The sequence below is a fragment of the Magnolia sinica genome, chromosome 8, assembly GCF_029962835.1.
Source record: "Magnolia sinica isolate HGM2019 chromosome 8, MsV1, whole genome shotgun sequence".
Lineage (NCBI taxonomy): Eukaryota > Viridiplantae > Streptophyta > Magnoliopsida > Magnoliales > Magnoliaceae > Magnolia > Magnolia sinica.
The window spans coordinates 80,251,837-80,396,015 of NC_080580.1; the positions used below are offsets into that span (position 1 = coordinate 80,251,837).

A 144,179-nucleotide genomic window follows, 5' to 3' on the forward strand; every position below is an offset into this window, starting at 1 on the left:
AAAAAAAAAAAAAAAGAAGAAGAAGAAGAAAGAAAGGAAAGAAAGGAAAAAGAGAGAAAAGAGGTTTCCTACCTTGCGGAAGCTCAATGGGAGAGGGAGAAGTAGACTGAGAGAGGGACACTTCTTCAATGTGCGATTCTTCCCAATGATTTTCATTTCAAAATTTTCAACCGTTACCTGTATCAAAGATATAGGTAACTTGAAAAATGACTCAAGCGCCTGTAAGATTTTCGCCTCTTTTTCCTGTAAGAAAGTCATAGGTTGAGAGAAAGTTACCTGTGACTTTCCTCCCCCAAACACCAACTGTAACAAAGTCACTTGTAACTTTGTTACATTTTAGAAAAGGCATCCAAACAGGCCCTAGATTCGCTGGGGCAGTGAAGATAGAGATGTTCAGTTTTTGTAGGGAGGAAGATGAGAGAATGGTTTTGAGAGATGAGGGTTTGGGTAGTTTATATATATATATATATATATATATATATAATAAACCGCCGATGGGCGGAAAGCTAGGGTTCGAGAAAATCCCCAAATCGACGTCGGGGTGCTCTCCTCCTCCCTTGGAGATGTCCCGTCTCCGGGGGCGGGACCCTATGCGAAGAAGAAGTAGATCTGCTGCCACTCAGCTCAAAGTACCTTTCAGAGGGAGATCCCTCAGGCATAATCACAGCCCCATCCACCATGATTTCAGCTTATTCGTAGGTAATCTTCCCTATGATTGTTCCCATTATGATCTATTTGAAATTTTTGAAAAATATGGTAGAATACAAGATGTATTTATCCTTAGGCATTCTGGAACCAATACACCTAGGGGATTTGCATTCGTACGTTTTCTCTATGAGCAGGAAGCTAAGAATGTAATGGATATGCTGAACGAAAAACATTTCGATGGCCGCCCCGTCTTTGTAAAGAGAGCGAATCCCAGATCTCCCCAACCCTCCAAACTATCTTCAGAATCGAAGACTGGCCACCACATCCCTATTCCCCAGCCCACGACGAAAACATTTTACAGCAGGGGTTTCGGAGGGAATAGAGCTCCCCATAAGCTGATGCCGGTTCACAATGACTTTACCACGCAAGCAGATTCAGGGGCAGTTAGAAGGAAAAAAACAGGAGTTGGCGTTAGGGTTGGTAGGTAGAGTAGCCATAGACACATCGGTTCTACATCTCGTTTGGGCTATCAGGTCCTCCAAATTTACTTCCTCATGCATTGATGTGGTACGCCTAACAACCACTAGCTTTCTCCTAAAGTTGAAGATAGCTGAGGAGCTCTAACTATTCATTGCTGATAAGGAGCTACACCAACAAATGGGGTTGGTCGCGATCGCTCCCTGGTCACCTGCTGAGGAAGGCATGGGAGGGGGTACATGGATCCGACTGTTTGGCATCCCAGCCCACTCCTGGTTTGAATCGGTCCTGCTGGATCTAGGTAATTACTTTGGCAGCGTTCTAATGATTGATTCCATCAGCCGCCTCAGACTATTCCAAGGTTTTGCCAGAATTAAGGTGAAATTATGACCAGGAATAGATCTACAGCGAGTGCTGAGATTAGTTGTTGAGGGCCAACAGTTCCCAGTTCATGCGGTAGTTGAAGCAGAGTTGGGGTTGGGCAACATTGAAAACGTCCCAAGGGAGGCCACCCCGCCTCGTTGTAGTACCAAACAATGGGTCGAGGAATGCTTCAAAGCGATTGAACAATTGCCAGATGCAGATTCCAGGGGAGTAGGGGTCCTAAATTTGGACAGCCCCAACCTTGGCTGCTAAGGTGTTTGTGGTAATGCTTATGTGAACCAGGGTCTGATGCAACCGGTCTTACTCTTTATAGATGGCCTTAGGGGAGTTGGTACGTCGCATCCAGCAGATCCTCAAGTGGATGGCCAACATACTGAATTCCAGGATGATACTCAGGTGTCCAATGCCCTCGTGGGATTTCATATAGGGAACGATCAAGCCCTGAATCCCAGTGACGTTTTCTCTCCTGCTTGCTCAGCCCCCAGTCAGACGAGATGGGTCCTTGCTCAACCACCTATCCTATTGGATCACCTCAAGGGGCGTAGTACAACACTTCCCAGAGACTAGAGTGCCTCCACCCTGAGGCGATGTAGATCCCTGATTATTCCATCCCAAAAGGTTGTGGTGGGACTAACCCGTTCCAAATCAGTTAGGGATCTGCAGTTCAGAGCAGCAAGGTAAGGGCCTGGACTGGATCACCTCTTTATGTCCCCTTCAACTGATGGATACTCCTTCCCCAATTCCCACTGTACTCCCTCCTCTTGCGCTGCTGATCGGTCCTTGTCAAACAGAGGGATTGTAGTTGACCTCTCACCGTACTTCTCCCAATCGGGGGATGATAGAGGATCCATCAGTGCTACTCCGAATGTCGATGGACGTAACATTAAGGACCAGATTCCACCTCCAGACAGTTTGCCCATTGGGTCTATTGGGGATGTGGGTAGAACTCCCCCTCGGACCAAGGTTGCGAATTGTGAGCAAGTCACTTCAAGAAAAAGAACAACTGCCTGCCAAAAGATTCTACTAAGGAAGAAAGGGCCAAAGAGGGTCCCTAAAAATCCCCAGAGTGCAGTGTCCAGGGACGAATGGTTATCCAGACTGAGAAGCTTGCAGCGAAGGGCCATTTCTAGCATTATTACCCATGATGGATAAGGCCCTAGTGTGGAATGCCTGAGGGGTAGGAAATTCGCCTACTATCAGTTCGTTGAAGAGATTAATCAAGACCCATAACCCTTGGATCGTGGCTATTCTTAAGCCTATGGTCAGGGAATCTAAGAGAACGCAGATCGGACTATGTATTGGCTTTCATTCCTCATACTCTAATGTTGAAGTTGGCGGCAAGATCTGGGTGTTTTGTAAATATCAGTCCACTATGACAGACGTAGCCATCATGAAGTAGATGATCTCATTAACCATGGTCTTCCACCAAAGCAGCAACCCAATCACGTTCCCTGCTTTCTACGCGAGCTATTCGAGGATCCACCGGAGAACCTTGTGGGATGATATGGCTTCCATGTCTAGATCAGTCTAGGGACCTTGGGTCCTGGGCGGGGATTTTAATGCGATTATCGATGCTTTAGAGAGGCGTAGCACAAGGGCCAATGACAAAGGTAGCTCGCTGGATTTCATGGAGGCTATCAACAACGCCAGCCTTCTTGATGTAGGGTTTGTTGGGAACCAGTTCACGTGGTCCAACAATCAAGTTGGCTCTTACAGAGTGTGGGCTAGGTTGGACCGTGTGCTGATCAATGCCTTGTGGAGCAGCACCTTCCCGTCATTCCAGGTACGCCACCTCCCTTGCCATAATTCCAATCATGCTCCCCTGCTGCTCGTTCCGCCTATCCAGAATTATGCAGGCCCAAAACCATTCCGCTCTTAGCGGAAATGGTTACATCGCGATGATTTCCTTCCTCTGGTTAAGGAGGTCTGGGCGTCAGTTGATGACCCTCATCCTATGGTTAACATTCTTTCCAAACTGAAGGCTATGAAATCCAATCTGAAACGCTGGAATAAGGAGGTGGTAGGGAATATCTTTTCGGCAGTTAAGCAGGGAGAGGAAAACTTGGCAAATCCGGAACCAAAATCCAGCAAGATTCGGGTCAGGCTGAGGATGACAGTGCTGCCCAGGCTGAGTTAATGGAGGCTAGAGCATCCTTCTCCTGCCTTGAACGCATGGAGGAGTCCTTCTGGAAACAGAAAGCTAGAAATAGTTGGTTGGCAGAGGGGGATAGAAACACGACATTCTTCCATGCTTCAACTATAGAAAAAGCCGGAGGAGAGTGGATTAGTTCCATCAGATTGGAGACGGGTCAGACTGTTGAGTCACAGGTGGATATCAAGCTCGAGGCAGTTAGATACTTCCATCATCAATTCTTGGCTGGTGCGGTTGAGTTGGAGAATCCAGTGATTGAGTCCATCCCTTCACTGGTTACTGACGAGAAAAATGCGAAGCTAATGGCCCCGCCTTCTCTGTTGGTGGTACATCAGGCTGTCATCTCCATTTCAAGGGACGGAGCCGCTGGACCGGATAGATTTTCCACTGCTTTCTTTGCGGGCTATTGGGACATTGTGAGTTAGGATATCTGGAGAGTGGCTACTCATTTATTTGAGGGAGGCTCTATGCTTAGGGCCATCACCGCTTCGCTGATTGCCCTCATCCCCAAGGCGGCAGCCCCAAAGTGGTTTTCAGACTTCCAGCCCATCATCTTATGTAATGTCGTGTACAAAATTTTTGCTAAAGTGATTACATCCAGGTTGAACGTGCTGCTGCCCTCGCTGATTTCCCTGGAGCAGGGAGCGTTCGTCCAAGGTTGTTCCATCTCGAAAAATCTCGCGCTCTCCCAAGAGCTCCTTCGGGATCTGAATAGAAGGGTAAGAGGAGGTAATATTCTTGTAAAGCTTAACATAGAGAAAGCATATAATAGAGTTGAGTGGCCTTTTCTTAAAAGGGTGCTGAAACTCTTTGGGTTTTCGGTTTCTTGGATTAAGCTCGTGGAATGCTGTTGGAATAACTGCTGGTTCTCAGTTTTAGTCAACGGGGAAGCTGGTGGTTTCTTCAAATCCACTCGCGGGTTGCAACAAGGGGACCCGTTATCACCTAGCTTGTTTATCCTAGCTTTGGAGGTGCTAGGGAGAGGTTTCAAAAAATAGATGGATTCAGGTGCTTGTCTCCCCTTCAGAGGCCGGCGTGGGAACGTGGGGGTTTCTCATTTGCTGTTTACCAATGACAGTCTACTGTTTCTGTATGGTGGCCTTAAATCCATCCGTGCAGCTAAGTGTTTCCTTGATGCATATCAGCTGGCGTCAAGCCAGAAGATTAATTTCCACAAGAGTCAGTTTATGTGCGTAGAAAGTATGTATGCATCTAGAAACACGGCAGTTCAAAGAGAACTGGGTATGGTGAGAGGGACATCATTACCTATCTAGGTGTCCCAATATCCGTGGGCAGAAGGAAGAAGGACGCTTTTCAGAAACTTGTGGACAAGATGGATGGACATATCAAAGGTTGGCAAGCTCGTTGCGTGTCAATGGCGGGTAGAGCCACGTTAGTGAAGCATGTCCTGGCTAGTTTCCCAGTTCATACTCTCGCGGTGACCCATGTCCCAGTTAGGGTCCTGAAGAGCTTGGAAACTCGTTTTGCTGACTTCCTTTGGGGTTGGGCTAATGGAAAAAAGAAACTTCATTGGAAGAAATGGAGGACCATTACAATGCCAAAGCTGGAAGGGGGTTTGGGAATTAGGAGCCTTTCGGAAGTCATGAAGGCGTGCCGGCTCAAAATGGCTTGGATCGTGAAGTATAAAGCAGACAAGGGGCTGTGGGGTTCGTTCATGCAGACCAGATATGCCCACGACTTGCAGACTGCAGGTCAGACGAAGTTTATGAACTCTGTCTCACCCCTGTGGAAGAAAATCAGAAGCTTGTTCCCAATTTTAGAAGCTCACGTTTAATTGCAAATTAGTGCTGGTAATTTGGACTTGTGGACCTCTAACTAGATAGGTGGTGGGCCGCTGGAGGGTATGACGTCGTGCGATATCCCTCCGCCACTTCGGCCTCTTCAGGTCAATGATATCCTGGCAGGATGGGCCCACTTGCACCATCGGTCGGCTACTCGGTTCTCCCTTAGCAGGTAATTGACGAAATCTTCCATGGTGGGCAATGCATATCTGATGGCCCATATTCTCCAGTTTGGCAGCCAAATCCATTTGGTGTTTTCTCTGTTTCGTCGGCATGGGATGTTTGCAGGATGTGCAACCCCAACACGGCTTGGGGAATGAATATTTGGAACGCCAAACTACCGCCCAAGATCTCCTTACTAGCCTGGAGAATTATAGGGGGGGCACTGCCGGTTGATGCTGTTGTCCAAACACATGGGATTCAGCTTGCCTCCCACTATTGCTATTGTGTGGAGGGCTTCTAGCTGACGTAGAGGCCTGCGGTGGAATCTGCTGTCCACCTGTTTATGCGGAGCGGCCCAGCGAGAGCGGTTTGGGCCCAGTTTTCTCGTATTTATGATACCCAACTTAGACCGTTACCATCGATGGAGAGATGGCTGGTCCATTGGTGGAGTTCACAATCTACGAACGGGCCGTCCCCCCCTTTCAAGAAGATGGTGCCCTGTTTCATTCTTTGGGAACTTTGGAAAGGGAGAAACGCGTCGAAATTTGACGGGGTAATCATGAACGTTGGTGTGATCATCTTGCGGGTCACAGGCTGGATTCGTTGTCTATTGGAAAATTGGAAGCCCCCTCGATCCCATGCGATTTCATCTAGCAGGGCGCTGGAGGCTTTCGGCATTTCATGGCAGCCCCAGCAGATGAAGCCGGCCCAAGTCGTTGTCTGGACCAAACCTCCACAAGGCTGGGTGAAGTTGAATATTAACGGCTCTTCTAGGGGTAACCTGGGGGCAGCCGGCGGTGGGGGCGTTTGCAGAGGAGACAAAGGCGAGTTTTGCTTCGGTTTTTATGCAGGTTACAGCAATGCTTCGAACACTAGAGCGAAGCTTCGTGTTGTACTCGACAGCCTGTAGCATTGCATCCATCATGGCTTCTCCAACATTATTGTGGAATCTGACTCCCTTTTGGTGGTGCGGTTTCTCTCGAGGCTTTCTTGCCCGGGATGGAAATGGAGTTATTGGGTCATGAGAATCAAGAGCCTCACCACCTCCTTAAATGTAAATTTTGTTCATATTTGTAGAGAGGGTAACTTTTTGGCCAAATTAGGTAGCGTAAATCAAGGATCGGCTCTGTTTTCTGCCCGTCCAGATCTCCCTCACGAAGTTAGGGGTCTGCTTTTTCTGGACAGGTTGGGTTTAGGTTCGGTCAGGAGGGAGCACTAGTGGTCTTGGCCCCCTTTTGTGGCCTCCCTTGGCCATATTGATGCTTTCTTTACGATAGGCTCCCCCCCCCCGGGAAGCCCGAATCTTGGGGGCGACTTGTTTCCCCTCTGTATCCTTTTGTTATATTGAAATGGAGGCATCTTTCCTTTATATTATATTATATTATATTATATTATATTATATATATTATACACCGCCAGGCATAAAAATATCTGAAACAGTTTTAAACCATATTGAATTTGAAACGGTTTGGAATTGTTCTAGAACCAAAGACACACCCGTTGGTAAATTAAGATTTTGGTGTAGTGTTATCTCAATGCCAGAGCTGCTCCATGAGCTGAATGATTGAGAGAAGATTCTTCAAATCACTGGAGCTTCCTTGCATGGGAATTGCTACGCCACACCATTGCTGGCACATTCCAACTACTCCCTATGAACGCTTAGCTAAAGGTGCCAGAACACACATGCTTCTGGATTGAACACACCACACATGGTATGAACTTCAACTCCCGACCAGACCTTCACTGCAAACGGATCACAGCCCAGGCTGACCCCAGCAAAGAATTGCTAAACAGCAAGCACCGATAGAGAAAATAGGAGAATGAGCAGCTAAGAGAGAAGGAGGTTGCTGCTACAGCCAGTGTAGACTGCATCACAACTCTTTCATGCTTACAGGGGTGAAAGCGAACAAAACTGATCCATCTCTGAAGCTGCTGCAACATCACATTGCTGGTTTGGACCTGGAATCACTGAAACTGCTTTCAAAATTGCTGAAACTTTTCCTCTTCTTCTCCTGTTTTTTTTTTTTTCTGTGGAGAAACTGTACGTCGATCCGGGCAGTCCCAATGAAAAGGAGAGGGCCACACCTATCATATAAACAGGGACTATACAGAACTAGTCTACTCACATCAATAACAGATCCAAAAACAATTTTCCCAACCATGCACATCCTACTTAGAATAACCCCAAAGGCAGACCTTTCTAGCCTTGGAATTCAGACGGGCTGGCACTCAGATCCATCCCGCGGCGAAGGAGCATTCTCATCAATGGACTGCTTCTTATCCTCAGCTTCTACTCATTTTCCCACATCCAATCACTACTAAAGATGTTATCAATCAAAGGCCATCCAGCAGCACCAACAACCACATCATAGTGCCCATCCGAAGCTGACTCAACACACACACACACACACACACACACACTCACACACACACACATTAAAGGTGCACACTGTAAAATATGTAAAGTTTTCAAACTCAACAACAATTGAAAGAATCACCGTGGGATATGTACTCAAGGTGTTCTTAATATTCTAATATTACTTCTAAGTTAGTTTAAAGTTTCAATGTTATGGACAACATCTTGCAACACATGGACAATATGCCCAAGACACATCTCCTCACATTAATTAAAATTCAAATATCATATTACAATAGGGAGCCACTGTTTACTATCTCATCAGTTGATTTGCATACATTATTTTCCATTTTTGGAATTGAAAAGTAGTAGCACAAGTGTTCCATTCCTAACACAAAAGTGGGAATGATCAAGACAATCTAGCCAGACAAATATATCAATTACCTTAGGGTCGTTTGGCAGAGTGGAATTCGAGGGATTTGTAAGAATTTGTTGGTTTTGGGTGTCGAATTCCACACTGCCAAATGACCAAATTGTTGAAACAAAATAATATGCTAGAGAATTACCATCGAAACAAATAGGAATAAATACACTCATCTTCTTAACAAAAAAGGCACGCTAGTGTCCGATCTCTAATGCTGATAGCATGTGGTTATCAACACTATATTCACATGTTGAATTGCTAGCATGGCCTTGTGAAGTTTCACCTAACAAGATCTCAATCTCTTCATGATTGTTGGGTTCCCAGGGATGTTCATGAGACCTTAGCCCCTCTAGCTCCACTACCACTTCCTTCATTGTAGGTCGTTCTTCCCCCTTAAGTTTTAAGCATCTCTTAGCAAGCTGAGCAACTGCCATGAGCTCTTCTTCTCCCCCTTCATCTCGAACTCGGTCCTCTAAAATTTCAAATAGTCGATTCTCTTTCATCGATGAGAGGAAGTACCTGGAAAGGCTTTTATATTCTTCAGATCTAGTGGAAGAAATGGGCCTCTCACCCGTCAAGAGCTCCAAAAGAATCATGCCAAAGCCATATACATCGCTCTTTGCTGTTAATTGGCCTGTTTGATGATACTCTGGATCTAAGTATCCCCATGTCCCCATCACCAACGTCGTTACTTGAGTTTGATCCAGCCGAACCAATCTTGAAGCTCCAAAATCAGACACTTTCGCTGTGAAATTATTATCCAAAAGTACATTGGCGGACTTCACATCTCTATGAAAGATGGGTGCAGAAGCTATGGAGTGTAAATAGTAAAGTGCCCCTGCAGTTTCTGTAGCAATCCTTAGATGGTTTTCTAACGAAAGTGACGATGCAAAGCCGTCGCCATGGATATGCTCGGAGAGGTTTCCATTGGAAATAAATTCATACACCAGGATTGGAACTTCTTCTAAACAGCAACCCAAGAGCTTAACAATATTTCTGTGGCTGATCTACGACAAGATGTGGACCTCATTTATAAACTGCTCGATTTGGGTCTTATCCACTATTTTGGACTTTTTAACAGCAACCATCTTATTGTTACGTAATATTCCTTTGTAAACTGTACCAAAACCGCCCTGACCGACGATTTGGCTTTTGTCATAACTATTGGTTGCCGTTTGTAACTCTTCTCTAGTAAAATTTTTGAATGTCTCAGCAAATGATTGACGCTTTTCTTCCAATAGAAAACCTCCATTTTGTTGAAAGAAAATTTCTTTTGGTTTGATGAGCTTTCTTTTCCTCCATGCCCAATACGACCAAAAACCAACAATGAGTAAAAGCAAGAGACTTACACCAATACCTACACCTGTACAGACACTCAAAGGTAAGTGAATTAGTAAGAAAACTTGACGAGAACTATACATTAAGCGTGTTATAAGAAAATGATATTTTTAGAGCACTATAATTGTTTGAGAGCATGTCTATGGTACATCTTATTTGTGTGAGCCTGTCATTACAATCCAAATGATACATTAGGAAAATCGGCCCATTTGAGTTTTACATGTTGTCTATTGTCCATTTTCAACTTTGTCAATTTGCATGAAAATAATCTTTGTATGGATCTAAATGTTGAAACTCAGTCTTCTTTTTTTTAAACACACGAATGCTTACACACGTGCACACACACCCCACACACGCACGCCGTAGGATTTCACCACTGGTGGGTACTCGAACCCTTGACCCGGTGTTGAAACTCCAGGAAGTCTACCCCCGGGTAAGTGTAAGGACTTACACTTAACAAAAGATACACATAATTCATTTCTGATCACATGGTATCAAAGCCTGGATATGATCCAAGCCATTGATTTCATCAATCTTGTTGTTGTTGCAATTCTTCTGTCATCGTCCATCACCCGCATTCTAACCGGCACCCACAATCCCTGTTTTTGTCCAGCACCATCTCTATCCAACAGACAACCACCATTTCTAATCGACACCACCTTAGTCCAACTGGCAGCACCCTATCCCCGATCAAACCATCTGACATCACCAACCTCGATCCCTACCCATCCCCAATTGGCAACACCATCCCCAACTCCGTCCGGCACTATCAATCTTGTCCACGATCGGTACCACCATTGCCGATCGAACCCGTGCTTGATGACATCACACCAGTGCATTTGCCATGCACTTTGCCCATGCCATCCACGATCTAGTTGTCCACCGGAACACCATTCGATAGAAACGCTTGCCCAAGATCCCTAGCTATCCACTACCGATCCCCCGTCGTCATCGGCATCGTCACTGACACCGTCAATTGACCACACACCCTACTGCGGCCCCTATCCCATCCATAACAGGGCCGAGTCTTCCGCCAATCTAACCCTAAGCTATCATCTGCTAAAGCCTTCCCTGCTCTCGCATTCATTTAACCCCGCCTAGACTACTCAGGTCTTTATGTGTTTGGATGCACTTATATCGTTCCCTTAGCTAGCCAGAAAAATTTGTCTTCTAAAACTGTTCAATGTTGTTTTCTCGAGTACCCAAATAGTTAGAAAGGTTATTGGTGTTATTATCCAAAATCCAAGACAGGGTTCTCGTAAAATATTATTTTTTGCGAACATCTTCCTTTTCATTCCTCAAAAGAAAGCACTTCCCCACATATCATTTCTTCTTTCCTTCTCCGAGGATTTGTCTTAACCTGAGATATCACTTGCAGGACCTTCAGAAAGCCTGACAAGATGTCCTTCTATTGCCTATGTTTCAACTCTCGCATCTGCTAATTATGTATCGTCTCTTGATGTTTGTCGTAGCTTTAGACCCTATATTCCTCTTGTTCATTTTGTAAATTATGAAATCCTTTTACCTCATCATCAAGCTGTCATTGCCTCAATTCACGGTTATTCTGAGCCTCAATCTTAGAAGGAGGCATCAAATCATACTGAATGGCAATAGGCTATGTCAGAAGAACTACATGTTCTTAATCAAATACAAGCATGAGAACTTGCTTCTCTTCCCCTAGGAAAATATGCTATTGAATGTTGATGAGTGTACGAAATTGTTCTCATGCTTCTCTTCCCCTAGGAAAATATGTTATTGGATGTTGATGAGTGTACGAGATTAAAACAAAAGCTGATGGAAGCATTAAACAATCGTCTTATAGCCAAAGGCTATAACCAGTGTTCGAGTTGTCAGTATCGCTACAAGTTTTGCTGGCCGGAGATAAAAATATAATATCGTTATCACCGATAATATCGCCGATGATCGGAAATGTAGGGAAAAAGGGGGAAACATGGAGAAAATAGTGGAATTTTTCAGTGAAACTTCAGGACATGCTTGAATACACATATTTATATATTCAGGAATGAAAAAATTACAAAAAGAATACATTAAATTAAAAGTTTCCATTTAATGGGGGCCAAAAGGTATGCGTTATCGTAAAAAATCACTCAAATAGTAACCAAAATGAGTTTATATAATACAAATGCAAACTTACAATAATTAAGACATGCAAAAGTAAATTAATTCAAAAAAATATACATTTCGGGCCATGTTTTACCCCCATATAGAGTGACGAGTTAGCTCGTAATCATTGTCCGGATCCCATGGCAGTTGAGAGTAGTACTGTTGCCCAACATGTTGGCAGTATTGTTCCCAGGTCATCCTCTGCTCGTACCGATTGAGGAACTCTCTTATATACCTCAGATAGTCATCCTCCCCAAATTGTACAAGTATGCCTATACATGGGAATTGCGTGACATACATCGACGGCATTTGTTGAGCAGCGTGCTGAGGGAATAGATCAAGTCCAACACCGACTCCTTGATAGAATTGTTGTCAGTCATACGAGTACCCCGAATATCCTCCTGTCAAAGTGTCATGACTTGAAGAACTGTCTTTTGGCTACTTGTACCCATGAGTAGATGAATGTCAGAGTTGTCATGGCCATACCTATGATATCCCCCATGAGCATAAGGTGGGATAGACGTGGAGCTCCCCTGATCTAAACTTATGTCCATAGATGACAAGCTGTATATGAGAGCATTAGCCGCGGCGCGTCCAGCTTTCTTCTTCGAACGACACTCGAACATATATGTGGGCTCTAATGCTCTCGTCCTAGATGGTGGACGAGATTCATGGTTCTCATCCTGAGTGGCATGGTCAAAGCTCTGCTCCTCAATGAACTGGCTAATGGATTGTTGGCTCTGAGCCATCGTGTACCTCCCACCACTGCCACCCCCACCCCCACTAGTACCACCTATACTAGTGTCGATGCCTCCGTCCCCTCCCTCATCACCATCATCATCATCGTCATCGTCCCTAGGACCAGTGTTGAGTGGGGGTTGAGTCTTATCATCATCATCACTCACTACGACTTGATGAAGGGGAGGGGGTCGTGAAATGCTTCCTCACCCTCATTGAACGTGTCGAACTCCTTACGAAAGGATCAAAGGAGTCTATATCCGCCTTATGTTGGATTACTACCCGATCGACATCGATATCCAGAAACGTTGCTCCCTCGGCTACCTGTGGTGCAGGGCCTCCCTCCGAATCATCTAAACCAGCTGTTGAATCATCTAAATCAGCTGATTTGGTCCTCATCATCATTACCTATCTGTGCCATATTACCTATAGACAACAGGTCCAACGGGTCCAGATTTTCCTCCATGTCTCGGTCTACCGCAACTGACTCTCTCTTAACTTCATATTATAGTGGTAATAAATGAGCTTTTGCAACTTCTCATATGCCAGCCTATTCCTCTTACCGGTATGTATGAGTGACCATGTGCTCCAATTCCTCTCACACGGTGAGGAGGATACAGTTTGTGTGAGAACACGGACTATCAATAACTGTAGTGCGGGCGTGTCGACTCCGTACATTGCCCACCACTCACCTATATATCCATGAGGAGCTTATTTTAGTTTAAAGTTTAAACAAAAAATACAATTACCTAATTATGTTACCATACTCACACAGTATCATTGTTTCAGTCGATGCTTTTGCTAGTGCGGATGAGAACATACCCCTTGCATCCCTAAACCGCAACAACTGTAAACACAGATTCACAAGTCATTATTTTTAATCACCCATATTTCTAGAGGCTATAAGGAAGAAAATTTATTACATTACCTAGTTACCGAAATTTGCTTGCGTTATCGATTCTGGGAACTATTGTTCAAACACCTCGTGGACGGCCATTGTCAAATCATTATTCTCATGGAGCCGACATTTATAATAAATTTGAGATTCAGATAGTATGCTAAAACCCAAATATTAGTTACTCAGTTGTATTAACATGCAAACAGAAGTGATGCTTAAAGTACTCAGTTGTATTAACAAACTTACCAGCTTGGTGGAGTGGATGCTTAAGAGTCCCGGTCCATCGATGATCGATGATATTGATCACCCACTGATACGAACTAGGGATTGCAATCATTATTCTCTCTCTCATAATTCTCATAAGCTCATACATTGACCCTATCGAAGGTCACATCTCATTATCTATGGCTCATAGGACCTTGTACATCGGATGCAGGAAAGAAACGATGTTGTGAACTTTATCCTAGAAAGAATCGAAAAGCACTATCTTTGAACAAGTCTTTGCACCCTCAGTCTTCCTCTGATTCCACTCCATGTATCTCTCGGATCTGAACAAATTTCTGAGACCCACGTGGTGCCTGTATAAGCTGTCGAGTGCAATGAAGTTCGTGGCGAACCATGTCGCGCTTGGTCTAATGATGTCCCCTCCACAACACTCACGCATTGCAACCAACAACCATGATTGATTATATATAAAGTTTGTCACTCTCCTTGCATCCTTGATGGTCCTCCTGACAGAATCCATTTGGCCTATCTCATCGAGCATTAAATCAATGCAGTGTGCCGCACACGGGGTCCAATAGAGATTGTATTTCCTAATCAATTTCTTCCCCGCTTTAATGAACGCACTGCCATTGTCTGTCATAACTTGGACAACATTTTGGGATCCAATATCTCTAATCACTCCTTTTAGGAGATCGTTTATGTATTCGTGATCTTTTATTCTAGTCAATGCATCAATGGATTTGAGGAAAACGGGCTGCCCTCTACAGTACACCATGAAATTGATAATGGACAATTTCATAGGTCCCGTCCACCCATCGCACATGATTATCACCCAAGCTTGCATCTCCTCATGCTCCGGATCGAGGTAGATGCTAAGAATCTCCTGTGGCGTGGGAGGCTTCATGCCGGGCCCAGTAAGTTGTACCTCCTCAATTATATTTTTGAAGTGAGGACTAACTGCTGTATTTGCTGGTACATGGCTGGAGATGAACCACCTAGATATAGCGCTTCCCACTTTCTCCCTGAGCCCCTTGCTCCACATATTTTTTAATCTCTTTTGATTAACACTTGCAATGGGTGCATCTGAGACAGAGCGCTTTGCATGCATTGTAGGCCATGCCCGCTGCCTCCCTCAAATCATCTGCTGCTCCCACCAGCCTCATGTCGGGATGCCCAAACGACGACCTACTCTCAACAAACCGTCTTCTTTGCTCCCCCTCCCACTCTGAAGCCTGAGACTCACAAATCACTTATCTAAAATCCCTCCTTTCTCGAGTCGTAACACAGTCATCGGGATACGCAATCCCCTCATCGTCGTTGTCATCTTGCTCGTCGATAACACCTAGGCCCCGTCTAGTGCCTCATAGCTCCTCCCACATATCCCTCTCCCAATCATTCTGTTGTAGCTTGCGTGACTTCGCTTCAGTCAACACTCTTCTCATCTCCTCTCTCACTGGCCTTGTTACACTTGGACAGTCTTTCACATTCTTGTATTCCCCTGCCAAATGTTCCTTTAGCCTAGACACTCCCTCACTCCGTATCACTTGGCCACAATAGTTACATATGGCTCCATATTTATTCCCCTCCACTAGCCGTCCATGTTTCCATCAAATGTCCCTTGCTCCTCCTTTTCTCGATTCAGACGACATTGTACTCCCTAGTTGTATACAATTTTGCAATAATTGACCAAAAAAAAAAGTAGACCACATGATAGATGGATTGGATCTCGTCTCAAACTTTTGACCACTTTTTGGATTATTTTTTTTCTATCAGTTTGTAGTTATACAAGTGGTGTCCCATGATTCGGTGATCCAAACTATTTATATGATGGGCATCAGCATCAATGCTTCAAGTGGACCCCACCATTCACACCAAATCAATGGTCTGGATTGCAGGGAATTAGTTGGTTAAGAGTTTTAAACCTTAGACCTGATCTTCCCTATTGAAGGTACATAAATGACAAGGTGATTTGCATGAGTGTAAATTGAAGTTGAAATTTATGTCATTCGTTGGCATACTCACGAAATCCTGACCATTTATCAGGTGGGCCCAAGCCTGACTAAAACTTTAAGTAGAAAACATGCAGATCGCTGGTCATATTTGATTTCCAGTTTTCTTAAAGGCAATAGCCCATTGGATAAGTGAACCATCCAGATTTTTGGGTCAACATAGATTTACAAAGGGTCCCACTTGATGAAAGGCCTCGATCTTGCACGTATTGGTTAGATTCTCTCGTGTGTCTTGAATGGGCGCAGATTGGATACTGACAAGGTCAATAGCCAAATCGCTACTGAAGTGACGTCAGCAAGCTCTGTGGACCCCACCATGATGCATGTGTTATATCCATAACGTCCAGCCATTTTTAGAGATCATTTTACAACATTACAAAGAGAATGAGATAGATCTAAAGTTCAAGTGGACCCCACCATAAAAATTAGTGGGGACAGTGACATCCACCGTTCAAAACTTCTTAGGGGCCACAGTAGTTTCTGATGAAGATAATATTTTTGTTTTCACTTAATCTATCTCTATGTTAACTTATGAATAGGATGGATCTCAAAAATACATCACTGTGGGCCTTATAAATGTTTCAACGATGGGTGTGATGGCTCCCACGGTTTTCTGTGATGGGTCCACTTGAAATTTAGATTTATCTCATTCTCTTTATAATGCCATAAAATGATCTCTAAAAATGGTTGGATGGTATGGATACAACAATTACATCACGGTGGGGTCCAAAGAGCCTAGTGACGTCACTTCAGTAGTGATTTGGCTATTGACCTTGTCCGTATCCAATCTGCGCCTATTTTAATGGGACGTAGATTGCGTCCTACCCCCGCCCGGACGATAATCCATCCGGGCAGGGCTCTGTGGGGCCCACCATGATGTAATTGTTTTATCCATGCCGTTAATCATTTTTCTCAGATTATTTTAAGATATGAGCCCAAAAATGAGGCAGGTACAGGTCTTATGTGGAACACAAAGTGAGAATTGAACGTCCACCATTAAAAACTTCTTGGGAGCTGGAGAAGCTTTAGATCAAGCTGATATTTGTGTTTTCACTTCATCCACGTCTAAATGACCTTATTAATAGGTTGGATGGTAAAAAAAGAAAAAAAAAACATCACGGTGGCCCCTAAAAAGGTTTCAACGGTGGATGTCATTATCACTGCAGCTTCCTTTGGTGTGGTCCACTGGAGTTGTGGACCTGCTTCATTTTTATTATCATATCTTAAAAGGATCTGAGAAAAAAGATGAACGGCGTGGATAAAACACTTACATCATGGTGGGCCCCACATAGCTCTGCTCAGACGGAATACCGTTTGGGCAGGGGTAAGACGCAATCCGCATCCATTTCAATGGCAAGGTGTTCAATGGCAGGGCCCTAGGAAGGTTTCAATATCAAGTGGGCCCCACCATGAGGTATGTGTTTCATCCATGCCGTCCATCTATTTTTATAGATCATTTTATTGTATGAGAAAAAAAATGAGGTATATCCCAATCTCAATTGGACCACTTTATAGGAACAGTGTTGAATGAACTTTGACCATTAAAAACTTTTTTGGGGCCATAAAGTTTTGGAACAACCTGATCTTTGTTTTTTCCCTTCATCTAGGTCTATATGACCTAATTAATAGATTGGATGTCAAATAAACAGTACAGTGGGCCGTAGGAGGATTTAAATGGTGGATATCCAATCACTACTATTTTCTCATGGTGTGGTCCACCTGAGTTTTAGATCTACCTCATTTTTTTGGATCAAGCTCTAAAATGATATTTAAAAATTAATGGACAGCATGGATACAACAGATGCATCATGGTGGGGCCCACGGAGCACCGACCTGCACCGTCAAAGCCCCACTCGATGGAAGCTGATTGCGTACTGAGTTACTTAGTACGCTAAGTGTACTGGGTAAACTCTGTGGGGTCCACCGTGATTTATGTATTTTATCCACTCCGTCCATCCATTTTAATTGATAATTTTAGGTCTTGAGCCTAAAAACGAAGTATATCCAAACTTCAAGTGGACCACACCATAGGAAACAGTATGAATTGAACATCTACCGTTGAAAATTTCTTGGGGGCCACAGAAGTTTTGGATCAAACTTCTATTTGTGTTTTCCCTTCATCCATGTCTATGTGATCTTATGAACAGGTTGGATGAGAAATAAACATCACTGTGGGCCCTAGAAAGGTTTGAATGGTGGAAGTCATTATTCTAATTATTTCCAATGGTATGGTCCACTTGATCTTTTGGTGCGCTTAAATTTTGGTCTCAACCCCTAAAATAAGATGGAAAAATGAATGGACCACATGGATAGACCAGATACATTCACGGTGGGCCCAACAGAGTTTACTTAGTATAATTAGAGAGTACTGAGTAACTAAGTACGCAATTCGATTTCACGCTCGATCCCCAATTTACGTTAAAATCCCGAAAATCCCTCTCCTCGTCCAAAATTTTCAAAAATTCATCTCCTTCCCACCAATTTCTCTGAATTTTCAACCCGAAAATCCCTCTCCCTCATCCCAAATTTTTTTTAAAAAACCTTTATTTTTCAACAAGATCTTGGCCTGTAAGCCGATTCTTTTCTTGAGAAGTTGCCAGAGGATTTTTCGATGAAAAAAAGATTTTTTTAGGGTTTAATCTTACCGAAAAGTTGCCAATCTGCACTCAATAGCCATGAATTCGCGCCTTCAAATAGATCCGAGTGAAAAACAAGTATTTTTTTTTTTAATGTTTTTTGTTTTTGATTTCGACGATTTTATCATCGACAACATCCCCCTTTTATCGATAAAGGTGGCTTGTTGGCTACAGTTCCCACCCGTGTTTAGTGGGAACAGTGAAATATCAGCAACATTTTGAAAATACTGACAATCCGATATTATCGGTGAGATTATCGGCGATAGCTGGTACCGAAATGAATAAATAGGGTTTCGATATCGCTGAGCTAGCGATACCGATATTATCAGCGACAATTCGATATTGTCGCCGATAATTTGAACACTGGCTATAACTAGTAATTTGATATTGATTTTGCTGAAATGTTTCCTCCAGCTGCTCATATGATGACAATCCGGACCTTGATAGCAGTTCTGTCATTCATTAGCAACCTTTTTATCAGCTTGATGTCAAAAATGCATTTCTTATTAGGGATCTACAAGAAGTCTATATGCAACTACCTCGGTAGTATTTGATTCTGAAAATCATGTGTGTCACCTTAGATGCACTTTGTATAGTCCCAAACTAGCTCCTCTAATCTAATTTGCTAAATTTAGCTCTACAGTTATGTCAGTAGAATTCTAACAAAGTTTTCATTATCTTGGATTATTCATCTCAAACACTCCCAAAGGATGGGCTATTTTGTTACTCTATGTTGATGACATGATTATCTCTGGTGACGATGAAGTTGTTACTTGTATGATCAAACAACATCTTAGTCATCTTTTTGAGATGAAAGATCTCAATTTTTTACTTTTACTTTTTAGGGCTCGAAGTTGCATATCCTCTGTATGGCTATTTACGATCTCAAATTAAATATGCTATTGATCTCGTCTCTCAAGAACGATTAACAAATAATATAAAAAGCATGTTGACACTCTAACCAAATTAAATATCAAGCTTAGTCCTATAGATGAAGAACTACTTCCTGATCCTACTCTTTATCGTCATTTTGTTGATGGCTTAATTGACTTTAATATTTCTTAGCCAAATATTGCTTATGTTGTCCACCTTGTTAGTCAATTATTTTGTGCACTACTCTTTGTACTTCTAGATGTTGTTTTATGTATCATTTGATATATTCGAGATATTCTTTGTAAAGTTCTTTACTTCTCTATGCCTTCATGTTTTGACTTATGAGCATATTCTGATTCTGATTTTACTAGAATCGTATCTGATCGGAAGTCTCTTACGAGCTTTTGTATATTTCTTGAGAACTTGCTTCTTTAATGGATAAGTAAGAAGCAGCAACGCATTTCTCAATCTACTACTAAGGTAGAGTATCAAGTGATGGCTCAAACAACTACTAAGATTGTCTAGTTCTGATTTTTGCTTGCTAATTTAGGTATAAAGTCTACCACACCCATTCCTTTACACTGGGATAATAAAAGTGCTATCCATATTACTTGCAATCATGAATTTCATGAACGAACCAAGCATATTGAGGTGGATTACCATTTTGTTCTTCAAGAATACTTAGCCAGCATAATTTCTCTCTCGTATCTCGACTCCTCCGAATAGCTCAATGATTTTTTTACCAATTCTTACAATAACTCCAAGTTCTTACACCATGTCTTCAAACTCCTAATGATTCCCATGAATACATCTAAGTTGAGGGTATGTGTTTATAAATTCTATAAATATGGAGAGGATGTTATTTTTTTTTATAAATGCTTGTATAGCTAGCCTATTTATACCAAACCTTATATTTAAACACTACTCCAGTAAATGAAAGATACAATTCATAGACTTCTCTCTCTAATCACATGGCCTACTTGAGATATTGATGATCATGATTTTTGGGAAGCTACTTCTGATAGATCTGAACCATTGATCAAGTGGCTCACCATCTAGAATGATAATATCCTTTGTATCAAGTCTCTTCTTCACCGTTAAGGTGAGTCTGATGTTGTCAAGAAATTGGACGGTTATAACTGATTATACTAGTTTCTTCATTTTTCAATACGACAAACGTTAGCAGAAACTAATTGTTGGTAGTAAAAATGAAGTCAAACCTCTCTCTCTCTCTCTCTCTCTCTCTCTATGCTTTAGTCTAATTAGGTTAAAAACTAGAGGCGGTGTGCTCCCACCTTTCTGCTTAAAAAAGACTAAAAAGTATAGGGATATTGATGTAAGGATGTGTTGTATTTGATGTCTTTAATCAAGTTTCATATTTCCTTTTCCATTTAGGATGGGATTCGTCCCAGTTTCCTTTTCCGTTTGGGATTCTTCGCAAGGCTATATATATGGGTGTAAACAGGATTAGAAACCAATCCTAGTGGTTTTCAAATTCATGCAAGGGGCTCAAACGGTGTAGCAAGGGTGAGATTTGAGGTTGTTTGAATTGGGTAAGCTCTTTCTCTTTGTAATTTTGCTTGCATAGTATTCATTTGTCGCTTTGTGCCGTGGTTTTTTCTCGAAAGGATTTTTCTACGTTAAACCATTATGTTCTTCTTCATTTGCATGGTGCTATTGGATTGCTATCATAGATTCATCTTTGTGTGCTTCCGCGGTTCCCCCAACAAGTGGTATCTGAGCTAATGTTGGGGCGCTAGCTTGAATCTGAAGGATTAGTATCAATGGAAAACATTAAGTATGATATTGTGAAGTACTCAGGGAAAAATAATTTTGAGTTATGGAAGGTTAAGATGATTAGCCTATTAACTAAACAAAGTGAAGATGGGGCTCTTGAAGAGCGTCGACCATCTATGAGTTATGATGATTGGAATACTCTTAATAAGAAGGCCTTATCCTCTATCTGATTGTGTCTCACAGATGAGGTTCTCTACAATGTTTTGAGAGAGAAAACCTCTGCGAAATTATGGGCAAATGACACGGGATGAACGTGATAAGGATAACTACTCTGAATTCACGGAGCTTCTCTAGACTCCTCACAGAGACTTCTCGAATCCACGAGGAAAGAAAGTAGAAAATATAAATAAATTGTAAGAAATTCAAAATTGATTAATTGATGACTAAAAATGAGTTCACAACCCTTTAAATAAGGGTACCAAGCAATGGGAAAGAAATCAGAATCAAATTACAACTAAAACTCCTATAATCTGCGACTTACTATAAATAGTAAATTTACTATTTATAGACGATCGTGATGTCTACTAGTGCGCAAGGTTTTCGACCAAAAATAGTAAGTGTCCTATTTGGCTTCACCAAACCGTTCCCCTAATTATTCTAAGATCTTTTCACATTGGACGCAACTCCTAAAGCCCGACGGATGAAGAGTTATAATGAAACTAAAACTTACTATTTATAGTAAAAACGAAATTAAAACAGGGAAACGACCGTCGATCCAAGGGTTTTTGTCAATTCTAGGCTGTGCAACCTGACATAGCGGGGTTGGTTGGCTAAAGTAGCTCGTTCTACCCCAAAATCATATATTTTATGTCAAGAAAGTCATTCCGAATTGCGAGATACGCCCGATCTAAGGTCCGATGGTCCGGATCAGTTCTGTCATCGACCGAACCTTTTCTGATCCATTTTGGCCATGAAACTGTTCGCAACCCGCTCTACATCAGCAAAGTTAGAGGACTTTTATGCCAAAAAGTCCCTTGAGAATCGCCTACAGTTGAAGTTGTCGTTGTTCAACTTCAAGATGACAGAAGGTGGAGATGAGGAGCCCCACATCAATAGTTTTAATAAGTTGGTTTGCAAGTTGCTGGACATGGAGGAAGTGGTTAAAGATGAAGATCAGGCATTTATTATGTTGAATTCTCTTCCCGCTTCATGTGAGTCATTCAAGGACTCATTGTGCACCAATAAATCATCCATGAGTGTGGATATCATTATCTCATCCCTTTAGGGGAAGGCTATGAGAAAGATAAACGGTAGCATAGGGACTTCTTCTGATGCACTGCTTATGAGGGCTGGAATACTGAACGAGGTACAAGATCTTCAAAGTCTAGATCTGAATCCAAAGGCAAAGGCAAATTAAAGTACTAGAACTGTGGGATGAACAGACACATAAAGAAGAATTACACAAATCCTAAAGTGAAGAAAGAAAACTCAAAGGCTTCTTCTAGGGAGGCTAACATTGTTATTCCTAATGGAGAGACAAGCATATGTGATGTATTGTCAGTGTCTATGATTGGGCATTTGTACGATGATCGTAGAGACGAGTGGATCCTTGACACGAGAGCATTATATCATATGACTCATCATCAGAGTTGGTTCGTCAATTATAGAGAGTGTGATGGTGGACAGGTTTTGATGGGTAATGACAATGCTTGTAATGTTATGGCTGTTAGTACGGTGTGCATCAAGATGTTTAATGGGATGGAACATACCTTAACTGAGGTCAGGCACATTCCTGATATGAAGAAAAACTTAGTTTCTCTCGGTGCACTCAATACAATAGGGTGCAAGTTCACCGGCGTCAATGGTGTCTTAAAGTAACAAAGGGGACACTCGTGGTTATAAGAGCTCAGAGGCACGAAAACCTTTACAAGTTGATCGAAAGCTATCAGAAGCACTTCAATAGGTGGAGCGACAGTGGCTGTGGCGGATTCCACATCTGCACGTTTGTGGCATGCTCGTCTAGGCCACATGAGTGAGCGGGGCATGAAGGTACTTTCTTTTCGTTATTTGATTCTAGCTTTTAAGAATTTTGATTTACATATATACGATTATTGTATATATGGTAAACAATCTAGATTATCTTTTAAATTTAAAAAACATGTATATAAGGGAGTGCTTGATTATGTGCACACTAACGTATGGGGGCCATCGCCAGAGGTTTCCATTGAGGGATCATAATGGTTTGTCTCATTCATTAACGACTACTTCCGGAAAGTTTGTGTTTACTTTATGAAATGTAAATCCAAAGTTTTTACCACATTCAGACAATGGAAGACAATGGTGGAAAAATGGACAGGGTGAAAAATAAAAGTTTCAAGGGCTGACAATGGTGGAGAATTTACTTCTACTGAGTTTAATGAATATTGCAAAGATAAAGAAATCATTAGGCACAACACAGTGCACCACACGCCCGAACAAAACGGTGTGGCTGTGAGGTTTGTATCATAGACCGTACCATTCTATAAACTTTCACAGTCCTCCCGCTCAAATTCCGGATACCTGCGACGCGTAGATAACATTTACACGCATTCCTGAGTTGTATCCCATATTCCAGAGTCAGCTCAACCTGAGACTTACACCCTAGCGATTACGTTGTCGCCGCAGTTCCAGTGCTGCGTCTCACGTGCCGAGGCGATACCTAGGCCAGGAATTGTGGGCCTGAGAATAAATTGAGGAAACACCGTGGGCAACGTGTGCGCCGTTTTCAGAAAGATTCCTGGTTGAGAGAATGAAATCTCTACCCATACCCCCTCTTTCCACCAAGTCAACCAAGACCTTACCTTTCCCATACTTTTCATGCCAACAAGGCAATGCTACCCATACCCCATCTCATCTCATGCCCAAAAAGTCAATTAGCCCCATCTCTCACCCATACACTCCTTGTCATCCATCCTTATAACTCCCATCACTCTTTTATTTCTCTCTTCACCCCATTCAAATAATTCCCAAGGGAGGAAACGTTCATGGCTTCCAAGGAGAAAAAGGGAGGAGCTAGTGTGGCCCACCTTCCTACCTCACATCTCTACCATCCAAAGTCCATCTTGACTGTTGAATCGCACCCCTTGTAGCTCTATATTGCATTGGCGGAAGAAGGAATTGGAGATCTAACGGTGGGTGATTTTGTATCGTTGTTTCTATTATTTGAGGGCCCACATATGTTAGGGCCCACTTGATGCATACCTTGTATTGAGAGGGGCTCATAGTAGCAGGGTCCCTCCATCTCACTGTTTCTCTCTCTCTCTCTCTCTCTCTCTCTCTCTCTCTTGTATGGATGATGGTGTGTGTGTGTGGCCCACCATGAAATATATATTTTATCCATGCCATCCACCTTTATGGGACCCACCTGATGGACGCGTTGGACGGAACAAATATCAGCTTGATCCCAACGTATGGCCCACTGGATGTGGGGCCACCGTGTTGTATGAGGTTTGTCCACATCGTCCAGCCTCATGGACGGTGTTAATGAGAATGGCATGACGCATGCCTTGCATCCAGACCGTCCAGGCCTGGACGCTGGACTAGTGGGTATTTTATATATATATATATATATATACACACGGAAACGCTCACCTGCGAACCAGTTCGTACCTACTACGTACGAACTTTTTTGAGAACCCATCATACGTGGTGTGGATCCAAAATCTGAACCGTTCATGTGAAGCAGCACCTCGTGAAACCTCCCGGGCCCAAGTTTTACTTTGATCTAAAACTTTGATGGGCCATGAAAAATGAAAACAGTTTCCTCCCTTGATTTGCATTTATCTTTTCTATGGCCAACCAGAATTTTAGATCGAGGTGAAAATTTGTTGCATGAGGTTTCATGGGATTCCGCATCACATGGACCGTTCAGATTAGACACCCATGGCACGTGTGCAAAGGTGCGCACGTGCGTAGGTGCGCAGGGGAGCATGACTCTCTCTCTCTCTCTCTCTCTCTCTCTCTCTCTCTCTCTATATATATTATTTATATAATATATTAATATCATATATATAGATATATCTGGGTGGGCCACTCCCACGTGGGACCCACCTTTCATGTATGTGTTTCACACACACCATCCGTGGATCCCATCTACGTGCCCACCATCACGTGATGTGTGGTTTCAATCCACACCGTCTAAATGGTGGAACCACCTAAGTATATCTAATGGGCTGGGGTCTTATGATCCAGACCGTCCATTTACATGGACCCCCACCAACATATGTACGTTCCACCGTCCAGACCATCTGAGGTGTGGATTTTATCCAACACCATCCGTCCGTTTTTGGCAGGGTGGGGCCACGTTGATATAGATCTTATCAGCACCGTCCATTCAAGGATGGTGCCGTGTGTTGCCACGCGTGATGTATGGGCCTCATCACACCGTCCAGATGGCTGGACGGTGAGACCCACCACCTGATGGATGCGTTCCATCCAAACCGTCCATTCATCTGACATGGTTGGCTGGTGCAAACCAGCTATTTAGCTGCTGTAGTCACGTGTGGGGCCCACCTTATCATGATGCATTGCATCTACACTGTCCAATCTATGGACGGTGGGTACCTTCCATAATGTGTGTGATCACACCATCCACGGTGCTGTGGACCACCATGAAGCATGTATTGCATTCACACCGTCCAGGGGCCTGCCCTGACACGTGTGTTGCGTTCGTGTTGTCCACCGTCCAGCAAAGGACGGTGGAACCCGCCTACTATACCAGCTGCAACAGCGGCTGGGTCTCCCAGCTGGAATCTTGGTGGGCCGTCCACGTGGCTCCAGCTTAAGGTATGTGTTTCATCACACCGTCCATCATCTGGATGGTGGTGCCCACCGGGTTGTATGTATTCCATCCACACCGTCCAGAAAGTCTGGACGGTCCTGGACAGAGCCTTGCACATGCTGTGGACCCCACCTGTTGTGTGGGTTTGATCCACACCGTCCATTCGTGTACCCCCACCAGCAGACGTAGCTGCTGGTTGACGACAGCGAGTTCTGTGGGGCCCACCATGGCGTATGGGTTGTATTTGGGCCGTCCAGCAGTACTGGACGTGGCCCACCCTGATGTGGTTAGTCTGCATCCTCACCGTCCAGTCCAGTCCGCTGGACGTGGACTCCACCAAGATGCACGTGTTGTATTCACACTGCCTATCCATTTTGATGGACGAGTGGTCCACCCTGATGATGTATATCCACGCCGCCCATTTGCTGGACGGGAGGGGCCCACCTTGTGATGCGTTTATTCACACCGTCCTTCCTCGTGGCCCCAGCATGATGTACGTGTTTCATCAGCACCGTCCAGTCCGTGGACCCCACGTGGTGATGTTTTTGAGGCCACTGTGATGTCTGTTTGAAGCCCGGCTAAGGGCTGTGAGGCCCACCCTCATGTATGTATACGCCCATGAGGGGCTGGCTTGTGAGGCCCGCCTTGATTTAGGTGTTATATACACGCCATTCATCCATTTTTCTAGGGTCGTGGGCCCCATTACCATGTAAGGGGCCCACCTATTTGTATTTTTGGCCCATGTGCGGGGTCCACCTGTTTTGTACTTGAGTCTCATGTGCGGGGCCCACCTATTGTGTATTTGAAGCCCATGGGTTGTGGCCCATTGTGATGTATTCGAGGCCCATGGGCGAGGCTCAATGAGAGGTATTCGAGGCCCATGGGACTTGGCCCATTGAGATATATTTTTGGCCCATTTGGTAAGGCCCAATGAGATGTACTTCCAGCCCATATGTTGTGGTCCATTGTAATTTATTTGAGGCCCATTGGTGCGGCCCACGTATTATATTTAAGGCCCATGGGTCGTGACCCGTTGAGATGTATTAATGGCCCATGTGCAGGGCCTACCTGTTGTGTATTTATGGCCCTTTTGGCATGGCCCATTGAGTTGTATATAAGGCCCAATATGATGTATACTCAGCCCATGTGTTGGAGCCCGATGTGATGTATTTATGGCCCATGTGTCGAGGCCCGATGTGATGTATATGTGGCCCTTGTGCGAGGCCTTGGGCTCACTTTATGCTCGGCTCTATGTGGGCCATTCCTTGGAAACAATGTTGGTTAAACGTCCACATTGATGGGCAATGATGGTTAAATGTCCTCATTGTGACCTTCTCTTAGGCCGATTTCAAGACCGATTCTGATTATCGATCGATTCTGATTGTCGCGACCGATTGTCGATTCTGATTATCAATCGATCCCGATTGCCGTGGCCAATTGCCAATTTCGATTGACATGACCGATTTGCCGATTCTGATTATCGATCGATTCCGATTGTCGTGACCGATTGTCGATTCTGATTATCGATTGATCCCGATTGTTATGACTGATTGCCGATTCCGATTGACGTGACCGATTTGCCGATTCTGATTATCGATCGATTCCGATTGTCTTGACCGATTGCCAATTCTGATTTACGTGACCGATTTGCCGATTCTAATTATCGATCAATCCCGATTGCCGTGGCCGATTGCCGATTCCGATTAACGTGACCGATTTACCGATTCCAATTGTTGAGGCCAAGTATCGAGGCCGATTCTGATTTGTTAAGGTCGAGTATTGAGGCCAATTCCGATTGTCGATGTCGATTGTATAGGCCGACTTTAATTGTCAAGGCCGAGTATCGAGGCCGATTCCGAGTGTCGATTCCGATTGTTGAGGCCGATTTCGATTGTCGAGGCCGATTTCAATTGTCGAGACCTATATGATGTATATGCGACCTGTAGTTGAGGCCCATTGTGATGTGTATTTGGCCTATGTGATGTATATGTGGCCCCTGTTTAAGGCCCATTGTGATGTGTATTCAGCCCGTGTTTAAAGCTTAATGTGATGAATATGAGGTATATGAGGTATATGTGATGAGGCCCATTGTGATGCATTTGAGGGGTAGGCGATGGAGTCCATTATGATGTATATTAGGCCCATGTGAGAGACCCATCGTGATGTGTATTAAGCTCTTGAGTGAGGCCATGGGTCCACTATATGTTAGGCTCTATGTGGGTCATTCCTTGGGGCAATGATTGGTTAAATGTACACATTATCGAGGCCGATTGTTGATGTCGATTGTTGATATTGATTATGAGTATGTGACAACATAACATCATGATACATGCCTATACGCATCATCTACATGTTTGTTATGAGATATGGTTGACCATTTCATATGTCATTGGGCAGGTTGTTATGAGACTCCCTGATAGGCGAAGGCTATCTCACATGAGCGCACGGTATGTGCAAGATTAATGCATGACTGGATTGTATGACTCACGCATCTTGCATTGTGTGTTGTGATTACTGTACGCCTTAGCGACATCAGGGCCGTAGCCTCTACAGGCATATCGTGGATGGCCAGATGGGACACCGAAAATGTTTGGTTCGAACATCGAGCTGCCATAGATGGCCCTGGGTGAAAATCCCTAAACCCTCTTAATACCAGAGGACGCCCCAACATCTAGACCGAGTGGATGTATATGAGCGTATGAGGGCCGTATACTAGTAGGTCACGTCTCCCACTTTGACGTGGTCGATTGGGAGGGGGTGTGACCTTACCCGCCTGAGTGAGGGGGCAATATCTAAGTTGAGTTTGACTAACTTGAGGAATGGGTCCACTATCGACGAGCCGGGCCCAATATTGGCAGGCGGATAGTGAGGTCTCTTTCACTTACCCAGTTGTGAGCTCGGATAGGGGCGGCAAGCTGGCGTAGAGTGTAATAGACCCCGGTAATGATCCCAGAGATAAACAATACTGATATGTGGACTTATTGAGCAGGAGTTGCATATTCATTTATTCACTATCCAGTCGGGCTGGTGGTGCGCAACTATTTGTTACGTGTACATTTGCAATGGCCAGGATTTCGGTTGGGGCGCGTGACTAACCTGAGATCAGGAGTTTACCACATTGAGTCTGACATCCAAATTAGGTACGAGACTAGTTTAGATAGAAGTCCCTTGTGATGGACCTCATAGCCTGCAATTCTACGTACTATCATCCTGACTTCACACTCCAGCATGATTATTCCATTCGCACTGCATATCGCATTACATCCACGGCATATGGCATTTTGAGTTACTATACTTCTGCATTTATATGACTTAGATAAGGCTAATGGTATTGCATTGCATCCTCGATATCTGATATCTGGTTTATTGTGTTTCCGCATTACATAGCCGATTTACATTACTTTCTCAGTATATAACATTGACTTGCTATGTCTTTTCACCTCATATCTTGGATGAGGTTAATGATATTCTTATGGACTTGTAGTATTTCCGCTTACTCTAATATCGTATGATTCATGCCAAAAATTTTGATATTATATGATTAAGGCATTGTATTGAATGCTTGATACTTATCTTGTGCACACACTTACACCACCCTCTAAGCTTTCTATAAGCTTATGCATTATAGATGCGTGCAAGTAACGATTGGATGCAGTTGAGCTGGGGCAAGAACGTGCGGCAGAGCTTCTGGAGATTTTATTATTTGCATGTATTTCCTTTTTAGTATTGTACTCAAATATTAGTGGATGTGTGGTGATGATGTTGTTCTTATGATTTGGGTATACTTGTGGTTATGCTTCTTATGAAACAAATTCATATTGAAAATCTTCCTTATAAGATCCCAGGATCAGAATCTGGCGTATGAGAGTTAGGAGCCGAGAATGGGGTACTACTGAGGCTATCGGCACCGGATTCGACAATCGTGAATTTTTTAGCCCAGTTTTCGAGTGTGGGGCGTGACAGTGGCTGAGCGGATGAATCGGACTCTCTTGAAGAGGGCCTGATGCATGTTAAGTCATGCAGGGTTGGGTAAGAACCTATGGACTAAGGCCGTTAACACAACTTTCTATGTAGTGAACCAGTCCCCTTCTAACGGTATACATGCTCTACCTCTTGATCACTTCAAAAACTCACTTGTGATCATCTGTTTACAAAACTAACCGTACACCCACTTACATACACGATCAGAGTACTAACCATCAAGTTTTTCTATTTTTAACATATCATCTGACCATCTATTATGTTGGTTGATATATGTACATTTCCTTAATTAGTTTGGTGAAAATTCTTATTCATAATGATTTAGATACAATTTTTTTTGTAAGAATTACTTATAAATGTGCATATAACCATGTAGAACCATTAGATTTTCTAAAACTCTTATATCAACAAGAATTACGAAAATGTCATTAACCTATACCCTTGAATTCTAGATCACATGGTTCCCCATTATCCGTTTGATGTAAAATTTTATATCACACTTATGTATCATAAATTAACCGTATATGTCAAATTTCGGCCCTTAAATCACTATAAAAGTAACCCAACTGACAAATCAACCCCTTAACCGTTAATTTTGGTGTCCATCAAGTGAAGAAACCTCGTGGGTAGTCATAGAAGGATATTTTCCTTCATATGAATGACTTGGATTGCTTATCATATGGGCCAAGTGTGAAATATAAAGACCTCATTTTGGTAGGTTTTTCCATAGGTACGAAGTTATCCTTTCAAGGCCTATCAACTCCTTATAAATCTGGATCTACCGATTTAACCACTTCCTTCCGTCCATCACAACTCAAATTTGGACCACACTCTGGTCTCATATGACTACAAGGTTATACAAAATTTGGACCTCGATCTATGATCCTACACCATTGAAAGTTGAAGTCAGTTCCTTCATTTTAGTACAAAAGGTGAAATTTTATATTTAGGCTTTTTCCACCATCAATCAAGCACCAAATTTTTTCCAACCATTTTCCTATCCTAACTACATGGAAGACGGAGTGTGTACGAGAAGCATTGATGGAGCTATGATGCAAGGCATAGATAAGAGAAGAGGATAAGAAGCTATACATTTGATGATTGAAGACATGGTGGAGATTATTATATTTGATGCCTTTAATCAAGTTTCATGTTTCCTTTTTCGTTTGGAATTCTTTGTAGTTTCCTTTTTCGTTTGAGATGGGATTCTTCCCAGTTTCCTTTTCCGTTTGGAATTCTTCCTAAGGCTATATATATGGGTGTACACAGGATTAGAAACCATTCTTAGGGGTTTTCAAATTCATACAAGTGGTTTAAAGGGTGTAGCAAAGGGTGAGATTTGAGGTTGTTCAAATCGGGTAAGCTCTTTCCCTTTGTAATTTTTCTTTCATAGTGTTCATTTGTCGCTTTGTGTTATGGTTTTTTTTTTTCGAAACGGTTTTCCACGTTAAATCGATGTGTTCTTCCTTTGTTTGGTGCTATTGGATTGCTATCCTAAATTCATCTCTGTGTGTTTCCACGGTTCCCCAACAGGATGAACATGATGAGGTCGATCACCATCTTCCTCAGGGGATAATTACTCTGAATCCACGGAGCTTCTTTGGATTCTTCACAGAGATTCCACGAATCCACGACGAAAAATAGAACATAGAAATAAATTCTAATAAATTCGAAAATAAATTGATTGATGATAAAATTGAATTTACAATCCTTTAAATAGTGATATCAAACATAGGAAGAAGTTTTAGAATCAAACTCCAACTCAAACTCCCTAAAAAATGTGACTTACTATAAATAGTAAACTTATTATTTATAAATGGTCATGATTTCTACTAGACTTCATGGTTTTCGGCCAAAAGTAGTAAGTATCAAATTTGGCCTAATCGCATTATTCTCTTAATTTTTCTAAGCCTTTTTCATGTTGGGCACAACTTCTAAAGATCAAAGGATTAAGAGTTATGATAAAACTAAAACTTACTAAACTCACTATAAATAGTAAAAACAAAACTAAAATGGACTTTTGACCATCAATCTGATGGAATCTCGCAAATCACGCATGGGCAATCCGACATAGCAAGGTTGTTTGGCTAAAGTAGCTTCTTCTATCTCAAAATCATATATTGTACGTCGATAATGCATTCCGCGGGTTTGTGAGATACTCATGTTTTAGGGTTCTAACAGTCTTGATCAGTTCCGCCTCCATCGGGCCTTCTAGTTCATCTTAGCCATGAAAGTTTCTGCGACCCATTGTACATGCATCATATATTCATTAAAAATTCTCTCTCTCCGTTATACATGCATCATATATTCATTAAACTCTCTCTCTCTCTCTCTCTCTCTCTCTCTCTCTCTCTCTCTCTCTCTCTCCTTTAGTCTAATTAGGCTAAAAACCGGAGCTAGTGTTCTCCACCTTTCCACTATTAAAAAAAAAACTAAAAAGTGGAGGGATATTCATTAAAAAACAAAAAACCTATAAATGACACCAGAATATTCATCAAATACTCATTGACTTCATAACAACTTAAAAAGAAAAAGAAAAAGAAAAAGAAAAACCTTGAAAAAAAATTAAAAAGTTGAAATAGAATTGAATAATCGACCATCTGGATGAATTGACCGATATTAATTCAAATTGAGTTAACTCGACTGAGTTTCCAATCGACCAGTGAGTAGAGCTGGGCAAAAAAGACCCGATCCGGTGGATCCGACCCGACCAGACCCGATCTGACTCGATCAGAACCGAACCGACGGTCTGGATCGGTGCGGATCGGGTAGCCTCATCTAGATCCGAAATTTTTTCGGGTCGAGTTCGGATTGGCCATGATTTGACCCGACCCAAGCTGAAAACCCGATCCGAATGGATCCAGACCGATCCGATCCTACCCGATCCGAAATAGTTTTATTGAAATTTCTATTTTTTCCCGTGGTATGGTCCGCTTGAGCTTTGGATATGCATCAATTTTGGGTTCAATGACTAAAATGATCTGCAAAAATGAATAAACAACGTGGATAAACCACATGCATTCAAGGTGGGCCCAACAGAGTTTAGGGTGTATAAATGAAAGAGGAATTGCTGGTGTACCATACACAGCTGGGTAGAGAGACAGCTAGCTGGCTATGCACCTAGCTGTAGGTACGTGTCGTGCCAAGACGGTTGCGAGTTGTACGAACAGTTCAAAGGAGATCAAAGTTATATGGCCCCACGGTGATGTATTTATTATATCTACACTGTTCATATACATTTAGAAATCATTTTAGAGCATTATTAAAAAAAATGGATCATATCCAAAGATCATCTGGACCGCACCACAAATAGCAACAGAGAGTAATTTTCACCTTGAAACAATTTGTAGGGCCCACCATAACGTTTATTTTCCATCCAATCTGTTCATAAGGTCACAAAGACCTGAATTAAGAAGAAAAATAAATTTGAAATTGATCCAAAACTTCTATAAGACGAGTGACCTTAAAAAGAGTTTCAATGATAGACGTTCAATCCCTACTGCTTTTTTCAGTGTGGCCCACTCGATAGTTAGATCTATCTTATTTTTCGTCTCAAGACTTAAAACAAATTTGCTAGATGGATGGACGGTTTTGATATAACACATACACCATTATCAGACCCTCTTAACATGCTAATGTAAATAACTAAATATATTATACACCGCACTAGACTTTCCTTCACAGCAGCACGTTACTGCTGCGTGACTTTCACGGCACGTAACCAGTGCCTCAAGCTCCGAGTTGTACGAACGGCTCAAACAAGATCAACATGGGCCCCACGATGATGTATTTATCATATCCATATCGTTTACCTATTTTTCATGATTATTTTATAGCATTTGTAAAAAAAATTGAATCATATCTAAAGATTAAATGGGCCACACTGAAAATAGCAGCGAGGATAATGATATTCATCGTAAAAAAATCCAAATTCGAATAGGATCATATCCAATCCGATCCGACTCGGTTTCCTTGACCTAGTCGGACTCGGTTCGGGTCAGACAAACCATGCACCAGATCTGTTCGGGTCAAATGTCCCGGACTCCGTGCCGGATCGGATCGGATTCGGATCTACCCATGCAGATTTCGGATCGAATCGAGTTGAACCGAATCCGGTCCGACTCGGTCCGATGCCCAGCTCTACTAGTGAGCTCTTGAGCTATTATATTCATTGGAATTGAGGGCTTACCCATAAGAACAGCGAATACCACACTTTTATTTTTGGTGCAGTATCTTTTATCATTCTGAAGCACGCGGTACCCCTTTTTACAGGAACAATGGTAACCTCCTGGCGAATTTATGTAATTATGTTGACAAAGTTTCTTCTCGTGATCCTCACCACACTCGTTGATATCTACAAACCAACCATCACAACCAACAACAACAAGTCAGTAATTTACATCACACTAATGGGATAGTTAGGATCCTTGGATCAGAGTGACTCTTTGGATATACTCTTTAGACTTTCTAGTTTATATCTAAACTTTAAATTTTAAAGTACTACGGTTCGTCGACTTGTCCATTCCAGCTCATTTTCCGTCTGGGAACATGCCCCAGAAAGGAAACATCGTACCTTGACACCCTCCTGGGAGATGAGGATTCACCCCAAACCAGAGAGCAATTGCTATTCTTACAGAGGTCCATTCACTACAAGAAAGTAGGCCTTTAGCCTCAATTTTTTAGCCTCGGTTCAAAAAAAGGAGGCTAAATATGGTTTTTAGCCTCGGTTGTAAAGGAACTGAGGTTAAAAATTCACTTTTTGCCTTGGTTGATGAGAAACTGATGCCAAAACTCTGCCCTATTGCCTCGGTTGGTGAGAAACTGAGGCTAAAATTCTGCCCTTTTGCCTCAGTTGGTGAGTAACTGAGGCCAAAAGTCTGCCCTTTTGCCTCGGTTGGTGAGCAACTAAGACTAAAAGTCTGCCCTTTTGCCTGGGTTGATGAGAAATTGAGGCCAAAAATCTGCCTTTTGCCTCGGTTGGTGAGAAACTGAGGCCAAAAGTCTGCCCTTTTGCCTCGGTTGGTGAGCAATTAAGGCTAAAAGTCTGCCTTTTTGCCTCGGTTGTTGAGAAACTGAGGCTAAAAGTCTGCTCTTTTGCCTTGATTGGTGAGAAACTGAGGTCAAAAGTCTGCCCTTTTGCCTCGGTTGGTGAGCAACTGAGGCCAAAAGTCTACCCTTTTGCCTCGGTTAATGAAAACTGAAGCCAAAAGCCGGCCTTTTGCCTCGGTTATTGAAAACTAAGGCCAAAAGTCTACCCTTTTGTCTCGATTGGTGAGAAACTGAGGCCAAAAGTCTGCCCTTTTGCCTCATTTAATGAAAACTGAGGCTAAAAGCCTGCCTTTTTGCCTCGGTTATTGAAAACTAAGGCCAAAAGTCTACCCTTTTGTCTTGGTTGGTGAGCAACTTAGGCCAAAAGTCTACCCTTTTGTCTCGGTTATTGAAAAATGAAGCCAAAAGTCTATCCATTATTCTTGGAAACTCATTTATGGAAGTGGGCCGAAAAATTATTTCTTGAAGACGTCTATCATTAAAGCCTTCTTGAGGCTACCAAACTCATCACGGTGGGCCACGGTAAGATTTCAAAGGTAAATGGTCCCATTATCACTGATCCATGCATTATGGCCCATTGGAGTGTTGAATCAGCCTACTATTTTGGGTCCCATTCCAAAATAATCTGTCATAAGAGATGGATGGAGCAGATGCCATGTCATGGTGGGCCCTATAGAGACCGTTGGTTCACTGCCCTTTTTGCCTCAGTTATGGAAAACTGAGGCCAATATTGCCCCAAACACGAGCTGTTATACTGAGAAAGTAGCAAGGGTACTTTTGACCTTGCGTTTTCGTTATTTCCTGTAAAGCCCAGCTACAAAAGCAAGCCACCATTCCTCTCACTCAGAGGCTTTTCGGGCAAAATGTCTCTCAGCGAGTCTAAGCAAGTCTCCCAAAACCCTCATTTCTCTCGATTTCTGCTCGAAAATCACCATTTCTTTCTTTAGTTCCAACCATTTCGTCGATTGATGGCGAAAGGAGCTTCAGAATTCTCGTTTCTTGGACGTGCAGGTTGGTACTGCTCTTATTCCCGCATTTTCTCATTAAATCTCGTCGAAGATTGGATGTTCTAGCTCTCAATTTCATTTTTCTTGATTTGTTTGGAATTTCTTTGCTGTTTTTCTATTTTTTCTCGATCGAGAACCCTAGATCGTCTGGTTTAGAGAGGAATGCAGAGATTTATATATATATATATATATATATATATATATATATATATATATATATATATATATATATATATATATATATATATATATATATTTTGTGGAATTCTGTCGGATTCCCATAAAGAAGACCTTTGCGATTTCCTTGTTTGCAGATTTTGATTCTTTTAGCATGTTTTCGAGTTTTTTCTAGTCGAAACCCTGAAAACGGAGATTTCACATGGAAATTTCGTCGGCTTTTTAAAATGTTAGGAAATTTTTGCTTACTCTTGCTCTTGATTTCTCACTTTCTTTTTTCTTTTAATGATTTTTTTGTTGCTATTTTGAGTTTCTGTTGATTCGGGACTTTAGAAGTGGAAATTTAGAGAGTGGAACTTGAAATTTTGCGAATTTCTTTGGAAATACTTCTCATTGTTCTTATTTTTCATTTTCTTCATTTTGATGATCTTTTCTGTATCCTTTGTATACATTTTTTCCTATATGAGACCCTAAATTTTCAGACTTGGAGAGAAGAATTTGGTTTCTAATGGCAGTTAGGTTTTAAAGACCAGTATATTAGGGGTTTTAAAAACACAGCACGTGCACTCCTTAGGCACAATGAAGACACCTGAATGATCGGGTCTTCGCTCCTGCATTTGATGCCCCCTGCAAGTTTCGGTAAAATGCTATTTGGCATAACTCCCAAACTAGGCCTAGTTCTTGCATTACCTCAGTGACGAAAATGCCCCCTCCAATTGTGGACATTTGCCACTGGGACATTTGCCACAGATTACCAGAGGATATAATACTGGAATTTGGTTCCGTATCCTGTAAATCTGTAACCGGATTAGGATTTTAGGTGAAATAGGTTCAGATCTTAGTACTGGAAAAAAATCTATTGTTTTTTTCCCTAAAAATTTGAGTCTCCCTGTTATCTAGATCGGTAGATAAACGGATTAGTGCTTTCCTAAAAAATCTCACATTGTAAAGAGCTCGAAGGATTGAAAAATCTACTCCAGCACCATCATATCATTGCAGGGATTTTCTTCATCATTGGCGTGGTGCTAAATGCAGCTGCTTAGAACCTTGCCATGCTCATTATAGGAAGGATCTTCATAGGGTGTGGAGTCAGCTTCGCTAATCAGGTCTTTTTCTAGTTTCACTTCCGATTCCTGGGGCATGACCATTTTAATCCCCTTTTGTAACCACGACATATGTAGATTCCCATTAAAATGGCATTCACCATATTTTGCTAGCAGTGTCATTACTAAGATCAAGATTCACGGATTTTTGGTGCAACATAATATCTATAAGTCTGATAATTCATTGTTGAATACATTCCGATGTTTCATTGGCAGTTTCAAGTTATTTTTTAAAAATCTTTTTCTTTTCTTTTGTTTTTGTTGATTGGCTGGTAAGCAGGGTTCAAATCTGAGACCTCAATGTTGAAATGCACCCTGTCTACCATTGATCTACTGGTTCAAATTCTTGAAGTTTTGCTACCATCTATTTTTTATTTTCCTTTTTTATTTTCTTGCTGGTAAGATCTTTTTTCTGAATGTTGTGGATGCTTATATTCCTTCTTGTGGCAGGTTCAGCTGCACAGTATCCGTTCCTTGGTAGTTAGCTAATTTGAATCTGCAACAACAAGTTGCTGAAAATAGCAGCTATGTTGATGTTGAATTCATCGATCCTGTGATTATGGCCATTAGCAGAGGAAAGCTTCCACTGCATGCCGATGACGCACCAGATCTCTCCCAACTACAGCTCCATCATGTTGGCTGATTTCTCTGAGATGGACCAGAGGCTTCAGTTGTTGCAGTTAAGATCTAGCAATCTAAATTAGAATTCAGTGATGACGGTTGATCAAAGCTTCAGTTGTTGAATTCTTTTTTTTTCCCAGATTTCTATTTCAAATAGAAACTAAAATTTTAATTTGAAAAGTCGGTGTGATTCTCATGTTTTTCTCAATGAGTTGTTACTTTATGAGAACAAAAATGCAAGCCATTTGATCAAAGGCCACTGAATATGCATAGGTTTATGAATAGGTTAAAATAAATGATTTAGCCTCAATTATTAATAAATGATGTTAGAAATTGATTTTAGCCTCAATTGATGTCAACAAAGGTTAAATCTATCTTTAGTCTCAATTTTGCCTTAGTTATCTAAACTGAGACTACAACTCCCATGGCTAAAGGCTTTAACGTCGGTTGTTGAGAACCAAGGTTAAAAATAGATTTAGCTTCGGTTAGAGGCAATTGAGGCTAAAATTTGGATTTAGTCTCGGTTGAAAATGATAGAGGCTAAAATTTTGATTTAGCCTCATTTTGAGAAAATTGAAGCTAAAAAGGTTTTTAGCCTTACTTGAAGAACCAAGGCTGTAAAAGTCATTTTAGCCTCGGTTGCTAAAACTGAGGCTAAAGCCTTTAGCCACCGGGGTTTCAACCCTGGTTTGATAACTGAGGCAAAACTAAGGCTAAAGGCTTTAGTCTCAGTTTTTAACCATTTTAGCCACAATTTTGAACCGAAGCTAAAGCCCTTTTTTTCTTGTAGTGATTTCAGCCGTCTGGTATATCTGAACTCCCATGTCCCAGTTGAGCACCATTGAACGGTTTCGCTTCTATTCCAAAATTGATACCGTTTAGATCTGATGCATAGAAATTAAATACCTTTTCATCCATGAGATGGGCCATCAAGGATGGGCACCACGTGATGGACGATCCTTACCTCATAAGATTGGATTGGACCCAAGTTACAGTAAAGATTGATGATGGGACTTCGCATTGGATAATAATAGTCTTAGAAAGGATTAAATATCATACCTTGACACCCTTTAGGGAGATAAGGATTTCCTTGGTAACCTTTCAGAGCAATTGCACCGGTAACCCAGACCATTAGCCGAGTTGTAACAGTGGCTATTCTCACTCACGCAAGCGAAGGTGGCCGAGTCCTTCTGTGCGATCTCACATGATTCATTTCTGATGGCCCAATCAAGCACCACTGGAACGGTTTTGCTTCTATTCCAAAAGTTGAAACCTTCCAGATCAGATGCTTTGAAGCTAAAAGCATTTTGATCCACCAGAAATGCGTAGCTGCACGGGTTGAAAGTCGAGACATTTGTATGATTATAGTAGCTATAAACCTCCACCTGGAAACTCTTGAAAGACTTTGGGTTAGAGGTTTGGCAACATCCTATCCCGGAACAATATAATCACCGTCGATCACGCTGTCATTGTTGCTGCAAAATGAGATACAACCACTTGTGAAGTTGCGGCCCCATGAGCAGCGATGAAAGCCTGGGTATCACAAACGATGGCCGGGAATTTGTTATGAGTTTCTGAGAACGTGAACAACCGACTATCGGCCAAGTAGGCCCCACTGATTTCGTTGGACTGCAATTCTCCTGTCTTTTTGTAACAATCCCAGCTTATGTCGCTTGAAATTCTCATTAGGCCAGACACTAATGATACGTCGAGAACCTCAAGCTCACCCTTGAACGGTTTTGGAGGGTCATAATTAGTAACGTTGCAGGTGATATTGAAGCCTCCGACGCCAATGTTGCAGCTATCGCCGATACCAAACGGGTAAGGAATGTCAACATTACCGCATTTGTCGGGGCAGCCGGGCTTGGCTGTTACTAAAAGTTGTGATGCTAATCCTTCTAGTGTTGTTGCTAGCCAGAAGAGCATAAGCAACAAATACAAAGCCATCTCTCTCTCTCTCTCTCTCAAAATATATCTGTGGAGTGTAGGTGGGAGATGGTAGCTATAAATAGGCCATCCATCACTCAATCCTAGGCCACACTTGTTCCAAGCTTTTACCAGTGGGGCCCACGATTGATTGGTGGTGACCGTTGATTTGACGTAAGCTGGGTTGGCTATGGGGCCATACCCAAACGAATACGGATCGGAAGATGGCAAAACGTGGAACGATTCCCGCATTCACACCAAAAGCTTAGGAAAGGAGTCCGTCGAAGGTCTGTGGGATCCGCATGTTTTTGTGAAATCCACTTCGTCCATCATTTGTTTCATATTATATTAGCACTTATTTCCAAAAATCAGGCCCATGGAAATCCAATGTAGATCACACCACAAGGAAAAGTGACGACTGGATGCATGCATTTGAAAGGATTTTTTGGCTGGTGTACCGGACCCCAGCTGTATAGCTGGTGTACGTGTCGTGCGAAGATGAGCGCCGACGCTCCTCGAGCCCGAGTTGTACGAACGGTTCAAAGGACACATGGGACCCATAATGATGAATTTATATCCACACCGTTCATCCATGTTTTAAGATCATTTTAGCGCACTAGCCAAAAAATGAATCATATCCACAGCTCAAATGGACCACACCAAAAATAGCAGCGGTATAATATTTTCACCATTAAAAAATTTGTAGGGCCCACCATAACAGTTTATTTTCCATCCAATCTGTTCATAAGGTTAAAAATACCTTTACAAAGAGGAAAAGAAATTTTCGTGTTGATTCAAAGGGTTTCAATGGTAGAAGTTCAATTCCCCGTTGCTTTTTGCAGTGTGGTCCACTTTATCTCTAGATCTGTCTTATCTTTCGTCTCAAACCTTAATATCCGCTCAAAAAAGAGATGGGTAGTTTGGATATAATACAGACCTCATGATGGGACCACAGAACTTGTTGGCGTCGATGCACCAGCTCTGCTCCGCTGCCTTTTTTTTTTTTCGTGTGTTAGAACGGAAGCGGATTGGCTGGTGTACATCACACCAGTTATATAGTGCCCCATAGTGATGTATTTATTATATCTACACCGTTCATCCACTTTTAGAGTTCATTTTAGAGCATTTTCCAAAACATGAATCATATCCAAAGATCATATGGACCACACCATAAATAACAGCGGAGATAATGATTTTCACTAGTAAAAAAATTGTAGGGCCCACCAAAACGTTTATTTTACATCCAATCTATTCATAAGGTCACAAATACCTTAATGAAGAGGGAAAAATAAATAAATTTATATCGATCCAAAATTTCTGTGACCCAAAAAAGGGTTTTAACGGTAGAGGTTTAATTCCCCACCGGTTAGGGTTGAAACGAGGTATCTTCACTTAGTCTACCACTTGAGCTATGGATCAGGGTGTTGATGAAACTCACCTTATGAAGGGGTTGGATGACATATAAACATGACCGTGGGTCCCCCGGAATGATTCAAAGGTTGGCACTTCCAAACCAACTGTTACTCATGTTGTGGCCCACTTAAACTTCCCGTTTGCTTGATATTTGGAATAAAATGATGAAGGAACCCTTAAGAGATGATGGACAGCCTAATGTTACATAGAAATCTGGTGGGGCCATAGACCATTCAATTTATATTTAGGTTGATTGTTATAGAAATAACTTGGGTTGTTAAAACCGAAGCAAAATAATCCGCAATGCGGGCGGTTTCAATGACATGGGAAAGACAAACTTCTGTGAGGCCATGGGACCTACCTTAAAGTATGAGTTGTATATCTACACTGTCCATCCGTTTTCCCATGTCATTTTCTGCCATAGTCCCAAAAATGAAGCATATCCAAATCTCAGGTGGACTACATCACTATAAAAAGTGGTGATTTAATGTCCACCGTAAAAAAAAATTATGGATCAACCTTATATTTGTTTTGTTTTTTTTTTTTTTCCATCATCCAGGTGTATATGACATTATCAACAAGGTATGTGTGACATCATCAACAGATTGGATGGAAAATAAACATTATAGTGCCCTGGGAAGTTTTTATTGGTGAGTGTTGTTAGTGCACTGATTTTTGTACTTCATTTGTCAATCAAGTGAGTCCGTATGTCACATAGTGGTTGAGCCCTTGAAAAGTGATTACCGAAGACACAATGAAGATAAAGCATTAAGGAGAAAAGAACATTTAAAAAATATGCTTTATAACCCTAACTCTTAACCCAAAACAATCATTGACCTCTAGATGATCTAGGCTAAATAAGAAAACTTATTTGATCATCCCTTAGCTTTAAGAACACATATAGATCATGATAGATAAGGCTAAAAGAGATGCGAAGTTACTATGAAAACAAACACCCAAAATAGCAGTTTTTTCGATGGTTCTTCGATCCCATCGAGCTGCTATCGAAGGGTCATCGATGGCATTAAAGGCCCACTTGTTGGCATCGATGATCAAGAATTAGAAATGTCCAACAAGAATTCATATTTATTTATGAATTTCTCGATGCAATCAAAGCCAACTTTGATTGCATCGAAGGTTAAGTTTGATGACATTGATTGAGAATCAGAAATGTCCATCAAGAAATCACATTTCTTTCTGAATTTCTTGATGACAGCGAGGCCACCTTTGATGACATCAAAGGTTAAGTTCGATGACATTAAAGGTCCGTTAATGACATCAAACAAGTCAGATATGTCCATCAAGAATATTTGATTTTCTCGATGGCATCGAGGTAGCCTTCAATAGCATTGAAGCCTCCTTCGATGACATTGACATAACCGTTTCCTACCCATTTTTTGATCGTTGGAACTCAAACTTTTTATAAATGGCATTTAAAAAAAAAAAATCATCAGCTTGAATTCATTCCATGAGAAAATATACATCCTTTCAGGAGGGTCCCAACAAAAAGGATCGGACCACTCCCATCATATAACTTAAGCTGCACAAAATTTGCCAAATAAGGAAAAGAAACGAAAGCAGGGAATAATCTGTTGCTACAAGTACTGTTCCCTAATTGTCCCAATGCCAATATTATCAGTGGAAATTAGACCGCGCACAAGCCTCGGAAGGGTAGTATGAGAGTTATACAGCTTATTTGGGCATCCCTCACTAGCCATCCTGGCTAAAGCATCCGCTACCGAATTTCCCTCTCGATAAATGTGACTAAAATTGAGGTTTAAAGATTGTCGATAAAGGTGAATTTCACCCAGGTTGTACCAAATGTTCCAGGAACTGGGGCTGCGGGGGTTATTAATCGAATTTGCGATGGTCTTTGAATCAGTCTCCACCAAAATGTTGGATAGGCCCAAGTTGGCGCATATCCTGATTCCATCTAACATGGCTCGGGCCTTAGTAGTTGTGTTTGTAGGATGACCATAGTTTCTATGAAAGGCAAATATGATATTGCCATGGTGACCCCCCCCCCACCCCCGGACTCGGATTACCCCTCGAGGAACCATCAACGTTCATCTTAAGCCATCCATGAGGGGGCCTTGACCATTTAACATTGATAAATTTTCTGGTTGGAGAAGACTGTGCTTTGTTTAGCCTGAGAGCTTGAAGAGTGATGAGGTCCGTCATGGAGTTCCTATCTGGGGCTGAGATGGTTGAGCCGAGTTCATTCAACCAACAGTACACCTTAAAAAGGATGTGGGTAGAGCACATTGCATTACCTTCAAATCGAGCCTGATTTCTGCTGATCCATATTTCCATATTATGATACTAGGGGCAAGACCAATTAGATAAGAAGTTCTAGTTTTCTTACTAGCTTTGGTCGTCTAGAGTTGGATGCGTTGAAATACTGTATGATTAGGAGAATTGGCAATGCCAAATAGTCGGCTGAAGTGACTCCAGATCTGAGTTGCAATCTCACCCTGACTGAATAGGTGGTTCTGTGTTTCCACGTTACCAGGTGTCGAGGAGATGGTGACCATCTGACCCCTGTTCTGCCTGGTTTGGAACTGGGCAAATGAAATAGCACGAACCTGCTGAGTGGTAGATTTTAAGGGCTGATCTGCTATTGGGCTTAAAACTTGCTGTTGTTGGCCATTGAGGAGGATACCTACCTGCAATTGGTCAGAAGTCTGCTGGTTTCCTTGATTGCTGGCGTCATTCTGTAAGGCTGATTGTGATGAGTAGGGCTGCAGTTCTGCCGGGTATTAGTTGCGGGAGGAATTCTGCCTACAACACTCACAGCGTGATGCTAACGGAATGCAACGTCTCTAAACTGATTGGTCCACCGGGACGGCTTCATGCATAACTTTCCACACAAGGATGCTCATTTTCGGGGGAAGAGTTTTGTTCCAGGTCCATTTGGTCCAATGGAGAGAAGGAAGACGATGCCTGATGCCATTCTAAGCTGATTTAACCGAGAACTTACCTGATGCGGAAAGATCCCAAATAAGTCAAGCCTGTCAGTTATAATAATAAGGAGAGCTGTGATCGTCTGCATTGCTGAAAGGCTGAATTTCGCTCAAATTTCGAGAAGCAGGTTGAGCAAAGATGTCTTTAATTGACACTTCCTATTGTTATAATAGAAGCTTAAGTGAATCCATGTTCATATCTCTCACCCAAGCCTCTATATCATTGAGTTCTAAGCAATCTTCCTTGAGATTAACACTCTTACGATGATTTCAACTTTTACCTTAAAGATGTGCTTGAACTATTCCATTTTCTAGAGAATAAATTTAAGTTGTTTTAGCATACCATTGTTTAAATTTTTTAGAAGACCCATGTAGGTGAATCTCCTAGGTAATACAACTTCTCATTAGTTGTAAGAAATTCAACCAACCTCCCATCACCTTGGTCACCTCAAACGATCATCATATACAAAGTGTCACGCTCCAAATTCGGAAAACGGGCTCACAAAATTTCCAATCGTCAAATCGGGTGCCGACAGTCTCTATAGTGCCCCATTTTCAGATCCCAGCACTCACATGCCAGATTTCGATCTTGGGATCTTAGAAGGAGGATTTTCAGTATGAATTTTTTTTTTTTTTTTGTAATGGAGCATAACCACAAGCATAACTAAGTCACAAAATAACATCACCACATATTCACTATATCAAAAACTTTAAGTATAATGCGGAAAGGGAAATACAGGGTGATTAAAAACTCTAAAATAATCCGACACGTGCTCCTGCCTCAGCACTGCTTGAGCCAACGACACTTGCACACAACGGTCGTGCATAAGCTTACAAAAGCTTAGAGGGTGGTGTAAGTGTGTACGTAAGGCAAGCGCCAAGTGTACAATATCAGAGAAATGCGAAAATATGCGGTAAGTCCATGAATGCTATCAGCTGTACCCAAGCTATATGATGTAAGACATGAATGCTATCGGCCATACCAAGGCCATGCGATGCGAGGCCTATATAGCCAAATGTCATATGCGAGACGCAAAGCAATCATGTCAGTCCTCATCAATTAGCTAAACCACACTATATATGATTGTGTTTGTGATTTTTATTTGTACGTTTGTTTAAAACCTCCGATAGTGAATCTTTAGATGTTGCTAGTTAGCATATCACACACACACATATACACTATTATGTTATAAACTAGTTGCTTATTTACAAATTAGTTATAAACTAGTTAGCACATCCCACACACACACTTAAAAAATGAGTTACATCAAGATTATAGTGGGCCCAAAGGTAGGCCCAAATGCCTGAATTGACTGTCATCATGGAAACTGGAGCTGAATTTTTTTTATTTTTATTTTTTAAAAATGAAAATAATTTAAGTAGCGGATCCATTTCGTATGAATTTTCTCTTTGGTAAATTATTTCTAAACCGTGAAATTTAGTATGAATCCAAAAATTTCAGTTTGATAAAAATATATATTAATTTTACAAAGTACTAATGTCCTAACATGAATTGGAAAATGGATGAAACAGGCGGATTTGTCACAAACGTCACATTGGCCCCACTTAACTTCCGGTGCTAGTAGGACCACACTGCCTAAAGCCATGGGTACAATGATTTCTAACCATGAAACCGTCCTAGAGCTTGTCATGATGTTTATTTGTCATCCAACCTTATAGAGAGGTTGCATAGACCTTGACAATGGGAAAAAACAAATATCAGATTGATCCAAGAATTTTGCGGCATCTAAAAGATTTTCAATGGTAGACATTCAATCCTCTCTATTTTTTGTCGTGTGGTCCACTTGAGCTTTGTATCTGACTTATTTTTGGGGCCATGCCATAAGATAATCTCATAAAGAGGATAGATGGTATAGATGAGAGACATACATTATACATTATGGTGAGTCCCATAAAACTTGGTGTTGTCGACCCGGTGGTGTGTGGCACACCACGCAACTTTTCGTAACTAATTACCTAGTATAGAACACGTCACCAGACAGGTACTGTGTTAACATGGCAAAGTTTTGTAAACTCCACCATGGTGTATGTGTTAGATCCACACCGGCCATCCATTTTTTTCAGATTATTTTAGGTGATTGTTAAAAAATAGGTTGGATTCAACGCTCAGGTGGTCCACACCAGCAAAAATAGTGGGTATTAAATGTCCGTGATTGAAAACTTCTTGATGCCACGTAGGTTCTGTTTCAGGCTGATATTTGCTTCTTCGGTTCATCCAGGTCCGTGTGACCTTATTAAGATTTTGGATGGTAAATAAACATCATTGCAAATAAACAACATGGTGGGCCTTAGGAAGGTTTCAATGGTTGGTGCCATCGCTTCCATAGCTTTCTGTGGTGTGGCCCACTTAAGTTTTGGATTAGCCTCATTTTTCATTTAATGTCCTACCATTATCTGAAAAGTTGAATGGACTTGTGGATATTTGCCACATAAATAAAAGGACCCACAGGACTTTACCATGTAAAAATGAAGTCGATTCCAAATCACGATCAATTACTGAAGAGGAGGGGCAAAGTTGCCATTTTCAGAAGAAAAAAATTTAAGGGAAAGCCACTCATCGCATTCGGATATATTACTTTACAGCTTTTGGCCCATACACCACCTCCGAATTAATTCAGTGTTTAATTTATATTATAAATTTATTTTAAGTCTATTAAACAAACATCCAAAATAACATATTAAATATCTGAAATCTGATTTTTTAGATTTCAAGAGCATAATAAGTGGTAAACAAACAGCCCCTACAACTGACATAGGCAAATTAAGTGAGGCCATGACCGTGGGCCGTGGGCTCAACTTGATGTATGTGTGGTAAATCGACACCGTCCATCCATTTTTCCGACTCATTTTAGTGAAGGGAACAAAAACTAAAAAAGATCAAAATTTTCACTGTACCACACTACAGGAAACAATGGTGATTAGATGCCTATCATTTAAAACGTTTTGAATCAAGCTGATATTTGCATGTCACTTCATTTAAAACGTTTTGGATCAATCTTACCAACAGTTTGGATGGCAAACAAACAAACATTACCAGGGGCCTTATGAAGTTTTTAATGGGGTCATTAAATCACTCAGTTTCCTGTGTTGGGGTACCCTTAGGACGGAATCGATCCATGTGGGGGCATTGTGGGGCCATCGTAATGTATGGGATTTATCTATGCGGTTCATCCAATTTTTCAGATCATTTAATATAATAATTCAAAAAAAGGAGGTGGATTAAAGGCTCAGATGAACCACACCACAGGATGCTGCATTGATAATGATTTCTACTGTTGAAACCTTACAGGGGCCACCGCGATTTTTATTTTCCATTCAACCTGTTCATAAGGCCATAGAAACCTGGATGAAGGGAAAACACAAATTCCAATTTGATCCAAAAATTTTGTGGCTTCCAATAAATTTTTAACAGTGGGCGTTCAATTGTATGAACCACTTGAGCCCTCATTTTTTAGCTCATACCAAAAAATGATATGTACCAGGTGGATAAAACACACACATCACGGTGGGCTCCACGTAGCCCGACGGGCCCGACCGATTCGGTTCAAACGGGGGTAGGACGCAATCCGCTTCCAACCGGATAGATGGGAAACGGATTGGCTACTCCCCCTGGCACCAGCCCCCTGGGCTGATGGTCAGTGCTCTGTGGGCCATACCATGATGTATGTGTTTCATCCATTTCGTTCATCCATTTTTAAAGATCAACTTTGGTCTTAATCCCAAAAATTAGAGGTACATAAATCTCAGGTGGTCCACAACACATGAAAACAATAGCGATTGAATATCCACCATTAAAATCCTCCTGAGGCCCACAGTACTGTTTATTTGATATCCAATCTGTTGATTGGATCATACAGGTTCAGAAAAAACAAAAATCAGCTTGATCCAAAGCTTTTATGGCCCCCAAAATGTTTTTAATAGTTGACGCTCATTCAACACTGTTTCTTGTAATGTGGTCCACTTGAGACTGGGATATAACTCATTTTTGGTCTCATACTCTAAAATGATCCGTGAAAAAATATTGACAGTATGGATGAAGCATATACATCATTGTGGGGCTCACAGAGCACCGACCATCAGCCATTGGCTGGTGTAAGGGGGAGTAGCCAATCCGTTCCCGTATAGATATAGTGGATGTCACACAAAAATCTCATCAGTGGGCCCACAGGCATTCGGGTTACGTGTGTCTAGAGGTGGGCATCGAGCCGAGTCGAGTCGAGGTGGGCCAAGCTTGGCTTGGCTTGTCCATGATGTACTCGAGTTCGAGCTCGAGCTCGAGCTTGGCCTCAAGCTCAACATTGAAGCTTGGCTTGTTTGCCAAAGCTGTCGAGTCGAGTTCGAGTCGAGCTAGTGGTTCGAGTCGAGTCGAGTTTACCTCGAGTCGAGCTCGAGCTTGTTGGGTGAGAGAGTAATGGATTCTATTCTTGATCCTCCTCCATTGATAAAAAATTCAAAAATCTTAAGAGAATCAAAGCAAAACCCGATGAAAAAACTAAACAAAGCTTCGAATTGGATGAGGAAACCTATAAGAACCGATCTGTTCTTGATCTTCTTCCACTAGCAGAAATCCAAGTATCAGAAAAAAAAACAGAGCAGAACATAGATCAGAAATCCAAGTAAAGAGCTCTAGCCAATTAGATCATTGGATTTCCTTGAAGCTCTAACAAATTTGAGAAGAACCTATCTCAAATTTCATGGGTTTCTCACCTAAGAAGTATATCTCAAGAGATTAAAATCATACTATTGTGGAGTTGAAATGAAAACTAGTGGTGGTGGTCGGGGCGGGCGTGTCGCTGGCAGTGTGCAGAGAAAGAGAAGAAAGGGGAAGGGAAGGGGGTGCGTGCGGTCTGGTAGAGACTCCAGGGTTTGTTTTTTATTTTTTTATTTTTAAGTTTAAATTTAAAACTTATATTAATATTATATATATATATATATATATATATATATATATATATATATATATATATATATAAATATAATAAATATTATGTACATATTATATGTATATGAGTCGAGTTCGAGTTCGAGCTTCGAGTCGAGTCGAGTTGAAATGCCTCATGGTCGAACTTGGCTTGAACTCAACTCGAGCTTCAAATAATTAGCTTGGTTTGGCTCGAATCGGCCATTCAAGCTGAGTCAATCTGAGCTAACTCAAGCCGAGTCGAGCGAGCTTTTCGAGCTAGCTTGACTCGTGAACAGCCCTACGTGTGTCACAGGAAATCGGGCGCGGATTAGATACTACCCCCGTGTGTTCGGAGCTCGAGACAGGTGGGGTCCCCGAGAGGGCGAATGAGGGGCCAATGTGACGTATGAATTTTATCCATACTGTCTATCTATTTTAACAAATCATTTTACATATTAAAACATATAATTGGGAAGATCCAAGGCTTAAATTGACCACAAAGTGGGGATTAAATTCCTACTGTTGAAAATTTCTTGGTGCCCACCAAAGTTTTGGATTAAGATAATATTTATTTTTTCACTTCATCCAAGTTTATATGACCATATCAATAGGTTGGATGGCAAATATATAACACTGTGAATCCTAAAAAGGTTCAATGATGGGCATCCTTAGTACCACTGCTTCGTGTGCTCCACTTGAGAAATGGATATGCCTTATTTGGACCATTATTCTAAAGTTGTATGGAAAAATGGATGAATGGTGTGTATAAAATTCATACATCACGGTGGCCATTCAGTAGTACCTAATTCGCCCACCAGGAAATCCACGTGCCCCATTTTCGCCGCAGACCCGAGTACAACATAGGTCCAGTTCCCGTTGGGTCGTGTGCCATCCAAGCGAGCATACGAACTACTTTCCCGGGCTTTCAATTTTTACAAGTGGACCCAGAAGCGGTGTTTACAACTATTTGTCCATTGCTCCCTAAAAAATCTAGCCCGAATGACGGTCCATCACGTGAATGGACAATGGATGGAAAATTTCCAAGGTTGGAATATTCCAACCCTTGGTTTTGAGGTATTCTACTGCATGTCAATGTGAACATATGTCTCTTTATAAGTCATTGATTGAACGGCAACCATCTCCATGTCTAAAAGGCTTTTACTGCAACTTCCACAATGGAGTTGATCTGGATCGCCAAACCATAGACCTCACATGTCACAAAGTCTTATGCAATGTGGTTGCATAGAAAAGTATAGAGCTGGGCATCGGACCAAGTCGGATCGGATTCGGTCCAACTCGACTCTGTTCAAAATCTGCAAGGCCTGATCTGAATTCGATCCGATCCGAGACCGGGTCCGGGTCATCTGACTCGAACCTATCCGAATCCCTATTGGCCTGAATCGGTCCGAGTCCGACTCGGTCAGGAAAATGGAGTCGGATCGGATTAGGCAAGGTCCGAATCGTCCATTTCATTATTCGCACTGTTTCTTATAGTGTGATCTACTTGATTATTAGATATACTTAAAATTTAACATCAATCCCTACAACCATCTGAAAAAGCTTATGAACAGTGTGGATAAACCAAAAAAATTTCAAAACGGGCCCCACGTAGTTTATTTAGTGGGATAAAATAACTCAGTATGAAATGGGCTTCTTGAAGAAGCTTCGTACTACTGGCTATAGCTGACACCAGCTATACAGTTGCTCTAGCCTGTCGTTTGTACATGAACTCGTAGTGGTTACATACGAGCATGGGACATCTTAACATTTCCCGCCAATGCATACTAATATGGAAAATCTGAGCCGTGAAGAAGTTGGGGCACAATACAAAGATCATATCCATTGTAAGGATAAATGTGGTCCACTGATCACACAAGCCACACCACCAAAATCAATGAAACCTACTTATTTGATTCAACATTCATGTGTGCCTCACATAATGAGTGGATCAGCCAAATTTCTAAGTAGAAAATCTTCATATTGTGACCCATCTTTTGAACGGCTCGGATTTTTTATAAATATGACACGTTGGCAGAAAAGATGGAGCTATATGTAAAAGTTCACATGCTTCTCCTCATCTGTTGGGAGACTTAAACCGCCACTACAGCTCTAGGCACGTGTCGTGTGAAGACGAGCACTAACGCTCCTCGAGCTTCGAGTTGTATGAACGGTTGGAGATCAAAGTTACATGGCCCCACAGTGATGTATTTATTATATCTATACCATTCATCTATTTTTAAAGATCATTTTAGAGCATTATCCAAAAAATGAATCATATCCAAAGATCATTTGGACCACACCATAAATAGCAACGGAGATAATGATTTTCACCGTTAAACAATTTGTAGGGCCCACCATAACGTTTAGTTTCCATCCAATCTGTTCATAAGGTCACAAAGACCTTAACGAAGAGGAAAAACAAATTTCATATTGATCCAAAACTTTTGTGAACCCAAAAAGGGTTTCAAGGGTAGAAGTTCAATCTCCCACTGCTTTCCGTAGTGTGGTCCACTTAATAGTTAAATCTGTCTTATTTTTTGTCTTAAGCCTTAATATGATATTGCCAAATGGATGGACGATTTGGATATAACACATACCTCATGATCAGACCCACAGAACTTACTAACGTTACACCAGCCAATTCGCTTTGTATACCAGCCAATCCGCTTCCGCCAACTTGGTCCGATTGTGAAGACTACAAGCTGTAAACAGCTGTATGCAAACCATTCAATGCTGGCTACGACTCTCTTTCTCTTTCTCTTTCTCTTTCTTTTGAACACAGAGAGATCCCGTAGAGCTTCAAAACTGAATGGCAGATAGAGAGAGATATAGAGAGAGACAGATATAGAGAGAGATAGAGAGATAGAGTTGGGGGCTCGGGTGTATATTGAGTAGGGTTTTTTGGTGCCAAACGAAAAGCCAAAGATGGATGGGCGGAGATTTTATTGAGAAAGAGAATTTTGCAAAATAAATGGATATTTACATCTCGGGTCGGGTCGGGTCGGGTCGGTTCGGTTCGGACCCTTTCGGTCCGGATTTTCGGATCGGTTCTGTCTGGATACACCACTATCCGAACCCGACCCGAAAAATGATCGGATCTGGATGGACGGACTCGATCAGGGCCGATCTAGGCCGTCGGTTCTGTTCGGAACGATACCGAGTCGGGTCGGATCGGGTCCAACATGCCCACCTCTAGAAAATTGTACATGGAATCTCTATACAAATTTCGACCAGAAGGAAAATGACTAGGCGGAGAATCTTTAGACTGAGTCCACTTATGCGCTAGGCTTTATATGTTGGTTTTCCACCGAATGAAAATCGGTGGTCACTCTTCAACCGTACACATAACATGGTTGTATGGCAATCCTGGCCATCCTAATTAACGACCCAACTGTGGATGGAGCACCACAGAAAAATTACACTGATAAGATATTATTAACCATATGATTCTTTTCGTTTGAATTTGGACCACTCAAGTTTTACTTTAACAATTCATTTATTAGTCACTATTATTATGATTGCTTCATCATTTACAGCATGGATAGCTGGCCATTGGAGCCTCAGGTGAGGATGATGATCCTCCACTTGCTTTTAAACGGTTGTAAACTTGCATAGGAGTCTACGAAAGTTCTTCTAAGAGAACGAAGAAAACTGGTGCGATCCAATCATGAAGGGTAAGGAATCCTTCATTTTCTTGTCCACGTACGAGGACAGTTTACATCATTCAGTGAAGTCTTCGAAGAATTTTCACGTATGAACACGTCTAAATGGCAAAGGAAGCTGATTGCGTGGTGCGCCACACCACCGACCTCAGTGGTGTGTTGACGTCACCAAGTACTGTGGGCGTCACCATGATGTATGTGCTATATCCACACCGTCCATCCATTGTTTGAGATAATTTTAGGGTATAAGACCAACAATCAATTAGATTCAAAGCTCACGTGGACCACACAACAGAAAGCAGTGGGGACACTTACATCCGCCATTGAAAATTTATTAAGACCACAGAAGTTTCGGATCAAGCTGATATTTGTGTTTATCCTTAGTAAAAGTCTCTGTGACCTTATGAATAGGTTGGATGTCGAATCAACATTATGGTAGACCCTAGGAATGTTTCAACGTTGTGTGTCATTGTGTACACTAATTTTTTCTAGTGTGGTCCACTTGAGCTTTGTATCTGCCACGTTATTTAGCTTATGCCCTAAAATGATCCTGCGAAATGGATAGACGGTGTAGATAGAATGTATATCATCATGGTAGGGCCAACAGAGCTTGGTGACATTAATACATTACCGAGATCATGCAATGGGATTTAGAACACATACATCATCATGGCGCGAACAACTGTAACTTGGTAACTTGGTGAAGTCACTACACCATCGTTGTCATGCAATCAAAATCCGATGGCAAATGGGTTGGATGGGGCCGGAAGGACTCTTCGTAATAGACTTTGTGCTGTCGGCTGTTATAAATATGAATATACGCATGCATTTTTTTCATTGGGTTATATTGATATTTTAAGGCTACTGTTTTTACATTTGGATGTGTTTATTTGGCCATGATTAGTTATCATACTGAGCTGTGGCCATTACTCAATATATAGATTAATGAACATTGAGATTCATATTTTTGTAGCTTCAGTTGATTCTAGTGAGTTACATTTGATGAAGGATACACACCATATTGGCCCAAAAATAAAAACAACCTATATTTGGCATTCCATCTCCATTGTTCCTATGATGTGGCCCACTTGAGTTTGGATTTGGCTGAATTTTAGTTGCAAGGCTTAACATGGAGCATCAAACCTGATGGATGGAACTGATCTCACATATACAATGTGGTGGGGCACAAAAAATTGGTTGTTTTACCCACTATGTAAAAAAGAGTTAACATGATTCATGTCCTCCCAAACCCTAAACTCCACTCGCGATGGCTTTTCTCTTTATTTTTTGGTCATTTTTATCTCATAATGACAATTCTCTTTCTTAGTTATTTCTTAGAATATGATATAGCTCCTTTCTCTCTATTTCTTATTCATCTTGTCTCGAAATGAGAAATCTCTTTCTTAGCTATTTCTTATAAGAAAATGATATGGCACATTTTTTCTCTCTATTTCCCTTCTGTCTTCATCTCATCATGACAGATCTCTTTGTCAGCTATTTTCTCATAAAAGGATATGGCCCATAAGTAGTTATCGATGAATTGACAATTTCAATTATAACTAATTTGATATATTCCACATTCATATATAAGAGTACACTTATGTTTCTACTCCACTCCACGAATATGATATTTACTGTCATTTCTAATACAAATATAGAATCTATCGATTAGGAATAGAAATAAAATCAATCATTTAGATGGTTGATTCCCTTCACTTTTGATCACAGTAGTTTTACCAATTTGGAAAATTTTTACTTTTTTAAAATTATTATTATTATTATTTTTAAAATTTGAAACTGGTTAGAATCTGCAATATCTATATGGAAGATATACTTTCAAAGTTGCGAGTTTTAGAGTGGCTTTTGAAGTTTGAAAAGTCATACTTTTCATGTTGTTGAGAATTGGATATCGTTTGTGGCCCGTGGTCGAGACAACGAATGGAGAAGCAAACGGTGTCTGATCGAGATATGTTTGGTGCATTGGAAAGTTCATCAAGTTTAGTTTCACCCAAAATTTGTTTCATCGCAATTCAAGTTATAACGAGGGAAATCTATTCCAAAAAATAAAGATATATATGTTGCTGACCAAGCAGTTGTGATTAAGGATACCTCAACTGTGTTGTAGGCCCCATTGATAGACCAGGCGATGTCGGATTGTCTTGATTCCAGGCTTAGATTGTAGGTCTTTGAGTTAGCTTTTCGATGAGTATAAATTCTCCTCAATCTAATCGTTGATGAGTAAGATACGATCGACCATTTTACCAAGACCGCTTCATGCAGAGTATGAAGTGTGTGACGTGGGCTAATGTCATGGCATAACGACCTTGTTTAGTGGACTATTACTTAATTGTCAAATAGTGACTATATGGACCTATCAAAGAGCGTCACTTTAGACACACCATCTAGGACTGACAAGTTGATCAGAGTGTTATAAGAACCTCACAAAACCCTGAAAATCTAGACAAACCCCAGCCCAAGCCTATACACATTAGCGTTTAAGACCGCAATAAAGCATAATCAAGTGAACCAGATGGGAAATGCCACCCCATATGGGCCCCCATAAAAAATGGGGCTCATCCATGTGTCAGGCGATGCATAATATGTTACCTGCCAGCTACTGTTTGGTTCAGTAGCTAATTTGCATCCAGCTGGACCTGTTCAAAATCCAGACATGAACCAGCGCTCGCGCAGACGAGATGCGGATTTCCTGCGAAAGCCTTTCGCAGGAAGTTCCTGCGCTGGAAAACTGGGTGGGGTCCAACGTGATGTTTTTAAGAAATCCACCCCGTACATCCATTTTATGAGCTCATTTTAGTACTTGAGGCCAAAATTGAGAAGGATCCAAGACTCAAGTGGGCCGCACTGGAGTAAAAGGTGGGTAGGAAAATTCCTACCGTTGAAAACTTTCTGAGCTAGAAAGTGATGTTTACATGACATCCATACCGTTAATAACGTCATTCATACTTGGATGAACTGAAAACACAAATATTAGCCTGATTCAAAACTTTTATGGCCCACAAATATTTCAACTGTGTACCTTCAAGAATCACATTTTCGGTCCACTTGAGTATTGGATACGGCTCATTTTTGGCCTATTATACTTAAAATATCTCAGAAAACGGATGGCCGGAGTGGATTTCTCAAAAACATCACGTTGGGCCCCACCCAGGTTTCGAGCGCAGGAACTTCCTGCGAAAGGCTTTCGCAGGAAATCCGCGTCCGCGCAGATGGTTTTTAGCCTGCCACTTGTCACTTGCCCATTGGTAAGAAGATACGCAGCCATTGGCTGAGCATGATTTCCGTTTATCAGACACAGATTTCCTGCGAAAGCCTTTTCCAGGAAGTTCCTGCGCAAGGATACTGAGTGGGGCCCATCGCCATGTTTTTCTAGGACATCTACCCATTCATATGTTTGGCGAGCTCATTTTAGGACAAGCGACAAAATTTCAAGTGGATCCAAAATTCAAGTGGGCCACACGGGAGGGAAAATTGGGGAAAGATATACCTACCATTGAAACCTTCTTGGGATTCACCTTGATGTTTATATGTCATCAAAACCGTTTATAAGGTCATTACCACTGGGATGAAGTGAAAATACTAAAAATTTAGTCTGAAGCAAAGATTTTACGGCCACAAGAATGTTTCAATGGTTCTAGCTGAATATCCACTGATTCCTCTCATGTGGCCCACTTGAGTTTTGTATACACCTCATTTTTGGTCGAATATCCTAAAATGAGCTCGCCAAACGGATGAACGTTGTAGATGTCTCACAAACATGGCGGTGGGCCCCACCTAGAATCCCTAGGCAGTCTAGGTACTCTGCTTTGCCAATGTCTTTTTCCTCTTCAAAATTACCTCTAAGAACTATGGTGATTTTGGTGAGCTAAAAGCCCAGTGAGATCATATCCAACCCCATTGGAGTTCCACGGAAATTTTCAATGCAATCTTACTTAACATTGAATAAATTGTATGTGAAGTTTTCATGAAATATTGTTCTACACAATCTTACTTTAATGATGATAAACATGATGTCATATATGCACGTCTCCTGTATGATAAAATGAAATAAATATATGTCCATGATCTTGCATGCCTCAAAATATTAGGAACCTGTTGCAAATTAACCATGATCACCTAACCGGTATAATAAGACGTGTACATACTGTTCATTCCCATTATTGTTATTTCGTGCGAGAACCAATCAGAGGGAGTTACATGTGAAATGTAAGGATCCGCATGGCGTATTTGAGGATATGCAGATATGTACGGGAAGATCTCTTGATTATAACAACTGGAGCATATAAGGTATTGCCGTGTCATTGTTTGAGTGGCCGATAAAGAAGGAATCGTGTGAAACAGTTACAAGACAAATGGTAAGAGGAGAAATAGAGGAGTTTGGGTAATGGTGAACAGTTATGGTAACCGTTGGAATGTGGGAAGAATTTAGATGATCTGGTCGAAATTATAAATAGAAGAGGAATTCAACAAGAAAATTTCATCTCATAACAACCCAAACAAACCAAATTTAACTTTCAAATTATCCTTTTGAATCTCAATTGATTTACATTTCAAAGTGTAATCTTTTACTTTCACTACGCCAAAATGGCCAGCAAAAATCTCTTGCTTTACCAGTTCACTAACAGAAAAAGTCCGTCGGTGAACTCGTCTCTCTCGATTATCCAGTCCGAACATTGTGGAATTTAGCGACGGACCAGAATCCGTCGCTAAAATCTGATTTACGACGTATTTATGACGGATTGTTGTCCGTCGTAACTAGGTGACGGACGAAATCCGTCGCATATTTTGATTTGGTGACGGAAACTAACAGTTTGCAAATTCCCGCCCAAAATACCAGGTGGCGCACTTTTTCAGTTGATTTTGCGACGGATAAGGTCCGTCGTAAAAGGACTTGCCTTGACATTATTATTATTTTTTTTCCATTTTTTAAAGAATATGGTGGAAATTAAGTTTTTTTGTAGTCTAATAATTGTTTTTTAATAGAATTTCAGCAGTTTAATTGTACATATTTGTATCTAAGATTATATTTTAACAATTGATTGAATGCAAAAAGAAAATTTATTTTGTTTTTATATCAAATGAGTGGAATTTTTATTTTTATTTTTTAATTTAAAACTAATATTTAAATGATTTGTAATACCACATGAAAAAGAATATTGAGAAGTTTAAAAAATTTAACAATGTTTGAGAAAAAAATTAGATTTTGAAAAAATAAAAATCGTGATTTAATAAAAATCTATTTTGCGGGAACAAAAAAGAATATTTAATAAAGTTGATAAATTGGAAAAAAAAAGTATTTGATTTTGAGAAAAAATAATATCCTGAAAGAGAAAATTAAAAATATTTTAAAAAATGTGAAAATTTTCACAATGTTGAAAAATGAAAATATTTTAAAAAACAAAATGAGTTTGAAATTTGAAAAATCTAAAAAATAAATTGTGAAGTTCAATCAAAATTGACAAGTTCGAATAAAATGCTTTTAAAAAAATGGAGAAGTGAAAAAGAATTGAAATTTTTTAAAATAAAATGATATTAAAAAATCGATACTTTATCAAAAAACAAACATTTTGAAACGAAAAATAAATAAGTTGAAATTTTTTGTGATTTTGAAAAATAACTGAAAATGTTCAAAATTCGAAATTAAAAGAAAAACTTATTTATAAAAACACTAAGATTTTTGCCAAAATATATATAATTTAAAAAAAATTTGGAAAGTTGAAAACAACATAATGCTTTTGAAGAAAAATAAATTGGCATTTTGGAATTTTTTGGGAAAAAGATTAAAAATTGTGAAAATTTAAGATATTTTTTAAAAAAAATTCAGAATTTGTATTTTAATTTATTTTTGAAATATTTTATAATAAAAATGATATTTTGTTAAAAGTTTTGAAAGAAAAATTAAGAGTAAAAAATATATATTTTTTAAAAAAATGTTATTTTTAAATGGAAATTGAAATTTATCTGTGAAAAAAAAAATTTTAATAAATTATTAGACACATCCACTAATTGAACATTTAACCGTTTTTGGACAATCGAATTAGTCCTAGATGGAAGAGTACATAACTTCATATGTTTAAATTAAATTTCACTTAAATTGTTGATCAATCTTGTATTCCCAATACCTTTCTCACATGTAGCTAGCCTGATTGGGGCGAGTAACTAGTCAAATTGAGGGTATTGATAAGTAAAATGGAGTGAATGGACTATACATATAAAATGGGCTAAATATTATTGTCAAAATTGTGACCCAACTTATTGACCACGCGAGAACTTACGAATTGATATTAATAAGTTTTGTGGGCCCCATCGTGATGTGTGTCGAACATCAATACCGTGCATTTAATGTGTCCCCTTTAGGTTATGAGATATCTCAAAAATCATCCGTAAACAAAACTCAGGTGGGCCATACCATCTAAAACCATGTCAAGACATCTTAAAAAATATAAAAGCACTTGGTGGGGCCCACATGAGTTTTAGATGAGGCTAAAACTTGGTCTGACCCCTCATCCAAGTGGGACACACATAATGAGTGGGTTGGATATGTGAATCACATTTAGGCAGGCCCAATATATGATTATGAATGTTTTACGGAAACCCCTCTCCACCACATTTAGGTGAGTTACTCATTACCCTTACCAGAGTAAACTCTGTGGGGTCCACCATTATTTATTTATTTTATCCACTCCGTTCATCCATGTTAACAGATATTTTGAGGTCTAAAGAACAAAAAGGAAGCATATCCAAAGCTCAAGTGGACCACACCGCAGGAAATAGTGTAATTGGACCTCTATCATTGAAAAATTCTTGGAGGCCATAGAAGTTTTCGATCAAGCTGATGTTTGTGTTTCTCTTCATTCATATCCTTTTGATATTATGCACACGTTGGATGGCAAATAAACATTATTATGGGCCCAAGGAAGGTATCAATGGTGGAAATCATTATTCCACATTGTTTCATATGGCATGGTCTTGAGTTTTGGATTTACCAAAAATTTGGAATCAACCCACACCGTTCATCCATTTTTCGAGATCATTTTAGAGAATTATCCAAAAAATGAATCATATCCAAATATTAAATGGACCACACCACAAATAAGGGGAACGGATTGGATACTCCCCCTGACACCGGCCAATGGCTGGTCGGTGCTTTGTGGGCCCCACCATGGTGTATGCGTTTCATCCATGCCATCCATCTAGTTTTAAAGATCATATTACGACATGAGACCAAAAATGAGGTATATCCCAATTTGAAATGGACCACATTACAGGAAACAGTGTTGAATGAGCGTCAACCATTAAAAACATTTTGGAGGCCGTAAAAGTTTTGGATCAAAATGATTTTTGTTTTTCCCCTTCCTCTAGGCATGTATGACCTAATAAACAGATTGGATGTCAAATAAACAGTACAGTGGGCCTTAGGAGGATTTTAATGATGGATATCCAATCACTATTGTTTTCATGTGGTGTGGTCAACCTGAGATTTATATACCTCTCATTTTTGTAATAAATCCCTAAAATGATCTTTAAAAATGGATGAACATAGTGGATGAAATACATACATCATGGTGAGGCCCACTCGAGCTTTGGATCAGCCTCTTATTCCGATTGAACGTAATGGATCAAATAAACAGTACAGTGGGCCTTAGGCGTTCAATCCCCACTATATCCTGTGGTGAGGTCCACTCGAACTTTGGATTAGCCTCTCATTCTGGTTCCTGGTCTAAAATTATGCTGTAAAATAGATGGATGGAGTGGATAAACCCAAAGTATACACGGTGGACCCTCAATGTCTACTCAGTACGCTATGCGTACTCAGGGGCGGAAGCGGATTGTGTAGTGAGTAACTCGTGCGCTTAGGGTACTGAGTAAACTCTGTGAGATCCACCATGATTTATATATTTAATCCACTCCGGCCATCCATTTTAAAAGATAATTTTAGCTCTTGATACCAAAATTGAAGCATATACAATGTTCAAATGGATCACACCAAAGGAATAAGTTGAACTGAACGTCTACTGTTGAAAACTTCTTGGGGGCCACAAAAGTTTTGGATCAAGCTTATATTTGTTTTTTCCCTTCATCCATGTCTGTAAGATCTTATGAAAAGTTTGAATGACAAATAAGCATCACTGTGGGGCCTAGAAAAGTTTCAACGGTGATCCCCACTGTTTCCCGTGGTATGATCACGTGTACAAAGGTTCGCACGTGCGCGGGTGAGCATTCCTAAAGTTGAAATGCCCTAACTTCTCTCCTCTCCTCCGTCTCTCTCTCGCACCTACTCCAGTCTCTCCATATCCCTCTCGCACTCCTCTCTCTTTCTCTGGATCTCTCCCTCCTCTCTCTCTTCCCGCTCTCTCTCTCTCTCTCTCTCTCTCTCTCTCTCTCTCTCTCTCTCTCTCTCTCGATCTCTCTTCTCGCTCTCCCTCTCTCATTCTCTCTCTCTCTCTCTCTCTCTCTCTCTCTCTCTCTCTCCACCCACGCTCTTGTTGCCGAAGCCCTACCCACGCACGCCGTCTCTCTCTCTCTCTGAAGCTCGGTTGAGGTATTTCTCTCTCTCTCTCTCTCTCAATCTCTCTCAATCTCAATACCGATTTAGGAATTTGGGGATTTTAGGGTGGATTGTCCAAAATAGGAATTTGGGGATTTTAGGGTGGATTGTTCAAAACAGGAATTTGGGGATTTTAGGGTGGATTTGTCAATGCATATGGCTAGGAAGTGCTTATGAGCAGCACTCAACACAATGCCCTGATGACTAGGATTGCTCGTGCAGTCGATTTTTTAAACAAGCTAACCATCTATGGAGATGACCAACTAGATGGACACTCCACTGGATTGAGTTATTGCAGATCAATTCATTTGAGCATCCAAATGCACCTGCAAACGTAAATTTAGATACCAAATCGTGAATTAATTTTGATTTATTTCCTCTCTAGCCTTTCTTAATTTACTGATGAAGGCATTGCCCTTTTTTTTTATGATTAGTTCATATTTAAAGATCCTTCTGGTGTTATTGTTGTTGCAACCCAGGCTGAAAATGTAAAGATTCTTCTTTTGTAGGTCACAGATATCTGATGTGGCTAATGAGGAAGTCTACATGCTGGATAAAAAGTTCAAGAAAGGGAATCATGTTTGAGTTCGTGTTCTTGGCTTTAGGCATCTAAAAGGATTGGCAATGGATGCTTTCTGTATGTTTTATTTTTTTATAATAATTAATTTTTCTATCACTTTCCATGTAGTATATGACCTTTTGATCTGCTCGGGGCATTTTTTCTCTGTTTTTTCATCTATTTCATTATTTATTTATTTATAACTTGATTATTTCTTCATCTCTATCTTTAAAATTTCTTTACCATATAAACCTTTACTACTGTCTTGTAAAGCACACTAAACCCTCCATTCTCTGCAGGTAGAGCAGCTCTTTAAGGATCAGAGCATCCTAGTTGCATGTCATCTATTGGACCACTTCTGTGAAATAAACCTTCCTTATATTCAAAGACATATAATTCTATTGGACCACATTGTTATTTTACTTTGTAGTTTGTGAATTTTAATTGGTCAGCTTTTGTTTCATATAGACATTGAATTGGAGCAGCTAGTCTTCCCGGCTTTGTTAATATAGCAGTTAATAAATCCATTTAATTCATTTTGATAGTTTGGAGAAAGAAATACTTGACCGATTTAATCTGTATATGTGTGTGCATGGATTGTTTTTATTTTGTTTTGAACATTTAGTTAGTTTTTGTCTCTAGTTAGATTCTTTTTTTTTTTTCTATTCCCATAAAACTAGTTGTGCAGCCCGTTTACATCCCTACATTCAAGTGATGTGCAGTTTGCTTAGGACTTCTTTAGTTGATAGGTAGAATGGCTTTCTTTCATATTTCTTCTTTGGGTCCATTTCACATGACCTGCATTGCATTGCTCATGTAGCATGGATACCACGGGCCCCATATGTGGAGATGATCTAAATTGCCCATCTGCTTGGTGCTGTTGGGGATGGGGCATGGTACAAAAATCATGTGGAGTGAATCATCCTAATGATTGATTGGAGTTAAAAATGAACCTTTGACGATTTATGGTTTTTGTTTTTTTAACTATTTACATTTCCGGCTGGACCGTTTTTGTTTATGTTGGTTTTTGTGTCATGGCTTACCTGTGGTATACCATGGCAGATGGACCGTTCTAATCTCAAGCCTAGACAACTCACTTGATGAGAATTCTAGCCAATTCATTATGAAAACTATGTGAAAAGATAATATGCTGATTGCAGTATGAGTTAGTAGAAATACTAGAAAGTCAGAAATGGTCTGATTTCCCATTAAGACGATCTACAGTAGGCTTAGATCCTTTAAATTCTTGATGGCACTAATGTTGGATTATTTATTTATTTATTATTATTATCAAGAATATAATTAAGACCTGTTTGGTTGACATGAAAATGATTTAATCCCATTTTATGTGATATCTAATATATTTTTATGATTCACGAAAATTAGATGAATTCATTTACAACCATCCATCAAACATGCTCTTAAACATTATGTGCAAGTACTCAAAATTTATATCAACCTAATCTTTGTAGCATTGCTTAGTTTCATTTTCTATTTGAAATATGTTATAAGTTTCACTTTTAATTTTGTTGCTTGCAGCTGAGCATCATTGTTCTGCTGACAAGAACTCCAGAAATCCATTTAATTTCACCCGTCTTTTTTCTACTTGGAATTTTAATCCACCTGAGAATTTTATTTTATCTACTTGGATTTCAGCTCAGTCTTTTTTCTCATTAGTCCTTGCAAATTTCCAAACCATTCACTACTTAAGCTCTAAGGCTCCTTATGCAGGAGAACTACAATTGATACATGCAATTTTTGTTTCTTTGTAATTTGGATTTCACATATTCACTGGGGGAAAGAAGGGATAAATAGCAAAGTTTAGCATCGCTTGTTCTTGTTTGTTGACCTGGAATCATATTCCTGACATATAAATTTCTCGCTGTATCCATTAAAACCGGTCTCTCATGTACCTTCCCCCTCTTAATTAATAGATATTTTTTTTTTTCATGACATTAAAATGATCTTAAAATATTTTCTTCAAATTTTTTTTCTTCATTATATTTTTTCTTTCAATTTTTTATTTGCTACATGTTCCAATCATGCTTCAAACTATTTGCAGGACGAAATGCCATTTTGCAAGGAATTTTCCCACAACTTTTTGGACTCTTCACAGTGAAGCTTGTAGGTGTGCCAGCTTCCCATATTAGTTGTTTATTTCTTTTATTATCTTTTATTGTTTTGAAGCTTGGAATCTCATTGGTTTGTTTACTATGCTAAAGTTAAAAAGAAAGTATTGAGTACTTCGGCAAAGAAGACTTGTGATGCATGAAATGGAGCCTTTAGCAAACTCTCTCTCCCTTGCTTCCTTTCTCTTTTTAGCCTTATTAATCTGCAAGGTTCCCAATTCCTGTTTTTTGCATGTATCGGCATTGGGAGATATCAGCGAGTGGGAAAATTATGGTGCAAGTTTCTTGGAGCACAAGTATGTGAAATGTTTGTTCCCTATCACCTAGATGCGTAGATTTTGAATTGAATGGGAGACATTGATGAAGCTTGGTCAAAGGACAAGGTTCTTGTACAGTCAAACAGAGACCTCATTTGAGACTGAGCAAATACACATCCATAGAATGCACAACATTGGTGGCGGTCTTAGCATAACAACATGAATCTCTCTATTGTGTTTTATATGCTTCCCACCCTTTACTGTGAAATGAAAGTTCACATTGCAGGATGCAAAACTATTAGCGTAGAAATTGTCTTTTTTGTTCTTTCAGCTGGTATGTGGCTTTGTGATTAGGACAATCAATAATTACCTATCTAGCTTTGTAATTAGGACCCATGGATCAGATCTGATTTAACATGTCTAGTCTATCTTTTGGACCTGTTAAGAAATTGGGCCGGGTTTGGGTCTCAAATTTTGGACGGGTCTAGCTAGGTTCAGGTTGGGTCCATGTGATGGACCCAGTTTCAAGTCGAGTCGAGTCCATGTGATGGACCTAGTTTAAGGTCGCGTTGTGTCTTGGATCAGGTTCATGTGCTGGGCACAGTTTAAGTCAGGTTGGCACAGTTGAAATCAGGTGACTTCTTTGTGTAGATCTTCTGCTTAAAAAATCAGGCTGTTTCACTTGTCAGGTAGCTCATAAAATGAAAGGTGTTATTGATATACAAGAAAAGCACTGGCTATTGGTGTGCGCGAAAATGTTCAGTAGTATTTCTCTCACTATTGGGTTTTTGGTATGTGCATGCTTGAATCTGTACTATAACAAACATGTACCATTAACCGTCTTCAATTTGAAAACTATTACGACTTTGACTGAGGCAATTTTCTCAGTAGACAATTAAAAGATACACCTTATTGGTAGAACCCGGAAACATATCAATGATTTTAGCTTCGAAGATGGATTTTGTATCCATTCAAAGTTCAAATAAGTTACAAAAATTTGTTGATGCTCTTACCAAACTGATGAATATACCCACTATTTTATAAATGGTGAAAAATATAATATTCTATTGTCCCTAATTTTCTTATTCCTCTTCATTCACCCACTTGTTCCATGGTATCCTTGCCAGCATGTGGTACAAGTTGAATCTCATTGACCGCATGGCACATCTACGAGTCCCAGCTTTTTATCTGTTGTGTGACCATATTCCTTATGCGTCAAAATTGGGTTGACATGGGCGAATCATCTGAATTTGTGGTTAGACTCTACTGCCACTGTTGGATGTGCCTCCAAATCAGGCTTGGTTTGGCACTTTCCTGAATTCCTGAGGCTGGTCGCATTTGGCTTGTTGGAACTTGGAAGATGCTAGTTATGGTTCAATCTTTCAAAGAAGCCAGGTACTGAGTCCAGTCTTATGTTCTTTGAAATGTCTATGATCTGCAAGAAGGAAGATTTGTCCCGCATTGATTACTTATGGTTTTTTGGGTCCTTTTCCTCTCTGCATGTTGTTTCTGCTTCTTTACCATTAAACTGTACAGAGATGTAGCTATTTCTTTTTCTTCTTATTTTCAAGTTTATGTAGATCAATGCTTATAGAATAGAAGTGATGGTTTGGAGATGTTTCATGCAGAAACTTGGTCAGCACTGCCGTGATGTTTCCAGATAGAGCATGAAATTATAGTTAATTGTATGTTTTTATTTGAATATTTTAGAGACCTTGCTGCATCATCCACCAGAAGGTCCGGTTACATCTCAAGCATAGGAGGTAGGAGTTTCTTTTGACACGTCATGTTAACTAGCCCCTTTGGCTGATGGTAATTCTTTTACCATATTATTCTCCAATGCTTCTATCTATATGAGTCTGCATACATCAGCAATCTCATTCTAGTGCATACATTCACCTCTCCCTTCTATGCATTATTTGATTTGCATGTGTTGGTATTTTGTATGGTTTTCTGCATTATTCCCAGAAGTTTTATCTGACATTGGAAGATCTATTACGGGTTTGTTCTTAATGGCAGGCAACAAATGAAAATCTTCCACCAAATGTGGTTAAACAACTTGCCAGGGAATTGAAAATTTTTGATGAAATCCCACCAGAGGGCATTAAAGTATGTATAAATGATGATGATTTCTCCACTATATTTGCCAATATTGAGGGTCCAGGAAGGTGACTCGTCATCAGAAATGCCTTTCAATCCGGTATTCTTCTTTACAAACTTGACTAGAGGGCATGGTTTAACATCTCGTGCAGCTGGAACTCCATACGAAAATGGCATTTTCCACATGAAGCTATTATTATCACATGACTTCCCACACTCACCACCCAAAGGTGCGATAATATACATTTTTCACATTTTCAATGATATTCTTCCAGTGACGAAGTAAGTCATGCTCATTTTACTTCCATGTACCTCTCCTGTCTTTGTAGGTTACTTTTTGACAAATCTTTCATCCAAACATTGCAACTAATGGCGAGATCTATGTCAATACGCTAAAGAAGGATTGGAATCCAAGCCTTGGACTGCGACATGTTCTGCTTGTAAGTCTGTAACATGTTTTACATATTTGAATTTTCTTGTGACTTGAGTTTTCATTCTTTCATTGAAGTAGCACATCATACATGTATAGTCTAGAAGGGATATATGCATCTATCTGGCAACCAAAAGGCACATGCCTAATATCAACTGTCTTGCCTTCCAAACAAACACACACCGTGCATTCAAATTTAGCAACAAATGTTTATGCTACGAAGGCCATTTGAAAACATTAATCCATGGTTGAATATTTGTTACGTAGATCCCATTTGTTATTACTTGAGAGGTCATATGCAATTCACAAAGATTATTCTACTCTTCTATTAGGTGGAAGCTCTTGATTTGGAGAAAATTGTGCTTCAAATAGTAGCAGTTGCAGAGGACTGGAGAATAGATGATATAAGCGGGCTCTTGGGTCGTCGTAATTTTAAAGCCAACATGCTTGACAGAAAAGTCTCACTTTTGAGTGGTGATGAGGTATATGAAATGTCTTCTACCATGCTATTTTTGGTTTTGCCTATTTGGCTATGTTAGGCTATGTGCCTGCATGGAAAGTTGTATTGCTATAGACATTTGTAGCATGGAAAATGGACATTCATGTGCATTTGTAGTCTGAAAACATTAAATAGACCGTTAATTGTTTTATTGGTATTGTGTTGATTATTTTGTCTTGATGAACGTTAAATGGGTGAATCAAGCACGCACATGTTTAATCATTGATTGATTATGATATTATAAAACAATCATGTGAATTATTTTTTGAATGACTATCAGGTGTTAGGATTCAAAAAAGTATATAAACAAATCTAATATATTCTTAAAATTTGCAGATATTTTAGCGACAGACCAAATCCATCGCTAATATCTGCACACTGGCCGACGGATTTGAGGTCCGTCGCTCGCCTCATATTAGCGACGGATTTTATTTGTCGCTAATATTTTAAATGACGGAGAATTCCGGAGGTTTTTTCCTAATTTCAGCGATGGATTTTTAATTTTTTGCAACGGATTTTATCCGTCGGTAATATGCAACGGACCGTATCTGTCGCAGATTAAATGACGGATTTTATCCATCGGAAAACAAAAGCGACCTAGTAAACAGCGACGGACGAAATCCGTCATTTTTTTGGTTTTACGACGAATTTGGTCCATCGCAAATCCACGATTTTGGCGTAGTGTTTCAAATCCACTAAATTACATTCCATTGTGTAATCATTTACTTTTTCAACCAGCAGTTTACATTCCATAGTGTAATCTGTAGCATTAACTGGTAACTTTAGCTGTAATTTGAGTCTATGCTCGCACGATGGATTCAGTTTATCAATCGCAAAGGCATTCTACGGTTGTTCTCCATGACCGATTGTAAGAATCTCTTTTCTCATTTTATTCTATCTGTATCAAAAAGTCCTTTCGTACGGAAAGCAAATGTGCAACCCATCATCAGAGGATGAGACCCTCTGAATATCGCTTGATCTCATTTTACACATTGAACGAGTGGCTGAATAGGCGGCCGATCTCCTCAGATCTCGGTTATACACTATATGTCTGCCTATATTGGCGCTTGGGGTCATTGTTGTTCAGTTCAATCGCAATTTCAATTCTGGGTAACCCGCGCACACACAAACTATGCCAAGAGCAGCAACAACATGTTTTTGGCACACCCAGTGGGACCATATCTCTAACTTACCGGTGAAATAATGCCAATTATGAATAGAAGTACTCATATTGTTGGGGTCGATCCCTCTACGCCAACCACATCACCTCTAGCATAGGACGTACCAATTCCAATAGCCCTTGAGGCATTAAATTTGAACAATAGTCCAACGTATGCCACTGGTGATTAGGGAGGAGCATCGACTTCTTAGACTGTTCTTCTAGATGAGGTGGTTGTTGTGCTCTGAGATGTATAAATGAGCATTCAGCTCGTTTAGGAATATGACAGGACCTAGGGAGAGAGATTTTGTATTTAAGATGAGGATATTAATCGGTATATGGCTAGCCAGACCAAAGCCATGCATCAATTGATAGCTATGATGACCGAACGAATATTATTGAAAACGCAATAAATGCCGAGGGAAGTTCCATCGGCAATGCAACTCTACTTCCACCCATGCTGCCTCCACTAAAGAATCCACCACCGGTCCCTGTCTAGGAGGTAAGAAATGTATCACCTCACATGGAAGTTAGGCAATCAAAGCGAGAGGTTAGGAATTTCGTACTCGAGTATCGGAATTGGGGATTGCCAGGAGGATTAAATCTTTAAAAATTATCTAGATTCCAAGATAATTTGAACCAATTTGGCCCCGACCCACCACTAGTCTTTGAACCTTAGTGGGTGGATCACGACCAGATTATCCAAATCATTCAAGAAGTTGTTGGTCAAGTCCTCAGCCGTAACACTATCTCGGTGTATCATAAACCATAACCCGAATGGATAGATTGAAAACACCCATTGCCAAGGAACTATCGACTATATTTTGCCTTGTTTTCAGGTGAGCCCGACCAATCGACCATCGAACATGTTGGCCAATTTACAATGCAATATGGAGAATTGGCCAACAATGACTATCATAAGTTGCAGTTACTTGTTCATTCATTAATAGTGGCGACCTTCACATGGTACTCAAATATATTGCTAGATTCGGTACACACTTGGCAAGAGACAGAAGAAAAGTTCCACTCCCAGTTCTTCTCTAAGAACAGAGATATCACTATGGCCAATCTAACCCATTTTCGAAGTTGCCTGGAGAGACGTGTGAGAGCTATATCACACGGTTTAAGCAGGCAAAAAGCTATTGTAAGTTTTTTATGACTGAAGCTGAGTTTGTACAACTTGCACAAGACAGGCTTGAATACAAGCTTCGTAAGAAGTTCATAGGCACAAAGTTTATATATTCATATGACTTGACCAAAAAAGTCTCTAGGTACGAAGAACTCTTGTGAGAAGGAGCTAAGAAAAAGAACTCGTCATTAGGGACGTATTACAATGACCCAAATTACGAGATTGCAATTGCTGAAGTGATGGCTAAAAAGTCACTATGTTGACCTCATACATTTGAGCATGCTCCGCAAAAATGATCGTCTCCCCAGTGTTAGATGTCTCAAATTTGTATATTTAGTAACCTGTCGATGACAGGTTCAATGTCATTGAGTATTTCTGGATTTTCTCTATTTTGTCGCTGGAGTAACAGGGCACTTTTTTTGATGCCATCGAAGAGTGTTCGATGTCATCGAAGGTATCTAAAATTCCATGTGTCATCTCTGGAGAGTTTTGGTAGTTTTTCGATGCCATTGAAGTGTCTTTGATGTCATCGAAGGATAAGTGTTCGATGACATGAAAGGGTGTTCGATGACATCAAACAATTACATAGAATTATGTAGATTTTCCAGATTCATGGAATTTATTTCCGACTTCATTTGGGATTCTTCCCAAGGCTATAAATATGGGTGTAAACGAGATTGGGAGGTATTCTTAGGGTTTCTAATTCATCCAAGGGTTTTAAAGGGTGTAGCAAGGGTGAGATTTGAGGTTGTTCGAATCGGGTAACCTCTTTCTCTTTGTAATTTCTGCTTTCATAGTGATCATTTGTCGCTTTGTGTTGTGGTTTTCTCCTGTAAAGGTTTTACCAGTAAAAATCTGTGTTCTTGTGTTGGTTTTTGCGATTGGATTACTCTCTTAGATTATACTATGTGTCCTCTACGGCCCCCCAACAAGTGGTATCAGAGTTAACGTTGGGGTGCAAGCTTAAATATGTTAGGAGGAGCATTAATAGCTGAAAATCTAAAGTATGACTGTAAGACCCGTATCCTAGTTCGTACTGTTCCATCGACTCTCGCGATCCTTCCCGTCAAATTTCAGTAACCCGCGACCCATAATCGACATTTGCGCATGACCGTAAGTCTTATCCCGTAGATCTGAGTTGGCTCAATCCGAAACTTGTACTATTGTGACCGCATCGTCACCGCGTCTTGCACACCGATCTGATACCCGGCCAGGAGATGTGGGCCGACATTTATTTTGAAGAAACACCACGCATTACAAAACCCAAGAGAATCTCTACAACATGTCCCATCAATCAATCAATTAATCAATCAAAGTACACACCCATGCTTTCTTTCTCTCCAAGTCAAGCAACCACCTACCAAGTCAACTCTCTCCCCCTCTCTCTCTTATACATCTATACATGTCAAGTACAACTATCACCTCACATCCATCACCTCTCTTACAACTACTCCTCTCTCTCTCTCTCTCTCCCTCTCTCTTTCTCTTCACATTTTCCAAGCAAGCAAAGGAGTGCACGTCCAAGCTTCCCAAGAGAGAAAAGAGTGTTGTGTGGCCCACTTTTCACCTCAAGATCCATCATCCTAGCCATTCCTTTCTCATCATCTTCCATCAAAGAGAGGCATAAGGAGATCGGCGTTCCATCGGACCAAGAAGATCGAATGGTGGGTGCTTCATAGGCCTAGATTTTCATGTTTTGATGATGGGCCAAGTGGGGCCTACCGATTGATGGTATGGATCTCACTTTGGGCCTTAGATGTGGCCGATGGCCCACCTTGATTCTCATGATCATTCCATGATGGGGTCATTCTCCATGGACCCCATCATGATGTTTATTTCCTTGCATAAATATGGTCATCTAGACCTTGCATTTCGGTGGAGAAAGGATCTCCACCGTTGATTTGATCGGTGAGCCCACATGTATTGGGACCCACTTGATGTATGATTGAAATGCATGGAAAGGGAGGGGTCATAGTGGCGGAGCCCTCCATCATCATGTGACTCCTTTCCCTCTCTCCCTCTCTCTTTCATTTTGTTGTTGTGTGTGTTGATGTGGCCATGTGGCCCGCCCAGATGGACCCCACCATGAAGCATGTATTTTATCTAAGCCATCTGTAGGTGGGGCCCACCTTATAAATGTGTTGTATGCAAACCGTCCAGTGTCCAGGGACGCTGGACGTGGCCACGGTGAAGTGTGAACTGACGGTGTGGTGTGCTGTCATGCAAACCACAGAGAAAAAAAATGTTAGTTTGATTCAAAGCCTTGGGGTGGGCTGTTCATGTAGGCCCCACCTTGATGTATGGATTTAATCCACGCCGTCCATTCCATTCTCCAGCTCATTTTAGACGTCGAGCCAAAAAATGAAGCCAATCCGATGATCTGAAGGGCCATAACATAGAAAATAGTGGTTTTTACGTTAAAATCCACTCTGATATTTCTATACTCCGAAACATGCTGAATATTGGGCTCATTTAGACTATCTTAAGCCATAGAATCCAACGGCTGGGTCGGATCCTCCTGATGTGGGCCCCACCTAGGAAAATTTTAAAAAAAAACTCGGTAAAAAAATGAAACAAGCAGTAGGCGCTGCTACTGCTGATGTGTGCGCAGCAGCGTCCTGCTGCGCTATGATGTGAACGGGCAGGGACGTGGGCCCCACCATGATGTGTGTTGACATCAACACCGTGCATTTGGTGGGCCCCATTTAGGAAGTGCCCCCCTAAAAATCAGCCATATACGAGCTCAGGTGGCCCACACGGCAGGAAATAGTGAGGTTTGAGCGTCTGCCATTAAAACCCTTTTGTGGTTATAGAAGCTTTGGATCCTTATGAAATTTGTTTTTCCTCTTCATTCCGGTCCTTGTGACCTTATTAACAGATTGGATGGAAGATAAACGTTATGGTGGGGCCCACTTGGGACCCACCTGTGATGGGATTAGATTGACAGGTGTACCACACACTAGCCTATAGCTGTTGTTGAAGCAGTAGGTTCCGTGGAGCCCACCTTGGTGACATGTGCACCCCATGTGTGGGACCCTCTTTGACGCATGTGTTGCATCCATATAAGACCCGTATCCTAATCCGTACTGTTCCGTCGATTCCTGCGATCCTTCCTATCGAATTTCTGTAACCTGTGACATATGATAGACATTTGCGCGTGACCCTAAGTCGTATCCCGTAGATTTGAGTCAGCTTAATCTGAGACGTGTATCATTGCGATCGCGCCGTCACCGCGGTTCCGACGCCGCGTATTACGCACTGATCTGATACCCCGACAGGGAGATGTGGACCCGTGTTCCGTTCGAGAAAACACCGCTCGTTTACAATCCCAAGAGAATCTCTACAACATGTCCCATCAATCAATCACTCAAATCAATCAATCAATCAATCACCTCATGTCATTTACAAGAGCAACCCATGCTTTCTTTCTCCACAAGTTAAGCAACCACCGAAGTCAACTCTGAAGTCAAGTACACTCTCACCTCACATCCATCACTCACCTCACATTCATCACTGTAATGCCCTGAAAATCGGGGGTCGAGCATAGACTCGACTCCCGAGTTCCAATGCATCACTTATGCAACATAGATAATGATGATTATATATTGTCAGTATTAGTACATTAAACATGAATGAGATTATACCAAAACAACATATCATACTTCAGAGACAGTTAAATTATGCAAACGGAAGACTGTGATGGATTTATATAAAGTACATAGACGTGTTTGTCAACCACCTGAGTATGATAGCATCACTGAGCTGAATAAATACATATCTGTTTCGAAAAGAGTGCAAAATGACAAAATGTGGATGTCCAACTAATCATATGTTCCTGTAATCCCGTCGTTCCAAGCGGCCTATATAAACCCGTCAAAATACTGAATATATGAGAATGCTTCCTCATTATCCTTAAAGTCTGGCTCCGTCTCACAGGCTACGCCATCATCTGGACCTACAACAGGGTCTGGTTGGTGTGTACAATACCGTCTCGTAACGTGGGAGTGAGTGATCAACTCAGTGGAACAATAAAGCAAAGGTTAACATGTTATCAATTCAGTTAAGTAGTAATGATAACGCAATACAAGCAAACATCCCTAAGTACTGTGATTAATGCAAGAATGATATGAAATAATGATGCATGCCCTCGCCTGTGCTCCCTCAGCAACTTCATCTCACAATCGCGCATGAAACTCTTCCTCAGTTCTTGACCTGCTACGCCAAACGCACACGTAATGCGGTGCATGAGCGTGATTGCCAAGTTCTTATTAGTCCTTTTCATATAGCAGGATTGAGAAGCTAAGGTACCTCCCTTATGTCAATTCCCAAACAATGATCCAATCTAGGGTCGTCAATCCTAGTAAATCTCATATGATGATATGGTTCTAGGTCACTGCAAAGGGCTCGTCACCTTATCAGTGCAGGCCTAGTATACTCCTGTTGCTATGTAAGGGCTCGTCGCCTCTACGCAGTCTTAGCATACGCTCGAGATCACTACAAAGGGCTCGTCACCTTATCAGTGTAGGCCGACAGCTCGAATACAGTGTTCCATACCACCGTATTCGGCTCACAAGTCTGGGTTACTCACTGGTCACTACAGGGAGGCTCGTCACCCCAGTGTAAGTCGACAGCTCGACCATGGTGTCCCATACCACCATGCCCGGCTCATGAGTCTTAGCGGATCGAGGTACCAAGGTTAAAGGGATTTTCACTGGTGAGTTTGGTACCTTAGATTCAAGCAGTAGCGTCCATACATGGTGAACATATATCGGGTCAATCGGGTTACTTGACGAGCTCGACTAGTACGAGCGTACGTTGAGTTGATCGACATGAAGTGCGTAAGCACTCCGTGTGGCCTAACCACTGCCAACATCCCAAGTACGGCTAGAATTCATCGATCACGTCCTATATGGCGAAACAACCTCAGCCACCTATTCAAAGCCTATCACCGATTGCCTGGACTATTCCGTAGTCCCAAACATAGTCAATTATAACAGATAATCATACAAGCAAATTAGAACAGTAATGGATCAACAATTCCAATCATATAAGCATGTGAGCATTTGATGGATGTCAACTTAAACATGAATTCACACATAAGCAGTGTTTAAGTAAAATAGACAAAGAATGTAAGTTACATGGAGGAAATCATGCACATCGTTAAGGTAGTTGAGAATTTCTTCTCAATACCCATATAAAGTACAATTTATTACACACTTGTTCATTCAGACATTTCTACAAACACTTAGACTACATATTCCAACATACATGACGTATGTTGGTGATAGCACGTATTAGGGCAAATCCTTTCGCCAAGGAGTTGTTACACATACAACTAGCACAAACACACGACAATTAATCATGGCAAGCACACGTTCAAATTTCATACGCATACGATACTTTCTACATATACATGGAATACACTAATCTCAATATAGTTCATATATATCAGAAACGTGATACAAACATCGCATTTGGCATGTGAAATTGCACCCACATCAGTAATAAACCATTAACCGACATTGAAAGCCTTGAAAACCATAACCTATATGTTTATAGTCTGCACCTTTCGCCGGTAGACTTGTAACGAACTCAGTTTTAAAGCTAAGTCTTTGTCTACGGCAGATTGGCAACCTATAACATAAATTAGGTTAGCTATTTCATAACTTACACTATCTGAAACCCTAAAACAGATTAGGGTTAGGTTTTCTTACCTAAGAACGGGATTGGTATCGCCCGTATAGTGACACGGGAGTGGTGGCTAAGCACGTGGAGTGTCAGGGAAAGATCCCAACATCTATCTCTCACTCTCTCTCTCTCTCTTCATCACTTTCTTCTTCTCTTTTCTCTCTTCTTTCCCTTAGGGTTTGCAAAATTCGTATGACATATGAGAGGGAGGGTTTAAGGTCCTTATATAGGCCTAGGTTTGATGGGAATGGCCCCATGACCAAGGTATACTTAGGTTATATCTAAATACGGACTGTTTCGGTCCAACGGAGCACTTCTGGTGGCCCCTTTTCCACGTACGGTCGGACTTAAGCTCCCTGACCATGGATCTAGGTCAGGCAGAGTTTTCGTTCCGATCGGATTTACAGATCAGCCGTGGTGGACTAATTTCAGTTCAACGATCACGGTCACTCGATCAAGGTCACAAGTACACCGACATGTGTGGGACATTTCTCCTGATCCGAGGGTGTATTTAGGTCAAATTCTGATGGTCTGAATCCTTATATTTAGCCCGCAAGCGACGTGACTCAGATTACTTAAATTCGGATTTTTATTTATAAATATTTTCATGTTTCTCACACTCTTTGCTCCAGGCTCAAGTTGTGCATCTCTAGACACAATTAAGACTTGATTTTCGAGGGGGTTGTCAAGTCTAGTCATGCGGTCATAATTGAATAGTTTTGCAGTCATCGGACTTTCGACGTGCGGTCCAGGTCCGATACGAAGTTTCAAGATACTCCTGAGAGCAACTGGGTTTAAGGACGGATTCTAGATTTCAGGGTAATGTAGCATCAATGATACTGCACAGTTTGAGTCTTGCAGATCATATTTAAAGTGATTAGTGCTAATTTCACAAGCATTTTAGTTTAGCACTTGCTAACGTTAATCTAATTTTCTAAAGGTTTTGGTCCTGGGTAATTCCTGCCTGAGGTGGTACTCAGGTCTTTGTAGTTTGTATAGAGAGTGATCCAAACTATTAATACTTAACTAAATTACACCTTAATTACAACAAAATAAGGTCTTCGGGCAGTTCTACATCCAAGGACGTCCATTGCCAAGTTGGAAAAAATCTAGGATGTTACAATCACCCATCACCTCTCTTACAACCATCCCTTCTCTCTCTCTCTCTTTCTTTTCATATTTTCTAAGCAACAATTCTCAAGCAAGAAGTGGTGGATGTCCATGCATTTCTAAGGAGAGAAAGTGCATGTGTGTGGCCCACTTTCCACCCCAAATCCTTCATCCTAGCCATTCACTTGTCATCACCCTCCATCAAAGTGAAGCACAAGGAGATCGGCGTTCCATCGGACCAAGAAGATAGAACGGTGGGTGCTTCTATAGCCTAGATTTCATGTTTTTATGATGGGCCAAGTGAGGCCTACTGATTGATGGTATGGATCTCACTTTGGACCCTAAATATGGCCGATGGCCTACCTTGATTATCATGATCATTCCATGATGGGGCCATTCTCCATGGACCCCATCATAATGTTTACTTTTTAGTTTAAAAAGGGGTCATCTAGACCTTCCATTTTGGTGAGAAGGGATCTCCACCGTTGATTTTGATCGGTGGGCCCATATGAAATAGGACCCACTTGAGGTATGTTGTAAATTATGCAAGGGAGGGCCCATAGTGTCGGGGTCCCTCTATCACACATGTCCCTCTCTCTCTCTCTCTCTTTTTCTTTTATGTGATGATGTAGTTGTGTGGCCCACCCGGATGGACCCCACCATAAAGCATGTATTTGATCTAAGCCATTTGTAGGTGGGGCTCACTTTATATATGTGTTGTATCCACACCATCCATCATTTGGTGGCCCACCTAAGCAGGGCCCACCTTCTATGCGTGGTCCGCCCAAATTGTCCAGCGTCCAGGGACACTGGACGTTAACTGAATACACAAAATTTTAGCTTGGTTTAAAGCCTTTGGGAAGGGCCACTTGTGTAGGCCTCACCTTGATGTATAAATTCAATCCACGCCATCCATCATATTTCCTAACTCATTTTAGGTGTTGAGCCAAAAAATGACGCCAATCTGATTATCAAGAGGGCCATACCATTGAAAATAGTAGTTTTTACCGTTAAAACTCACCTTGATGTTTCTACTTGCCAAAACGTGCCAAATATTGGGCTCATTTAGACTGTCTTGAGCCATATAGTCCAATGACTGGGGTGGATCCTCCTGAAGCGGGCCCAACATACGAAAAACCTTAAAAAAATAATTTTTCAAAAAAAACAAAAAATACATATATAACCAGGCAGCGCCTGTTGCAGCTGACGCTGCAGTAGAACGCTGTTGCGTTTTGGCTGACGGACAGGCAGGGACCCACGATCCCAGCCGTGGGCCCCACTGTGATGTATGGCCACATCCACACAGTGCATTTGTTGGGTCCCCTTTAGGATAGTGGGCCCCCCAAAAATTAGCCATTTTAGGAACTCAGGTGGCCCACGTCATAGGAAACAGTGGGATTAAACGGCCGCCATTAAAATCCTTTTAGATTCCAGAAGCTCTGGATCATTAGGAAATTTGTTTTTCCTTTCATCCAGGTCCGTGTGACCTTATCAACAGTTGGATGACAAATAAACGTTGCGGTGGCCCCACGTGGGACCCACCAATGATGTGTCTTATTCACACCGTCCACAGCATTGGACGGTGGAACCCACCTTGCTGTATGAATTTTGTCCCCACACTGTCCATGCATGTGGGGGCCAGCCGTGAGGTATGTGTCTTATACACGCCATCCACCTGCCAGTCGAGTGGAATGCACCATGATGTATGTGCACTATCTTTACCATCCATAGGCTGGATGGGTGGGGCCCGACTTGTGATGCATTGTATATTCACACCATCCTTCCTCGTGGCCCCAGCATGATGTGCGAGTTTCATCTGCACCGTCCAATCTGCGAACCCCACATGGTGATGAGGCCTTTGTGTGAGGCTAGCCCATGATGTATGTTTTAGCCACGCCGTCCAGTTCATTGGACATGCGGTCCACTTGATGTATTTGTGGCCCATCCATTGAGGCCCACTTGCCATATATGAGGTCCATGTGATGAGGCCCATCTTGATGTATTTGGAGTCCATGGGTTGAGGCCCATTGTGATGTATTAGGGCCCGTGGGTTGGGGCCCATTGTGATGTATTTGTGGCCCATCCATTGAGGCCTACCTTGATATATATGAGGCCCATCTTGATGTATTTGGAGCCCATAGGTTGAGGCCCATTGTGATGTATTAGGGTCCGTGGGTTGGGGCCCATTATGATGTACTTGTGGCCCATCCCTTGAGGTCCACCTTGATATATATGAGGCCCATGTGATACGGCCCATTTGATGTATTAGGGGCCCATGGGTCGAGGCCCAATGGGATGTACGAAGGCCCATTACAATGTGTGATTCCACTATGGTTTGTGTAATGATGTTTATGACGGGCTGTACATGGGGTGGTTTGTGTAATGATGTTTATGACGGGCTGTACATGGGGAGCAATGATGGTTTGACGTCCACAATGTAAGAATAATATTGGTTAAATGTCCGCATTATGATTCTCCCTAGGGCCCATTGATAGGCCTATACTTGTTGTGTGTAAGCCGACTAGGCCCATCTTTGTTGTGAGAGTAGTTCATCACCTTATAACATGCTGAGTGTAACTCCATGATTCACGCCCATACACATCATATGTATGCTTAATATGAGGAATGACCGATCATAGCATAAGCCATTAAGCAAATTATTTATGCAACTCACTGATAGGAGTTACCCACATAAGCGCATAGTACGCGCAGGATTGCTGCATGACTGGATAGTGTGACTCATAAATCTCGCATATGTGTGACTTGATCATTGTACGCCCTAGTGACATCAGGGTTGTGGCCTCTACAGGCACATCGTGGATGGTTAGATGAGACACCAGAAATACTTGGTTCTAGCACTGTGGGCACTTAGGATGTCATTGGAAGAAAGTCTCAGAATCCTTCGAGGCCAGGAGATGCTTCAACGTCTAGACTGAGTGGAATATGAGCGCCGGTGCTTATACCATGAGGTCGTGTCTCCCACTATGTCGTGGTCGGTTAAAAGGAGGTGTGGCCTTATCCGCCTAAGTGAGGGGGCTGTAAGCTAGGCTGAGTTTGACCAGCTTACAAATGAGTCTGCTATCAACGAGCCGGGTAGGTATTGGTAGACTGCTGGCTGGCAGATAGTGAGGTCTCTTCCACTCGCTGGGCTGTCCGGCTAGGGAGGCGGCAGTCAGTGTGGAGTATAATAGATCTCAGTGATTTCTCAGAGAGGAACCGTACTAATATGCAGACTTGATATGAGGACTGACATAATATTATGACACCCCCTCACTGTTACACATGTGGGCGGGTACACGTGGGCGGACGCAGATGTGGGCGGGGTTGAGGCCTGGGCGAGCTACCACACTGGGCAAGCTACCAGTGGTTAGCAGGCTACTGAGTAGGAGTTGCATGCTCATTCATTTATCCATTCACTATCCACTCGGGCTCGTGGGTGCACAACTATTTGTTACGTGTACATTCGCATGGCCAGGATTTCGGTTGGGTGCGCGACTAACCTGAGATCAGGAGTCTACCACATTGTGTTTGACTATCCAAATTTAGGTATGAGACTGGTTTGGATAGAATTCCCTTATGATGGACCCCATATCCTACAATACTTCGTACTATCATACCAACTTCACTCCATCTTGGTCATTTCATTCGCATCATATATTGCATTTCATCTACAGCACGTGGCATTTTGGATTACTACGTTTCTGCACTTATATGGCTTAGACGGACTTGGTAGGATCTGCATATCACATTGCATCCACGGTATATGATATTTGGCTTATTATGATATGCATTGTGCACTTTGATATTATATGACTCATGGACTTACTAGTATATTTCCGCTTATCCCGATGATGTATGATTTATGGGCTTTATGGTATACTTGACACTTATCTTATGCACACACTTTCACCACCCTCTAAGCTTTTTATAAGCTTATGCACAATAGATGCGTGCAGGTGGCATTAGGTTGTAGCAGCGTTGAGCTTGGAGCATGCAGCTATCCTCTGGAGCTTTGATTTCGATATATGTATTTTCCTTTCAGCATTGTATTCAAATGATTATATTAGTGGATATGTGATGATGATGTTACCTTTGTGAATTGGGTATACTCGTGGTTATGCTTCCTATGAGATAAATGTACGTTGAAAAATCTTCCTTGTAGGATCCCAGGATCAAAACCTGGCGTATGAATGCTGGGAGCCGAGAATAGGGTACTATGGAGGTTGTCAGCACCGGGTTCGGCGATCAGGATTCCTGTGAATCCGATTTTAGGGTTTGGGGCATGACAATCCAAACCATCCATCCAATTGGCAAGCCCATCTTAGGCTTAAGACTAAAAATGAGTCAGATTTATCAGGTGGACCACACCATAGAAGACAGTGGAGAGATGAATGCCTACCATTGAAGTCCTTTTTGGACCACAACAGTCTTGGATTAAATTGATATTTGTTCTTCCTCCCAACCAGGTCTTTGTGACCTTACTAATAAACTGGATGGAAAATAAACGTGATGGTCGGCCCTGAAATCTTGATAACGGTGAAAAATCATTATCTCCACTGCTATTTGTGATATGGTCGAGATGATCTTTCGGTATGATTCATTCCTTTGGAAATGCTCTAGAATGATCTCTACATGGGTTATGACTCATTGCAATGTATATAAGGCCCATTGATTTGGCCCATTTGATAAGGCTCGATGTGATATATGAGGCCCATTGTTGAGGCCCACCTTGATGTGTATAAGGCCCGTTGTTGAGGCCCACCTTAGTATATATGAGGCCCATGTGATGCGGCCCATTTGATGCATTTGAGGCCCATGGGTTGATGCCCAATGGGATGTATATAAAGTCCATTGCAATGTCAGATTACACCATGGTTTGTATAATGATACTTATGGCGGACCATGCCTTAGGAGCAATGATGGTTTAACGTCAACATTGTAAGATCAATGTTAGTTAAATGTCCGCATTGTAATTCTCCCTAGGGCCCATTGATAGGCCCATATTTGTTATGTGTAAGCCGTCTAGGCCCATCCTCATTGGAAGGATAGTTCATCACCATATAACATGCTTAGTATAGCTCCATGATTCATGCTCATACGCATCATATGTATGCTTGATATCAGGAATGTTTGATCATAGCATAAGTCGTTGGGTTGAGACATTTACGGGACTCCTTATGAGATGGAGTGCCCCACATGATTGCACGGTACGCGCAGGATTGTTGCATGACTGGTCGGTGTGACTCATGCATCTCGCATATGTGTGACATGATCATTGTACGCCCTAACGACATCAGGGTCGTGGCCTCCATAGGCACATCATAGATGGCTGTTCGGATACCGAAAATACTTGGTTTTAACATTGTGGGCACTTAGGATGTCCTTGGGTGAAAGTTCTAGAATCTTTTTGGTACCAGGAGATGCTCCAACGTCAAGACCGGGTGGATACATGAGCGTAGGGTGCCGAATACCAGTAGGCCGCGTCTCTCACTGTGTCGTGGTCGGTTGGAAGGAGGTGTGGCCTTATTCGCCCGAGTGAGGGGGTTGTAAGCTAGGCTGAGTTTGACCAGCTCACAAATGAGTCCACTATCGACAAGACGGGTAGGTATTGGCAGACTACTGGTTAGGCAGATAGTGTGGTCTATTCCACTTACTGGGCCGTGCGGCTAGAGAGGTCGCAGTCAGTGTGAAGTGTATTAGACCCTGGTGATATCCTAGAGAGAAATTGTACTGATATATGTACTTGATAAGGACTGACATACTTACTTCGCATCTTACACATGACATTTGGCTACGTAGGCCTCACATCGTATGGCCTTGGTGTGGCCGATAGCATTCATGCCTTGCATCATATAGCCTTGGTATGGCTGATAGTATTCATGGACTTACCAGTATATTTTCGTATTACTTTGATATTATATACGTGGCACTTGCCTTGCTCACACACTTACACCACCCTCTAAGATTTTGTAAGCTTATGCACGACCGTTGCATGCAGGTGTCGTTGGATCATAGCAGCGCTGAGGCAGGAGCGCGCAACAGATTATTTTCGAGTTTTTAATCAACTTATATTTCCCTTCTCGCTTTGTACTTAAAGTTTTTGATATAGTGGATGTGGTGATGTTGTTTTATGACATGGTTATGCTTGTGGTTATGCTCCATTACAAAAAAAAATCATATTAAAAATTCTCCTTGTAGGATCCCAGGATCGGAATCTGGCATACGAGTGCTGGAATCCGAGAATGGGGCACTATGGAGGCTGTCGGCGCCGGATTCGGCGATTGGGAATTTTGCGAGCTCGTTTTCTGAGTTTGGGGCGTGACAATTGTCACCCCTCAAACTCAGAAACCGGGCTCACAAAATTCCCGTTCGTCGAATCCTGCACCGACAGCCTCCGTAGAACCCCATTCTCGGCTTCCAGCGCCCATTCGCCAAGTTCTGATCCTGGGATGCTACGAGGAGATTTTCAACATCAGTTTGATTTGTAATAAGCATAACCAAAGGCATAACCTACAAACAATAACCAAAAACTCCATCACATTTTCACTATGATAAAAAACTTTACAAGTACAATATGTATAAAGGGAAATACAATGATGATGAACAAAACTCCAAAATAATCTGTCATGTGCTCAAGCCTCAGCGCTGCTGCGATCCAACGTCACCTGCACGCAATGGTCGTGCATAAGCTTATAGAAAGCTTAGAGGGTGGTGAAAGTGTGTGCTCAAGGTGGTAATGCAGTTATGCAGTATCAGAGTAATGTGGAACATGTTGATGAAAGCCAAGAATACCATTAGCCGTACCAAGGCCATGCGGTGTAAAACATGAATGATGTCAGCCATACCAAGACCATGTAATGCGAAATGCAACTCAAGCATACAAATCCTCATCTAAGTCCACATATCAATACAACTCAAATCTAGAATATCACCGAGGTCTAGTATACTCGAAGCCAGATTGTTGCCCCATCGCGCGCAATAAGGTGAGTGGAAAAGACCTTACTATCTGCCTGCCAATATCGGGCTCGGCTCGTCAATAGTGGACCCATTCCTCGAGCTAGTCAGACTCAGCCTAGCTTTGCCCCCTCCTCTCGGGCGGGTAAGGCAGCACCCCCTTCCAACCGACCATGACACAGTGGAAAGTGCAACCGTCCGGTAATCGGCACTCGGTGCTCATGCACCCACTCGGTTTAGATGTTGGAGCAACCTCCTGGTACCATAAGGGTTTAGGGACTTTCACTCAGGGATATCTATAGCACCCCATGTAGAACAAGATTTTCGGTGTCCAATCCTACCAACCATGATACGCCTATGGAGGCTACGGCCCTGATATCGCTAGGGCGTACAGTACCATATCACACAATGCGAATGCATGAATCACATTATCCAGTCATGCAGCAGTCCTGTGCGTATCGTGCGCTCATGTAGGGCAGCACCGCCTATCCGGGAGCCCATAAACAATCTTCCCGAAGGCATATGCTATGATCAGTCATTTCTCATATCAAGCATACATATGATGCATATGATCGTGAATCATGGAACTATACTAAGCATGTTATATGGTAATGGATTCTGTTTGCAACGAAGATGGGCCTAGACGGCCTACACATTATACGTACAGGCCTATCAATGGGCCCTAGGGAGAGCTATAATGCGGACATTTAACCAACACTATACTTGCAATGTGGACGTCAAACCACCATTGCTCCCAAGGCATAGCCCGTCGTAAACATCATTACATAAACCATGTTGGGATCACACATTGCAATGGACCTTAGGTACATCCCATTGGCCTTCAATATATCAAATGGGCCGTATCACATGGGCCTTACATTCGTCAAATGGGCCGTATTAATGGGCCTCACCAACGGGCCTTATGTATATCGCAATGAGCCATAGTCCATGGGCCTTAAAATACATCACAATGGGCCTAATCACATGGGCCTTATGTATATTAAATGGGCCGCACCAATTAGGCCACATGCACATCCAATGGGCCACAAATAAACTGAGGATGGGCCTCATACATATATCAAGGTGGGGTCCACTTGATCTATAGATTTGACTCATTCCTTAGCTCATGCCATAAAATGAGCTTCTAAGATGGTTGGACGGTTTTGGATGCAACACTTCCATCATGGGGGGGGTCCACATGAAGGCCCACCACCTAGTATATTATATATAATATAATATATAATTTATATATAGTACATACAATATTATATATAATATAATATTTTATACACACACACACACACACACACGTACACACCCACGTCCCCTGGACGGTGGGGATAGAACACATATATCATAGTGGGCTCCACCGTCCACCTAGACGGTGGGAGTAAAACACATAAATCACTATGGGCTCCATGTGGGGCCCACCATAATGTTTACATACCATCCAATCCATTGATAAGGTCCCATGGACCCAAATAAATAGGAAGAACAAATCTTAGCTGGATCCAAAACTTCTGTGGCCCAGAAAAGGGTTCCAAGGGCAGACATTTAATCCCACTGTTTCCTGTGATGCGGGCCACCTGAGCTCTAGATCAGGCTGATCTTTGGGGTGGGTCCACTTCAGGGAGTGGCCCACCCAATGAACAGGTTGCTGCCATCCACCCGTCCGCCCGCGGCAGGCAGTGCCTGCTGTCTTTTGACACAGCAGCAACGCCTGCTGCTGCTGATGTTATATAAATTTTTTTTTGATTTATTGTGGTTTTTCACAGGTGGGGTCCACATCTTGAGAATCCACTCCGTCCAATGGCCCTCCATGGCTCAAGACAAGCAAAACAAGCCCAATATTGAGCATATTTCGGTGTATAGAAACATTGGAGGGTGTTTCAATGATAAATACGCTGTTTATTATGCTATGGCCCGCCTGAAAGTCAGATTGGCCCCATTTTTCGGCTCAACGCCTAAAATAATGTGGAGAATGGAATGGATGGCTTGGATTAGATCTATTCATCAAGGTGGGGCCTACATAGATAGCCCTCCCAAAAGCTTTGAAAAATAAAGGTGATTTTTTTGTGTTTTACTAGTGACGTCCAGCGTCCCTGGACACTGGACGGATCCCCACAGCACATGCATGGAGGGCTTTGCTCAAGTGGGCCACCTCATGATGAATGGTGTGGGTACAACACATAAAAGGTGGGCCTCACTTCTAGATATTTTGGATAAAAATACATACCTTATGGTGGGGTCCATCCAGGTGGGCCACACAACCATATCATCATCACATAACAAAATTAGGAAAAGAGGGAGAGAGAGAAAGAAAGAGGGAGTGGGACATGCGTGATGGAGGGACCCCGACACTATGGGCCCTCCCTTGTAACCAATCATACATCAAGTGGGTCTCATTACACATGGGCCCATTAAATCAAAATCCAACGGTGGAGATCCCTTCTCCACTAAAATAGACGATCTAGATGACCCTAGTTATACAAGAAAAATAAACATCATAATGGGGTCCATGGAGAATGGTCCCATCATGGAATGATCATGATGATCAAAGTGGGCCATCGGCCACATCTTAGGGTCCCAAGTGAGATCCAAACCATTGGTCGGTTGCCTCACTTGGCCCATCTTAAAAATATTAAAACTACTCTATCAAAGCATCCACCGCTTGATCTTCTTGCTCCCTTGGCTTCCTTAGCTCCTTAGCTTCGATTCCAACGGAGGAGATGAGGTTTGGATGGATGAGATGGGAGATGAAGGGGTAGGAAAGTGGGCCACCTTTGATGCTTGGGAATGCTTGGAAAGGCTCATACGTATGGTGCTTTCTCTCTTGCGTGGGAATGAGTTTGAAAATGAGAGAGAGAGACTTGTAAAGGGAGAGAGAGTGATGGGTGATGGAGTGATGGATGTGGTGAGTGATGGGTGTGTAAGAGATTTTTAACTTTTGGAGTTTTTGGTGTAAGAAGGGTATGGGCTTGTAAGAAATTTTTAACTTTTGTGGTTACTTGGGAATGGGTGAAAGGTGATGTGTACTTGACATGATGAGATTGATGGATTGATGGATTGATGTGATATCTCGTAGAGATTCTCTCGTAATTCGCATGCGCGGCATTTTCCTTACACCGAACGCTGGCCCACATCTCTTGGCTAGAGTATCGCATCGGCGCGTGAGTCGCAGCATCAGAACTGCGGTGACGGTGCGGTTGCAAGGGTACAAGTCTTGGATTGAGTCGACTCGGGTTGGCGACGTATGACGCAGGGTCGTGCGCAAATGCCGGTTAAGGGTCGAAGGTTGCCGGAATTCGACTAGGAAGACCGTGGAAGTCTCTGGAACGGTACGGTCTAGGATACGGGGCTTATAACAATGACATTGAAAAGTACTTAAGTAAAAATAATTTTGAGTTATGAAAGATTAAGATGATTAATCTATTAACTCATCAAAGGCTTGATGAAGCTCATGAGGAGTGACGTTCCTCTATGGATGATGATGAAAGGAGGATCCTTGATAAGAAGGCTAAATCCTCAATTTGATTGTGCCTAACGGATGGGGTTTTCTACAACGGCATGAGGGAGAAAACCATGGCCGAGTTGTGGGCGAAATTAGAGGACATTTATGCTAAACGGTCCATGGAAAATCGTCTACACTTGAAGTTGCAGTTGTTCAACTTCAGGATGGCATAAGGTGGAGACGTGAAGGCCCACACCAGTAAATTTAACAAATTAATTTGCAAGGATCTAGATATAGAGGAAGTGATTAAAGATGAGGATCAAACATGTATTTTGTTGAATTCCTGTTCACCCCCCAGGTATAGGGTTGTGATTTAGTAATAATCTCGATAAGACCGAGGTCGAATCCACAGGGACTGAACCTTGTACGTAATCTGAAAGTAACTTGAACTAGAACTAGGCAAAGATGTAATCTAAATCAGGTGAATATGAAATAATAATGGTGAATGATTAAACTAAAACTATGAAATTCAAAGGTGGGAAACTAGGGTACCAAGGATCCACTTGTAGAGATCAGGGAGATCTATGCTTGATTCATAACCTTAAAAATCAAATTTGAACTTCCTTTGATCTAGCTTTCAAGAGATGAGAGGTATGAGAATTAGAATTGATTCCATCACAAAACAATGCCCATGAGACAAAGCAAACAACAAAATTTAGCCAGTCCACATCCAATCTAAGGAATTTATGAATATTAGGAAGGGTTCTGTCATCCAACCATGCCTGTGAGACGATGGTGAACAACAGGGCTGCCATGTTCACAGTCCCTATAATGCAAAGAACATACCCAAAGCTATCACAGATCCATTATAATTTAAGTCACAATAAACCATTAAAAACTACAAATATTCCTCATAATCAAACTATAATCAAAGTTAGTTCAGTAAAGCATGAATCAAAAACTTAGAACCAATCCCATCACACTACAAGCTTCACCTCTTAGCCCTAGCTAAGAGGCTTAGCCAAACATGATCTAGCTAAAATCTCGTAAAGACATAAGGAAGGAAGAAAGAAACTAAAGAGGAAGAATGGAAAAGGATGAAGAAGAGGTGAGGCCGGCCGCTTTCTCTCTCTCTCTCTCTCTCTCTCTCTCTCTCTCTCTCCACAACTTCTTCTCACGTCAAAAGATCCTAGGATGCCCCCCCCTTTATGTTTTCTTCTCTCTTTTATAGGAAATCTCTGTCAGCGGAATAGCTGGAGTCGGTGGGAGTCGGACGAATACTCTTTACGCAGCTAAGAATTTCCTTGCATAAATCTGTTTACGCAGCTAAGAAGACAGGCAAAAAATTGCCCACTTTCCTTGCTGATCGGCGGGCAATCCTCCTTGTCTTGATCAAGTTTTTCTTCCCTACTGGATGGACAGTGCCAATTTCTCATAAACATCAAAATAGAGGCCCACAACAATCCGCAATCACCGATACCGGTACTCTATTCTTGTGCATTGCTGATTGGAGGCTGTGTAACAGCATGCGCAACTCCGCTGCTGAGATGATTCCGGTCCGATTTTCTGGGAGATCGTCCTCCATCTGCATCATTCACGTTGTTGGCCGTAGGATGATCCTTTGATGGGTCATCTTTCTGTCTCTGATTGTCCCATCATTCAGTGTTCAATCAGCTAGCCAAGTCTCTATTTTTAACAGCAGATTGACTCCCAATGCTTCTTACGTTTGACTTGTGCTTTCAAATAGTTCAGATTGTCGGTCACTGATTCCTAGCCCTTAGGGAGCTTGTGGGACCCACAAATCCCTCGTTTTGTTGCCCTTATCATTGGGTCCAGAAAAAACGTGATTGGCCTCTGTTTTCTTGCCCACAAACCTGGTCGATTTTGCAGTTTTCTTTTGAATTCCCAACATCATTGGGATTCTTCTGCACTCCCGTTTGTTTTCAAGTTCAAATCGGTTCTCTCCTAAGTGGGGATTGAACGGTTCAGATCTCCTCAAACGTAGGGAGTTTCTTAGTAAGGAACTCCCTCTTTCAACCAGTTCATCGGCCACTGTTACAGCGACTGACTTCGCTTATGGGCTGATTTTCGTGATTTGGTGGGGTCCACTATCCTGATTTCTAGAAAATCCATTCCCTCCATCAGTTTTGTAGGGTTATGTTGGGCGCCAAAATATGGGTGGATCTGAGTTTTGGGTGGGCCACAACACATGTGGTAAGTGGGTACTTCCCAATGGTTAAACGTTAATGAGATTACTTAACAGAGTTACGTATGATTGGCTGTGGTATTGGTTAGGGCCCTCATAATTATTTCCTTTGAGGATCTGCTCCGTCATTCGACTTGTTACCGTAATTTAAGGCATGAAGTCAAAAATGAAATGATTCCAGTAATCAGGTGGCCCATACTACCCGATCAAGCATTGAGAACATTCATCATTGAAAATTCAATTGAAGTTCTCGTGCAACAGTGCCATGCACATGGTATCACTTATTTATGATTCTACCCTTTATGTTGTCTAGACTTCCACCATCCGTAACTCCTGACTGTACCATGCAAATGAGATAAAATTTTATCAGTACTTGTTATTTTTCACGCTCTTTCTAACGCTTGAGTTTGATCCTTGATTGCTTATGGATTACCAAGATGTTTTTAATGGCTAACACCCTCTGATCTCTCCATTGTGCCACTTTCACAAAGATCTAAGGGCTGAATTTCGACGTGTACGATTAATTTAGGGTCCTTAGGTTAGATATAAAGTTTCAAGCCAAATGGATGGTAGGAACCCTGTGATCTTACATTCAGGACAACTTTTAGACCCATTTAAACCCAATCACTTGATTTTCTCGGATCTTTCGCGTGTAAATTCTTCGATCTTGGTCCCCTGGGGTCCGTCCCTTGCCTTGGTAATTCTTGAGCATTAAATCCATGCTTTTAATACCCTTTGAGTCCAAGCTTCCTAAATTCACCTTGCAACAAAAACACGATTAAAATATGACATTAAACATTATCATGTACGTAAAATCAGGTAATAATTGGGGTCTAATATGCAATATTTGACCCTCAACACAATCCCCAACCAACATTTTGCTAGTCCCAAGCAAAGTATGCGAAAAATAAGTTGAGAATCACAGGATAATTCTATAAACTCGAGTAATTTTTGAAAAACAATAGAATTAGACACATCAATGTTGGGCATTACCTTCTTCTAGGCTCAAGCGCACGGTAAACTTCATAGTCAAGTTCAAAGTATTAATCCATCAATTAGAACAATTCTAAACATTGAGTTCCATGGGTGTATGGTGAAAGCTAAACTTATTAAATCAAAGGCCTAATTCTTTATTTTTATGATAACATTAATAATCACAAGAGCATTCATGATAACCATAACCTAAACCAAAACTTGACCTATAGTTCAACTTTTCATTCTTCTAGCTTTTGATTTTTCCATCGATGGCCTTTACGCTATGTCAACCTTTTAAAGGTAAAGCCAAGAAGGGGAATCGAACCCTCACCTATAGGGAGCAAACCCATGGTGAAGACCATTCGCCCAACCTTTTCTAAAGACAACTATTTTTTAGCTGGATCTTCTTCTCTCTTTTTTCTCTTTTTTTTTTCATGATGGAAAAATTCCCCAGGTTGGTTCCTTCCATGCTTAATGATCACTAAATTAATAATTCAATATCAAATTATAACCTTAATGTATAAGCAAGATGTGACATGTGAAATCACGACTCAATCAATGTTTAAAACTCTAATAATGGATTAACAATTCGAACTTAACAGTGAAATCTAAAGATAGCTGAATCTAAGAGTCATAAATTACCAACATTACCTATCTTATACTTCTAAAATCAAGGATGGCATTCAAAATCACTTCGACTTCATAAGAATTTTCAGAAAAAAATTGTCCACAATTTCCACAAATTTTGCTCAAGACTGAGAAAACACTAATTAGGTAACCTAATCTCCCATCCCCAACCTAAAATCTATATTGTCCTCAATGTTAGAGATATAAGCATGCAATGCACATGAGACAATGAAAATGAAGGAGAACTGATGGAAAGATAGTACTTGTACAAAGGAATCAAGAGCTTTTTTCTTAAGAGATTTCAGCGGGAAGGTGGGTTAGCATGAGAGTTTAAACCAACAAAAGCAAACTACCCTAAAATAATTTCGAAAGTGCATGTCGGTAAGCTCACTGGAGCTTAACCAGACCGTCTACAAGAGCCAGTTCAAAGGAAGGTATTGTGTGGAAGGAAATGCCATTAATGGCGGTCTTCTTCTCCACCACTGTTGGCACGTTTCTGGGCACGCTCGGCCTGTATATTGAGTCCAGAGATGGCTGGACTCTGCAGCAGGGAAAAATGGAAAGAAAATAGGAAGGAACAGGGAAGAAGAAAAAAAAATCAGAGAGAGAGAGATTTGCTGTCGCCGATGTGCACACTAGCTTGGCTCGGTCGAGTTGCACCACGATGACTCACCGAGTCATGGGGTTGGGCCAAGTCAGGCCAAGTTAGAAACTCCGTTGCTGGATTTCAGTAAAGTAGTATAGAATGAAAAGAAAGAGAAGAGAGGAAAGAGAGGGAGTTCGAGTTTGGGAACTCGAATCATGACAGAGTCTGTGGTCCCCGACTCACTGGCTCAACTGTTTGGTGTAGCTAGGTTGAGTCTTGGCTCAGTTCAAGCCATTCCAGGAAGAGTGATAAAAGGAGCAGGGAGAGGGAGTTGGGGGTGCACTATAAGAAAGAGGGTTTTTAACGACAAAACTTTTTTTCGTCGCTAAAAGTCACTTTTAGTGACGAAAGAAATTTTCATCGCTAAAAGTTTACTTTTAGCGACGAAATTGTAAATTCGTAGCTAAAAGTCACTTTTACAGACAAAAAATTTCGTGGTTAAAGGCTGTAAGCTGTAAACAAATTTTCAAAAAAATTGAAAACTTTTAGCTACAAAAATTTTCGTCGGTAAAAAACAAGGATGAAACTTTTAGCTGCGAACATTTTCGTTGCTAAAGGCTGTAAACAAATTTTCAAAAAAATTAAAAAGTTTACTTTTAGCTACAAAAATTTTCATAGCTAAAAAACATGGATGAGACTTTTAGCTACCAAAATTGTCGTCGCTAAAGGCTGTAAACAAATTTTGGAAAAAATCGAAAGGTTTATTTTTAGCTACGAAAATTTTCATCGCTAAATGCTGTAAACAAATTTTAAATAAATCAAAAGGTTTACTATTAGCTGCGAAAATTTTCATAGCTAAAAAACGTGGATGAGACTTTTAACTACGAAAATTTTCGTTGCTAAAGGTTGTAAACAAATTTTGAAAAAATCAAAAGGTTTACTTTTAGCTATGCAAATTTTCGTCGCTAAAAAAATGTAGATGAGACTTTTAACTATGAAAAGTTTCGTCGCTAAAAAACATGGATGAGACTTTTAGCTACGACAATTTGCGTCGCTAAAGGCTGTAAACAAATTTTGAAAAAATTGAAAGGTTTACTTTTAGCTACGAAAATTTTTGTCGCTAAAAAACGTGGATGAGACTTTTAGCTACGAAAAGTTTCGTCGCTAAAAAAGTTTTTGTCACTAAAGGCTTTAAACAATTTTTCAAACAAATCGAAAGGTTTACTTTTAGCTACGAAAATTTACGTCGCTAAAAAACATGGATGAGATTTTTAACTATGAAAAAGTTCATCGCTAAAGGCAGTAAACAAATTTTGAAAAAAATCAAATGGTTTACTTTTAGCTACGAAAACTTTCGTAGCTAAAAAACGTGGATGAGACTTTTAGCTATGAAAATATTCGTTGCTAAAGGCCGTAAACAAATTTTTTAAAAAATCAAAAGGCTTGCTTTTAGCTACGAAAATTTTTGTTGCTAAAAAACATGGATGAGACTTTTAGCTACGAAAATATTTGTCGCTAAAGGCTGTAAACGATTTTTGAAAAATATCGAAAGGTTTACTTTAAGCTACGAAAATTTTCGTAGCTACAAAACGTGGATGAGACTTTTAACTACGAAAATTTTTGTCACTAAAGGCTATCAGCATTTTTTGAAAAAAATCGAAAGGTTTACTTTTAGCTAAAAAACGTGGATAAGACTTTTAGCTATGACAAATTTCGTCGCTAAAGGCTGTAAATAATTTTTCAAAAACATCGAAAGGTTTACTTTTAACTACGAAAATTTTCGTAGCTAAAAAAGTTGGATGAGACTTTTAGCTAAAAAAAGGTTCTTCGCTAAAGCTTATAAACAATTTTTGAAAAAAATCGAAAGGTTTACTTTTAGCTACGAACATTTTCGTAGCTAAAAATCGTGGATGAGACTTTTAGCTACGAAAAGTTTCGTCACTAAAGGCTGTAAACAAATTTTGAAAAAAATTGAAAGGTTTATTTTTAGCTACGAAAATTATCGTACCTAAAAAACGTGGATGAGACTTTTAGCTACAAAAATGTTCGTCGCTAAAGGGTGTTTTGAATTTTTAGAAAAAAACAAAAAAGTTGAGAAGTTTCCTTTTACCGACGAAATTAATTTCGTATCTAAAAAACCACCTGTAGTGACGAAAATTTTTGTCCTAAAGGGTGTTTTGAATTTTAACAAAAAGAATTCCGCTCTGTCCCTAGAAATGTTTGTGGTAAGACTTTTACCGACAAAAATTTTCGTCGGTATCGGTAAAAGTGTTTTTCCTAAATCTTTTTCCCGACAGCTGTAAACCATCGGTAATAATGTAAAAATGTATATATATATATATATATATATATAAAATTAAAAGGTAATATTTAAATGATTTGTAATATCACATGAAAATGAATATTGAGAAGTTTAGAAATTTTAACAATGTTTGAGAAAATTTTTGAGAGCAAAATGAAGCCTTTGAAGAAAAAAATCGGCAATTTGAAATTTTTGAGAAAAAAAAATTAAAATATGAGAAATTTTTTGAGATTTTGAAAATAAAAATTTAGAATTTGAATTTTAAATATTTTTTGAAATATGTTTTTAATAAAAATGATATTTTGTTAAAAGAGAAAAAATATACATTTTGAAAAAAAAAATGTTATTTTTAAAAGGAAATTGAAATTTATCTGTGAAAAATAAAATTACTAAATTATTATGCACATCCACTAATTGAACCTTTAACTGTTTTTGGACAATCTGATCAGTTTAGATTGAAGAGTAAATAACTTCAAATGTTTAAATCAAAATTCACTCAAATTGTTGATCAATTTGTTTTGCCCAATATATTTCTCATATGTAGCATGATCGGGATGAGTAACTAGTCAAATTGAGGGTAATGATCAGTAAAATAGAGTGAATGGACCAGACATGTAAAATGGGTCAAATATTCTGGTCAAAATTATGACCCAACTTATTGACCTTGTGAGAACCTAAGAATTGATGTTAGTAAGTTTTGTGGGCCTCATCATGATGTGTGTCGAACATTAACACCGTGGATTTGATGTGTCCCCTTTAGGTTATGAGATATCCTAAAAATCATCGGTAAACGAAACTCAAGTGGGACATACCATCTAAAATTAATTGAAGACATCCTAAAAAATATAAAAGCACTTGGTGGGGCCCACATGAGTTTTGGATGTGGTTGAAACTTGGTCTAACCCCTCAACCAAGTGGGACACACATAATGAGTGGGTTGGATATGTGAATCACATTTAGGCAGGCCCAATATATGATTATGAATGTTTTAAGGAAACCCTTCCATTATATTATGTGGTGTGGCCCACATTTAGACTGATGTTTGTGTTTTCCTTTCATTCATGTCTTTTTGATATTATGAACATGTTGGATGACAAATAAACATTATTGTGGGCCTAAGGAAGGTATCAACGGTGGAAATCATTACCAAAAATTTGGGATAGACCCACACCGTTCATCCATTTTTCGAGATCATTTTATAGAATTATCCAAAAAATGAATCATATCCAAAGATTAAGTGGACCACACCACAAATAAGGGGAACAGATCGGCTCCTCCCCCTACACCATCTAATGGCTGGTGGTTGGTGCTGTCTGGGCCCCACCATGATGTTTGTGTTTAATCCATGCCGTCCATCTATTTTTAAAGATTATCTTATGGCATGAGACAAAAAATAAAATTACTAAATTATTAGGCACATCCACTAATTAAACCTTTAATGGTTTTTAGACAATCTAATCAGTTCAGATTGAAGAGTAAATAACTTAGATGTTTAAATCAAATTTCACTGAAATTGTTGATCAATCTTGTTTGCCTAATATCTTTCTCATATGTAGTATGATCGAGGCGAGTAACTAGTCAAATTGAGGGTAATGATCAGTAAAATAGAGTGAATGGACCAGACAAGTAAAATGGGCCAAATATTCTGGTCAAAATTGTGATCCAACTTATTGACACCCTGAGAACCTAAGAATTAATGTAAGTTTTGTGGGGCCTATCATGATGTGTGTCGAACATCAACACCGTGCATTTGTTGTCTCCCCTTTAGCTTATGAGATATCTCAAAAATCATCCGTATACGAAACTCAGGTAGGCCATACCATTTAAAACTATGTGAAGACATCTAAAAAAAATATAAATAGTACAATATTGGATGTCATACCATTTTGGGGCCACAAAAGTTTTGGATCAAGCTGATTTTTGTTTTTTCCCTTCATCTGGCCCTATATGATCTAATCAACATATTGGATGTCAAATAAACAGTATAGTGAACCTTAGGAGGATAATGATGGATATCCAATTACTATTATTTTCATGTGGTGTAGTGCACCTGAGATTTCTATAGTGGGGTCCACTACAGATTTTTATCTGCCTCATTCTTTGGCTCATGACTTAAAATGATATCTCAAAATGGATGGACGGTGTGGATATAACAAATACATCATAGTGGGGCCCACAAAACTTGGTGTCGTCACCATATGGCGTCCAAGAGGGAAACGGATTGGCTACTCCCCCTGATACCATACTCGTGGCTAGTGGTCGGTGCTCTATGGGTCCCACCATGATGTATGTGTTTCATCCATGCCATCCATCCATTTTTACATATCATATTAGGGCTTGATACCAAAAATGAGATGGATATAAATCTTAGGTGGACCACACCACATGAAAACAATAGTGATTAGATATCCACCATTAAAACCCTCCTAAGGCCCACTGTACTTTTTATTTGACATCTAATCTGTTGATTAGGTCATACAGGCCCAAATGAAGGGAAAAAATATCAGCTTGATCCAAAACTTTATATGGCCCCCAAAAGGTTTTTAATGGTCGACGCTCGTTCAACACTATTTCCTATAATGTGGTCTAGTTGAGATTGGGATATACCTCATTTTTTATCTCATACCATAAAATGAAATGAAAAAATATATGGATGGCAGGGATGAAACACATACATCATGGTGGGGCCCACAGAGCACCGACCAAACGTGCGCCCTATCCCCAAACGCGCGCCTATCCAAGAAAAAAAAGCCCCTGATTTTCATTTCCCTCTCTCTGTTTCCTCTTTTGACGTGCGCGCACCCTCCCTTTCTCAAGTCCTCTTCTCGTGCGCTTCTCCCATCTTGGATTCGGATATTCAATCTCTCATCCTACCTCAAATCTCATTCTCTTTTATTTCTCTTCCTTTCTTCTCATTATCGGGTTCTTAGATCAGATCTAGAGCTACAGATCGAGTAGGGCCTGCAACCTGTGGATGTGGTCATCAACGGTGAGCAATTAAGGACCCTAATCAACGGTCAGTGGTTAACGGCTAAGAAAATTGATGTCCTGCATCTTTTTTTTTTGGTTTGGATGTCTAGCATCTGATCCGAAGATCATTCCAATGGATCGAGGGTACTCTCTCTTTCTCAACGGTGAGCATCAAGGACCATAGCTTGTTGTCTTCGAGGCACTTGAAGGTACTCTCTCTCTCTATTTTCCTCTTTTGATGGCCAGATATTGGGCAGCAGCCATGGCAGCGGCAGCCATGTCCACCGCTGTCCACGGCCCCCTACATGTTTGAAGAAATGCTTCAACCAATATTCTCGATTGTGTCACGTACACTTTCAGAACATTGCCCCCTACATGTTTGAAGAAATTCTTCAACCAGACCTAGATTATAAACATCTCTTCATCATGAACCCCATCATCATCAATATAGGTAAGGATGCCATGTCCAAAGAATAACCTCTCGGGTCTTAAAAATCAATAGACTGACCTGTTGGACTCAGCCCTATTTCACCTCTAATGGTGCTTCCCCCATTAGAGGTGAAACAGTGGTACTGTGTACTTCACTTAGGAAGGACATATAACAATGGTGAAACTTAAGTCACAAGTTTAACTAGTCTTAATATCTGAAATTATTGGAAACCCAAGGTATCAGTTAGGAGTCCTTTTAACTGTGAAAATCAGTTTATTCTTGGTTTATTGTAAGAAAAAAGAGAGAGATTGTTTTAACAGTCCTTTCAAGAGTTGAGATTAGATATCCTTAATAAAAAAAAAAGCGTTGAGATTAGATTAGATGGTTTGGAAAATTTGCGTTAGAACCGTAGAAGATGGAGATGTGTTTTGGGTCTATGTCAACTGTAACTTACGAATGCTGTTGATGAGAAAGGGAACTTTATTTTTCTCTTGAGAGTGATTTTCAAGATGTTTGCCTAGTCTTGTTTGATGCCTTTCTCATCTTTTTAACCATCATCTTACAATCCCACCTAACATTTAAATTGCACGAGCTGAGATCTGGTTGATCATTGTGGCTAAACTATCATAGCATGCACTAAAGTGCATTTGGATTCAGATGAGAACTCGGGAATCAAATTGATTACTAGGATTTTTTTTCTTTATTTAACATAGTTAAAGTTAACAAGGAATGAAAGTGTGGCATTTCCAATCTATAAACATACTTCTATTGAGTGACTGATGACTTGTATGCCATTGATGGTCTGTAGGAAACACTAGATCCTAGTCCATTGACTTTGACATACAATTTTTGTAAAGTGCCATTGAGTTGAATGTTTTTAATATATGTTTTTATCATATTTGTTGTCAATGAAAGAGTTAGCACTCACACAAGCTACTAGCTTTACCCCTAGATAACTAAAACCATAGCAGGGGGTCTTTTTGTTCCATCATCAGGACAAAAGCTGTTGGAATTGCTCCTAGTTGGAAGAATAGAAATACTCTAGCTACCAGAAAGGCTACATGCCAACTTATCTTTGCTTTCTGGTTTTGTAACTGATCAAAATGCTTGTTGATACTTTTTGGATTGCAGTACGTCTATGGTTTCTGGACAATATATATTGATTGGGTGACTGGGTGTTGTTGTTCTGATTATATATTTCTTATCCAGAGCTTAAAACACAACCCAAATGGGAGGTGCAGTTGTGGTTTGTGGGGATGGAGAATACATTATATATACAGCTTTGGCCTGGAGAAATAGATCCTTTGGTTCAGCATTGGAATTTGTTTGGTCATCAGATGAAGAATATGCAGTTAGGGAAAGTATATCAAGGATTAAGATTTTTGAGAACACATATAACAATGGTGAAGGTTGTTGCTGTTCTTAATAGCAAGGAGGGAGTTAGTGGCACTGTGTACTTCACTTAGGAAGGACATGGCCCAACTACAGTGATCGGAAGCCTCTATGGTCTTAAACCTGGGCCCCATGGCTTCCATGTCCATGCTCTTGGTGACACAACAAATGGCTGTTTGTCCATACTCTTTTACATTTAGTCTCTATATTATTATTTTTTTCTTTTTGTTGATTGTCCTATTGATGATCAATTACAAGTAATATATAGCCAATGGTCCTGTGTGCAATGGGAAGAAGTTTGATGTTATTTTTTAATGGAGAAGAGCAGTAATATTGGTCTTCATTTTTTTAATTGGTAAAAGTTACATGCATTTTGAGGTTTTAGGAGTTTAAACTGACACCCTTTTGTTTTCTTTTGTATTGATTTTTGGGGATGGATTTGCCATTACAGCTGGAGGTAACCAAAATTTACATATTCTTCTTTTTTGGTTATACACAGGTTTGGGTATATGCTTTAGGTTATATATATATATATATATATATATATATATATATATATATATATATATATATATATATATAATTCTTTAAGTGGAACTTTTGATAGGGTGATACTAAAGGACCTGCCAAGGCTGGCGACGGATTTGGCAAAAAGGATGTGGTTGCAGTGCAGCCTGGCCCTAGTAACCAAGTGGAATTTAATAGACCCTTATGATTTATTATTATTATTATTATTTTATAATGTTCACATCACATGGTTATAGTAGATTTGAGTGTTATTTGCATGAGCTTATCATAATGTCTTCTGATTGTTTCGGTGGTAATTGAATTTGATAGATTGCTCATCAGGGTTCTTTTACTCAAGGAATGAGCTATATGCATTCTCAGGTAAAGATTTCTTCTCAATATCAGTTGCATACTGAAAATATAAATCTTGAAATTTGATATTGTATATACTGTTCAGTGGCATTTTTTTATGGATGCAAAAATTTTTTCTTCAAAGGGCATAAAGACTTCATTTTGTAGGAAGCTAAATCCTTGGAGAAAGATTCTATTTGTCACATTTGGGCATGGGAAATGTGATGTTGTTGAATCCATAAAATTTGTTTGGATACTGGGAAAGAATTGAAAGGAATTCTATGGTGCAGGTACCTATTTATAAAAAAAATTCAAAGAAGTGACAGTTGGGAAGGAATCCATTTGCTTGGAATTTCCAATTGAACTTGTGGCTAGGAAAAAAAAAACAATGCAAAATGCTGGAATTTCTAACTGGAAATCGTTTCTAGGCTTTCCCAATCCCAATCACAGGAATTTCTAAGCTTTCCTAAGAAATCACTTCTTTAACTTTTTTGGATTTCTTGATTTTTTGGACCGATTTGGAGGTTTTGATGTTCTTCTTCTTCTTCTTCTTCCTTTTTTTTTCTAGGGTTAATGGTCGTGATACTCTGTGGTGGTGGGGCTGCTTTTGTATTCGTGAACTGCTGTCTAGTTTTCTTGCATTTGGCTATGTTGGGGCACATGTGCACCATGCATATGGGGGATGTGTGCATGTGCGCTCCACCTACTTCGTCTTTTTTTTTTTTTTGCATTGATTCAGGTAAGGGTGCCATCACTTGTGTGCTTTTTGAATAAGGTTGATGCTGTTGATGATCCAGATCTATTGAAACTTGTAGAGATGGAACTCCGTGGTATATGCTATGACCATTGTCATTCATTAATTTATTTATTAATGTTTTGGTTGTGAGGCATCCTATTATGCATGTTTGAGAGAAACTGCTTTGTTTGTTAAACAGCAATAGCTACTTATAATATATGATTTTGTTGATGGTTGTTGTCACATATTTAAAGATCTGTTGTATTGTATTTATATGTGGTGTCCTCAGGTCTTACATGAACTAATTGATGACTTCAATTGGACATGCCAAATTTGGATGATTAATATATGATTAATATACTATCCTATCAACCATTTCTCAAAGCACTTGCATCCATCAGCAGCTATCTATCATCCTTAGCTTTTGAGCCCTTCCAGTGGGGTTGCAATTGGTTTTGTTTCACAATAAACCAAACTTTACAACTAAGCTAACAATGAGCTTCTTTCAAAGGATCAAAATTGATAACACTCTTACCTAAAAAGTATTGAAGGTCTTTAAAGTCCTTTATCTTAAAATTTTGAGAGAGATTTTTCAAAAATTTCACATATCCTACAACACCACTTGTGATGATCAAATTATCTATGTCAACAACACAAAGTCTCACTTCTATATTTCTTCACAAAAGTACATGTATTAGTAAAAGGAAAAATAAAATCACTTGAAGAAAGTATTCTCTAACCTTTGTAACCAAGCTTTAGATGCTTGTTTTAGATTATGGAGTGCCTTTTTTGATTTGCATGCACGCCTCAGCTTCATATGATCAATATATATGATGAAACCCTACTCTCTCACAGCAATGTGAGAATAACAACACTCCAGATATGCATATCTTTTATCTTTCTTGTATGTAGTTACATGTCGAATTTCTTCATTCTTTGATTCATTACACTTAATTCAGGTATGGTTTGCACCAATTCAAGAGACTGTACATTAGGCATTCAATACATAAGACTGGAGTGAGACTAATTAGGCATTTAAATGTGTTACAGGATGTTGTTTAAATTGCTTGTCTTAATAGGTGCACAAGTTGGGATGGATTGGACTTCTATCTTGAGAAAACGCCATGATTTCAAGTAGTTATTATTGTAATGGAAAGTTAAAAAATTAAAAGAGAGACAGATAATGAATTCATGGAAAGAAATGTTCTTTATCATTAAGGCTGCTTTCACCGAGTTTGATGCAGAAATCGTCGCCAACTTCACAGAAAGACAAATAGCATCAGTGGCCACAGATTGCAACCTGGATTTAAACAAGGTTCGAGGTGCCGTCAACAATGCTAACAGAATCCTCCAGGTCAGATTGTTGATTGGACTTGATTTTATTTAAATGATCTTGATAATCCATTTTATTTAAATGAGCAGACCTGGATGTGCGTCGGAGCTATCCGGATGTTAAGTAGGGGTCCCTGGAAGGTGGGAACCACTGTTATGACCATGATGAAGCTGTCAATTTCCTATGGATAGCATTGGAGTAGCCAGGCCATTTGGACAGGCCGTGTTTATCTCTGTATTTGCTCGAAATTGATGGAGCAGACTCGGATGTGCGTCGGAGCTATCCGGATGTTGAGTGGGGCTCTCTGGAAGATGGGAACCACTATTATGACCATGATGAAGTTGTCCATTTCCTATGGATAGCATTGGAGTGGCTTGGCCATTGGGACAGGCCGTGTTTATGTATTAGCTCAACCCGGATGTGCGTCGGAGCTCTCCAGATGTTGAGCGGGGGTCCTTGGAAGGTAGGAATCGCTGTTATGACCATGATGAAGCTGTCCATTTCCTATGGACAACATTGGAGCGGCCTGACCATTTGGTGTCACGCCCCAAACTCGGAAACCAGGCTCACAAAATTCCCGATCGCCGAATCCGCCGCCGACAGCCTCCGTAGAACCCCATTCTCGGCTCCCAGCGCCCATTCGCCAGGTTCCGATCCTGGGATGCTACAAGGAGGATTTTCAACATCAGTTCAATTAGTAATAAGCATAACCAAAGGCATAACCCACAAACAACAACCAAAAACTCCATCACATTTTCACTATAATCAAAAACTTTACAAGTACAATGAGCATAAGGGAAATACAATGATGATAGACCAAAAGCTCCAAAAAAAATCAGCTACGCGCCCAAGCCTCAGCGCTGCTGCGAACCAACGTCACCTGCACGCAACAGTCCTGCATAAGCTTATAGAAAGCTTAGAGGGTGGTGAAAGTGTATGCTTAAGGTGGTAATGCAGCTATGCAGTATCAGAGTAATGCAGAACATGCTGATGAAGGCTAAGAATACCATAGCCGTACCAAGGCCATGCGATGCAAAGCATGAATGATGTCGGCCATACCAAGGCTATGCAATGCGAAGTGCAACTCAAGCATACAAATCCTCATCTAAGTCCACATATCAATATAGCTCAAAATCTGGAATATCACCGAGGTCTAGTACACTCCAAGCCAGATTGCCGCCCCATCGCGCGCAATAAGGTGAGTGGAAAAGACCTCACTATCTGCCTGCCAAAATCGGGCTCGGCTCGTCAATAGCGGACCCATTCCTCGAGCTGGTCAGACTCAGCCTAGCATTGCCCCCTACTCTCGGGCGGGTAAGGCCGCACCCCCTTCCAACCGACCACGACACAGTGGAAAGCGCAACCGTCTGGTAATCGGCACTCAGCGCTCATGCATCCACTCGGTCTAGACGTTGGAGCAACCTCCTGGTACCATAAGGGTTTAGGGACTTTCACCCAGGGATATCTATCGCACCCCATGTAGAACAGTATTTCCGGTATCCAATCCTGCCAACCACGACACATCTGTGGAGGCTACGGCCCCGATGTCGCTAGGGCGTACAGTAACCATATCACTCAATGCGAATGCATGAATCACACTATCCAGTCATGCAGCAATCCTGCGCGTATCGTGCGCTCATGTAGGGCAACACCCCTGTACGGGGCCCCTAGACAATCTGCCCGAAGGCATATGCTATGATTAGTCATTTCTCATATCAAGCATACGTATGATGCATATGATCGTGAATCATGGAACTAAGCATGTTATATAGGATGGATGATAATCATAACAAAGATGGGCCTAGACGGCCTACACATCAGACGTATGAGCCTAACAATGGGCCCTAGGGAAAGTCATAATGCGGACATTTAACCACACTATACTTGCAATGTGGACGTCAAACCACCATTGCTCCCAAGGCATAGCCCTGACGTAAACATAATTACATAAATCATGTTGGGATCGTACATTGCAATGGACCTTAGGTACATCCCATTGGGCCTTAAATACGTCAAATGGGCCATATCATATGGGCCTTATATTCATCAAGTGGGCCACATCATTGGGCCGCACCAATGGGCCCTATGTGCATTGCAATGGGCCATAACCCGTGGGCCTTAGAATGCATTAAATGGGCCTAATCTCATGGGCCTTATGAGTATCAAATGGGCCACCCCAATTGGGCCCCATATGTACATCAAGTGGGCCTCAACCCATTGGCCCCATTACGTCTTAATGGGCCTCGACCCATGGGCCCCTAATGCATTAAATGGGCCTTATATATATATATATATATATATATATATATATATATATATATATATATATATATATATATATATATATCAAATGGGCCGAATTAAATGGGCCTCAACCATGGCCCACAAGTGAACTGAAATGGGCCTCCCACCATCAATAAATTATATATAATATAATATATATACATATATATATGTAACATATAATATTATATATAATATAATATTGTATATACACATATAACATATAATATTATATATAATATAATATTATATATATAAATATATATACACACACCAACACACACACGCCCACACACACACGCACACGTGCACCCACCCACACAGTGGGCTCCACGTATAACAGTGGGCTCCACGTCCACCGTCCAGGCGGACGGTGGTAATGAAACACATACATCTATGTGGGCTCCATGTGGGGCCCACCATAATGTTTATAATCCATCCAGACCGTTGATAAGGTCACATGGGCCCAAATGAAGGGTGAAAACAAATTTCACCTTGATCCCAAAATTCTGTGGGCCCAGAAAGGGTTCCAACGGTAGAGTCCAATTCACACTGTTTCCTTTGATGTGGGCCACCCGAGTCTTGGATCAGTCTGATTTTTGGGGTGGGCCCACGTCAGGGGTTGGCCCACCCTATGAACGGATTAGATGGCAAATGAACATCAAGGTGGGGCCCACGGCTACAACCGTGGTGGCTGTAAGTCCGCCAGCCCGTCCGCTGGACGCTGACGCGCAGGCAGCGCTGCTGCCTTCTGACACAGCAGCAGTAGCTGCTGTGTTATATTTATATTTATTTATTTTTATTTCTGTTTTCTTGAGGATTCTACTGGTGGGGTCCATATCCAAGCAATCCACTCCATCCAATGGCCTTCCATGGCCCTAGACAAGCAAAACAAGCCCAATATTGGACCTGTTTCGGCGCATAAAAGCAATAGGGAAGGTTTTAATGGTGAAGACCACCATTTGCTACGGTATGGCCCGCCCGAAGGTCTGATTGGTCCCATATTTCGGCTCAACGCCTAAAAGGTGGTTGGGAAGGGAATGGATGGTATGGATTGAAAACATGCATCAAGGTGGGGCCTACATGAGTGGACCACCCCAAGGCTTGGGAAAAAGCTGATATTTGTGTTTTCTTTCCAACAACGTCCAGCGTCCCTGGACGCTGGACTTTCCATATAGCTAGGAGGTGGGCCCTGCTTAGGTGGGCCACCAAGGGATGGATGGCAGGGTACTACACATATAAAGTGGGCCCCACTTTTAAATGGTTTGGATAAAATTCCTACCTCATGGTGGGGTCCATTCAAGTGGGCCACATAACCTCATAATCATCACAAAAAAAATAAACTAAAAAATAAAATAAAATAAAAGAGAGAGGGATAGAGAGAGATAGAGGGTGAGATCCGCGTGATGGAGGGACCCCGGCACTATGGGCCCTCCCTTGCACTAAATCATACATCAAGTGGGTCCCATTACATGTGGGTCTATGAAATCAAAATCCAACGGTGGAGATCCCTTCTCCACTAAAGTAAACGGTCTAGATGACCTTAAGCATGCAAGGAAATAAACATCATGATGGGGTCCATGGAGAATGGCCCCATCATGGAATGATCATGATGATCCAAGTGGGCCATCGGCCACATCTTAGGGTCCAAAGTGAGATCCAAACCATTGATCGGTTGGCCTCACTTGGCCCATCTTAAAAGCATCAAAAACTATCCTATCAAAACACCCACCACTTGATCTTCTTGCTCCCTTGGCTTCCTTAGCTCCCTGTGCTTCTCTTTGATGGAGGAAGATGAAAACTGGATGGTTGAGATGAGAGATCTAGGGATGGAAAGGTGGGCCACACATGCATTTTCTCACCATGGGAGGGCTTGGAGAGGTCTTACGTATGGGATTTTTTTTTTCTTAAGGGAGAGTTTGAAAAGAGAGAGAGACTTGTAAGGGAGAGAGAGAGAAGGAATGATGGGTGATGGAGTGATGGATGGGAGAGAGGGATGGGGGTGTAAGAACTTTTTGACTTTTTTGGCTAATGGTGTAAGAAAAGCATGGGTTATGTAAGAGCTTTTTGACTTTGGGGGTTGCTAGGGAAATGGTGAAAGTTGATGTGTACTTGACATGATGGGATTGATGGGATTGATTGATTGATGTGACACCTTGTATAGATTCCCTCGAAATTTGCACGCGCGGCTTTTCCTCGCACCGAACGCTGGCCCACAACTCCCAACCAGGGTATCGCCTCGGCGCACAAGTCGCGGCATCGGAACCGCGGCGACGACGCGGTCGCTAAGGTACAAGCCCTGGGTTGAGTCGACTCGGGTTGACGGCACGAGAATCCAGGTCGTGCGCAAATACCGGTTAAGGGTCGAAGGTTGCCGGAATTCGACCGGGAAGACCGCGGAAGCCTATGGAAAGGTACGGTCTAGGATACGGGGCTTACATTTGGACAGGCCGTGTTTATATCTGTATTTGTTTGAAATTGATGGAGCATACCCAGATGTGCATTGGAGCTATTCGGATGTTGAGGGGGAGTCCCTGAAAGGTGGCAACCGTTGTTATGACCATGATGAAGCTGTCCATTTCCTATGGACAACATTAGAGTGGCCTGGGCATTTGGACAGGCCGTGTTTATCTCTATATTTGCTCGAAATTGATAGAGCAGACCCGGATGTGTGTCGGAGCTATCCGGATGTTGAGTGGGGGTCCCTGGAAGGTGGGAACCACTATTATGACCATGATGAAGTTGTCCATTTCCTATGGATAGCATTGGAGTAGCTTGGCCATTGGGACAGGCCGTGTTTATGTATTAGCTCAACCCGGATGTGCGTCGGAGCTATCCAGATGTTGAGCGGGGGTCCCTGGAAGGTGGGAATCGCTGTTATGACCATGATGAAGCTGTCCATTTTCTATGGACAACATTGGAGCGGCCTGGCCATTTGGATAGGCCGTGTTTATATCTGTATTTTCTTGAAATTGATGGAGCATACCCGGATGTGCATCGGAGCTATCCGGATGTTAAGTGGGGGTCCCTGAAAGGTGGGAACCGTTGTTATGACTATGATGAAGCTGTCCATTTCCTATGGACAGCATTGGAGTGGCCTGGCCATTGGGATAGGCCATGTTTATATCTGTATTTGCAGGGACCACACCCTTAACCTATAACCTAAACCTAAACCTATTTTCAAATCCCAAAACCTATAACTACAACCTAAACCTTAACCTAAACCTAAACCTATAACCTATAACCTAAACCTATAACCTAAACTCTAACCTACAACCTAACCTAAACCTATACTTATAACCTAAACCTATTCTCAAATCCCAAAACCTATAACCTAAACCTAAACCTTAACCTAAACCTATAACCTATAACCTGAAGCTATAACCTAAACTCAATTACCTAAACCTTAACCTATAACCTAACCTAAACCTATAATTATAACCTAAACATACTCTCAAATCCCAAAACCTATAACTATAACCTAAACCTTAACCAAAAACCTATAACCTATAACCGAAACCTATAACCTAAACTCAATTCCCTAAACCTTAACCTACACCTTAACCTAAACTTATACTTATAACCTAAACCTATTCTCAAATCCCAAAACCTATAACCTATACCCTAAACCTAAACCTAAAACCCAAACGTAAACCCGATTTCCTAAACCTAAACCTCAAAGTATTCTCAAATTCCTAAACCTAAACCTATATCTAATCCTAATCTCAACTCCCTAACCTAAACCTAAACATAAACTTGAAAACCCAAACCTAAATTCGATCCCGAACCCGAACCCGATTTCCTAAACCTAAACTTATAACCTTAACCTAAACCTATTCTCAAATCCCAAAACCTATAACCTAAACCTAAACCTAAACCTTAACCTAAACCTAAACCTTAACCTATAACCTAAACTTATAACCTAATCTCAATTCCCTAAACCGTAACCTATAACCTAACCTAAACCTAAACCTATAACCTACACTTATAACCTAAACCTTAACCTATAACCTAACACTTATAACTTAAAACATAAACCTAAACCTAAACCTACACTTATAACCTATAACCTAAACCTATAGCCTAAATCTAAACCTAAAACCCAAACGTAAACCCGATCTCGAACCTGAACCTGATTTCCTGAACCTAAACCTAAACCTACACCTAATCCTAATCTCAACTCCCTATCCTAAACCTAAACCTAAACTTGAAAACCCAAACCTAAACCCGATCCCGAACCCGAACCTGATTTCCTAAACCTAAACTTATAACCTTAACCCAAACCTATTCTCAAATCCCAAAACCTATAACCTCAACCTAAACCTATAACCTTAACCTAAACCTAAAACTTAACCTATAACCTAAACCTTAACCTGTAACCTTAACTTATAACCTAAACCTATAACCTAAACTCAATTTCCTAAACCTTAACCTATAATCGAACCTAAACCTAAACCTATAACCTGAACCCGATTTCCTAAACCTAAACCTTAATGTATTCTCAAATCCCTAAACCTAAACCTATACCTAATCCGAATATCAACTCCCTAACATAAACCTAAACCTAAACTTGAAAACTCAAACCTAAACCCAATCCTGAACCCGAACCTGATTTCCTAAACCTAAACTTATATAACCTTAACCTAAACCTAAAACTTAACCTATAACCTAAACCTTAACCTATAACCTTAACGTATAACGTAAAACTATAACCTAAACTCAATTTCCTAAACCTTAACCTATAACCCAAACCCGATTTCTAAAACCTAAACCTTAACATATTCTCAAATCTCTATTCTAAAATCTCTAAACCTAAACCTACACCTAATCTTAATCTTAACTCCCTAACCTAAACCTAAACCTAAACTTGAAAATCCAAACCTAAACCCGATCCCGAACCTGATTCCGATTTCCTAAACCTAAACTTATATAACCTTAACCTAAACCTATTCTCAAATCTCAAAACCCATAACTTATACCTATACCTAAACCTATATAACTTTAACTTAAACTTAAAACTTAACCTATAACCTAAACCTTAACCTATAACCTAAACCTATAACCTAAACTCAATTTCTTAAACCTTAACCTATAACATAACCTAAACCTAAACTTATAACCCGAACCCGATTTCCTAAACCTAAACCTTAACGTATTCTCAAATCCCTAAACCTAAACCTACACCTAATCCTAATCTCAACTCCCTAACCTAAACCTAAACCTAAACTTGAAAACCGAAACCTAAACCCGATCTCGAATCTAAACCCAATTTCCTAAACCTAAACTTATAGGTTATAAGTTAGGTTTAGGTTATAGGTTATAGGTTTTAGGTTTTGGTTAAGGTTTAGGTTTAGGGTATTTTTGTTTATGATGTTAAGCTTATATGTATTTATGCGTGAATGAATGTGATGTAGATAAGATTGTTTGTGTTTGGATGAATGTAATTTATGTTTGGATGGATTTACTAGTTTGGGTTTAGATGGATGTGAATGGATGTGAATGAAAATTTTCGTCGCTAAAGGTGGGATTTCTTGTAGTGGTGATGCAGCTGCACCAAGTTGCTAGTGAGTTCGGACTCGGTTCTGGCCTGTGTGAATTCGTCAACAAGCTGGCCCATGTCCTGGTGTATTCTGAGCTGGTCTAAGAGTCTAGTTGGAGAAGAAGGAAGAAAAGAGAAAGAAGAGAAAGCAGGAAAGAAAGAAAAGTAAGAGGAAGTAGATGGGAGAGCATGATGTCGACTCAAGTCGACTGCCATATCTACCGAGTTGACTCGGTCGAGCTGCATGAGGAGTTGGGCCAGCTTAGATGCATCAAGTCGAACTACCAAGTCAACTGTTGTAAGCCAGCTTTCTCTCCTAAAGTTAATCATTTGCTTTATTATTATAAATAGTGTTACTATAGCCATTTTAATTATTAATTTTGTTTAGCCATTAATAGGTCATGCATGCTAATATTAATTATTATAAGCAAATTACGACCATTAGATGTTAGATATTAACATTTACCTATCATTCATAGACATTATCACTTATAATAGATCACACCATTCATTACCATTATGAAGATTATTTTTGTTACATTAGCTAATATAAATTATAACACTAATGTTAACCATTATTTTTCTAATTATTAAATTAACATTGTTACCATTTCCATCATTATTAGGATTGTTAAACATTAGGATGCATAGCCATTAGTAAAATATCTATCCTAATGATAGTTATTATATACAAGAAATTAAAATGATATCATTATTAAATACTAATGTATTGTCTTATCACAAATAGTAGACCATAATATTAATTTTCATCATAATGATTATTAACTAATATTAACCATAACACTAATGTTAGTAAATATTTTATACTTATTAAATTAACACTAAAATCAATTGCACACCAACTAGGGTTCAAACCCTAAAAATCTAAGCCTATAACTAAACCTTAGGATGAAGACCCTAATTCTACACTAAAACCCTAAAAGATAACCGTAGGCTATGATCTTAAACCCTAGGTAGTGTGTAGAACTTGGAGCTAATTGTACATCCTGATTTATGGTAGGATTTGATTTTATGGGAACGCGCATTCCCTAACGATGCTGATAGGTGATGCAAACTGTAAGGTAATGATTCTTCCCCTTGAGCTTTCCATGTTCCCATTAGCTTAAGTTATAGTTTGTATTTTAATTTATAATTGATATCTCCCTTTTATAATCACATGTGTTAGCTGGTGGAAATTAAATTGCTATATTACATGCTTAATGTTCATCCTGTATATATGTCCATGCTTGTGGATTATTTGTGGATTGCTTATAGAATTTAAACTGGTACATTAGTGGGAAACTCCCACTCATAAATGTACACCCATACTTGGGATATAACTCGATTGGCGGTGATTGTAATGGACCTTCGATCTAGTGGTTATTGAGTGGTGGTCTAGATGGATCATTGATGTGGGCCTACCATCCAAGGTTGTTGTGTCTAAGTGATTTTCAAGGATGATTTTTTATCGCATAGTTTTAATGCTCACCCTATGTGGCTTAGTGTTGGATATTCGCCCTACGTGGCTTAGTTTTACTAATCGCCCCATGTAGCTTTATTTCAGTATTTTTTCTATATGGGTTCGATGTTTTATACTATGCAACCATGCGATGGTAAGCCCCATATATGGTAATATGATTGACCACTAGTCGGCGGGGTTCCATTAAACATCCTAAGATGGTAGTCTCATGAGCCGGGGATGGTGGTATGGGACTTATGCCCAAGCTGTCGGCCTACGCTGGGCCATGAGCTCCTCGTAGTGACCATGAGCTTATTTAAATTGGCTGGTTGTAATTGGACTAATAACGAGTTGGCTAATCATGCATGCATAGCATAGACCAGCATCTATTACTATCGTACGTGACATACGTATTTGCCTGACTGGATGTTTTTTCCAGGGCACAGACCAGCATCTATTGTTATCGTACGTATTTGCCTAACTGGATGTTTTTCCTGGGGCACAGACCGTCTGGTTGTTTTTCCCAGGTCGATAATTACATGGGTGACGAGCCCACTGACTGTCTGGATGTTTTTTCCGGTTCGATGATTGCATTCCTGCATCCATGCATCTAATAAGATCCGCATCATGTATTGTTTTGTATTCTTTGTTTTATAACTATGCTTACCTAATGCGGCGGTGTGTAATCTTGAGGGGAATTCACACTGAATTGGCCATGAATCCATCAAATATACAACTGTACAGGTACTACATGTGGCTTAAGTGATATGCAAGTTCAGACTAATGAGGAGCTGTTATGATGGTCAAGGATGCGTGGTTGTACTTGTCAAGGAAGCTGGGCAGTCTTACAGCTTTTGTTCATATATTTTCTTTTATATTTCTCATATATGTAAATCTTATAATTGTTAACATTGAGACATTGGGTTGTATAAGTCATTATGGGCAACCTCTTGTACATTCTAAATGTAATTGTAAATTTTTTCTTTATGCTTACTTGTCTATTTTACGCTCATCTGCTTACTCCGATAGTCAAAAAAATATATACTCTAATTTGACCATCCCTTAAGGTTAACACTCAGGTTTTTGGGAAACGAGTCATATACTTGGGTCCTGAAAAGTCGGGGCGTTACAACTACAGTGCTTGCCAGACGTTGGAGAAGAGAAGATGCAGGAAAGAACTTGAGGTAATAACAGAAAATGAGGTCCCTTGGGAGGCCGAGCTCAGGGAGATACAAGGTCAGATCGGTGACATCCATCAAGCTTATCGAGCTTAGGTCCCGACCTTACTTAAGGCTATGATGGAGGATATAGAGCCACCATTCACCGATGACACTGTGGCGTCTCTAGTCTCGTCGAGATTCTGAATGCCGCAAATTACTCCTTACTCTAGAACTGGGGACCAGCCAAGTATTTAGAGTCTTTTCGGGCATGGCTGGAATTGCATGGGGCAACCAGTCACCATCATACTCGCTATATGTGGTGAACCAATTCCGATAAGAACACATATGTTACAGTGCTCCCATATTGAAAATCCCCTCCCGATAGAAGTAACCAGCCTTAGACACTGACAACACATCACAATTATTCGAACCTTCACCTAATTCCATTAAATTAGCTTCATTCGATGAATCATCTGATTTCTCTTCCTTATGGGTTTTGGGATATTGACAGTCCTTCTTCATATGTCCCATCATCTGACAATTACAACACTTTAACTTGCATTTGGCTTTTTCCTTAGATTTAAATAGTAACTTCCCATTCTCTCATTCAAACAGTTTTCCTCGAGCAAACAATGCATCTATAGAAGTACCTTCGCCTCCACTCTTCTTTTGCAACTGCTTCGATTGGCGATTTGAGATAATGGTATCGAAATCCAATGAATCTCTTTCATAGCACAAAGTATGAACCAGATACTCATAAGACTCTAGAAGATATGTCAACAAAATTAAGGTTTTATCTTCTTCATCGATCTTTACCTCTATCCTTGTCAATTTGCATACCAGCTTGTTGAAGATGTTAATGTGCTCAGAGAGATCTAACCCTTCTTTTATCTTAAGAGTGTTAAATTGTCTCTTTAGATAAAGACAATTGGTGAGCGACTTCGTCATGTAGATGCTCTCTATGTTCATCCATAAACCCATAGTAGTCATCTCATTGATGACATTATAAAGGACTTCATCGACCATACACAACTGAATTATGTTTATCATTATCTAATCGAGTTAATCCCAATTGCTGCAGCCCTTGTTGAACTATGATGACTTTCATCTTCAATCTCCATAGTTCAAAGTTATTATTATCCGTGAACCTCTCTGTTTCGAACATCACATTCGATCCCCTCGATATCGTGTTTCCAAACTCAAAACTAATACCCCAACCTTAAGCTCTAATACCACTTATTAGGTGTAGAAGCTATAAGAACTCTATGTAGTGGGCCTTACTGATCAATGGTTTGGATTATACTCTAGTTAGACGATTTGATTGAGTTAACTAGCGGGCCCCACTTAAGGTGATGCGCTGTGTAGTGTATGTGTGCAGCAATGCATATTTGGGGTGTAATGCTATAGCCTTACATAAGGCAACTTAAGTCGAACTATGACACAGCGATGTGGAGCATGGGAGAGAGAGTTTTAATGGGTTTCAAACTCCCTCTCCACAGACTTTATATAAGAGAGTTGGGTCCCCGATCCTATACCATAGCAGAATTCAAGTCACATCTTTTGAGTTGCAGAAAAGGTGTAAAGGAGAGGAAGATCCTAAGCTCTATAGATATTCTGGTATTCTTATTCTCAACAATGGCGTCCCACTTAGGTAAGCCATCCGAACCCTCGATCCACATGTCCTATGCACAGATAGATCCGTGGGCCTATTCGGCACATAGGTTAAGTCCCACAGTTGGTATCAGAGACATTGTGCAAAGGCATGAATGATCATATTCATTTGTTTCATGTTCAAATTCGAATTAGGTTTTCTTGAATTCAAAACCCATGTAGGAAATCAGGGTTTATATTAGGGATTTTATTCCCAATCCTGTAATTAGGGATTTGAATCCCAAATATAGAATCTAGAGTTAGGGATTTCGAATCCCCAAATCCAGATTCGTTAATTAGGGATTTTTCTTTGAATTCAGAAATCAGCATATTAGGGATTTTGAATCCCAAATCCCTTATTGGGGATTTCAGTTCTATTACCCCAAATCCAGTTAAAATTAGGGATTTTGGATTCGAACCCTAAATCCAGTCATCCTGATTAGGGATTTTGAATTCGGAAAACCCAAATCCAGTTAATTAGGGTTTTCAAATTCGAATCCCCAAATCGGGTAATTAGGGATTTTTGAATCCCTAAATCTAGCTAAACCATTGTTAGGGATTCCTTCAAGTCCCATTATCGTCAGGGATTGCAAATCCCAAAATCTACTCACCTTGATCTGTTGGACCAGTAGCCATTATCGAACCTCATTTGTTTGGACGATGGTGATGGTTCTCAACCTCCCTTTTCTTCCTCTATCCGGAGCCATCACCAACGTCCAAAGCTTTCGCATTCGTCAATGGCAGCCGATGCCCCAACCGCTGCTTCCAATGATGTTTACAGAGATGAGAGAAACTCCATCTCTTCTGGTTGCATGAGGCGGACAGGGAGAACTACTGAGATTTTGTCTCTCTCACTCCCTTTTTTCAGATGCTACTTGCAGTAGGATGAAATCGACCTGGTTCTTCCTTGCCGCAGACATTAGGTCGAAAACGACCTGTTTTCTTTTTCGCTGTTGGTATTAGGTCGAGAACGACCTTATATGGAATGGGGTCTTCGGACCCGATTACGCGTATTCGGATCCTCCATCTGGACCCTGCGAATGGGATCATTTGGATCCAGATCCCGTTTGAATGGTAGGCCCGGATTTCTGTATGGCCCATTGATCCCAGATCTGGGCCATCCCTTTGATGGATTATGAGCATCTAATATAACTCATTCACTGGGATGATGACATCCTTGAAACTTGTATTAATAAATGCTCAATATGTAGACTAATTTGTCCATCTTATGGATACTTACGCCTGGGTCTACCCATCCAGTTAAAAGGGTTCCATCTATCATATGAATGTCAAGGGTTAAGGGTTAGATTTATAATGCTCGTTAATAATGTCATACCATACAAAATCTTGATTCGGCCCCATAAATAGCCCATCACCCATCCTTAGAAGATGATTTAGACCATTGGATCATAAAAAGCGAAACATATCTGATAGTTTCTCTATTTTCCAAAGATCAAAACTGACCATCTTGTGGGCCGCATCAGAATAATTTAGATATAATCCAATAAGAGGCAGGATTATAATCGCGATCCTAAGTCTATATTTGTAATGTTAGATTCGATTGTGTTAACCACCATAGTGACCTCAATCGATGAAAATTTTACAAGTACAGACTTGTAACATTGGGATAAGGAAGATTGCATACAGTTGCGTTCATGTTTTCATGCGTACGCTAACAAAAACACAGACGTTTACCGTTTGACAGACACATGAATGGGTGAAGTAAATGGTGCTAGTAATGTAAAGCTGAAAGACTCATCTCACCCATAGGTGTTGAGTATCTTAGATTTACATGACTGACATCGCTTAGCTTCATGTTTAGGAGGATCACTCACATGTTATTATTACCGGCCACAAGAGGAATGATAATGATGTCACAGATTCTCAACAAGATGTGATGGTTGGGCCCAGCTTCATCTTGGATGATTCAGTTGATACCTCCCTTAGCAATTGTATTGATTAACTTTGCCTGATATTTGTTTACATTCAGGAAATTGTTTTGTGAAATTATGAACTAATGTGAGTATCTGTATATCTCTTTTATTTCAGTCTCAATTCCAATTAATCAAAATCAAGTCCCTGCCCTAAATGGATCTAATTACGCTCAATGGAAGAACGCCATTGAAGTTGTACTAGGCTGTCTTCAATTAGATCTAGCCCTGGTAATACCTGAACCACCAGAACCATCGATGATGCCACTGAAGCTGAATATAATCGATGGGTTGCATGGTTTAGATCAAATGATACATGCCTAAGAGTAATTAAGTATTCAATTTCTGAATCTATAAAGGGCACCATGCCTAAAACAGACAATGTCAAAACTTTCCTGACTGAAATTGGAAAACGATTCAAGAAATCTGATAAATCTGAAGTGGGCATTCTTTTGAATAAATTGACTCGCTCATCCTACGATGGAAAAGGCAACATCCATGAATACATTGTAGAGCAGATCAAGGTTGTTTCTAAGATTCGTGCTATAGGGCTTGTACTCATTGATGATCAACTAGTTCATTTGATCATGAACAACCTACCTCCCCAATTCAGCACGTTCCTGGTAAACTATAATACTCTGAAGGACATGTGGACATTGGATGAACTTATCACTCAGTGCGTCCAAGAAGAAGACAGGATCAGGCAGATAGTCAAAGTTTAAAATGTTAATATGGTGACCTTAGGTCATGGGCATGGGCATGAGAATAAAGGTAAAGGGAAGAGGAAACAAGGTTCTAATATTGGATTCTTTGGTACTCCATCTGGAAACCATGAGAATCAATTAGGAAATGGATCAAAATGCAAATGCGTTAAAGGAAAATCGTGCTTCTTCTACAAAAAGATGGGTCATTTAAAGAAAGACAGCAAAGGGTTTAAGAATTAGCTTATAAAGAAAGGTAATCATTCTGTTTTTGTCTATTTTGAATCTAATCTAATCAATGTGTCGGCAGATTCCTAGTGGATAGATTCAAGAACTACTATTCACATATGCACTTCTATGCAGGAATTACTATACACTAGGCCACCAACTGATGCAGAGCGCTCAGTATACGTAGGCAATGGTGTGAAGGTAAACGTGGAGGCAATAGGAGTCTATAGGCTTAAGTTGAAGTCTAGTTATTTTTTGGATTTAATAGATACATTTTGTGTGCCATCTATAAGAAGCAATTTAGTTTCAATTTCCTGTTTAGATAAATTGGGATATTCATTTCAATTTGAAAATAATAACTTTAGTATTTATTTTAATTTGATTAAAGTTGGAACCGGCTCTATGGTAAACAACTTATACCAGTTACACTTAATTACCTCTCACGTCTATAATATTAATTCATTGCATGGAAATCAAGTGGGATCCAAGAGAAGGCTAGACTGAGAATTCCTCCATGTTGTAACACAGACGGCTATGCCATATATCTCAGGAGAGATTAGACAGGCTTATGCGAGAAAGAATTTTACATTCTTTAAACTTCTCTGACTATGAAATATGCATTGATTGCATAAAAGGGAAACATATTAGAACGAGAAAGAAAGGTGTAACTAGGAGTGTAGATCTATTAGAGGTTATACATATAAATATCTGTGGACCATTCCCTACAGCCTCATGGAGTGGCCACAAATATTTTATTACCTTTATAGATGACTACTCTCGCTTCGGGTACCAATACCTTATCAGTGAGAAATTAGATGCCCCGGATGCTTTTAAAATCTATAAGGCCAAAGTTGAAAATCAACTCGATAAGAGAATTAAAGTTGTCAGATTTGACCATGGTGGTGAATACTATGGTAGATATGACGACTCAGGATGCAATCTAGGGCCATTCGCTAAATACTTGCAGGATTGTGGCATTGTTGCTCAGTACATTATGCTTGGTACTCCAGAGCAGAATGGAGTAGCTGAGAAACGCAATCTCACCCTTATGGATATGGTGCGAAGCATGGTGAGCAATACAACATTGACAGAATCTCTATGGGGTAATGCGATCAAAACTACAGTTCATATATTAAACAAGATTCCCAGCAAAGCAGTAAACAAAACTCTTTTTGAGTTGTGGAATGGGAGAAAACAAAGTCTCCAATATCTACATGTATGGGGTTGTCCTACTGATGCCAAAGTTTATAACCCGCATGAAAAGAAGCTTGATCTTAGAACCGTAAGTTGTTTCTTCATTTGATACCTAGAAAGATCAAAAGTCTATCGATTCCACTATCCTTCCCACTCTATCAGGATTGTTGAGACTGGGAATGTCAGATTCATTGAGGACACTGAAATGGGAACATAAACATAAGAAATTTTGTATTTGAGGAACAAATGACTATGACTCCTGTCATAGTCAATCCAGATCATGTGGATATTAATGATGCAGTCAATTTTGTAGTCACTGTAGAACACTACGTAGAACCTCATATACCAACTACTGATGAGGAAAATAAAGATAACACCCAATAAAAAGAACCATTGAGAAGATCTAAAAGAGAGAGAAGACCTGTAAATCGAGACGATTACTTCGTATACTTACAGGAGCACGACTTTGACATAGGGGTGAAAAAAGATCTTGAATTATTTACACAAGTCAAACAAAGTGCTAATCCTTCTTGTTGGTTTGATGCCATAAAAGATGAGTTGAAATCCATGCAGGATAATAAAGTATGAGATCTTTTAGAATTACCTACTGGAATAAGGCTGATTGGTTGTAAATGGATATTTAAAACCAAAAGGGACTCCAAGGGTAATGTCGAACGATATAAAGTCAAACTTGTTGTTAAGGGTTTTAATCAATATGAAGGCATTGACTTTAAGGAGACTTTCTCACCAGTATCTAAGAAAGACTCATTCAGGATTATAATGACTCTTGTAGCTCATATGGATTTAGAGTTATATCAGATGGATGTAAAGACTGCATTTCTCAATGAGAATCTGAATGAGAATGTATACATGCTGCAGCCCGAAGGTTTTGTAGGTAGTGGTTCAGAACATTTGGTTTGCAAACTAAAGAAATCCATCTATGGGTTGAAACAGGCATCGCGACAGTGGTACCTAAAGTTTTATGAAGTAATTTCCTTATATGGCTTTGTAGAAAATACTGCAGATGAATGCATCTACATTAAAACTAGTGGGAGTATGTTCGTTATGATGATTTTGTATGTTGATGACATTCTGTTGGCTAGCAGTGATACCAGGATGTTGAGCGACATCAAGAAATTCTTATCTCAAAGATTTGAAATGAAAGACCTTAGTGAAGCTTCTTACGTCATAGGCATTGAGATTCGCCGTGACAGAACACTTGGACTGCTCAGCTTGTCACAGAGGGCCTATATTACTAGGGTACTCGAAAGGTATGGCATACAAATTTGGCTTATTTCAGTGTCTAAAGAATGATTTGGAAAAGAATTGAATGAAAGAATTTCCATACGCATCAGTAGTAGGGAGCATCGTGTATGCTCAAGTTTGTACACGACCGGACATTGTTTTTATTGTTGGAATGTTGGGAAGATATCTATCTAATCCAGGAATGCAACATTGGATAGCTGTAAAAAAAAGTATTACGGTATCTTCAGAGAATGAAAGACTTCGAACTCACATACAGAGGATTTAACCACTTGGAGTTAATCGAATATTCAGATGCAGACTTCGCAGGCTGCTTTGATACTAAGAAGTCTACTTTGGGATACATCTTCATGATGGTGGGAGGCGCTGTGTCATGGAAAAGCATAAAACAATCTACCACAGCATCATCCACTATGGAAGCAGAATTTATTGCCTACCATGAGGCATATATTCAGGCATTATGGTTACAGAATTTCTTCTCAGGTTTGCGGGTACTAGAGCATATCCCGAAACCATTGAGAATATTTTGTGATAATTCGGCTGCTATTTCCTTCTCTAGTAACAACAAGCACTCGTCAAGGTCGAGGCATATCGACATCAAGTATCTTATTGTAAAGGAAATAGTTCAGAATCATTAAGTGTCTGTAGAATTCATCGACACTAAGCAGATGATTGCAGATCTGCTCACTAAAGGGCTCCCTATCATGCTATTTCAGGAGCATATAACATCCATGGGAGTCATTGATCCCACAGATGTTTTCAGTTAGTGGGAGTTAAGCATACTTTATTTTTTTTCCACAGACATTTAGAGATCTCATTTTTTATACAGTTTGTTTTTAGATGATTTTGATATAAAGATTTATTTCTACTTCTTTATATATGCGCAAATTTTGAATAAGTAGAACTCTAGTCATGTCTTGTTGGAGACAGATAAAAGCTTCAGGATCTCTTAAGGATAGACACATATCATCATACTTAAGTGTGTAATCCTTATACCACATTGCCTAGTTATTGATCTATGTCGTTAAGGTTGAAGGTACTTGTGATTGCGCTTAGCCTCACTTTGCCTAAATTAAATGTTGTGACGACTACCGCGTTTCAGTACTGACAGTCTTAATAAATCAGATTGAATAGCATTACTCAAAATTATTATATATGACAATCATTGACATTGCTCAATGAGGCCCAAGTGAGAGAATGTTAGAACTTTTTGTAGTGGGTCTTACTGATCAACGGTCTGCACTGTACTCTAGTTGAACGGTTTGATTGAGTTAACCAGTGGGCCCCACTTAAGGTGATGAGTTGCGCAGTCTATCTGCGCAGCAATGCGTATTTGGGGTGTAATGTTATAGCCTTACGCAAGGTAACTTGAGTCAAACTACGACACAGCAATGTGGAGCGTGGAAGAGAGAATTTTAATGGGTTTTAAACTCTCTCTCCACAGACTCTATATAAGAGAATTGGGTCCCCGATCCTACATCACGACAGAATTCGAGTCTCATCTTTTGAGTTGCAGAAATGGTGTGAAGGAGAGGAAGATCATAAGCTCTATAGACATTCTGGTATTCTTATTCTTGGTAATGGCATCCCACTTAGATAAGCCATCTGAACCCTCAATCTACATGTCCTATGCACAGATAGATCCATGTGCCTATTCCACATATAAGTTAAGTCTCACGGAAGCAACCTCATATCAAATCAAATAGGTAATAGAGAACGAAAAATCCAAAGAAATATCAAGGCATATACAATATTTTTATATGGAAAACTCTTGCGTATGGAATACAACAGTAGCAAGCCAGGTAGCAAAGGAGTACTGTTCGCTCTCTAAGCTACAGCTATAGAGATGACTTCTTCACCTTTTGTATTCATCTGCGCATTTTGCTTTTATTCAGAGATGCTTACAACTATGTGGCGCCACTATGTTGTGTGTTAACCATCCAACAACACATCAAGTAACCCTACCGTGAATGCCCCAAATATGATGGAGATCTGATTATTCGGTCTACCACAACATATAAAACAACTAACAACCGTCCAAAAACATGACCTACACGAATGGCTGGATATACCTGATTTATGGTGCATATCCAACTCTCAGAGGGGAGATTCCTTGCACAAACATACGGTGGGCCCGGTACTCATGACCTCAGTGTGGAAACGCAGGGCGCCGATTAGATACTGACAAGGTCAGTAGCCAAATCGCTACTGAAGTGACATCACCAAGCTCTGTGGACCCACCATGATGCATGTGTTGTATCCATACCGTCCAACCATTTGTAGAGATCGTTTTATGTTATTAGAAAAAGAATGATATAGATCTAAATTTCAAGTGGACCCACCACAGAAAACCGTAGGATCAGTCACACCCACCGTTGAAAATTTTATAGGGTGTACCATGATGTATTTTTTAGATCCAACCTATTCATAAATTAACATAGAGATGAATGAAGTGAAAACAAAAATATAAGCTTGATCGGAAACTTCTGTGGCCACTAAGAAGTTTTGAACGGTGGATGTCACTGTCCCCACTGTTTTCTATGGTGGGGTCCACTTGAATTTTAGATCTATCTCATTATTTTTATCATGCCATAAAACGATCTCTCCAAATGGATGGAGGGTATGGATATAACACATGCATCATGGTGGGGCCCACAAAGCTTGGTGACGTCACTTCAGTAGCGATTTGGATACTGACCTTGTCAGTATCTAATCCGCGCCCGCAAACGCACACCGTACAGTCATGAGTAGGGACCCGCTCCACAACACCTGTTCCACTGTTACTTGGAGATGAACCCGCTCCACAACACCTGTTTTAGACAGCCCATACAACAACCAATATAAGTGGGCTCGTGATGTTGTCTATGTGAAATCCACTCCATCCGCAAGGTACAATCCCTAAGAAATGGGCCAAGAAATCATATGGATACACAAATCAAGTGGGCCACAACACATGAAACAGTAGGGTTGGTTCATCAACCATATGTTTGTTTGTGAGGACAGTATGGTGTCTACCTTCCATCAAATCCGTTCATCAGGTGTGACTCACAACAATGAAATGAATATATAAAGATCAACCTGATATAAAACTTAGTCTGGCCAAACCACGTGAACGTTTTAGGCACAATTTTATGTCGTTCCCACCGTTGATGACTATATATGGTTTTTCATGGAGCTGATCTTTTAGTAATTACTGTGAAAATAAGGGTTCTCATCTGATGGACGGAGTGGATTTAATCATGGTGACCCGAGAGATCGTGTGCGTATCATGCACTGCGTTAAACATTCTTGTACACCCATCCTAGTCCTAGTTTCCGAGAAATTTACGACTGTCGACCTCACCTTTTATCCATTGGATATTCTTGGAGGAATACAAGCTTAACATACGCTCTTAGACGTCCTCGTACAGACGAAAAATTCCTAGACGAAAATACCCCTCCTTTTCACATAAACGGATTGGCTACTCCGCCTGCCACCCGCCAATGGCAGATTTCGGTGGTCTGTGGGCCCCACCATGATGTATGCTTTTCATCCATGCCATCCATATATTTTACCGGATCATTTTATGGTATGAGACAAAAACATGAGGTATATCCAAATCTTAAGTGTACCACATTACAGGAAACAGCGTTGAATGAGTGTCAACCATTAGAAATCCTCCCCTGTCTAAGTTGGGGCCCACTGTGATGTTTGTGAGAAATCCTCCCGGTCTAAGTTCATTCATAGGGTCACAAAGACCTAGATAAAGAGGAAAAACAAATTTCATAATGATCCAAAACTTCTATAACCCCTAAAAGGGTTTCAATGGTAGACGTTCAATTCCCAACTGCCTTTTACAGTGTGGTCCACTTGATAGCTAGATCTGTCTTATTTTTCATCTCAAGCCTTAATACGAGTTCGCCAAATAGATGGACGGTTTGGATATAACACATACCTCATAATGGGACCCACAAAAATCGGTGGGGATTACAACAGGGAAAAAAAGAAGAAAAAAAAAAAAGAAAAGAAGAAGAAGAAGCCAACGAGTTGGGGTCAGAGCTTGGCCTATGGCTACGAATTATAACCGTAGCCATAACTGTAGAGCTATGCACTTTTTTCTCTTTTTTATTTTTATTTTTTACATGGAGAACATTTTCCCTCTTACATTTTTCTATAATACATAATTATGTAAATATGTATAAGTATATAAAAATATTTTTCTATCTTTTAATTCATTTCTTTGTCTATTTATTTAACAAGCATATCTCCTAAACTAGAATGATTTACTTAACTTACCACATATGATTTTGGGGTAGGAGTAGCTAATTTAGCCAACCAACGTAGTTATTTTCCAAGATTTCATTGGGTCAATGGTCGAAAATCCATTTCATTTAGTTTGTGGTTAATTTCAATCACTCCGTGGTCAAACTGAAAATTCGGCGGGGCAAACATGAAATTGAGCGAGGCAAACATGAAATTGAGCGGAGCAAACTAGAAATTCAGCGGGGCAAACATGAAATTGAGTAAGGCAAACATGAAATTAGGGCTGAAAGTCGAGCGGGTTAGTTCGTGTTGGTGCTTAACCCTAACCCAACCCAAGGTTCCTATACCTAAACCTTGACCCAACCTAACCCAATCTTGGGTTGAAAATTCTCAACCCAAGCCCAACCCAAGAGGGCTCGACGGGTTGATTGGGTTGGTCGGGTGTATACATACTAATATTTTCGTTATTACATTAGTTTATTATGCTTCAATATAAAACTTATTTTTTGTATCTATGATTTTATTAATTATATACGTGATTATTCAACATAAAGAACTTCATTTTTTTCTTTTAAAAAACAAGCTAAAATATAAGACCACTCCTTTAAAAAGTCATGTAGCATAACACGCAATCTATTTGGGAGAGAAATTCGGAATATCTTGTTAGCTTGAGTCCTTGGAAATGATGTGGACAAATGAGACCCGACATCACTAGTGTACCTTCTACACAAACAATCCACACTCAATTATAATTTATAAGTAACTAATATATTGATTAGGTTCGGGTTGGGTCGAGCAACCTGAGACCTCAACCCAAGCCCAACCTAAGCTTTATCGTGTTGGTGTTTGTATAGCCCAAGCTTTAGATCGGACCCGATATATCCTGCCCGAACCCAACCCAATGTCGGGTCGGTCACGGGTTGGTCGGGTTGAACCCGCCCAACTTTTAGCCGTACATGAAATTGAGCAGGGCAAACTAGAAATTCAGCAGGGCAAATATGAAATTGAGGGGGGCAAATTAGAAATTCAGCGAGGCAAACATGAAATTGAATGGAACAAACTAGAAATTAAGCAGGGCAAATGAGAAATTTAGCGGAGCAAACATGAAATTGAGCAGGGCAAACTAGAAATTGAGCGGGATAAACATGAAATTGAGCGGGGCAAATTAGAAATTGAGAGAGGTAAACATGAAATTGAGCGGGGCAAACTAGAAATTTAGCGGGGCAAACATGAAATTCAGCGAGGCAAACTAGAAATTGAGTGGGGCAAACATGAAATTAAGCGGGGTAAACTAAAAATTCAGCAGGGCAAACATGAAATTCAGCGGGGCAAACATGAAATTCAGCGAGGCAAACTAGAAATTTAACAGGGCAAACATGAAATTGAGCGGGGCAAGCTAGAAATTCAGAGGAGGGCAAACTAGAAATTGAGCGGGGCGAACATGAAATTGAGCGGGGCAAACTAAAAATTGAGCGGGGCAAACATGAAATTGAGCGGGGCAAATTAGAAATTTAACGGGGCAAACATGAGGTCTGTGTTAGGGACTAAATACATTTTATATAAGGGAGTGGCTATGGAAGAGAGTCCACCCATTGTAGAACTCTTTCACTTACCTACGTCTTCTCAATCTCTCACGTACAAGGAGAGAAGTCATTCTCCAATACAATTCTATCTTGAGTTGTTTATAGTACTTCATGCCTATAAAACTGTATATACCCAATGTGATTAATTTAAACCAATCCTTGCATTACCTGATAAAAACATGCCATACATGGCCAATGATTCCAACATTCTCTAATTTGGGATAATCATGATATTATTCAATATGCAATATATTATATGGTAATTCATTAACGATCGAGATTCTACTAGATATGTTAATGGATCCTATAAAGTTCCTGAATTATTTGGTCGCTTGGAACTATCGACACTAGACCACGGCAATCATCACCTCATTTATCAAAGTGGGACTAGGTGTGATCACAATGTCAGCATTTCCAACGACATAAATATTGAAAACATTAGTGTAAAACATGAAAATCTCATTCTAGGTGTAACTAGCATTCACACTTCTAAGTGGTCCAATCATCTCTATTAAGAGATACCTTAGCTTCAACCATAGCCATTCATAACTGTTCATTTCACCTTATTCATGCATAATGAGTATATCTTAATAAACAAAAATTGAAACTATGTTCCCTCGCTCAATTCCTAAGTTGCCTCGCTTGATTCCTAGGTTCCCTCGCTCAATTCCTAGGTTCCCTTGCTGAATTACCAGGAAGGTTTTGATGATAAAATAAATGAAGAAGCTCTAATGCTAAAGTAGATCACGCCACATGCTGGGGCTTGAACACAACTTGCTAAAAACGTCTTTTAGGGGCTCAAGGAGTTTTGGATCAAGCTGATATTTTTATATTTTCCTTTTAAGTAGTTTTATATTATTTTATGAATAAGTTTAATGACAAACATATATCACGATGGCCTCTAAGAAGGTTTTAACAGCAATATCATCATCATTACTAATTCTTGTGATGTGGGTGTGATTTACTTGTATTTTTTATATGCTTTCTTTTTAAGCTTGTGTTCTAAAATGATTTTCAAAATGAATGAACAACTTAAATAAAACACACATATTATAGCGGGCTTTATAAAAGGTCCTAGTAGGACTGTTCGACTCTAACTAAGTTACTCAAATAGGGAGTTTTGAAACTCAATTGAGCCTTATGCAAACTAAATTGTCTAAAAATTATGCAACTTGCCAGTAACCTAGGGTTATATGAATTCTCTATAATCCAAAAGGATGCAGATTGCTCACAAAAACTTAAGGTAGGAATTCCTTACTATTGAAAGCTATGTAGGTCTCACGTCAATTCATTTTGACTACTCTCGTTATGATATAACACAAAAAATGAGACAAATCTAAAAAAATGAATTAACTACTCTCATTATGATATAAGACAAAAAATGAGACAAATCTTAAAAAGACAACTGACCCAGTCGACCGGGTCCCAACCCGGTCGACCCCAACTAGTTGACCCAGTCGATTGGGTCCCTGGACCATGGTACCTATGGCTACGAATTAGTGGTACCTATAACTATAGTTATAATCCATAGCCATAGGTCTACATTTAAAAGGACATGTATCAACAATCCCATGGATCTTAAAACAATCCACTAACATCACCATTATTACCTTAAAATTGATCCCATCCCTTGGTTGGATGGATTAGAAGGTAAAATTTTGGGATATGCCACGCGTGCCAAACAAACCCAGTGAACTTGTCCCGGGATATAGCAATCCCATGGATCTTTTTCCAATCCACTAACACCACCATCATTACCTTAAAATCCATCCCATCCCTCCTAATCCCATGGGATTCGCCAGCCAAATAGGCCCTTACTGGAACAGAGTGAAGAAAGGAGGTGAAAATGGCAACAGTGAAAGCAACGCAGTAGAAAGGGCTGAAAGAAATGGGACTGAAATCAGCGGGGCAAACATGAAATTGAGCAGGAGAAACTAGAAAATCAGCGGGGCAAACTAGGAAATTAGCGGGGCAAACATGAAATTGAGCGGGGGAAACTAGAAAATCAGCGGGGCAAACTAGGAATCAGCAAGGCAAACATGAAATTAAGCTGGGAAAACTAGAAAATCAGCGGGGCAAACTAGAAAATCAGCGAGGCAAATTAAGAAATCAGCAGAGCAAACATGAAATTGAGCGGGGCAAACTAGAAAATCAGCGGGGCAAACTAGGAAATCAGCGAGGCAAACATGAAATTAAGCGGGGGAAACTAGAAAATCAGCAGGGCAAACTAGAAAATCAGTGGGGCAAACATGAAATTGAGTGGGGCAAACATGAAATTGAGCGGGGCAAACTAGAAAATCAACGGGGCAAACATGAAATTAAGCAGGGGAAACTAGAAAATCAGCGGGGCAAACTAGAAAATCAGTGGGGCAAACATAAAATTGAGTGGGGCAAACTAAACAATCAGCTGGGTAAACTTAATAGATAATTTCATGGCTTGAGTCGATAAATCTAAACATATCTAATGTTCAAATGAACCACACCAAATGAAATTTTGAATTGAACTTCTAATGTTGATCATTTCTTAGGGGCCACAGAAGTTTTGAATCAAGCTTATAATTGTGTTTTCTATTAATCCATGTTTGTATGATCTTATGAATAGGTTTGATAACAAATAAACATCATTGTTGGGCCCACTATGGTTTCAACAATGGAAATCATTATGCCCATTATTTCCCGTGGTATGATCCACTTGATCTTTTGATATACTTCAATTTGGGGCTAAGTCGCTAAAATTATATGGAAAAACGGATGGACGATGTGGATATACTACATACATTCAATGTGGGCCCACTTGAGTTTACTTAGTACAATGAGAGCATACTGACTAACTCAGTACGCAATCCAATTATGCTTGCTACACCCTACAATGATGTTTTATTTGTAATACATCATGTTCAATACCCCTCCGTTTTCATTGGAATATGTATACACCAAAACCCCATATGTGGGAGGGAACCTAGACATTGAGCGGGACAAACAAGAAATTGAATGGGGCAAACATGAAATTCAGTGGGGGAAATATTAAATTCAGCGGGAAAAACATGAAATTCAGTGGGGAACACAAGAAATTAATCGAGGCAAACTTGATTTTCAGTGGGGGGAACATGAAATTCAGTAGGGCAAATCATGAAATTCAACGGGGCAAGCTAGAAAATCAGCGGGATATACTAGAAAATCAGTGGGGCAAACATGAAATTGAGCGGGGGAAACATGAAATCAGCGGGGCAAACTAGAAAATCATTATGCCCACTATTTGTCGTGTGCTGGATTTTGTGAAATAAGGAGTTGTATTATGCTCCCCATATGCCTGTCCATAATTGTATCTGGGAAAGATAAGATGTGGTAACTCAATGAATTTTTTGAACTAATCCTGCTTTGTTCAGAAATGGGGTGGTTTCAGTAATTTTATCTTAAAGCTAATGCATAAATTACTAGAATTCACCAGAGAGATACATATCTAACTCAGGTGCAACAGTTAAAACTGCAATATTATGATTCCAATTGACAGCAACCCCCTAAACTCTAGATAAGCGCAGCCCCAATGGTGTTTTTTCCTACAATTTCAGTAAATTTAATGAATTCTCTTGATGGCTTTGGTGGGCTAGATATCCCACATTCATTTTTACACCAATTACAAATCAGATAAATTGGAGAAGTTTAGAAATAGTTGTAACTCTATCATGATTTTGGATTGGATGCCCCAATTAAAACCATTTCTAGTTTGCCCCGCTCAATTTCATGTTTGCCCTGCTGAATTTCTAGTTTGTCCCACTCAATTTTCAGTTTGCCCTGCTCAATTTCATGTTTGCCCCACTCAATTTTCAGTTTGCCTCGCTGATTTTCTAGTTTCTTACCTCGCTAAATTTCATGTTTGCCTCGCTCAATTTCATGTTTACCAATTCAATTTATAGTTTGCCCCACTAAATTTCATGTTTGCCCCACTCAATTTCTAATTTGCCCTACTTAAATTCCAGTTTGCCCCACTGAATTTCATGTTTGCCCCGCTGAATTTCTAGTTTGCCTCACTCAATTTCATGTTTGCCCCGCTGAATTTCTAGTTTGACCGTGAAGCGATTGAAATTGACCACGAACTGAATGAAATGGATTTTCGACCATCGACCCAATGGAATCTTGGAAAATAACTAAGTTGGTTAGCTAAATTGGCTTCTCCTACCCCAAAATCATATGTGGTGAGTTAAGTAAATCATTCTAGTTGAGGAGATATGCTTATTAAATAAATAGACAAAGAAATAAATTAAAAGATAGAAAAATATTTTTATATACTTATATATACATATTTACATAATTATATATTAGAGACAAATGTAAAGGGGAAAAAGTTCTCAATGTAAAAAATAAAAAATAATAATAATAAAAAAGAAAAAAAAGTATATAGCACTACAGTTATGGATACGGTTATAATCCATAGGCATAGCTAGCTCTGACCCGATCGACCGGGTTTGATTCCTTTTTTTTTTCTTCCCAGTTTTAATCCCCACCGATTTTTGTGGGTCCCATTATGAGGTATGTGTTATATCCAAGCCGTCCATCTATTCAGCCAACTCATATTAAGGCTTAAGATGAAAAATAAGACAGAGCTAGCTATCAAGTGGACCACACTGTAAAAGGCAGTGGGGAACTGAACGTCTACCGTTGAAACCCTTTTAGGGGTTACAGAAGTTTTGGATCATTATGAAATTTGTTTTTCCTCTTCATCCAGGTCTTTGTGACCCTATGAATGAACTTAGACAGGGAGGATTTCTCACAAACATCACAGTGGGCCCCACCTGAGTTCCCATCGCCGGACCGTCGGGCCAGCTCTCGTCTCTGCACGCCGGCTAGAGGAAGGCAGGGGTATTTTCGTCCTCAAATTTGGTGTCCGTACGAGGAGGTCTAAGTGCGTATGTTAAGTTTGTATTGCTTCGTAAAAACCACTGGATAAAAGGTGGAGTCCACAGTCGTAAATTTCTCCTAGTTTCCCTTCGTGGTTTAAGAACACAAAACCCTGGCGTGACTTCTGTAAGAATATACAGGGGGCGATTTGATGAGATCCAAGCCATCAATCTGGTGCGCCACCCTATGTTTGGACTGTTTCCTATAAATAAGAATAATTTTAAATGTACGTTGGCCACACCGTGGGGAATAGTTCAGATGGGAAGTCCTGCCATTAAAATCTTCCGAATTGTGTGGGGCCACTATGGTTTATTATGCCATCTAATCTATTCATTTATGCACCCACGAGGATGAAGGGCATTCCGGGACTCACGTGGGCCACACTATGTGAATTTAGCCATGCTTTTACACCTAAACCTATGTTGTGGCCCACAATATTCTTGGATTGAAACTACTCTTATGATACACGGTTAAAATGTAGCAACGCACATGATGGACGGGGTGGATCTGAGGCATTCATTCTATTGAGCACTCAGATTCATGCCCACATAAGTAGGCTTGCGTGCACCTCGGAATCCTGTAGACGGAAGCGTACGGAGTAAACTCTGTGGGGCCCACTGTGTACATGTATTCTTATCCACGCCAGTCTATCTATTTTATCAGCTAATCTTAGGGCATGAGCCCAAAACTGAAGCATATCCGGAGCTCAAGTGGGCCACACCACAGGGAACGGTGGGAATTGAACGATTACAATTAAAAACTTCTCGGGGGCACAGAAGTTTTGGATCAAGCTGATATTTATATTTTCCTTTCGTTCATGTCTGTATGAGCTTATGAACAGGTTCGATGACAATTAAACATCACTCCGCACCTTAGAAAGGTTTCCAATGGTGAATGTTATTATCTCCAATTTTATTTATTTTTCCTGTGGTGTTGTCCACGTGACCTTTGGATATGTTTTAATTTTACATAGCTGCCCTAAAATGAGCTTCTAAAATGGATGAATGGTGTAGATAAGATTTACATCATGGTGGGCCCCACAGAGTTTACTCAGTACCTTATAAAGTGTGAATACATGGGCGCATGACTCGCAGTGGTCAGTCGAGGGCTTGCATTTAGCAGATGCGGCCTGCCTCACCCAGGACTGTCAGCGCTATACTCATGCGGTCCGTCGCTGTTGTCAGATAATTTTAGGCATTAGCCAAAAAGAAGAAGAAAAAGATAATTTTAGGCATGAGTAAAAAGTTGAAGTAGATCCAACTCTCAGGTAAAACATTCTATAAATAATAGTGGTGATCGAACACCCCACTAAAATCTTCTGGGAGCCTACCTTAATTTTTCCTAATGTTAATTTCCCATCGCAACTGTTGATAAAGTCATAAAAGAACAGATTTAAGAAAAAAAAAAAAAAAAAACAAATATCAACTTATCCAAAACTTTGGTAGCCCGCAAATAAAAATTTAATGGTCAATCCCCACTGATTCCTAGAGCACGTCTACCTGAGATTTGGATTTACTTTAATTTTGGGCTCGTGCCCAAAAATTATCTAGAACAATGGCATGGATATAAAATACTTACATCAAGGTAGGCCCCACGCTTTAAGGGCTGCACTGTCTTGGGTGAGGGCAGGGCCTCACCTAATCCATTCCCCCTTCTTCTTTTATTTTTTATTTTATTTTTTAATTTTTTTTAAACTACACGTGTCACCTCAAGAGTAGGGTTGTACATCGAGCAGAGTTGAGTTGAGGTGAGCCAAGCTCAGCTCGACTCGTCCACACTATACTTGAGTTCAAGCTCGAGTCGAGCTTGTTCATATGTCAATTTATTATTTTTTGGTTAAAAAATACAAATTAAATGTCAACAATATTAGCTCTAAAATGTCTCATATGCCACATTACTAAGATAAAAAAAAAAAGAAAAGAATGTCACATATAGCTCTACATACTATCATACCACATGTTGATTTTCAACATCAAATCCAAAGAGTGAAAATATATTATAAAATATTAAATGCTAAACAAAAATTTTAAAACATACATTCCTTCAAACAATTTAAAATGCATTCTATACCTCGTCTTCACTGCCATTCTCCTCCTCATACTCTTTAACATCGAAACTGCTACCACCTTAAACTGGATGCAACCAATCTTGCGTACATATCAGTGTTTCAACTGTATTTGAGGCGAGTGAGCTTCAATACTTGCTAACTACCCTGCTCCCGATACTAAAAGTTGATTCTGATGTCACGGTCGAAATTGGAATTGATAATGTCCCATGCCATCACCGAAAGTCTAAGGTATTCACGAGCTCTCAACTTCCACAACTGCAAAACATCGAAATCATTTTCTTGTAGCCTTATGACCGGCTTCTTTAGATACTTCTCCACTTCAGATTCAGTTTTATGCGTCTCCGTTTATTTTTCATCTAAAAAAGATATAAAGTTATGAAGTTGCTTGCGTGCAATAAAAGTACTACCGTAGTTTGAGAAGTATTTATTGTACTTGATGTTTTGGCCAAATTACCAACATATGAAGTGAATATAGCTCTTCAATTGCGGGCTGTGACATTAATAATGGCGGTCTCTACTGAAATTCATTTGTAATTGGAATAAAGTGATATGAAAACAAATCTAACAATTGCCATCTTGTATTGTGGATCCATAACAACTGCAATGACCATTAGCAAGTGGCATTCAACCCAATACTTATTGAATTTCATCTATATTTTTATAGTCATTGCTTGTAAAAAAATTCGGACCCTCAGCAACACACTTTTTTAGCGTGTCCATAATGAAAATAATTTCTGGAAGAAATTGATTTGTTGTAGAATACTTACTTCTTGACAAAATATTCGTGTAGTCGTAAAAAACTTTGAGAAAGTGATGACCATGTTCAGCTTTCTTCCAGTCTTCATCACTAGGCAAGTATGTGTACATTTTATCGCACTCCACAAGTTCAGGGAATGTAACTTTAAATTTTAAAGCCGTATCCAACATTTCATAAGTTGAATTCCAATGCATATAAACATCAAACTTCAACTGTTATTTAGATTTCAAATCCAAACGTTGGATTATATCGTTATATGTACTCAGTCTCGAAGGTGACCCCCTTATATATTTAATGTTATCTCGTATGTTGATAATCATTAAATCAATTGCTTTCAGCCTTTATTGCACAATCAAGTTGACTATGTGAACACAACATCTGACTTGGAATATTTTACTATCGAAGAACAAATTTTTGACGGCCTTGAATTGAGTACATAAGAAAGAAACCAAAGTATCGTTGGAAGAGGCATTATCTAAAGTAATTGAAAATTTTTTCTTTTCAATACCCCTAGGATCTCCCAATCCATGCAATTTGCTGAAAGTGATCTATCAAAGATATTCAACCAACAAAATTTATAATCTTTGTTTATAGTTTCCAATCCACATCAATGAAGTGTGCGGTCAATGATATATATATATTTCTTTGATTCGATGCCTTCCACATATTCAAAGTCAAATTTATTCTGGATATGGATGCCAGAAGAGCTTTCAAGTTTGCTTTCTCAATTGCATACATCTTTATGCACTCTCTTTTCACAGTAATACAAAAGGCTTTCTCACATTTGGGATTTATAAATTTGTAAAATTCCTTGAAAACTTTGATTTTACTATGCTAAATGGATTCTCATTAACTATCACGAACCTGTATACCACTCTTTTATCTTTTCCGGATCATACTTATACGTGGAGAGTGTAGCTTTAGAGTCGTCATCTTCAGAAATGGTAAATGAAAGCAGTTGCTAGACTCCAACCTTCAATGTTCTTGGTTTCTTCACATATTTATCAAGATGTCTCTGATAGTAAGTTGTAGAAGAACCAGAATATTTAGTCTAAAGAGTTTTACAAAACTTGCATCTAATCTTGATTGAACTATCTAATTGTGTGATCTCCACAAAAGGTTCCCATATCGCTGATTTTTTTTCCCTTTCACCGAACCTGAATTGTTTCAACCTTGTTTTCTAATTTGTCTCTCTCCACGATAAAAGGAGATGCGATTGATGCACTAGGGCTAGCGGTATTTGAGTTTTCTTCACTAGTCATCTAAAAATCAAAATATAATAAGGGTAGGGTAAGATCAGAGCTCTTATAGGTTGAAGTAATCAATCAATCACATTTATACATATATATATATATATATATAAATATATATAATACAAACAATATCAAGCCCCTTCATAAATTACAAGACATAAGTGTCTCAAATAGTCTCCTAATAAATAAATCCATTGGGATACATATACATAACTATAAATTGTCCATAATTGTTTTAAATTTTATTTACTAATTGTCTCTAAATATCTCATATATTCCTACTTGTCTCTATCTAGAGGTGTTAATTATTTCTATCTCATTCGGTAACATATCATGTACTGTCCCCATATAATTTACATGCGAGCTGAAATTTCGGCAACGCCTCTTTATATTGTCCAGATATATGTAAAATTCAATACTAATTAGTTGCCACACCCGCATGTAATCCATTACACATGTAGTGGAAATCAACTAGTAAAGAACCACATATCCAGAGAAAATATAGGGAAACACTACCAAAATTTCAATTACGTGTAAATTGAATGAGGACAACCTAAGTACATGGTATGGTACTGAAATGTCCAAAATGAGACAATTTAGGAATCTATAAGGAACAAGTATTTTCAGTCGAATGGTTGCACTTGTTCAATATAAATTCCTAAACGGATGGTATATTGCTAAACCACTAGGTGGCCTAAATACTAATTAACAACATCAACTGACAAAGAATCATAAGCATCAATATTTAAAGAACAAATATTGAAATATATAAGAAAAAATTTCTCTATACAACTACAAGTCTATAAGTAAAAAATTTAAGAACAAATAAGAAAATAATGCATTTATGGTAGGCAAATTAAGTTAGTGCATTATAGTAGGAAAGTTAAGTCAATTTATTTACTCCATACAACTACAAGTCCATAACTAAAAAACTTAATACATCAAAGTTAAGTTTTAATATTCTTCTTATTCTAGATCAGATTCATAATTTTCGTCGTCCAAGCTCGGGCTGGTGGTATCCTCTTCAATATGCTCATTAACCTCTCCTTAATCAGAAGGTGGGGAGACTTTTCTACCATGCTCTTGTATAGATTCCACTAATTTTTTCAAACTTTTTTATGAGCTGGTTTATATGGAATACCTAAGATCTTGTAAAATGAGGTGAGTTTGGAAATATACTTTGATAGCTTCTTGCTTATTAAGCTCAGTCCTGCTTCTGTGTCATATTGTCGAGGAGCACATCGTTGATATCTTGATACATCTGCCTCTTCCTTGCTTAACTTTAAGGCTATTTGTAATTGCTCTTCTTCCAGTCTTTTTAATATAACTTCATTCTCATCTTCCTCTTCCCTATTAATTCTCTTCACATTCTCTATTTCAAATTCTTCGTTGATTAGAACGGGTCTGTTATGGTATATCTTGTGGCTAATTGTATTCGGTGTGAGGGAGGGGGGGGAAGGCTTCTTGTTGGAGTCTACAAGAGCCTGGAATAAAATTCGTACCTCCTCTGATGCTTTGGGATACGGTTTTGCATCTCCCCTTGACCTGATAAGTATAGTCTAAGCTGATTTGTTTTGTTAACAAATTTGACCCCACACAAATTACATTAAATCTTCATTCTTCCAGAGTCTGGGGAGTAGACTTAGGATCCATAATCCCAAATATTGATGGATAAATCATCTGAAGACATTGTTGCACACCATTTATAATATTATTATAAATAATTTTTTTTTATATAAAAATCATTATTACTATTTTATTAATATGTTAAGCTAATCGATGTGTACATTGTGTGAAGTGTTCGAGTGTGGTGCTCATTAATCGTGCCAGGTCCATCTCGCATTTTTCCTTGTGAGGTACTCTTCCCTTATTTGTTATGGAGATAAAAACTAAAAAGTGACCCAAAATTTAGATTTATAAACCCATCTGATTTTTAGTGGTCCAAATAAATGAAGAATCCTAAACGGCTAAACCCAACCCAACCCAAACCGGCACCCTACCCAACCCAGCGCCCAACCCGACCCAACCCTGCACCCGACCCAACCTAGCACCCGACCTGACCCAAACCAGCCCTCACCCCGACCCAAACCTGCACCCAACTCAACCCAGTACCCAAACTTGACCCAACCCGACCCAAACCCCAACCCGACTCAACCCACTGCCCAACTCGACCCAACCCAATGCCCAACCCAGGACTCAACCCAAATAAAAAAATAAAAATTAAAAAAATCTCCAATCATACTAATCCATGATATATATATATATATATATATAAATCACATACCTTTGTGATGGCCGAATGGGTTGAGCCTGAGACGAGTCGGGTTGGGCACGGGTTGAGAGAAGACGTCGAGTGGGCTGATTCAAATCGGGTTAGGACTTGGGCGCGGATAAGGGAGAGGAGATCCGGGAGAATAAGAGAAAGAGAGAGATAGAGAGGGGCAGAGAGCTTCTTGGGCGGGTGGAGATGGCAACCGACAGGCTGTGGCGGGCTGGGTATGGTAAGGGAAAGAGAGGGAATGAGGACTCGAGTAGGGTCATGTAGGGTTTGTAACGCCTGAACTTTTCGATACTAGAGCTTCGAAAGTCCTCGAGTGTTACCAATAATTTAACATAAAATGTACACGTGTATGATACTAACCTAACGATCTTGACCTTACACCTAGTCTATAACCCCATCTGACCGTGAAGAAGGATCCCCATCCATAGACCATGTCATCGGACCGTTGATCATGTGATTTGATATAGGTATTTTTTTTACTAAATCGGTGAATAACTCTTTATTTATAATGATTTAGATGTAAGTTCTTTTGTAAGAATTACTTAGAAACATGTCTACGGCCAGGTAGAACCATTAGATTTCACAAAACTCATGGATCAATGATAATTAAGAAAACGCCATCACCTTAGACCCCTAAATTATGAAACACATGGTTCCCATGATCCGAACCATGTAAAACCGTATATCAAGACTAATCACCCTAAATTGACCGTACATACCAAAGATTCAGCCGTTGGATCATCAAGATCGGTAACTAAACATAACAATCGATGAAATGGCCCACATAGGACCAACCCTAGTTCCCCATTTCTGACACGGACCCTAATAACCGCCAGACTAAACCAACGGTCGGGACGGATCTGCACAGGAACACCGGGACCTCCCGATCAGTTGCATGCACACGAGGTGCACATACACCATACCGCACCAGAATACGTTTCACACTCAAATTCGTGAAATCCCGAAACCGGTGGGATTTCCACCGCACACGCAAACAGACACATCTGTGGGAATTGTTTTGGTCCACCCCTGTGATCGGACAGGAAGATCTGGACCGTCTATCACGTCCAGAGGATGGATTTGACCCTACCCTAGCTGGTTTCACACCTAGGAAACATTTCACATAGACACAGATCGGTTCGCAACCAGACCAGTTTTAAGGCTCTATTTACGTACTCCTCTTCCCGCGTGCACCTATTCAAATCAGATCTGTTCAGGGATTCGGTGGGGCCTACTACCAAGGAAAATGGCGTGAATCTGAGCTGTTCATCGGATACAATGGCCCCACTGAAACACCTCTAGAAGAAATCTTGACCAGAGAAGTCCAACATACCCCATCGTTGTAGTAAACGGTCTCCGCATCAACAGAGTTGCGTGGATGGAGGATCTCTGACCGTGCATTCCGGAATGTGCAATCAGGGCCATCCGTTCTGTGGCCACACAAAGACAACCTCTAGAACCGATGAAAACTACCTCAGAAACATGGGGATTACCAGTCAGCCAGAGCGCTTGTCGCAGACAGATGCCGTCCGGTTTGCACTGCACAACAGAGTCAGCGTCCAGAATTCTCCAACTGACTTGCTGGCCGCACGATTATAAAAGAAGGAGAGAGTCGAGGGGGAAAAGCCAGGAACGAGAAAGGAAAGAAAGGAGAAAGAAAAGAAAAACAGAGAAAGAGGAGAAGAAAGGAAGAAAACAGGAAGATCTGGCAACTCGCAAAGTTGCCGGAGCACGCTCCGGACCTCTCGGATGTCCCAAGGTAAGGATGCACGATCCCCTCCCTGCTAAATTCTTGGATTTCTAGCAAACATGTAATAATCCAGCCTAACCGAGTCAGCTCGGTGAGAAAAATCTGGCTAGGGGTGAGAACCTGACCTAGTTCATACTATTGTTAATCAGGTTACGTCCTTTCACCCATGGAGTACGTGCTTATGGGTTTCTTTGATCAACCAAGTTCTGAACCTAGATTTAAAGCCAAATCCTAATCATTGATCTTAACTAGGTAAGACTAACCATTCGAAATTGTTTAAAATCACGATAGAAGTCAATTCTACGAGGTAAACACAAAAAGAGAGATACCAAGATACAACCTAAGGTAAGGATTTTATCCTTAAGCTTGTGTTAATTTAAGTTGATATATTTATCCTGTCCTTTTATGCCTTCATGCTATTTTATCGCGCCTTTTACGTACATTTTGTCGTAATTGATTTGATGCATTTTATTTTGCCTTTACAGTTGTCCTTTACATGTCTTTTATCTCGCCTCAGATTTTTATTACTTTCCCGCTGTTTTCATTTTAAATTTGTTATCAATAATTATTGGCCCTTTGAGATTTTTACATGATATCCATTGTAAGGAGCCTTCCTAAATTCATGGGAGGCTATGGATACAAGACTTGCTCTTGCCTTACCAATTATTTGGCTCTGCCACTCTCCGTAGTTAAGAATAAACGGTGGTCGCTCTTCTACTTATAAAGTTGGTCATTGCCACCCTTCTTAAAGAATCGTTCGTGCCGCTCTTCTATTTTTTGAGTTGGCTTTAACCACTCTCCTCGTATTCAAGTTGACCTTCATCACTCGCCTCTTATTCGAGTTGGTTATTGTCACTCACTTTTTTTCCTTAAGGGCTCAAAAGGTGTCTTGATATTCTTAACCTTTCATGGATTAAGAATTACTTCTTGATGCAAGTACTATGTTGAGAATCCCTCCTCTAGCGATCAATTAAATATTGTGGATGTAATGCATTTTCGGTAGCAGCCCTAGGGCGACACGTAATTCCATGTTTCTCGGGTTGATGTTACCCTGGTTGGTGTACGTGAGTTGTTCTGTATACGCAGTACGTCAATTCCTTTCTATGGGGGGTTGGTTATCGCAAATAGTCGCTCCAATCTCTGGGGGCGTATTCACTCAGTCATGTGTTGTGTCCGTCTTGGGATAACTGTGTAAAACCATGTTAAGCATGGGACACACCGACAATCTCCGTAGTATAGGATGCGGAGCGAGTTGGATAACTATGATCATATTCCATATTGTGGTGATCGCTAAGTGTGATACACCGCATATACTTTGCTAGGTATTAATCTCATATAGATTGCTTGTGCATTGATACCTCTTGTAGTGTGGAGTACTTGACGTATCAGAACTTTTACATTGTTTTATGAATCTCTTGAATTACTGTTAATCTTAAAGGATAACCATCACTATGAGGAGGGCATTGACCCTCTCCCAATCGTAAAGATTATGCACGTGATGTACAGATTAAAGACTTAGCATACAAATCTCTCCAAGAAAGATCATGTTGAAAGAATAAGAAGACAAATTATGATTTAGTTTTATATTTCCGCTGCGAACTCGATAAATGTAATAAGCTCCCATTGAGGGGGCATTTGATTGTTTTTTTTACTTTGATGAAATATAATCAATATAGTTGAACTTATTCTTATGAATGCTACCTTCAGAAATGTATTTGGATGTAATCTAAACAAAAAAAAAAAATACGGTCTGATTTTCAAAGCATCCAAGTTTTACATTATTAACACCCGACTTTCTGGGGCACGAGTATAAACTCTAGCCATGAAATTTCGGGCTGTTTATAAAATATATATAATATAATTTCGGGCTGTTACATTTGTTATATATATATATATATATAAAATATAATCTAATATAATATAATATTGATATATAATAATTGAGCCCAGTCGAGATCGAGCTTCGAGTCGAGTCGAGTTGATATGCACTATGCTTGAACTCGGCTTGAGCTTTAAAAAATGAGCTTGACTCACCCCAAGTCGGCCCTTCAAGCTGAGTCAATCCGAGCTGACTCGAGCAGAGTCGAGCGAGCTGGTCGAGCTAGCTCGACTTGTGTACAACCCTACTCAAGAGTGATGAAATATGCAAATTAACCTGACTTTTCAGTGACCGTTCATACTGTCAGGGTGTGTGAATGGTTGGACCGATAAGGTGTGGCCGATGCCTCTCCAAAGACGGTGCAGCCCGTTATCATAGGCCCACCTTGATGTCTTTGTTCTAATCCACACTGTCCATCCATTCACAGATTATTTTAAGGCATGAGCCTAACAATGAAGACTATCCAAGCCTCAAGTAGACCATACCATAGGAAACAGTTGTAATTGAGCACCCTACCATTAAAAACTTCCTAAGGCCCACCGTAGTGTGCTGGAATCCAAATCATCTACTTGTCACAAATAGAAAATTCATATTCATTGTAATGTGATTGTGCCACATCACCACAAATTGCATTTAATTTAGCACAACTAAAACATTGTGGACCAATCACGATGCTGGAAAGTAAGAAATCCCAAGCAGAAGATCGAGATTCAATGTTTTCATAATGTTTATTTGCCATTCAACCTGCTGATAAGGCTGCGTAGACCTATATGAAGAGAATATATATATATATATATATATAAGCATGATCCAAAACTTTTATAGCCTATAAATGGACAATCACCACTGGATCCTCGAAATGGATCGCTTCCTGCTCCTGCATGGAGGATAATCTATCTAGACAGGCCTCTGTGGGGCCTGCCATGATGTATGAATTTTATTTATACCGTCCATCCATTTTTTAAGATCATTTTTGGATATGAACCCAAAATGAGGCAGATCCAAGGCTCAAGTGGACCACACAGTGGGGATTGAATTCCCACCATTAAAAACTTCATGTGAGCGGCAAAAGTTTTGGATCAATCTAATATTTTTGTTTTCCCTTTATCCAAGTCTATATGACCTTATGAATCGGTTGGATGGCAAATAAATATCTTGTAGTGCACTTGAGCATTAGACTTGGCAAATGTTTAGACTCATGCCCTAAAATAATCTAAAAAATGAATGGACAGTGTGGATAACATCATGATGGGCCTCACAAAACTCCTGCTAGGACGCATTAAGCATTTAATGCATCCAAACAGGGGCAGGACACAAATTGCTTCCCAGTATCCCATAGTATGTTTCACTTGAGATTTGGATCACTTCATTTTTAGGCCCAAGTTCCAAAATAATATGGAAAAAATGGATGGACACTATCAATATAGAGAAAGAGGCCAGGCCTAGAATGGGTTAAACTAAATATAGATGGATCCTCCCATGAAAATCTAGGAGAAGATGGTAGGGATCGTGTTTGTAGAAATTACTTGGATGAAGTTATATTTGCTTTCCACCACATCTACTGTAATACTCTTGACAAAATTTTAGGAGTACAATATTTTTTTCAAAAATATTGACCAAAATGATCATTAGGTGGGCCATCTAATCATTTTGACCTAGATTTATGATGATCGGTCCATTAAAATACCAATTGGCACTATGGGTCATCCATCCAAACCATCTAAACTAATGTTCGATCTTCGGATTGACATTCGAATGATGAAAGTTACCAAAAGAATGGATGAATCAATTAAATTGTTGAAATTGATTAGTTTAGCTCGTGACCTATCTAATGTTAACCATGCATCTTATTTTTCTTGTCATTATCTTTAAAACAATATGATTTCCATGATTTTATTCTAAATATAGCTCTTAATCTTAGGCTAAGATTATGGACAGTTATGATTTATTGAATTTTTAGCTTGATCTAGTGGACCAATATATAATTGAATCCTGCAAATATATTTGTATTACTTATATCTATAAATTCAATTGATTAGATCTTGTTTAAAGCATGTGAAATTATGATTACCACTACACCAAAATCATTGAACTGGTACGGTTCAGATTTTGGTTAAGAAACGGCTTTCAGCCGCTCCTGATTTGAAACGGTTAGAAACCGTATTAGATTCATTGTGTTATACATTGTTCTTTCAACTATTTTATTGTTGTGTCCCAATTGAGTGTTGGATATTCTTATTTATTCTTATATTATTTTATTGTTTTTATTTTGAAACAAATGGACGGAATGGATTCGATTAAAAACCTCTGAGTGGACACCACAAGGCCCAAGAGGCACATTACTCTATCTGCCGCAGACTACCGATGGGTTTTAACCCTTTTCGTACACCCAAATCCCTGAATTCCTCATTTTGCATCTCCGTCTCCGTCTCTCAATCTCCCTCTCCCTCTCCCTCTCTTTCGATCTTCCGATCTCAACCCTCTCTCTCGATCTCCCTCTCACTCTCCCTCCTCCTCCCTCGATCTCCCTCTCCCGATCTCAACCCTCTCTCTCGATCTACCTCTCCTGATCTCAACCCTCTTTCTCTCCCTCCCTCTCTCGATCTCCCTCTCGTTCTGTTTAACAGGTCTGGCGGTTTGACTTTCCCAACTTTGAGAAATATTCGACAAGATCAGTGAGTGCTGGTGCAGATGATGCAGCCTTCGTCGTCATGTCACCAGAGAGCTTTAAAAGTGCGTCGTGAAATGGCTGTGGCATAGATCCCAAAGCTTCATCCACACCAGCACTGACGCGAGGAGGCAGTTGAATCCCAACACTTGGAGACCTTGTAGGAGTTGAACTCTCTGCAAGTGATTTGGTGCCAGGTGTCCTAATTTTATTAGTGCTCAACAGCACATTTATCCTCAAGGGATTCAAGCGCTGAGTTACAACAGCATCACACAGATCATCATCATCCACAAGTGTTACAGCATCACCATCTTCATTGTGAAATCAGCATCCGGGTTGAGTTTGAAAAGGTCAAGGATCTTTGCTCTCAGTTCATCCACATTGAGTTTTAAATGGCAAAATTAGAGGGAAAAAAGGTTTCCCCAAGAAAATTGCAACCGAAACAATGAAAAGTGCAAAGGTAAAGCACTTTACTTTCATAGTTTCTGTAGGAAAACAAACAGGTGCAAGGGATTTCCTTCCGCTAGTGCTGATGTCAGTTTATTATACTCTTATGTCACAATTTCAATTTCCCTTGCATTCCCCTAGTTCACACTGAATCTGAACAGGCAGCAAAGGAAAGGATAGGATGAGAGAAGAAATATTTTTATTGAAACCAAAGCAAAATACCCAAACTGACGTAAACACTCGAAAGTAATCAAACCAATGATAAATGATACAAGATTACCAGCAGGGAAAAAAAATGATGTTGAAATTCTATGAAAAGGCTCTTGAAAACTACAGGTTAACTGAACTCATGTTTTCATGATCCATGTAGCGGAGAAGCTTAATTTCTTTTAATGTCCTTTTGGCATCAATTCTATTGTCAAATGCATTACCGATCTTTTTAATTGCAACCTCTTCATGCATCTCTGCATTCACCGCAGCACTATAGAAATAGAAATAAAATCACAATTAGGTTGAAGAATAGAGATGAAACAATCATCAATTAGAGTGAAATAGGCAGTGGCATTCAGTCATTACACTCCAACAAAGTGAGATATTCAGTCATTCAGTCATCTGGGTGTCAAAATATTTGAAGTATAGTTACAATGATACAGCTGTTAAAAAAAAGGTTTCAATGAAACTTGTTTGACCTGCTGAGGATGCTCAATGAGAGTAAGATTGTCAATCCTACTCTCGCCCCGTGCCAATGTAACGCGTGCATTTGAAATCCAAGCCATTCATGCAGATCTGTCCTACCTTGTATGCATCATGGTTAGAAAAAACAGGATGGTCTAGCTATTAGAATCATCGATGCTATGCATTTAATGTGGACTGCTGGTTGTTTTCTTCTAACCATCCACTTTATTGTACACCTGTGGCCCACCCAACAACCACACCGGCATGATTATCAGACCATGGTACATACAATTATGCATGTACATGGACCTGCCAAACAGGTCATATACCCACCGCTTTTCTAAACTACATAAAAAGAGTGAGTTTCAACTTTAGCAGAAATTCCCTCCATGTCACTCAAATACACTCTTGCATGAAGCACTTCAATGCATTTGCCAAACACTTGTGGTGGTCCACATGCTTGCTGATCTGAGGGTAAATCGGGTGAGCCATACATGCTTATGCACATGCTAACTGCCTAGTGACAAAAAAAATAAAAAAATAAAAAATAAAAATCCAAGATATGACACAAAATCCAAGTCAACTTGGATTTTTGAGAATAGGTCAAATCACATAACTCATGGGACTGTTGAGTATACATGGAAGGCCAATGGAAGCTACTAACACCATCCTCATTATAAAATCCTAATAGTGAGTTGCCATCAGAGAAACTCTAACATGTTCAAAAACTCAAGAACTTAGATTCGATGTTCAGCCGGGTCTTGTTGACTCAACTCATGTGGGTCTTTACTTGACTCAACCCAGGCAAATCTTTACTTGACTCAACCCATACCTAATAATTAATTTAATTATTTTGTAAATATTATTACACAGTTGTGTGAGGATAAATAATAAACAAATTGAAGAAACTTCAAACAGCCAGCACTTGCAAAAGCTGGTTTGATGTGGTAGATAATCGCAGAGAACTTAATCTCATTCTTTTTCTTATATATTTCGATATTTATTCTTTAAATGTTTATGCTTATGATTCTTTGTTAACTGACATTGTTAATTAGCATTTAGGCAAATATGCTTGCCCTGTTTGTTTATTAGTAATTAGTAGTTAGGCCATCATAGCACCATGACTCACTGAGTTAACTGATCACTGAGTCAAAGTGTTTTCTTTTAAATTTGGAGTGGGGTTCAAAGAGTAAAAGAC

The 144,179-nt window shown here is 40.3% G+C and overlaps 1 protein-coding gene, 3 long non-coding RNA genes and 1 pseudogene across 4 annotated transcripts; 4 read left to right on the forward strand and 1 right to left on the reverse strand.

Moving 5' to 3' along the window:
• The first annotated feature begins 3,681 nt into the window (after positions 1-3,681).
• On the forward strand, positions 3,682-4,659 carry LOC131254334 (uncharacterized). The gene is made up of 2 exons (XM_058255323.1): positions 3,682-4,077; positions 4,303-4,659. Exons 1-2 carry the CDS (start codon positions 3,682-3,684, stop codon positions 4,657-4,659), a joined length of 753 nt encoding a protein of 250 aa, XP_058111306.1.
• A 3,940-nt stretch (positions 4,660-8,599) lies between these two features.
• On the reverse strand, positions 8,600-39,807 carry LOC131254335 (wall-associated receptor kinase 2-like; annotated as a pseudogene).
• A 21,139-nt stretch (positions 39,808-60,946) lies between these two features.
• LOC131254081 (uncharacterized) lies at positions 60,947-62,717 on the forward strand. Its single transcript, XR_009175483.1, has 2 exons — positions 60,947-61,188; positions 61,704-62,717. It is a non-coding gene; the product is annotated as an uncharacterized LOC131254081 (long non-coding RNA).
• A 35,286-nt stretch (positions 62,718-98,003) lies between these two features.
• Positions 98,004-99,394, forward strand: LOC131254082 (uncharacterized). Its single transcript, XR_009175484.1, has 2 exons — positions 98,004-98,838; positions 98,985-99,394. It is a non-coding gene; the product is annotated as an uncharacterized LOC131254082 (long non-coding RNA).
• Positions 99,395-100,571: 1,177 nt separating this feature from the next.
• Positions 100,572-101,162, forward strand: LOC131254083 (uncharacterized). Its single transcript, XR_009175485.1, has 2 exons — positions 100,572-100,875; positions 100,986-101,162. It is a non-coding gene; the product is annotated as an uncharacterized LOC131254083 (long non-coding RNA).
• Positions 101,163-144,179: the final 43,017 nt, after the last annotated feature.

What these genes read in the sequence shown, in the direction of transcription:
- LOC131254334 (XM_058255323.1), top strand. Translation starts at nt 3,682, where the DNA reads ATGGAGGAGTCCTTCTGGAAACAGAAAGCTAGAAATAGTTGGTTGGCA. An exon ending in TTGCGGGCTATTGGGACATT is followed by an intron (nt 4,078 to 4,302) that starts GTGAGTTAGGAT and finishes TCCCTGGAGCAG; the next exon opens with GGAGCGTTCGTCCAAGGTTG.